At 40.8% G+C, this 144,179-nt stretch overlaps 1 protein-coding gene and 2 long non-coding RNA genes across 7 annotated transcripts in view; 1 reads left to right on the forward strand and 2 right to left on the reverse strand.

Moving 5' to 3' along the window:
• Window positions 1–7,162, reverse strand: part of LOC131498588 (uncharacterized) — a 17,227-nt gene extending 10,065 nt beyond the window's left edge. Inside the window, exon 1 of the long non-coding RNA XR_009255487.1 lies at window positions 6,237–7,162. This is a non-coding gene — a long non-coding RNA (uncharacterized LOC131498588). The remainder of the gene's footprint in view (window positions 1–6,236) is intronic.
• Window positions 7,163–12,339: 5,177 nt separating this feature from the next.
• Window positions 12,340–97,893, reverse strand: KCNJ16 (potassium inwardly rectifying channel subfamily J member 16). 5 transcript variants are annotated; one of them, XM_058702738.1, is made up of 3 exons: window positions 67,370–67,434; window positions 16,085–16,226; window positions 12,340–15,126 (listed from the first exon to the last, which is right to left on the reverse strand). In XM_058702738.1, exon 3 carries the CDS (start codon window positions 15,036–15,038, stop codon window positions 13,779–13,781), a length of 1,260 nt encoding a protein of 419 aa, XP_058558721.1. In that variant the 5' UTR covers window positions 15,039–15,126; window positions 16,085–16,226; window positions 67,370–67,434; the 3' UTR covers window positions 12,340–13,778. The 5 variants fall into 5 exon arrangements, with proteins under 5 accessions (XP_058558721.1, XP_058558719.1, XP_058558722.1 ...); XM_058702736.1 differs by lacking the exon at window positions 67,370–67,434 and adding an exon at window positions 36,705–37,211; XM_058702739.1 differs by lacking the exons at window positions 16,085–16,226; window positions 67,370–67,434 and adding an exon at window positions 97,753–97,893.
• Window positions 97,894–128,831: 30,938 nt separating this feature from the next.
• On the forward strand, window positions 128,832–131,418 carry LOC131497453 (uncharacterized). The gene is made up of 2 exons (XR_009254979.1): window positions 128,832–128,905; window positions 130,355–131,418. It is a non-coding gene; the product is annotated as an uncharacterized LOC131497453 (long non-coding RNA).
• The last annotated feature ends 12,761 nt before the right edge of the window (window positions 131,419–144,179 follow it).

Consider the following 144,179-nt stretch of genomic DNA (forward strand, 5'->3'; position numbering starts at 1 on the left):
TGGTTAATTCTTGGGAATTCCGTTTTATGACAAATGTGCTAGATGACAAAAAACACACCTGCTGGCCGTTGTGACTTTACACATGTAGTCACAGGACTCCAAGGGACTTTGGGAGCACCTGGCAACCCTGGTCCATCACATGCCCGGGCTCTCAGGGTAGGACTGGAGCCATTTTCAGCTCCACTCGAACCTCACATACATGCTTCACTGTCAGCTGATTCCCCTGCTTGTCATCACAGTGAAAGAAATGGAAGCAGAGAGAAGGGTATGTCTTCAGCCTTCAGGTCTCTGCCTGAAATGCGCGTCTCTATCTCCACCTGGGCGCGCAGGTTTCCCTCCTGTGAATGTAGCTAGGATGCCTCCCTCCCTCCATTTGTAGCCTGGGCGCCTTCCCTTCTCATCTATTCAAGGCCTCTTCTTCTTTATTTATCCCCTCTCTCCTACATTGTCTATTTTTTCCTCTCGATGGGATCGTCCCCATCTGCTCATAAACATGCTGAACTACCTCCCGCTAACAAAAGAAAGAAAACTACAAAGAAGAAAATTGGGGAGGAAAACAAAACAAAACAAAAAACAGAAAGCTTCCCTTGACCTTGTATATTTCTCCAGCCGTTACTTCATGTATCTCCTCCCCTTTTTATCAAAACTTGTCAAAGGTGTCCCTGTCTTCTCAGCCCCAAATTCTCTGTTGAATCTCCCTGAGTTGGGCACCGCCCCCGCCCCAGGCGTGCTTTCCCGGGTCAACTCTGTTTTCTCACACTTTCTCCAAGTAGTACTTGACAGGGCATCACTCGGTCACTTGTTCCACTTGGCTAAGTAACCACTCATCTCTGTCTTTTCTCCTACCTCACAGACAGCTCCTTCTGGTCTCCTTTTAATGCTTTTCTTGTTTGTTTCAATCTCCCGATGTTGCAGCCTCCCACCTGCCTCTTCACTCAATTCCTGGGGGACCTCGTGCAAGCCTGTACTTTACCTATCTCTGCAGAGGGCTTCCAAATTTCCTCCCTCAGGCCTTGACCTTCTCCCACAGCTCCAAACCCACATATACAGTTTCCTACTCTTTTCCCCACTTGGGTGTATCCAGTAAGGCATTTGAAACATATTGCGGTCAAAACTGAACTCTTAAGTTTTGTTTTTCCCCTGGACTCTCACACTTGTTTCTGCTTCAGGGCCTCTGACCTGGCTCTGTTTCCCCAAGCATCCATGTGCTTTACCTTCTAAACTCTTCTAGATTTCTGAGGAAACGTTACCTCCGCGGAGAGTCCTTCCCTGACTATCCTTGCTAAAATGGCACCTATCCCTGTCTGCACGGGTATATTCCTTTACTTTCTTTTCCCATCAACTTAACTGGGCCTGGCATTGAAATATGTTTGGTTTGTTTGTTTGTTCATGTGTTTGTTTTACCTTCTGTCTCTCTTCCTAGGTTGGAAGTTCCTAGAAAGATAATTTTTTTTCCTGTTTAGTTCATCATTACTTTTACAATGTCTAGGAAGGACCAGACATGAAGTAGATGTTCAATATGCGAATACATGAATTAATGAATGTTAGAAAAATGACGTATTGTAAATGAAATTTAAAAAAAATTTTTAATGTTTATTTATTATTGAGAGAGAGACAGAGCATGAACAGAGGAGGGGCAGAGAGAGAGGGAGACACAGAATCTGAAGCAGGCTCCAGGCTCCGAGCTGTCAGCACAGAGCCCAATGCAGGGCTCCAACCCACGAACCGTGAGATCATGACCTGAGCCAAAGTTGGATGCTCAACCAGCTGAGCCATCCAGGTGCCCCTGTAAATGAAAATTTTTATCTCACTAACTGCATTAATTCTAGTCCTAGTGAATAAATAGGTAGATGATAGGTATAGATAGATAGATACATGATAGATAGATAGATATCTATAGATATTTATAGATAGATAGATGATGATAGATAGATAATGATAGATGATAGGTGATACATAGTGAGATGAATAGATTAATAATGATAGATATTGATAGATAGATAGAGGAATGGAGAAAGGGAGGCAAGGAAAGAAGGGAAAAGTAAAACTAGTCAAAAAATGAGGCCATGGTTTAGAAAGAGAATTATTGTTCATTGCAAAGAACTCTGGGTAAGATGTACAAACAGAAGATAGGGATCATGTATGGGTTCTGCTACTTAGTAATCACATGATTGTAGGTAAGATATTTCATTTAGCATTTGAATGATAACGTTGTGAAAAGAGGTACACGGGAGATTTTTCCCTTTTAAAATTCTGTGTGCTACATCTGTAATTTACAGTGACATTATACCTCTAAGTGAGGCAGCATCACAATGTCTTAACAGTGATACAGATTTGACTATGAAGAATGGAGACTTTTTTTTTAGACAATAAAAATAGAGATGGGCACCATGTACTGGCCATTTGCTCTGGGCTAAGTATTGTCTTGGGTACTTTTGGATGCAATGACTCATTAATTGTCACAACAGTTGTAAGAAATGAGTACTTTTACCCCTATTTAATAGATAAGGAAACTGAGTTTGAGTACTCTGTGGGAAGGCACACTGCTAGAAATCCAGAGAGCGGGGACTAAAATCCAGACCAGTCAACCTGCCGGATTTCAGTCTAAGTTAAAGGAGAGAGTGTAATAGAGAGAGAGATGCAAAGAGACTACCTTATGGAGAATAGAGACAGACACAGAGACAGAGAAATTAATAGGTATAAAGAAGACCAAGAAACAGGTGAAGAAAAAAATCAATACTAGCACAGCAATACATCTGTGAGCATTTGTTAAACTCTCTTGTCTCTCTCTCTCTCTCTCATTCTACACACACACACACACACACACACACACTACTTATAATGAGAGATTTTTGGAACTTCATTTTTTTACCAATAGCTTCATCCTTGATAAAAGCTGTAGCCCCGATCAAACACTGATAATATAAATCAGTGGCCATAAAATTTCTGAATTTGTTACAAAATATATTATTTAATCCCAAGTAGATAGTACTCTGGGATGGTGGCCAGTCCTGTCTTTCTCTGTTCTTCACATCAGGATGGTGACATAGTAGAATTTAGAAATTAAAAAAAAAAAAATCATTTAAACAAATATCACAACTCTTTGAAAAGCATAAAGCTCATGAGATTATAACACATATTTTACAAAGCAAATCTTTACTTATTATAAAAATTGTGTTTATTAAGCTGTTTCTATATAGGCATGAATGTGATTATTCTAATATAGTATTGGTGATTGATGCCTAAATTCTGGTTGCTTTCTCTTACTTACTAAGGGATTCCTGAATTAATAATTAGATTATCAATGGACAGGATCCAGACTTCCATGTTTATATTTGTAGATCAAGAATGGCAACCTAAATGAGCTTTAATTCCATCTTCTAAATACGTAATTCACACTGAGGTAGCAAAGGGAAAATCCAGTATGGGATCCATACCTAGACCACTGTTGTTTTCCAGTGTATGTTAGTTTCTGATGTGAGTGGTGCCCATTACATTTTGTTTATAGCCCTTATTGGCAAGGTGCTTCCCAACTTAATTTTCCAAATATCCTTCCATAGTAATGGGGAGAAAATAAAAATTTAATAGATTTACTTCATGGAAAAAAAAAAAAAATGTGTTCTCTTGTGACCACAAGGTGGCACAATGGTGACCAAGAATATTCAACATCCTAATAGAATTGCAATTACCAGAGGCTTTTACATAATTGCTGTTATTAATACTGTGCCTCATTATCATTATGGTATTTCAGAAGACCAACGTGTCACGTTAGCGGTTGGTGAAAAGATAAAATGCTTTTATTTATTTTTTATCATCCTCCTTCTGCCTGCTAAATCATTAATATTTTGCTTTCTCCCAAACCCCAACCCCAGAAAGGACAAGTAGGTGTGTAGATCCTTCATTTAATAATTGTCCAAAGCTTTAAAACAAGGAATAATGACTTAGATAAGGTACATATCTGGAGAAGGATAAACAAAACTAGATATTTTTTTGATGTATGTGACGTTGTTTTTGAGCTTGTTTAAATCATTCTATGACCATTCTAATATCTATTTGTAATACAGGAATACAAAAGCCATTCGAGAAACTTCAGTTTACAGTGAAAGTTCAGATCTGTTATTTGCAAATGGGTTTTTCCCTGGTCTGACATCAGACATGATCTTGGGAAGAACACCCAGGATATTCCAATGTGCTGCCCACCTATTTTATGATTGTTTGGTATTGAGATTAGACCATCTCTCCTCATGCTCAGGGGACTCAGAGTCCACTGGTGCCTGGAAAGCGAGATGCTGCAATCATACAAATATATAATCAAACAATTATATTTATATAATTGTATATATACAATTATATACTATCATCAAACAATTATATTTATATAATTGTATGTATACAATTATTTATATAATTGTATGTATACAATTATATCCTATCATCAAACAATTATAGTTATCACGAGGGTATAGAAGAGCAGCCACTTTTTCCCAGCTGAAAACAACACAGGCTGGCCAGATACAGTTGTTCGACTGTTCACTGCATAAATCACCATCTGAAGAAGCACCTGAGTAGTGATACAAAGGGTTAGTAGCATCCTTCACTGAAAATTTTTTCCTCAACTTCCATAGATCAAGTGTCTTGGCATTTCACAACATTTAATAGCATATTTGATGTCCTTTATGAATTTGTCATAAATTTAGGTGGCCCTCATGAGAATTTTAGTGTTCTACTTTAGTTATCACATTTTTCATGCTGCTACTTGCTTCCTGCCATTGCAATTATGAAGCAATATTTTGCCTTTAAAAAAAAAGACTTGCATCATTTTTAAATGCTTTAAATTTTGCTGCTAAAACAAATCCAATTTCAGAAAAAGACAGTAATATCAGACCTGAAAACGAAGTTCGACAAATATTATTGTAGGTGAATTGTCAGTGTATTATCATGGGAAGTAAAAAGGCACATCCCAATTACACATTCAAGCAGGATTTTATAAGAAGTAGAAAATAACACGAAAACTAGAACTTGCCTATAAAATTCAGTTAGTAATCATGAGAATAGGAAAGTTTGCAGTAAATTACTTATGCTGTTGAAAGAAAGCATAAAAAGCCAACAAGAAATTTAAAAAGAATCAGGGTGATGGGGCACCTGGGTGGCCCAGTCGGTTAGGCATCTGACTTCGGCTCAGGTCATGATCTTGTAGTCCATGGGTTTGAGCCCTGTGTCGGGCTCTGTGCTGACAGCTCAGAGACTGGGGCCTGCTTCAGATTCTGTGTCTCCCTCTTTGCCGTCCACTGCTCTGTCTCCCACTCTCTCTCTCTCTCAAAAATAAACAAACAAAAAGAATCAGGGTGGGAAGTAGGAGGGAAAATCACATTTTGAGGCCACAAGGAACCGTGGGGTAACAAAAAGTAACATCCCTGCCATTAGTGTTGAGAAACAGTGGACCAGAGAGGGTGAGTAACACCCTCAAATCCCACAGCTAATTAGTGGCAATGCTGGGACGAAAATCAATTACTCCCGGAGGCAGGAAGAAAATACATCCAGAATGTTGTTTGGACATCAAAAAGAAAGCATGGCTGTTTCAAAAAAAAAAAAAAAAAAATGGGGGGATAATACAGCATAATTATCCTACAGCTACTAATGCTTTTGCTTTCAAATCCCTTTGAAAGATGCTATTATTACTGATTTATATGAAGGAAAACAGGGAATATTAGTTTATTGAGCAACTCCTATGTGCCAGGTAGTTTTGTCTATGCCTGTATATACATACATATTTATGTACATGCATGTATGTGTGTGTGAATATGCTGGTACACACTTCACAATTGGCCCACAAGATAAATATTATTATCTGCATTTACACTTCTAAAGAAATTGATGTTCAGTGACAACTGAGAAATTGCCCAAGTTCACATGACCGGCAAGGGTTTTTTTTGTTTGTTTTTCAGGGTTTATTTATTTTTGAGAGAGAGGGACAGTGTGAACAGGGGAGGGGAAGAGAGGGAGGTGGACAGAGAATCCGAAGCAGGCTCCAGGGTCTGAGCTGTCAGCACAGAGCCCAATGTGGGGCTCGAACTCCCAAACCTTGAGATCATGACCTGAGCTTAACCAAATGAGCCACCAACCAAGTCAGACGCTTAACCAACTGAGCCACCCAGGTGCCCCTGGACACACTTGTAATTTGAACCCACTTCTGTCTGACGTGAAGTCTATGGCCATCCTACTACCGTATGTCTTACCTTAAAGAAAAAGAATGGTTTTTCCTTCATCCCAGATGAGTTGCACACATGTCTTTTCTGGCACAGGAAGTGTGGTTCGCAGTCTTCTGGGTGCTTTGCAGACTCATGGGGCCCAGCACCTTGTAAGTCAGCAGTTTTTCCGGGTTCAGTTAGCTGCGGTTTGATTGGTCGTGATGGGTCGTTGCTGGATAATGATCCTGCTTCTCTTAGAACCCCTTTACTTTGCTGGAACATGTTGAGAAGTTTGAACACAATCATGATATTATGTTATAAAATGGTTAAACAGTGGTTGAAACTGCGTAAATGCAATGTCTCCTAGGTAGCTTATACCGCAGAGTATCCTGTATGATACAGCCTGATGTCTCCTTCATTTAGTACTGTCACTAAGCCTTCGGTGTATGTGAGTAGAGTGGCATTTTCATTCTCAGAGCACCATTGTACTGAATCCTGATGCTTCACACAACGGGGAGGAAGTGTGGTTTACTTAATCCGAAGTGGTTTTGGTAAGAGAGTACGCAAATAATTTATATTGGGATGAGAATAATTTATATTCCTTCTACCAAATTCCAAATGACACTTTTTAATTCTTTTTTCTTTTCTCTTGCTTTCCTTTTTTTTTTTTTTTTTATTGGCTTAAGTCAATGTCAAAGGTCAAGGAATGTAAATTAATTGACAGAACACTAAAGGAGATGAGTTTGCTGCTGGCCACAATAGTACGCACTTTACTAGCACTCACGACGTGCCAGACGTTGCCGTAAGAATTTTACAGATTTTAGTGCACTTAATCGTTGCAGCGACGGTGAGGTGGTTTCTATTCTGTTCCTCACTTTGCAGCTGAGAAAACTGGGGCACGGGGAGATTAAGTCAATTGCCCAAAGTCACCCAGCAGGAAAACAGTAGAAATGAGACCTAAACCTAGGCAGTCCGTTTCTTTTTTTTCAACGTTTTTTTTTTTTTTTTTTTTTATTTATTTTTGGGACAGAGAGAGACAGAGCATGAACGGGGGAGGGGCAGAGAGAGAGGGAGACACAGAATTGGAAACAGGCTCCAGGCTCCGAGCCATCAGCCCAGAGCCTGACGCGGGGCTCGAACCCACGGACCGCGAGATCGTGACCTGGCTGAAGTCGGACGCTTAACCGACTGCGCCACCCAGGCGCCCCGGCAGTCCGTTTCTGAAGGCTCCACTCTTCCTGACAGCTTAATATGGCAAGGAAAACTCTAGGTGGGGCAACGAAGAATCAGAAATGCTAAGTCGTTTGCTCTAAGTTGCACAATTTATAAGATGAGCAATTGAGCAATTGCCGTCAGCCCAGATCTGTGTCCCCCCCTCAGGTTGGCCTCCTTTCCTTGAAGGGCCTGCCTCAAAACTCCAGTGTCACTTGGATGGCTCAGTCCATTAAGCATCCAGCTCCTGACTTCAGAGTTCCTGGGATCCAGCCCCACTTCGGGCCCTGCGCTGACAGTGCAGAGTCTGTTTGGGATTTTCTCTCTCCCTCTCTCTGCCCCTCTCTCACTCTCTCTCTCTCAAAAATAAAGAAAAAAAAAAAAAAACCCACAGCAGTGTCCATTTAATGGGCGATAAATCCCATGCCACATTATGTTTGTTTATTCCCTAAGGGCAGCCCCGCCAGAGGACTAAATGTTCCTGCTTCCAAGGCAAAAGGACTGGTGACTGTGGATTAGTGCACGGGGATGTGCATTAACAGTGCCCTGGAAAGCGGTGAGCCCTTTTACTGCAATCATTTTTGTTTACATCTTGGAGAAGATCATCCTTACTCATCATGGCTCTTATCAGCTGTTTCCCACATAATTTTTTTCCTTGCTCACTCTCTTGTCTCTCTAAATAATCAATGACCAACTAACAGTTCATTTCAGAAGCCCTTCTAGAAAATAACGGGCTTCTTTTTTAACAAAGTGTGTTGAGACGATCGTTTTTCCCATTTAATGATTACATAATGAAAACAACTCAACCTCAGCGTCAGAACTGCTCATTGCCCATCCAGAAGAGCCTTGGGCATTGATGGTTGTGTCTTCTTCCTCTGTGGCCCCTCCATGGCCGTGTCTCTTTGGGCAGATAACCTCTCTAATGCTGGAGGTTATGCAAAATAGAATTTGATTAAATGAGTTGATATCTCTCTGATGCCCCAAAAGTTGCTGATCGTGGAACTGGCAACGGGCAGCTGTGTCCTTAACCTGTCCCCTATAGCTGGCCTCCCTTTCCCACACAAACTGGTATCAGATGAAACCAACAGGTAGCAGAATAAATAATTGATCGATAACATGTGTTTCTAATTCAAACAAAGAGCCTTTACCCACAGTACATAGTGCATGTGACTCAAGTATTTTATGTGGAATGTATAAGTTTCTGATCACTTTCTGTAAAGAAGTTTTCACAGGGTCAAACCTCTTGGGGCTCTGTCTGTCCCAAGTTCAAGTTACTTAGATAGTGATTAAGGATGTTTTATAGGCCCCTGTGGTAAATGATAGCATAGAGGAAAAGCATTCCTTGGCCATGTAATTTAGCAAGACTTAATCTGTTTGGATTTTCATCCACTGGGCTTGCTGAAAACTTTAAATGATTAACCTGTTTCTCTGCAGCCTACAGAGGCTCCAAAGTTAGCATCCAGGGCCTGAGTTCAGTGATTACCCAGCTCGGGTTGCCTTTTTTTTTTTTTTTTTGGAAGCTCCTTAGTCTCAGTCCAGCTCCTTTTTCTTAGGATGACAGATAGACTCTAGATGCAGCATTCTTTCACTGTGCAGTATTTATCAAATAGCATAAATCAATGAGACCAAACAACAAGAGGGCAATAGTTTATTTAGCTCAGTTTATTTAAAAATATCCACCAGGTACTCAGCAACTACGAGTCCGTTGAACATCAAAACGTGTAGCCTTGTCAACTTAAACCTTCGGTCCCTGCACAAAAGATCCCAAACCACAGGCATCGCCATTCCCGAGGAAAGGGGGCAGCACAGGGTGATATGATAGGATAGATACTGCTTGCCCTCTGCCAAATTCACAGCCCAAGTCCTAAAAGGATTGTGTTAAATTGCTTAAGAAAAGTAGGAGCCATGCAAGACGAACTTGGGAATCCTCTTGGTTCTAAGGGGTTTCTTACTGAAGAAATGCTCGAAAGCAATGCAGACCAATGATGGTTTCCTGGCACCCATGATTTTTGCCTCTTCGGGAAAATAGAGGCCCTCGCTTGCTCTCTGCCCACAGATTTATCTGAACTGAATCTCAGTTACCAGCTTTCATGTTCAAAGGCCTCGTGCCCAGGAGAATTTCTGCAGAGAATTTGCCAAACACCTCCCTGCGGTTTAATCTGTCCGTCTTGTCTGTGTCATTATCCTTCTTTGTATATTCTGTATGTGGCACCCCAAGTTCTTTTTTCTGGAATATAGGTCACGCTGCTGATTTCAAAATGAAAGTGAGAGAGGAAAGAAAGGCCACACCAAATTTAGAATTGAGGGAGGGCTTTGTGATTTATAGGGTACCAAGGGTGTGTAGGGTGGTTTCTGGGAACGCACAGGTGAAGCTTACCTTACATTAAAAAAAAAAAAAAAAGAAAGAAAGCAGAGGGGCTTATCCACATACCTTCCAGAACATTCAAGCAGAAGAATCAGAGCTTGTAATGAATGGAACCAATAGACTATTTTAAGCCAAAATAAAATTTGGTGCCTCATTATTTAGGCCCAGAGAGTGGCCCAAAGAATCTGCTTGACACATATCCTGGCCAACTCAGAAGTCATGAAATACAAAGATCCAAAGTAAGGGTCTAGATTCCTTGGTCTGTATTTAGAGTCCACTTGAATAAGTTGATGCAGTTTGGTCTCACTAGGAGCCTGAGAAGGGTTATTAGCAGAGTTTTGCTTTTTTTTTCCCAAGCTGTACTTGTGCTTGCTTGCCTGAGTCTCTGTGGATTTCGGTCACTTGCCCTAGTGAAAGTCTTACTGATATAAGTCCGGGGGGAGGGAAGGAAGAAGATAAAGGGCAGCCCCAGAGCGGTCCTAGTCAATCTTCTTATCAAGGTCACTCAGCCATCAGTGTCTCAGAGGGCTTTCCAGGCCCAAAGTAATTCTTTTGTGTTTGTTTTACAATATACTGGCATTTCCTCAAACGCCCAGAAAATATGTGCTTTCCACAGAGACTGACTCCATCGGATGGAGTACAAGTTGGGCCCAAGTGATTCCCTCTCACCGTTCAGTTAGAAACCATTTATTTCCACTCATGCAGAAGAAGTCCGGAGATCTGCAGTCTTGGGCTGCCTCTTTCCTACTTTCCTGACGTCCCTTTAAGGGGCGTCCGTGAGGTCTAGGGGAGAAGGATTGATGCAGGGCGTAAAAGGACGTGTGCCACCTCAGACCCAGCGAAAGAGCTTTCTTAAAGGTCACATCCAAGGAACTCTACTGACATCTCCTGGGCCAGATCCATGCCAAGTAAGTATTACTCCCCCCCACCCCCACACACCCCCCCCCCCCGCCTGCCACCCCTTAGCTGCAGGGGAGACTGGGAAGCATAGTTGCAATTTTTTTTTTTTTTTTTAGTCTGGCAAGTTGCTGTCCCATTTGGGAACTGGTTAGGAAGAAGCAGAGAATGCGATAGATATTTGATGCTATGGAAATTAAAAATATCCACCCCACTGTTTTGTTGTGGGGGCTAAGTGTACATGTGCAAAGCATAAGGTGCTTGCTAAGCCGGTGGTACGTGAAACAGCATTTCCTTCTCTCTCCCAGATCTTCTTCCCTCTTCAAGGGCCAAGTTCACAGGTGGGACACACAGCAGAGAATGCCTTGACGCCATAGTGTGTTTCCCGTCTAATTAAGTCCACTGAATACTTTCATCTTGAGGGACAAAATAGCTGCCATAAGAAAGAATATTTGACCTACTTCTCATCATGGACAGAGCTTTTGAAACTAGAATGCCATTTTGCATGGAGCCTTCTTGCAAAGCTTACGGAAACACAACTGCTAATTCGGATATAGCTGTTCTACAAGCTGTTAAAAACCCATAAAAATGTTTATAGATCTGCCTATGTTCTAATTCTGTAAGAGAGCATCTCCTTTTTTTTTTTTTTTTTTTTGGTGCTCTGCACCCAACGCTGACCACATCGGCAGAGTTTGTACTAACCTGAAATACAGGCATATGCACACAATTTTTGCATTACTTTGAGATCTTTATTATTAAGTAACTCGTTGGGGCATCAAAGTATGTTATAAATCTAAACAGAAAATTAGGGACAAATGTTACATGTGAATGCGTATTTTACATTTTATTCTGGGTAGGAGGTCTTAATGGTGGAGACAGAGCACAGCAGAATGTACTCATTGATACGTCTATTCTGATACTAACAAAACCAGAATCATGGCTATTCTGATACTAACCAAACCAGAATCATGGCTAGGCAGAGCCTAGGAAGCAAGGCAAAATGAAGTGAAACTAGATGTGTGTGAAACGAGCTTAAAAAGTCAGGGGAAGGGCATTTGGATTTGTCGTGGTGCTGGTTGTTTGCTACTTGGTAGACCGTAGTACTCTAATTTAGCTGAGTAATCGAGGCTACAAATCCAAATCTGCAATGCATGTGTCATTTTAAAAATGGGTTTTGCATTTCTGAAGCCAAATAGGAAAAAAATTGCATTCTTTAGATCTCTGATATTAAGCTTCAGGACAGTTTTACAACTTGGGACCTGAGCAAAACTCTTAATCCATAAAACAACAGGAATAAAAGATTTGCACATGTGCATTTAGAAAGTAACTTCATTGCTCATAGTCAAAAGAAAAAGAGGAAAAGAAAGGGAGGAAGGGAGGATGGAAAAAAGAAAAAAGAAGAAGAAAAAAAAGAAAAACACTTCACATACCTACCTATTTTACTTTTATTGGTAAGCACAGACTATATGATTCAGTTCAATTTACTTGTGTGCTTTAATTTAAATGGAGAGAGGGGGATAGGGAGCTTTTCCAGAGAAAGCAAAAACTGTGTGTGTACATATATTTAAATAAAATAAACAAAGAAACACTGGGGCATATACTTATTGTCAGCTCAGCAGCAATGTAAAAAAAAGAAAGAAAGAAAGAAAACAAACAGATAACTCTGGATGCAGCTAATAACTGTTTGATTTAAATTTTTTTTAATGTTTATTTATTTTTGAGAGAGACAGAGACAGAATGCGAGTGGGTTGGGGCAGAGAGAGAGGGAGGCACAGAATCTGAAGCAGGCTCCAGGCTCTGAGCTTTCAGCACAGAGCCTGATGCAGGGCTCGAGCTCGCGAGCTGTGAGATCATGACCTGAGCCGAAGTCGGACGCTCAACCGACTGAACCACCCAGGCACCCTTTAACTGTTCGATTCAGAAAGCTTAAAGTGTCTTTTTACTCATAAGGGATTGGGCTTAAAGTAACCATGATTAACATCTTTTAACACAGAAACAGAGCATACAAATTTATCTCATGTCCTAAAATTTAAGCAATTCCATAGCACTTAGCTTATCCATTTAATAATATGCATAAACATCACATTAATTCTATTTCACAAAATCTTCTATCTACATGATTGTTCCAAGTTCAAAGGAAGAGTTTCTTAAAATCTAGAATTCAAGTCATGTATGTCTTGTAAAGTGACCAAGACAGGAAGCATACCTAACTGCTTCTGGGCACACATAAGTATCTTTCCCCTGCCCTCCCTCCATTATGCTCCCCACCCCCCCATGCCACACACACACACACACACACACACACACAAAATGGCTCCATCTTCCAAGAGAAGACGAGAGGTGGACAAAGGAAGCCCCTTATCGTTCATTGCCTTACTTCTGCTCTTCTACATAAAGCCCTTTCTTTGTTGCAGTCAACCAAGGCATTTAAGAGAGAAATACTGCTCTGAATCATGTCCAGTCTTCTTCTGCTTTATCAGTGAGAAAAAAAGCAAAACAAAACAAACCAACTTCTAGCACTCAACGATCATCACCTGGGTAAGTGGCAGGTGTCTATTTCTCACCGCCACCGCGTCTTTCTCTGCTGATACCAAGACACTACGAGGGGCAAACATCAAACCTGCCAGGTGACTTCAGTTAAATATCTTAACGTTACAATCTACTGGATGCATTTCTCGCATACCTTGGTTGGATGACAAGATGCTTTTATGGGAAACTACTATCGATGTAAATTTGTTATTTATGCTGGCTGCCCATCTTCCTATTTTTATTTATTCCAGTACCCTACCTTTGTTCTCCATTACTGAATACCATACCTCCTATTGAAGATACAACTATATGGTGTAATAAAAGGAGATGAAATTTAAACTAATCAAGTAGGCTCTTAATAGCATCCCTAATACAAAATTTGCTAGCAAAAAAAAAGAGTTTAAGCAATTGGGTACTATGTCATGTTTAGATGATCTTTCACCAGATTTAACATGTTCTTCTTATCCCCTATCACCATGGCACATAGCTATAACATCCCTTAAAAGCCCTTGTATAACTACTCGCCTCGAGGTGACTGGCTACAGAGTAAAATGATTGGGTGGGAGCCCTTGTGATCACAATTTGAACTACATTTGGGATTCTACAGAGATTCTATTTAAAGTCAAGACAGCTTTCTGATAAGGTGCTTCCTTACACTCATCTGTGGCCGAGGTGGTGGTCTCCTCCGGGTTTTCACAACTGCTGACAATGGCAACGGCGCTAAATGACCTTCTTCTGACCTTGGTGTCTGACGTGCCGGGTCCTCGGACCGGAGGGGTTTTTTCCATGTTGTGGAGCTGCTGGTCTTTCCAGTCCAGTTGTTTGGCACTGCAGAAGGGGGCATAGACTTCCACGCTCCCCTCAAACTGTAAGCAGTTCACCTTGTAATACTTTCTCTTAACTTCCAGGACGTCATTGAACCTGTGGCCCCAGAGAATTTCTCGGGGAACGTAGGAACTTCTGGATTGGTGGGAAGTCCCCGTGGAATCACCAGTATAGATAAATGTCACCAAAATCTCAAAGTTATCTTTGGCCACTGCTTTTCGGTCAAGGGCATACAGAGGGCTCTCATGGTCAATTTCATGAACAATAGTTACTGGTGTGACAAGAATGATCTGATCATTAACCAACTTTAGGTCTTTAAAGGCCATCGTCATCCGCCCTTCGCTGTCTTCTGTGTAGCGGAGAAGTTGGGCTCTCACTGTGCCTTCTACCACGTGGTTTGGTCGGAAATCACCAATGCGCCACATGAGGCAAAGTTTCCCGTCTCTCATCCCTATGAGTGCAAAATAGCTAAACCGAATGGTTTGGGCTCTCTTTCGAGCGGTTGCCATTTTGGCTAAGGCGGCTCCAATGATGAAGGTATTTATGATGCAGCTCAAGATGGACTGAAGGATCACCATGAGCACGGCCACAGAGCATTCTTCAGTGACACAGCGGTAACCGTAACCTATGGTGGTCTGGGTTTCCAGGGAGAATAAAAACGCCGCGGTGAAGGAATGGACGTTGTCAACACAAGGTGTGATGTCTGGATCATTTAACAGATCACCGTGATGAAAGGCAATGAGCCAGAAGATAGAGCCAAATATCAACCAGGAGAGAATATAGGATAAAGAAAATATCACAAACATGTGGCGCCACTTGGTATCTACCAGGGTGGTGAAAATGTCAACCACGTAGCTCCCCCATTCTCCAAAAATGTGCTTGAAGTACACATTACAGCTGCCATCTTTGTGGAGCAGACGTCTTCTGGCTCTTCTCTTCTCAGCTACGATGTGCTCTGGGGGGTAGCCTGGGTATTTGGGGTCCACGTTTACAATCGGATAGCTGCTGCCGTAATAGCTCATCCTTCCCTATGTCCTTCAAGCATCCAGGTGGATTTCGTAATAGTAATAGTTCTATTCCTATCTGTTGATTTAAGTTTTCAGTTAAGATCTGCAAAAAAGAAAATTAAATACACTTCAGCTTTAGATTTTAATTTCCATCTTTGTAGCAATTTGCCAAATTTGAAGCAATTTCATGCCGTCTGAAATGGTGAAGGCTTCATTTGAACGGCAGAGACATTCAGTATTGATTACTCCTTTCAGTTTAGAATTCAGCTCAGTCATTATAGGAACAAAATATGTAATTAGAGAAAATAACATTTTTATATATGCACAAGGCTTGGGTAAACACTATGATTATCCCAAATGAAGACTCACTACCTTTTCTGACCTGATATAAACAAAAGTCTTGGGTTTTTTTTTTTTTTTTTTTCGCTCTTCTGACATGAGGGCACTTAGAAAACAAAGCCATCTATAATGTAAAAAGGCAAAACACAATTCACATATTTGAATAGCAGCCTTATCAGCCTTCTGTTTAAGTCAGATGGTTTTTCTTCTTCCTTTTTCTTAATGTTTTTATTTATTTTTATTTAAAAAAATTTTTTTTTCAACTTTTTTTTTTTTTTTTTGGGACAAAGAGACAGAGCTGAACGGGGGAGGGGCAGAGAGAGAGGGAGACACAGAATCGGAAACAGGCTCCAGGCTCCGAGCCATCAGCCCAGAGCCTGACGCGGGGCTCGAACTCACGGACCGCGAGATCGTGACCTGGCTGAAGTCGGACACTTAACCGACTGCGCCACCCAGGCGCCCCAGTTTTTATTTATTTTTAAAAGAGAAGGAGAGAGAGGGCATGCAAGGCAGGGGAGGGGCAGAGAAGGGAGACAGGATCTGAAGCAGGCTTTGCCCTGAGAGCAGAGAGCCCAGTGCAGGCTCCAGCTCAGAAACTGTGAGATCATGGCCTGAGCCTAAGTCAGACGCTTAATCGACTGAGCCACTCAGGCGCCCCCAGATGGGTTTTCTAAAAAGGACGCAATGAAGCATCACTACCTTCACGCTAACGTGTAACTTACATACTCGTTGCCGCAGACTTTCACCTCCAGCGCCTGCTGCCTCCCTTCTCTTCCACGGAGGCTTTGCTTCCTTGTATACTTCCCAGGACAGAACAGAACTGACAGGGATGCTATTTCAGATTCAAGCCCTTTCCCCTAGCCCCTTTAGTTTTAAGAGGAGGAAAAAAAAAAAATTCTTAACCCCAGAGGAGTTAAAACCACGCCCAGGTAAGCTTTCAATAAGGTATAAAATTGCTTCTGCTTTTGTCTCATGACATCCATCCTTTTTTTTTTTTTTTCGTCTTCTCTTTTTGGACACTGCAATCTCTTCTCTTTCCCTCTCAAAAGAAGCCAAAAATTTGCCAAAGTTCTAATCTTGTTTCCCTCTTAAAGGGAGCTTACTACAATTGGAGCCTTCTCTCCAGCTCTGACATGTACTTCTGATGCTTTCACAGCCATCTGTAAGCAAAATCATCTTTCCCCCCTCCCAATTCAATCTTTAAAAGATCAGGGTAGAACATACAGTTCTTATCGCTTTTAGCATCCGTGGAATAGGCCAGTGGTTTTCCCAGCTCAAGTCTGAAAGTAAGTTTTAAAACTTCAGTGTTAAATGGCCTTTAGCTACTTCTATGCCAGAAAAAAAAAAGTCACTGCAGCCCAATTTAATGGTGTATTAATTATTAGAATATGCTTTCCCCATAATCTGCCTGTGCCAGTTGGGGGCAGGGAGGATAAGGGGGAGAAAAGATTCCCACTAGAGAATCCAGCCACTGCTGTATAGAAAATGCAGTGAGAGTAAACACTATTGCGGACATCGAGACCCCTCCCCGTGAAACCAATGGAGGAAATTAATCACTAGGTACTTATCCAACACCTTCCCTGCAAAAGGGAGCAAAGAGTTAACTTCCTTCCAGTCAATAGGAATCATTTTTCTTCTTCTCCAGGGATCAGGCCCACTGGACAATAAACACTTTGTTTCGGGGACCACTGTGAGGATGAACTCTGTTTTCAGCCAAAACATCCGGTAAAGCATGTACACGTTTCTCTCCGTCCATCCCCATGCCCCCAGCCTGAGCCTTCTGCCCACTTGTCCTCCAGATATGTTTTGAGTCATAATATCCCCTCCTTTATCCCCAATCGGGTTTTTGGAGAGATGATTGCCTAATCTCAGGATGTGACCCAGGGCTGACAAAATGCTTACCGGAATGTTGAACATAAAATATTTCCACAAATTTTGTTCACAACACATACCTAGGTTCCTGTGTGATTTGTTAACTGAGTGACACTTTCCTAACAGAAGAAAGCTGCCGAAGGTTTCTCCGTCTCCATTCTGTCAGCTGATCACCGGAGGCATGAGAATGGGACCAATTCTAATCAAAGGCACGTATGATTGGAAATTAAAAAGTCGATTTGGAGATAGAATCGCTTCCTTGTTAAAGGCCCCCAACCCAGCTCCTTTGAAAGGGAACCGCACACCCTGTGGAAGTCTGAGAATAAGAAAACGCAGTTCATAAATCAAGAGCTACTGTGTGACTCTGCTCTTTTCTACTGCCAAGAGAAAAAAAAGAAAAGGTTTTTATTTGAAATGGCACGCAGTTTGAATTCCAGCAGTGCCAACGACTGTTACAAACAAGCTATTTTAAAAACACCTTCAACAGCATGCTAATTGGTGAATGAATTTTCAATTAATACAAGCTGTAAGGGAGCAAATTTGATGATGTGCAAAATTTATTTCTAAATAATGGAATCGTTTCAGGGAGACAAGTTACAGCTGTGAGAGTTCTGCCCTAAACCCACCGCGCCCTGTGCCCCTGCCGTGGCCCACCATGTTGAATTGATCATTTATTCCAACTTATCCAGAGAAAAGCCTTCAGATTCTGTTTAGATGCCTGCATTTGATTCGTTGACTGGCCAACCATGTGCATGATACATTTTCTAAAAGAGATGGTCTTTTTTTTGTTTTTTTTAATTTTTTTTTTCAACGTTTTTTATTTATTTTTGGGACAGAGAGAGACAGAGCATGAACGGGGGAGGGGCAGAGAGAGAGGGAGACACAGAATCGGAAACAGGCTCCAGGCTCCGAGCCATCAGCCCAGAGCCTGACGCGGGGCTCGAACTCACGGACCGCGAGATCGTGACCTGGCTGAAGTCGGACGCTTAACCGACTGCGCCACCCAGGCGCCCCGAGATGGTCTTTTACACTAAATGCCAGATTATAAACAAACTAGTTTAATGAGTCTGAACCATTTCTCAGGTTACCCAATGGGCAAAGAATTTTATGGATGACCTTTCGTCAAAATGACTTGACAAAAATGTTTATTAATCTCTTGTCTCATATGTTGTGTTAATTTGAGCACTTTCCCAATTTTTTACCATTAAATAATAGAGGCTAAGACTTGTGGGTTGGCTGGACATTCTATGTGTAACATGCACGTTTCTTAGGATGAAAACCCAGCTTTGAAAATGCCTCCCTGCATTCATAATCATCTCATCACCTTCCATTCCGTCACGAAAAATCATTTGCGATGTTCCTATTTTCTGTATGTCTTTTTGCATGTTCTTGCCCTCTAGCAACCAATGGTGACTGTATCACTGGATGTGAAATTCCATTTTTTATTAAAAATGGGAATTTGAGCACTGTAATGACAAAATTGTGGAATACAAAGTTCAGAAGGAAGTGCTGAATCTGGGGTCCCCCTTTGGTGCCAGTTTCAAATTATTTGCCAGGTGACTAATGACAAAGGCAGGAAAAAAAAAAAGACTGCAATTTCTTTGTCGTGCACGGAGTTCTCCTATAGGAGCAGCTAGAGTTAAGGGGCAAGGCAGGTCAGGATGCTGGGCTGTTTCCTGAGAATGCTGTCGAAGTCATTACAATTTTCTCCACACCACAGAGATGACCCAGAGAAAGTTCGAGGGGTCAGCAGACCCGATCCTGACAGCGACTGTTTTAGTGGACACATGAGAGCTGATGAGGCAGAGAGTAGAAAGGGTGGCCTAGATTCTGTGTGCAGGTCATTGTCTTTAGAGACTGGCTTGAGGGCAGCTCTGTGGCGTGTGAAGGGGGCCAGAGCAAGAACCTGTGGTCAGAAGGCACTTGTGGGTGGGCCCTGGCCGCTGAGGAGGAAAGAAGGAGGGAGTTCATGGGATAGGAAAGAAGCCAAACCAGTTAGGTTATTTTGCTCAAAACCTATTCCACAATGTATTGCCTTGGAATTATGCTAGAGCCTTGTCTTGCCTGGAATCCTCCAAAGACATTCAGACACAATTAGGTGGAGCTCTTCATTCAGCCATTGAACACCTGCTTCGCCCAGAACCCACTAGATACTGCCCAGACTTCTCCAAATATTCCCTGTCTCCCAATTTTCAAACAGTTTCTCCTTTGTTGACATTCCATGGCCTTCTCCTGTTTCTCCTCAGCTGCTATCATCCCCAGAGCAGGTCTCGGATTGAGCTCCAGCCTTTAACCTCTTTGTTCAAACTTCTGCCGTTTAACTTCTCAGTGATGAAAGACTTTACCTCTTTCCTGATAGAACTCTACAATCTCTCCTGAATCAATTTAAGAAAGTCTTGTGCCAGTTTAAGACAAGAAAGGGGGTTCTGCTATGCTACGAGCAAACAACCAGACTGAATCCTGGAGCTGGGAGGGAGAAACAGAAACCAGGTGTTACAACATTGCTGGTGACTTTATCTGGACGGCCTCTTTCTAGCCCATTTTTTTTTCTTATGTAATATCTACAACCTAATCATAAATCTGCCATATCCAAAAATGATGCTCTGTTTTGTAAAGAAGTAGAAAAGTCTGGAATTATGTTTCCCCATTTTCTGGATGTCAAGATCATACAAAAGCAGTAAGAATTATAACTGCAGGGCTGCCTTGGTAGCTCAGTTGGTTAGGCATCTGACTCTCGGTTTCGGCTCAGGTCATGATCTTGCCGTTTGTGAGTTTGAGCCCCATGTCAGGTTCCAAGTTGACAATGAGGAGCCTACTTGGGATTCTCTCTCTCTCTCTTTCCCTCTCTCTGTGTCCCTCCCCCGCACATGTTCTCTCCCTCTCTCAAAATAAATAAATAAATTTTAGGGGCTCCTGGATGGCTCAGTCAGTTGAGCGTCCGACTTCAGCTCAGGTCATGATCTCACGGTCTGTGAGTTCGAGCCCCGCGTCGGACTGTGTATTGACAGCTCAGAGCCTGGAGCCTGCTTCACATTCTGTGTCTCCCCCTCTCTTTGCCCCTCCCCCACTCACTCTCTGTCTCTATCAAAAAATGAATAAATGTTAAAAAAATTAAACAAAATAAACTTTAAAAAAAATTAAAAAGAAGAATTATAATTCCAAATTATTCTGTCTTAAAAATGAATGATCTTAATAAGCAATAGCCTGAAATACAATGTTTTTTGGTCTTGTAGAGAAATCCTGAATTGAGAGACAGACTTCCAATTCCAGGTCTGTCCCCAGTATCTGGAGTGGTTCATGAAAGTAACTTTTCTCAGAACCTCAGTGCCCTCGTGCATGATACGGGGATAAGAACACCTATGTGACTGAGTTATTGTGAGTTTGATCGAGATAGTGAATGGGAAGCCATATTTCACTGTGCCAACCTCATGGTAATTACTAAATAATTATTGTTTGAATGTGAATCTTGTGAAGACTCAGTTTCCCTCTCAGTAAAATATCAGAACATCTGCTTGAACCCTATCAAGGAGCTTTCCACTTGCCTGACCGAAGGGTTGACAATGTGGCTCCCAGCAGATACTTCTATTTTAAATTCAGGGGTGGCACCACTGTTTCCTACTACTGAGCTACAGGGGCCAATTCTCCCATCTTTCTAGCTGCCCAAAGCGCCAGCGACTGGATCGTATTCCTTTCCTTTTCACAACTGTCACCAAATGGGAAATCCCCTACTCCTTGTCCTCAACACAGGTGCACGCACACATACCCTTACCCCACAACACACATACACACTCCCATATACATGCATGCACATACTTTCAACTCAATGATAAAAATGCATTGCTTAAAAAAAAAAAAAATTGTGCTGCTATTCCCTCTGAGCAACCAAGCTAAAGGAAACAAGACTGACAAGCTTAGCAAAGTCAACAGATTAAAGAAATCCATTAGGTAGTTATCATGTGTATTTTTTGTCTTAAAAGGTATGGGCATGTTTTACTAAAATAGTTCTGAAGGTTTCTCTTGTTCTTATCGTGATAATCAGCCCATCCCTGTCTTGGTTGGACGCCAGCCTGGGTTGCTCAGAAGGGTGCTCCTTTGAGCTGCAGAAGCTGGATGTCATGAGATCTTAACGTCCCTTTAAGAGAATGCAGTCCAACCTTCATGTGTCAGGTTCCCCAGTGGCGTCTAAAGGTCTCCAATGGGAATTTGTTGCTGATTGTTTTCATTCTTGTCTTGTCTTTTATTCATTTTTTTTTTCAATTACACTCCTACTGTGTGCCAGACCCACCCACTTTTAGGAATTAGCGAGAGTCCCACTTACGCGGAAGGCTCATTTGAGGATTGGCAAAAGGAAGCACTAACTCAGAGAGAATGGCCCGCAGCAAGGAGAGAGGGCGCAGTTTAACCCGGGCGATCAGAGAGTGTTTGGTGCCCACTTGGCATCCAAGTGAGAATGTGCTCTTCACTTCTCCTGCCTGTGGCCTTCAGTAAGAAAGTTCTCGACTCAGGCCTCGTTCTCTGTTGTATTTTGTTTGTTTGAGACACAGTCACTATCTAGTCGTTAAGGCTTTCGCTATTTACAGGTGTAATCTGGCTGCTGCACCCTTTGCTCTAAGCTAATTTTAAGAACTGGTTCTCAGAAGAACCTATCATTACAGGAACGCATCTGCATTTTATCGCTAAAGTCAGGCTTTCCTGATCGGGTAAAAACCTGGTTTTACCAGGTCTACATAACAGCCTTCTAACTCATCTCTTGCCACCTTTATCCAGAGTGATAGTTCTCACCTAAAATGTAAATCAAATACTCCTTCTCCTGCTACCATGGATCCAGTCGAAGCTCCATATTATGGTCCTGCAGTAGCTCTGTTAAAGGACAAGAGCATGGGGATCAAAGACTTAGATTCTGATCATGGTTCCACATCTCAGCTGCATGATACCAGCATCTTACAGATATCTTTCAGCTTCCTTTTCTTTATTTGAAACATAGGGACAATCGGTGACTCTCAAAACGCTTTTCATAAGGAATAAATGGCGTAATGTAAAAGATCACAATGGTTAGCATCTTGGAAGCTGTCTTTATTTGTAGTCTCTGTTTACCCCTTAATTTGAATGCCTATTTCTCCTCTGTTTCTTATAATAGCTTACAATACTGGGTCTTTTTCTACTCTGGGATAGATGGATATCTGAACTACAATATGAAAAAATGAATACGACTAAATAAGAAGAAGGAGAAAAAGAGTTTTCCGGGCAGAGGAACAGCATTTGCAAAGACTCTGTGACTCAAGGACGCACAGGGCATGCTTTCCAAAGAACTGAAATCAAGGAGAGAGGGAGCTGAAGCTGGAAATGAAAGTGATTGAAGTATCTTAACTAACAGTACAGCATAATAAGGTTTCTATTTTTAAAAAGACCACTCTGGGGCGCCTGGGTGGCTCAGTCGGTTAAGCGCCTGACTTCAGCTCAGGTCACGATCTCGCGGTCCGTGCGTCCCGCGTCGGGCTCTGGGCTGATGGCTCAGAGCCTGGAGCCTGCTTCTGATTCTGTGTCTCCCTCTCTCTCTGCCCCTCCCCCGTTCATGCTCTGTCTCTCTCTGTCTCAAAAATAAATAAATGTTAAAAAAAAAAAAAAAAAAAAAAAGACCACTCTGGCTGTCCAATGGAAAATTGGCTGGAGAAATTTAAAAGCAGGCATGGGGAGTGAACCAGGAAAGTATTTCAATGATCAAGTAAGAGGTGACGGTGGTCAGGATTAGGACGCTGCCAGTGGAAGTGGCAGAAGCCACTTATCACCACAGTGTTTCTTTACCAGCACCTGGAGCAGAGTCACATGACCCTGGAGTGACCAATCAGAACTTCACAAACAAGTCTTTGACTCTTGAGGAAGTGATTGATACAAGGGTACTGGACCCTATCATTTGAGGCAACTTCAGGGAGTCAAGAAGCCAGCCGTGAGGTGGCGCGTCTAAGTTTCTCTACAGAAGGGTACAAGTCGCAACTCCTAGTGAGACGGTCCCTCAGGTAAGATGCCCATTTTGCCTTGCTTCTTGCTTTGGCTCATATCAGGTTTTCTCTTTTCATACAAAGAGGCAAGAGTATGGTCTAATCAGTCTCCCTTACTCCTATCACATAAACCAGCAGCAAGTCCTATGGGCTCGCCTCCAGAATAGATCTTGGGGTGCCTGTGTGGCTCAGTCAGTTAAGTGACTGACTCTTGATTTCGGCTCAGGTCATGATCTTAAGGTCATGGGGTTGAGTTCAGTGTCGGGCCCCATGCTGACAGTACAGGGCCTGCTTGAGATTCTCTCTCTCCGTGTCTCTCTTTGCACATGCTCTCCCACTCTCCCACTCTCTCTTTCTCTCTCTTACTTTCTTCAGTAAAGTTCTTCTTCCCCTCCCCCACTCTCTCTTGCACATGCTCCCTCTCTCTCTCTCAAAATAAATAAATAAACTTAAAGAAAGAACAAAGTAGATCTTAAACCTAATCAGATCTCCTGGTAGTCCAAACCACCATATCTTCAGTGGACCACTAAGAGGTCTTCTTTGCCTGCCTTTGCACTTTAATCTACTCTTTTTGAAAATAAAATCAAAACATGTCACTCCCCTGCTTAAAACCCTCCAGCACCTTTCCACCCTTCCCATTGCAATTAGAGTAGTTTGCACAATCTGTGTTATATACACAGCATATACCTCTGACTCTTCCCACCTCTTGAAATTACTTCCTACCATTCTCCTTCCCACTGTTCACTCCCTAACATCACCGTGTCTCCCTCTTTCACTGACACAAAGGTCCACAAGTTATAGTTTAAGGGCCAAATCGGGCTCACCTCTCGCTTTCATAACATTTTATTGGAACACATTGAGACCATTGTTTGTAAAATGGTCTACAGCTACTTAGTGTCATGCTACCACTGCCGACTTGAGTAGCTGCAACAGACACACATGATTCACGGAGCCAATATTTTTATTATCTGACTCGTTACAGAAAAAGTCTGCCAAGTTCCACTCTAACACCCAAGGATGCTCTGCCTCAGGGCCTTTGTACCTCCTTTTCTGCCTGTGTGACGTCTTATTTATCATCACTGAAGTCTCATCTTTAATGTCACCTTTTCAGAGGGGCCGTATCTGATGAGGATGTGAACTAAAATCCTCCCCCACATCATTCTTTTTTGTGTCGTTAGCATGATTTTCATGTCAAAACACTCGCCACCAGTGATGGATTACATGTTTGTTGGCTGGATTGCCCCATGGAATAGATTGTAAGCTCCATGAAAAAAAGATCCTCTTGTCTTCTTCGCCCCTGTATCCCCAGCAGCTAGAGTAACATGTGGCATGCAGGTATTCACCAATTATACATCGAAGGAATGAACTAATAACTAATTGAACAATATACTATCCTTAAGGAGATTTTAGTTCTAGTAAAAGAATCAGCATTCTTAGAAGTGTAGACCATCAGCGCTGGTAATTCTGCAAACATCAGCTCTCAGTTCCTTCCACTTACCTTGCCTCTCCCCTGTCCTAGCTGCCAGTTCACACATAGTTTTTTTAAAAAAATCACACTGTTTATTTAGGTTAGCAGCTTCCCTAGAACTGCGGATTTCAGTATGATAATGCCCGCAGCTATGCTGCAGAACTCTGGAACTCTGGAGCCGGGGGGAAAAAAAAAAAAAAGAAATCAAGCTTGGCACTAAAAAGTGTTTAATAAAATTTGTTAAAGCCATGATTGAATTATTAGAAATGTGGTTCCCCTAACACGGATGCCTGTTATTATACTGGCATTTTAAAGATATGCTCAAATATAATATATATTATATATTTAATTTGAACTATTTCTGGAGGTGAGTTGGCATGAGGTGACAACAGTCTACGAATTTCATGCAGCCACTGATCCAGCAACTCCATCTGTAGCAGTTTATCCTAAAGAAATGATCATGGGTGAGCACAGAGACATGGCTAATTTGTACAACTATTTGTAGTAGCAAATTTTGGCCAGGGTCTCACCATCTAATAAATGTGGGATTGTTTCATAGGTAATGGTACAAGCATAACATTACTCGTTACTTTTAATGTGCCCATTAAAAGCGATGGAAGAGAATGAGAGAAAAAAATGTGAAACATATTGTCTGGTAGAAAAAATAAAACAGGGCTTAAAAAAAAATCCAGGGCTGTAAAACAGCTTGTATGATAGTATTATATATATGTGTGTGTGTGTGTGTGTGTGTGTGTGTGTATGTGTGTGTATATACACACACACACACACACACACATATATATTTAAATATATTTAAAACAGAGAACAGACAGTATGATATGCAACAAAATGTTAATTGTGGCCCTCTCTGTTTGGTATGATTATTTTTTCTCCTCCTGTTTCTTCTATTTGCTTATTTACATTTTACAGGGAACACGCATTACTTTAACCAAAAAAAAAAAAAAGAAGAAAAGAAAAAGAAAAGAGAGATAGGTATTTTCAGTTGGTAGTTTGAAGTGTATCAATTCTGAGGCTTCACAAAGGGAAAGCAAACCAATAGCAATCTAAAAGCATTTATTAGGGCCTTTAAAAGGCAGCTATAAATAGCCCAGGGAGGCAGACAGTCCTACAGACGTTTAAAGTCAGACATTGATGCTGTAATTTTTGCTGGAACAATTCACAGAAACAAATATAGTGACATTTAATTCATCTAAGTAAAACCAGATCTCATTTAAAACAAGGAGGGGGGATGGAGGGGGAGTCGGGTCAGATTTGGCCACTGGAGACTGATTGCAGAAATCATGAAAGCAGTTGGTAACAAATCAGGGATACATAAAGCAGAGGTAAAATTAAACAGGCATCAAATACAATCCTCCCTCTCAGTGCCCCCTTTTCTCCCTTCTCCATTCCAAAACATATTAAACCGTTAATACCTTCATTTCTTGGCTTGGGATACCAAAGTCTGTTTTAGGCATCTCTCTTTTATCTTAATATTTTCAATAACTTTGGAAAGAAAATGTTAAAAGTTGTGCTATTTTGCAACTTTACTACTTTAAGGCCTATGTTGTTAGATTTTAAGACCCAAGGAAATGGTCCTTGGAAATGGATGAATTTGAGAAGGGCAGTTAGGTATTTATGATGTAGATTTGCCTAACTAGACAGCCCTGGCCGGTGCTTAAGAATTCATTTTCATGAACTCCAAAACCTCATTAAGACACGTCGGCCAGCAGTACAACACAGAGTCTTTCTGCAAGTGTAATCTACCACCACCCAGCTTGCACAGACCTGGGGGAGCACCTTACACCTTCAGAGCCTTGGGCTTCACCCCAATCATTTGGACTCCCTTCCCTCCCCCCTCCCCATCACCACTTGATCCTTCTACATCCTCAAGATAGAGATCTACCACCTTAATGTTTCAAGAATTGAGACACTGGGTTTTGACAGGCCTGAGACTGAGTTCAGATGTCTGCTTGATCATTAGTGACACTGTGCATTTGTGCATAAATGACTCGACCTCGTCAAGCCACGATATACCCATCTGAAAAATGCAAATCATAGGACTTCTATGAAGATTAAATGAAGCTGTGTTCCCAAATCTCCTTTCACGGGGCTGGTACTTAATAAATATTTAATTGCAATGCTTGTAGCTATGACTATAGTTCAATCAAGTATAGATCTAGAGGAGAGAGAGAGAGAGAGAGAGAGAGAGAGAGAGAGAGAGAGAGAGACTGCCATTTTTTGAATGATAAATTACTATTAGATTGGCAATTTCCTAGGCTTGTTTGAAAGTTGCCTTCTAGCACCTAATTGTCTCGACATCACCTTTAGGGAGACATGACAGAGCTGCCCAGAAAAACCACAAGTATCATTAAGAATAGGAGTCATTATGTACTACCCACTCACCTTGCTTTCTAAATGCCAGCACCTCTGACCGAACTTTCATAGCTCCCGCATAGTTTGATTCGGGAGCCACTTTGGTGGAACCTAACGGTGCATTCCAAAACAAATGTAATCTATGGAAAACATATGTGCCGTGACTTTTGACCTCCTTCGAGTTTGGTGTTTATGGTATTCCAACAGAATACCCGGTCCTATCACTCTGTTGGTATTTTCCAATTTTGTGAGAACTGCCTGCAAATTGCCCTCTTTGGAAATTTACAGAGAATCTATTTATTAACCTATTCAATCTGCTGGGGATCACTGAAGTCACACATGTGATTTTGCTAGTAGACCAGGAACTCCCTGGATAGTGTCTACAACTTTAACCTTTAAATGATTGAGTTTCCACTTTAAGCGGTCAAAATGAAAACTCAGGACATCTTCGTTGGGGAGAAACATAAGGCAACTGTTACCGGTTCGGATCTTAATTTCCATTGTCCCTTGTGGATGCCGATAAATTGGGAAGGTCTTTAAAATACAGGACAAAAGATCTCCCTGGGAAGATCCGGATAGATAGCCAATTGAGGTAATACCTTAAGCCGTGTGTCGCCTATCACACGAGATTAGCTTTATCAGCCTTTTCAAGGGCGCTTGGCAAAAAAGCATTGCCACTTACTACCGATAATAAACGACTTAAGTAGCTGATGGAAATCAGTGCCTTTGACAGACTCTCAAATTTTCACGCATTTCATCTTCTATACTTTCTCCATCGGTTATAGTCCTGTCTCCACGGCAGTGGTATAGAAGCAGAATGAAGCTGGAAGGTTTGATGCTGTTATCTATGAATGCCTATACAAACAGAGGTGACCCAAATTAGCAATACTTCTCTTAGAAAGGAAAAGTGATACTATTCTCAGTGTATTCATTGTGATGGACACTAGGGAGTTTAGTGTGGGCCAAACAGGGACGTTTTTCCCCTCAACCTCATGGCACACTATTTAAGCCTTCATTGTAAGAGACTGTTTCACTTAGCTAAATATATCAATGCCTACAGTGAGCTAGAAAAGATCGTGGACACAGCCTTTGTGTATTCTTCGATTCGATTAACATTTAACTAATCTGAGGCATTGTGCGAGCTATCACTGAGGATCATGAAGACTACTACTGCCCTGGAGGAGCTCCATCTTGCCAAGTATACCACAGACATTTTGTCAAGACAACCCGCCGGAGAGTGGAGGCATCTGTGGTAGATTAGTAACGACATGGCATGATGCTGTAGCTGCAAAAGAAAGGTGGTTGGGTTTGAGACCTTTCCTAGCATTTAAGGTGCAGAGGTGCTTCCCCAGCATTCTGCTTTGGTGGTCAGTTCTTGATTTTGTAGGCTAATGAAGGAAGATGGTACTATAGATAAGCCACAGAAGGAAAAAGCAATGAGAAATCGATTTGCATTTGGCTTGGAATAAATCATATGCTTTGGAAAGAATGCCCCATTTCGGTACTTTGCAGGCTATTAAAATGATTTTTCTGTTCCCTGGATTCAAGCTATCAGACAGGCAGGATGTAATCAAGGGGAACATTCTGGGCAGTTGAGCAAAAGGCAGTTTAGGAATTTTTATTTTTAATTTCTTGGGCTAATTCATCCAGCAGATAATCTGCCTATGGAAATTTAAGTGGTGCTTGGCTTGAACAAATAGATTTCCCACATCCAAATCAAAATTCATTCTGAGCCAAGAATGTACACAGCATAGCTATATGTGAAAAGGTTTCCAATATATTCTGAAAGTTCAACAATTTTTAGCTACTGATTTTATTAAAAATTATTCATACCATTGTAACGGTAGCCGACATGGCCTCCCTTTATTTGAGACTGATTGGAGGAGGGGATGGAAAAGAACGCTTTCTCTGGTAATGTGATTACCTTTTGCTTCAACTTTATAAAAATGCCACTTTGCACCCATGTCTGGTAGATAACATTTCTGAAAAACTCATTCAACAGATGAGCCTTGGCAATGCTGCAGAAGTTTAAAATCTTAATGGAAAGAATATGCTATGAACTAAAATAGCTTTTTCCATTCATAGAGTTTAGGAGCAGAGGAAGAAATATTGGCTTTTTAACCGAGAAATGTAAACATCGTTGGCATCTGAACTTCCAAATTTTATGTAACTTTCCAGTAGAAAGATAGATTGGATGCCCTCATTGAACAAAAAAAAAATGACAAACCCATCCTCAAAGACAGATTTTCAACAACTTAGGAAAATGTCCGTGCCAGCTTCCATATCCACAAGCATTTAAGAACGGAAACATAACAAGCTGAGGGAATATTTGTCCTGTTAATCATTCATATTTGACCAAATGGCACTGAAATGTTGTGAAAACCAAAGACTCCACCTCTTCCTCTCCAGCACCACCAACATAGAACTTGCACTTGTGTTCTTGGGTTCCTGGTACCAGGCTTGGCTTGGCAACACGCTATCTATGCATGTGCCGTTAAGCAAAACAGATCCCCACTTCCTCTCCCCAGCCGTGCTGTTCATGACCTCTATCCTGGTCATTTGAACCAAAGAACACTCCTTGCAGGGCAACAACACATTGGGATTTGTGACCTTGCCTGTCTGTGGGCATATTTCCCTAGTCCCTTTCCCCAAGGAGCTTTTACTGTCAGTTCAATAGAACAGTGCTAATAAAAATCTCCACAATCTAAAGCGCAATAGCCAGGAAGTCAAAGGAGTACCACCAAGGAGCTTAGTGTGGTGCAACCTTGAAGATCCCACCCACAGGCAATCTGTGATGGCAATCAAGGTCTCTCTATGTGCTCCCTGCTCCTACTTGTAGTCACATCTTCCTTCCACTCTTTTCAGCTCAATGCTGAATGAAGCCTCAATGCTGTGTCCCTCTCCCCTAATCCTAATAGCAATCCTGAAAAGCAAGTTTTACTATATCTTTTATGTTTTGCGAGTTAACAAACTAAGGCTTAGAGAAATGAAGTTGTCTGCTAAAGAAGCAGGCTTCAGCCCAAGTCTCCGTAACTGGATTATAAATGGTGCATAAAAGTTAATGTCATGCTCTTGGATATGCATATTTTTGTATCTAAGGCTCGAAACAGATCTTCTAGAGTTAAGGAAATTGTGTGCTATTCCTGTAGCTCCAAACACCAGGGTTATAGGGAAATAATTTCAGCATCAGTGGTTGTTTTCAAGCTTTCTTAAGATATATCTACCCACTCTACTGGTAAGAGCAGTCGTTGATGTGCACACCAGTATACACAAGCATAAGTGACTTTCAACCAGCAAAACCCCACCTAATTGAGCCATTAAGAAGTGTCAGCAAGGAAAGAGGCCAAAGGAAACTCAGAGCTGGGTTGGGGGTGTTGGGGAATGCTGTCAATGAGGGCTTATTGGGCGCTGCCTTTTCATGGAGAGGAATGTTTCCAATTGTGAGATTACACAGCCAATGGGTGGGCTTGAGGGAAGGCTTGTTGGCTTTGGACGCCCTTTGGAATGAAGCCAGTGTTTGAACACAAAGGGAAAAACAATCCAGTGTGGATGATGTCACCGAGCATCCTGAGGAAAGCAGCAAGGATAAAGCTTCCTACTGCTTGGATCCAAAGAACACAGACTTATTTTGGTATGAATTCCTTGTGCAGCCAGTAGCTTGACTCTTACAGAGGAATCGGTTCTAATCATAAAGACTCAGTGCTGGAGAGAGAGCGTGTGTGTGTCAGTCTGGTTCCTGATCTGTGAGCTAGAAAATCCACACCCCCACCCCTCCCCTCCACCCATGCTCTAGATTGTTCATGAATCCCTGTAAGTTGGGCAAAGGCCATTTTCCACAGGGGGAGACAGAACATGGGGCTGCTCTCCTCAAGGTCACTCTCAAACTGTGATCAGAAATCTACCTTGTCATATAGTAATGGTGATTATTAGATATGGGGAGGTGGGTGTAGGGAAGAGGGACCCAAAACACAAGGGGCTTTTTGTCAGTGGTAGCCCGGCAACAGTAAAACAAAGAGAAATTCATGCCATAACCAATGACTGAGGACAGCCTATTTGTCAGGTCACATCAGAGAGATGAGAGTATGTATTGTAAATATTTTTTAAATGGTCTGTGTATTTGATATCTGGACATCCTAAAAAGAAAAGAAACAAAAACAAAAACAAAAACACAACATTCCAGCTCGGGGAGAGACTGCCCCTCCCAGGGTTAGCCAATTCTTAGAGATAGCGAGGGACCCAGCCTGGAACATGCTTCTGATATAAAAACTAACTAATGCAGAGCCATATCTCCTCCATCTGTCCCGTAGACCCAAGGAGGCAATATTCTTCTGACTTAGCCATCCCAGGACCAGATATCGAGCAGCTAAGGACCGCTCCCATAGCCCAAAGCCCACCAAAATTATTTAAATTAGCCAATGCAAAACTCTTCGGCCTGTCCTGCCTTGCCTTTCCCACCCAAACCCCTATAAAGGTCATGGATCAGATCTTCCTATCACTCCTGTCTTCTGATCACCCTGGTGTCTTTCCCATGTGGCCCCGTGCAGTGTGTTGTGCCTCCTGTTTTGAGGGCCTGTGAGTATCACAAACTGTTTCCCTCAGCCTCAATGCCATCTGCTCTTGTGGCCACACCTGACTGACCATCTCATAAAAGAATGCAAAACCATCTAAAATTGGGATTGGGAAAAGACACGTTTCCATCGTCATTGCAAAAAATACTCCACAAGGGTAAGGAGTATCTTGCCATTACAGTCCAGAATGTTTTAGGTAGAAGTAGTTAGTGCCTTTCACTGTGGAGAAGTACCTGGTAACATTGCAAGTGAATGACAGCATGTTCCGCGTCTTCCAGTCTCGAGAGTGTCAGCCAAGGCTGAGCAAGCAGCGGATTGTGGAAAAGCGGTCATAGCTTCTTGCTCTCAGCACGTGGGCCCAGGAAGCTGAGAGGGTCGCCCCAAATGGCTGTGAAGATTTATGGAGGGAGAAGATGGCAATGTCTTTCTAAGTATCAAATCTGATATATGCAGATATACCCAGTATAATGTCCAGACTCCTAAGGTCAAAGCTAAGGAGTGGGAGGACATTGGGTGTGGTTGGAAGCAAGCCTAATGATGCAATTGCAGAAGAGGAGAAGTTCAGCTGAGCTGCTGGAAGACAGTAAAGAGAGAAAAGAGTTACAGTTAATCAGCTTAACAGACACCCAGTGAGAAGCCAAGGGACAATAAGGAAGGGAAAAAACAGAGGTAGTGAACTGAAGAGAAATGAGAACAGACATCATGTACATACTCAGACAGGTGAACACTCCACATGAAAGAGTAATTTGGCTCTAGGTGTGGAGCTAGGGTTCAGGATCTGGGCTCCAGATTGAGAACAGATAAGGGTCAGATACAATCCTGAGCCTGAAAGGAGACACATCTTAAGTGCCAGGCACTTTATGTCCATGAAGCTAATTTTCCCCCAAATTCTGACAACCAGTGATCAGCATCATTCCCATTTTCAGGATGCGGAACTGAAGCTTAACTTGGTGGGTAGATTTAGTCAGGGTCACACAGAGAGTAAATGCTGGGGGGAGGAAAAAAAATACAAGAAATTTTTGAGTTTTTAATTTAAAATTTTTAAGTTTTAAGCCTCAATGAGAGGAGGAACTGTTAGAAACAGAATCAGGATGAAGTAGGTCTTTGGACCTCATCTCAGGGGGAAAAAAGAGAAAATTCAGTCACAACGACTGGGCACAGGTTCAGAGCAGAGCCAATTGCAAGAGATACAGGCTAAGTCCCATTAGGTGTGTTTTAGAGCCACTTAGGTGCTCTACGGATTGACCCGTTTCAAGATGGGAAGCAGAGGGGCCCGCATGTAAGGTCAATGCCCTTAGCTCTAGGGATTGGAGTCATTGACAGCAGGGAAACTTAGGCAAATGATTTCCCTCAAAGCTGATCAATCTCAAGCCCAGAAGCCAGCAAAGATGAGCAGTAGGAAAGCATAAAGGAGCTTAAAAGTATATCTTTCCCAGAAAATCAAGGCAAAGATTCAACAAAAAAGTTTTTCATCTACACAGAATTCCCGGTGAAAATTGCAAACGTTTGTTCACTTGGAGATATTTCCCTTCTGCAGTGTCATGTTTGACTCGGGATATCTTACTTTTTAAGAGAAGTCACTATCATGCTGAAGAAGTGGAACACAGGAAGAAGTGAAGGAGAAGAAAATATCAGAGAAAATATACACTTGCATGTTCAGAACCTTTGCCGAGTACCAACTACACCCCCTGTACTGTGAAGCAGATGTGCTGAGACCATTTCAACATGTCCCTGCTCCATACTTGGAGCCTACTTCATAGGCTTGAATGCAGAGATGGGACATCTCTATCCATCAGGAAAGAAAGGAGCTGGCTGTGTGAAACCACAGGGGGTTGGAGGGGGATCTGGGTATGAGATTTATAGGGAAGCAGGTCTAATATTCACAACAAGAAAAATATTTTTAGTGTTTATTTATTTATTTTGAGAGAGAGAGAGAGAGAGAGAGCAGGGGAGGGAAGCAGAATGGGGTGGGGAGAGAGAGAGATAGAGGGAGAGAATCCCAAGCAGGCTCTGCCTGTCAGCACAGAGCACACTGGGGGACTTTGATCCCACCAATCATGAGATCATGACTTGAGTGTAAATTAAAAGTCAGATGCTTAACTGACTGAGCCACCCAGGCACCCCAAGAAGAATATTTTTGTTGTTAGTATCTCTAAAAATTGAGTGAAAATTAGGACTTGAATTTGGATGATGAGCTTGAAGAATATATAGACATTTCCTGAATTTGTTGAGAGGTTCAATTACATAACTCTGAGGGTTTCTTTTGTTCACGAAGATTTAAAGATTCGCTGTTAGGTTATCTTTCATTAGCTAGTTAATAACCTCTACTCCAATACTATGAGATGAATGGTGGTAAAAGACTTCCCAAGAAGATGAAAAAATAAAGTGTCAGAAAGACCTCATCATCCCATTAAAGACACTTGAGTCCTCTAATTTTTTTTAGTTATTATAAGCCATATTGTCATGACAATAGGAAAGATCATACCCATGTTTTTTGTTCATGCACTGACTTTCTTATTTTAGCTGTTTTTATTTTCATTGTGTTTTCTAATAAATGTTTATTTATTTACTTTGAGAGAGTGTGAGAGAAAGGGAGAGAGAGTGTGTGCCTGTGTGCATGTGCAGGGGAGGGGCAGAGACAGAGAGAATCCCAAGTAGGCTCTGTGCAGTCAGCACAGAGCCTGATGAGGGGCTCAGTCCCACAAACCATGAGATCATGATCTGAGCCAAAATCAAGAGTTGGAGGCTTAACCAACTGAGCCACCCGGGCGTCCCTAGTTTCATTTTGTATTTCTCTGTATGCCCTAAACTTAAAAACAAACAAACAAACAAACAAACAAACAAACAAACAGAAACTCAAACTCAGGCTGGATCATGGATTTTTCTTAGCAAAAATTTAGAAAAAAACCCAGGTTAACAGCTGACAGGGAAGTTTCCAAGGGCCAGAGTTGCTCCTGGATCAATTTACTCTTGTGTTCCAGGGTGCCCCTTAGTCCCACTGTGAGGTTGGGCAGACCATCTCTTTTAGATGAATCAAATTCAGGTTTTGATGGTCTGGTCTCAGAAGGACCTTATCAGGTTCTGATCATAACCTATCATTCTAGATATATTACTCATGTAATGCAAACAAAATAGTGTCTTTGCCTTAATCATTTAGATTTGAGTTATGGAGTCAGACTGATTTCTCTTTGAATCTCATCTCATGTACCTAGCTAAATTAAGAGCAGTGATTTTACCTCTGATCCCCGTTGCTTTCAAAAGGGTGATTAAGAGAATTAAATCAGATAGCATTGGAAAATAGTAGGCGTCCCATAAATGCCAGCAGTTTTCACCTGAAGCTTATCACTTGGACAGACTAGGAGCTTTGCCTCGGCTGATTCGAAGCAGCCACTGTGACGTTGAGAGAGGCAGATGTTTTGATTTTAAGAGATCAAAGTGTGAAATATTGATTCACCTTTATTAAACTATGTATACACAAAAGAATGTCCTGGCCCCATCTCTCTGTTGTTGACCCTCATTGCCCCCCCCATGCCAGCCCCACATATCTTCCTTGACCTCCCCTGCCTAGGTGCCCTGCAGAGATTGGGCTCATCAGAGAGGTGAGGCCCGGGGATGGAATGCAGATGTCTGAGAGCCAAAAGGTTCCATATTGCTGGTCAGAAAACCATGTCAGAAGCAGGTCGAGGCTGGTGAAGATTGCCCGGACTACCTCCAAAATTGCAACAGTAGTCTGCCTTCCTCATTACAAAACTGCAATTGGCTGGGGTTTTCTCAAGGCTGAGAACAAGAACTATGTTCGTTGGAGTGGAGCCATTTGAGATGCTATGCTGAGCTTAGCTATTAACCCAGTATCACATTTGCATCAGTTTCCCTCCTCTCCAACACGGAGCTAGAAACCATGGTCTCCACACAGTATGCGCTCCCTATGTGCCAGATGGCATATCAAATGAGATTCAGTGATATCTGACAGACACACATTATTAAAGGCTTCTGAAAAGGAGGCAGAGAGAAGCTAAGTAAATTGGGAGGGTCACACTTCTGCTAAGCAGCCAGTTTGGGCTCTACCTTCAGGATTATGGGCTTTCAGAACCTCCGGGGATATCGTCCCCAGCTCCCTCGGAATGCTCAGAATTATGTCAAGCCTCAGAAAAACAAATCAAAGAAGGAGCAGAGGAAAAGGCTTTTAAAAGAAAAGCTTAAGGAGTTTCATCAATAAGATATATTTATGTTTAAACCCATGGCCCTGCATCTCTGCAGGCTTAGAATTTCCAGGTAGACAAACCGCATTATCTCAGCCTCTGTTCCTTCCACCAGTGACACGGAAAGCCGAAGGCATGGAATGTAACAGATGTTATTTACTCCATAGCAACGGTCCAGATTGCAAATCGTAAGACAACAATGAGTAGTAGAAAAACAGTAAAAGTTAGAAAACCCAGGCCTTTTATACCTCATCAGACTTCACTGTTTGAGAAGCTTATTCTTTATCAGAGTTAACTTGTTTGCAGCTTTTTTTTTTTTTTCTAATGAGTCTTTCCAGCATTTCCATCTATATATTTTTAGGTGTAAGGACACAATGAATTACAAATCAAAGACAGCGTATTTTAACACACAGTTTCAAATTCTCCAGGCCACTTCGTTGTCACTTTGGAACAGCGGTAGAGTGACAAAGACATACAGAAGAGATGGTTTTATGAATGACTGTTTCCACAGGAAATTAAAGACTCATCGTTTTCCACTTTGTCCCACATCAATAAGTAATGTTCAGCTGGCTAAGTCATCACGCTTTTAGTCTCTCTCTCTCTGAATGTTACTTCCCTTAACTGATCTATAAATGGCCCTCACATTCTTAATCTGTTTGGTGCAGCACTCCCCAGAGATTATACGGGAGAAAAAAGAAAAGAAAAAAGACGATTCCCAGTCATGGAACATACAGCAAAAAAAGAGTGAAAAGAAACCTCCTAAAGGCACCTATTAGCAGACACACACGCAAAAAAGAAGCAACTCAAGATCAGGCAAGCAGTCAGTTGAGGCTTAGGTCAGTCTGCCACCCACACGATGGTCTTACCTCAGTTACAGATAATGAAGGTCAGACCCAAACCTGGTGTCCTTTTCATCTCCTGAGAACAGTGCAGCTACCCATCTCAGGCTCGCTTCTCTTTGCTCTTTCCTGCTCTCTCTGGAGCCGTCAGCACCTACCGCCATGGAGATGAGAAACCCCACAGGAGAATCTCGCTCTTTTTTGCCTTTCCGGACACATTCACCACACACAAAGGCCAGCGAGTTCTCAGCTCACTCTAGTGAATCGACACTTTCTTTAACCGGTTCCCATGCCTACACGTAGTAGACAGTCTTGCCAATGGTGGCTTACAGAAAACAAGGATCAAGAAGAAATACCCTTCCTCTGCTGCCCATCTACATCTTTGTCTTTTGATCAGACCTTTGTGAGCTGGTTCAACAGCAAGGATCTCCCCCAAATCGCAAAATGGCCCGAGATTGCCCCTAAACCGAAGGCTGGATTTTCTCTATCACCTCCAGGACTCTTACAGCTTCTTCCAAGGGTGTTCTTTGTGGGTGTAGGTGTTCTCTCGTCGCGGTAAAGATTTTTCTGTGCAAACACACGCCCTGTCTATGTAATCCTACACCTAAAGCAAACAGCCTCTTGCCCAACATCATTTCATTTGGGTTCCAAGGAAGTGTGTGCCCCTAGAAGACCACTGACATCCTCAGTAGTGGTTCCAAGGACAAAGTGTAAATCCTTTTCTGAGCAACCTGTTTTGTTTTCTGGCGTGTTGGTTTGCTTCTTGTACGTCTAGGATAAGGGAGGGAATACGCTTCTTACTCAATGTCCACTTTTGCCTATAGAGAAGACTTATAATGGGAACGAGCTAGTCATGAAAATGCGGACATTTACAAGAAATCGAGTGAATACTGGTGCTGTTTCCAGAGACGATGGAACTGAGAGAGAAGGAATTTTGAAGTTGAGGTTTTCTTGTGGTAATTGGAGATGCTCTCTGGCAACCAAATGAAAATGGCGGGTAGACAATACATGACTCTGGAGTTGAGGGGAGACATCCAGAATGGAGATCTAAGATTGGAAGTTATCAGTATGTATATAGCCGTGAACATGGGTGAGACCAGACAAGAGGCGAGAATAGTTAGAAAAGAAAGGGGTTCCAGTGATTAAGCTCTGGGGCAGCCTCTCTGAATTGAAGTTGGGAAGATTAAGAAGATCATACAAAGGAGACTGAGAAGGTGAACTGTTTGAAGTAAAAGGAAACCTTGAGATGTGGTCTGAGGTGAAGACAATGTAATAAGAACAAGGGAATCAATTATCTGGGTCAGAGATTAATGATGGTGAGAATGAGAACTAAGAGGTGACCCTTAGTGGGCTGCCTGAGTGGCTTAGCCAATTGAGCGTCTGACTCTTGATTTCAGCTCAGGTCATGATCCCAGGGTTGTGTGATAGAGCCCTACATTGGGCTCTGTGCTGAGCATATATCCTGCTTAAGATTTTTCCTCTCTCTACCTCTTTCCTTCTCCCCTACTCACTCTTTCTCAAAAAAAAAAAAAAAAAAGAGTTGACCATTGGATGTAGCAATGTGATGTCACTGGTGACTCTGATGAAAGACATCTCACTAGCATTCTGGAGCCAAATGCTTGATTAGACGAGGAACAAGTGGAAACAGGATGGGAGGCAGTGGAGACTTGTATGTATCCCATCTGGAGCAGAAAAATGCTGTGATGGATAGGAAGGAGGGTAGGGGGGATTTATTTTTCAGGAGGAGTTTCTATTTTCTCTTGGAATATGGGAGATGTTAGTTATAATAAGATGTTGCCAACTTATTGGCTTTTTAATAAAGTAAATGTCCTACCATTAGTCCTGTGTGTCATTTCCATTATAAGTTAAGTATTTTGAGGAGACTTGAAGAAGGTGTCCAACCTGTTTGATCTCAGAGTTTCATTACAAAACCATAGGGAGAGAAGAGAATACTATTATTAGATCAGTAACTGGGTCTGCTTTGTGCATGATATAATACTAACCACCAATTCCACCTAACTGGATGAAAAGCAAATAATTTAATCAGGTGTTTTCTTTCAATATTTTCTTTCTTATTTTTTCCTACATTCTGTAAAATACTTTGCTTAATTTCATCTTAAATAAAAACTGTTTTTATAATGGTGTAAAATGATATAAATAAGCCGCAGGAAATATAAGCCCCACATTAATAACTATTCAGTAAACATTGACCAAAATAATCCTAACATTGATCTACAGCTTATCGTAGTTTAATCCTACTTGTTCGCCTAGAACATCGCTTGGTATACAGTTTATGCTTCATACTTTATTCTTTAAAAAATGCATTCTTCTAAGATGATGTGGTACACAATGGAATATTACTCAGCCATAAAAAAGGATGAAATCTTGCCATGTGCAATGACATGGACAGAGCTAGAGAGTAGAATGCTAAGCTAAATAAACCAGTCAGAGAAAGAGAAATACCATATGATTTCAGTCATATGTGGAATTTAAGGAACAATGAGGATAGGGTGAAAAAAGAGAGAGAAGGGCCAACCAAGAAACAGACTAGAACAAACTAATGGTTACCCGAGGGGAGGTGGGTGGGGAGTGGGTTAAATAAGTGATGGGGATGAAGGGGGGGCTCTTGTCCTGATGAGTACAGGGTGATGTATGGAAGCGCTGAATCACTATATTGTCCATCTGAAACTAATATTACACTGTATGTTAACTAACTGGAATTTAAATAAAAACTTTAAAAAAATTAATGGATGAGTAACAAGAAATCTGCTATTAGAACAATTTTCCGTAAGAGTCACATTTGTTTTAAGGCTACATTATGAAACTGTGTCCTTTATAAACTATTCAAACTTCTGAGAAGAGAAGAGAAAATATAAGACATATAAATTGAGTCTACTTAAACTGACAGACTAATAGGTTAATAATAGATTTAATTTTATATGCGTATAGTTTTTATATAGCTTTATATAATACTGTTGAAGAGGGTCATAGACTGTCCTCAACAGAATTATTTTAAATGTGTAGAATACCCTGGAACTGGGTTTCTCAGCCTTGACATTTGAGCCAGGTAATTCTTTGTTGTGGGAGGATGTTCCGCGCTTACAGTGTGTTTAGCAACATTCCTAAACTGTGTCCACTAGATGCCAATATGGCTCCAACGCCCAGTGTGACAGTTAATAACGTGTCTAGACATCGTCAGATGTCCCCCGGGGGGGCGGGGGGCGGGGAACCAACTCTGGGTTGAGTGAGAATCACTGTCTTAGACTCAAAGAACCGGGTAGATGAATTTTACTCTTAGTTAATGGAATCTCTAAGAGAATATGCACTCAAAAAAACATGTGATTGTCATTTCTTTCACAAAATGTAACACATGTGAATGCTTTAAGGAGAAGGTCCATATATAAAATGTGTATGAAAGGATGCAGTGTCTTTTAACATCGACTTTAATAAGGGTCTGACGTAACACTTGTGAAAATACATGTTCACAAGAAAAAAGGCGGACTTCAGGAAAATGGGTAGGAATAAAACACATTTTCACAGAAGAATGAGTGCTAACATTGGCGTACAGAAAATCGTACTAAGATTGGTTCAATTTGTTATCTTTAAAGTAAGAGGCAACATACTGATTAGAGCTGAGATTTGGAACACTCTGTTGATTAGAAACTGTCTCTAGCTACTTTGTTAGGCACTCTGTGCCTGAGTACCCTCATCTGTAAATGAAACATAACAAACATATCTATTTCGTGTAGCTCTCAGGAGATGTAAATAAGTTAATATTTGTAAAGCACTTTCAAAGTATCAGACAATAATATCTGTCATCGCTATGTTGTTACCTAACAGCCCGATTGGGGTCGTATGAAGAGAGAGGCATGTGGGTTGGTGGATGAGTGCAGGTTTCCGGCTGATGACAACTCAAGTAAAATATGGAAAGCTTAGAAGGAAGCTGCATGGCTGAAGGAATGGGCAGAGAAGTTATAGGGAAGCTTAAAGACGTGCAAATGAGAGGCTTTGGTCTTGGAGGAAACCATGCTGGAGCAGCAAACTAATGATAATCGTGATAATCCATATGATGATCTGACTAATTCAGTAAGGACATCTGAAACAGGGAAGAAAAAGTCTGACTTTTATGTGATCCGTTATAGACCGTAGGTAAAGGACACAATGGTTTGTTTTAAATGGGCTTTCCATACTCAGTGGGCAACTGTAGGCTGTTTCCTACAGCCTCAGCCCCTGCTGCAACCATGCCTTCAGATAGACCCAAACACTTTTCACAGGTGCCATTTTTGCTCGCCTGAGGGCTTCCTGTTATTCTAACTCTCGCTACCGTAGGATACAAAGTGCTTGAAGTCCTTGATGCTAAATAGTGTGTTCCTCTCCCACTACTTATGATCCTAAAATTACATGAAACCCATTGACTTACTTTCTTCTCTTTGGCCAAACTGTGCTAAAGTAAAGCATCCCAACAGTCTTGGAATCAGAAATAAATCGGTGTAAGCTGGTTAGCATGTACTTCCTCGCAAATTAGCGATAATAATTTATTTTTTTAAAAAACCGAACATGAGGTTTAATAAGGTTTATGTTTGGGTCATTTTTTTTTCCTGAATTTGAAGGAATTATTTTTCCAGCTGGTTGTTGTATCAGCTACAAAACACACATGTTAGCCAGCAAAGACCCCCTGAGAATTGCCAAAATGCCTGCATCAAATACTGTCAGGAGGATTCAACTCAAAATATGAATCTTCGAGAAGGCATTGACGCAACAAGAAATCATTGCTTGAGTCCTTCCAAATCCCCTCAAGTTGGCCTTCAGTCTCAGGGCATTTTCATTGACAGGGACCTCACTGAGCCCACACATTTTCTGTTCCTGTTTTATGATGATTCATTGCTGCCAATGAGGAAGTCCTTCCTTAAGCTCAGATAAAAATGTGTCTCCCTGTAGCTTTCCCAAGACTTTCCGGTCCTCATGCTGTGCCTCAGAAAAACAAGTCTTGTACCACTTCCAAGGGCAAGTTCTTCAGACAATATAAGATACGAATCTTATAGTTGCTTCTTTCTAATTCAGTCTTCACCTCTTGGAGTGAAAAATCTCCAAAGCCTCCAATTATTGCTGATCTGCATAGTGATGATTTAATTTGTCACCTTTGAAAGTGTAAAAGGTAGGGACAAATGCTAAAACGATGAGTCACTAGGCCTGTCAACCAGGACTGCTGAGACATTTAGTCAACTTACTTATGAGCGGTGATGTGCTGGTAAATTTTAATAGGCTCTCTGAGGGGGGGAAAAAAAAAAGTACAGACTGGTAGAGTTTGCCAATTTCTGTAGTATATATACTCCAACCATGTGATGTCGTAGAATGTGTAGTTGGTAAGAGGTGGGCACCATTGGCTCTCCTGAGTCGGTATGAGCTGCTCCCACAGAGCACTGTGTGATGACCCAGGTTTTAGTACCTGCTCTGCATCCTGGTTCCTCTCCTCTGAAGGTCTCTTTTACTATGTGGCATATTTTAATTCATAATTACTGAAGTGTGTTGTTCTGACCAGCCCAGAATCAGTCCAGATTCGGCCCAGGATCACTCCAGACTCCACCCGAAATTCTACTTCAAAGCTCTGATTCCATCAGAATGCAACATCAAAGTGTCTATGAATGGGGGGAATATACCATGTCACAGAGCAACCCTCTGGCTTCTAATATTTGGGTCAGAACAGACAAATTGGCGTTTGCCCTGGAAATGAAGCAAAGTACTGGAAATGAAGCTGAAAATAAAATCAACTGCAAAGTTGATATATTAGGGCACATTCTCATTCAATTATATATACACCATTAAGCAATTATTATATACCACTAAGCCTAATTATATACACCACTAAATTGTTTTGTTAATGCAATGGAAAAAAAAAACTGGATTAAAAACTGCCGGCTTGTTAAGAGGGATACTGCAAAACATGATTTAAAGTTTTAAATGTTTCCCTATAATTCAGCAAGCATGTATTAAGTCCTTAGCATGCATTAAGGAAACTCTATAAATATTCAACTTAAAACTCTACAGTGAATAAACTTGTTTTCATGTTTAGCCTTTTTTTCACTCTTGGATAGGCTCCTACTTTCTTAAAAGCCATGGGTATGTTTGTTTTTGTTCTTCAGTGAATCCACTCTGCAGTAGTTACTTGTGAGTCACATTTCCCCAAGGGTGTAATTTACACCCTTACTCTATTCATCCTGCATGCAACTGGTTGGGACAAATGGTGTTAGCACTGAATAAGCATTAGCAGGAAAAATAAAACTGCTTATTTGGCTCCATCATGGGATCTGCAAGAGTCAGAAATCCATCGGGAAGGAGGGGAAGGGAAAGGAACAGTTTTGTACTGGAGGGATGGGAAGCAGTCCAGGATGATTCCAAGGAAAGAATGAAGCTGCGATTGAGCCTATAGGTGGGTCACAAGAAGCTTGGGACTGGGTTCGCTGGTTGAGCGAAGGGTAGTGGGGAGAGGAGATGGAATTAGAGATTTAAAGAGAATGGAAAAACATTTGAAATAGGTACAGTAGGGAAGTTGAAACATAAGTTATGTGGGGTTGTATTGAGGGTCCCCGTTCTCGTTGACATTTGTCAAGAATGTAATATCAGGGGTGCCTGGGTGGCTGGGTCAGTGAAGCATCCAACTCTTGATTTCGACTCAGGTCATGACCTCGCAGTTTGTGAGTTTGAGCCCCGCATCGGGCTCTGCCCTGACTGTGTATTCTCATTTTCCCTCTCTCTCTCTCTCTCTCTCTCTCTCTCTCTCTCTCTCTCTCTCTCTCTCCCTCCCTCCCTCCCTCAAAAATATATAAATGAACTTTAAAAAAAAGAATCTAATATCAAATGTGTATTCACAATACACAAAAGGTGTTTTGGATCCTCCCAATAGATTATCCTACTTCCCTGTAATGACCTGCTTCTCTAATTTCTAATGAAACCCACCAAACACAACAAACGCTTTTTGACTGAAGAATTTTAACAAGGTTAACTCATTCCCTTCTTTGTTTCCCGATTGGCCACTGAATGGCGTTTGTGACAAAAACAGTGAAATTTCCACAGATATTTGCCCTGAAAACAATGGTGGGAGACGCCACCTCTGCCTCAAATAAATCCTAGATGTCAGTGAGGGGACAGGAGCGCAGAGGCAATGCGATCCACACTGTCCTTGTGAGGAATTCCAAAAGTTAGTCAAGGAACCAACCCCACTGAGGTCATGTCTCATTTGGGATTAAGTGGCTAACCCTGATTCTGTGATCATATTAAGAAAAATGCACAGCGGCGCCTGGGTGGCTCAGTGGGTAGAGCGTCCAACTGCGGCTCAGGTCATGATCTCACAGTTTGTGAGTTCAAGCCCCATGTCGGGCTCTGTGCTGACAGCTCAGAGCCTGGAGCCTGCTTCCGATTCTGTGTCTTCCTCTCTCTCTGCTCCTCCCCCACTCATGCTATCTCTCTCTCTCTCTCAAAAATAAATAAACATTAAATTTTTTTTAATTAAAAAAAAGAAAAAAAAAGAAAAATGCACATAAAATGCCCGGGAATTATTCCTTTGTTTGATTCAGAAATGAAATGTGCACACATCATGTCTGCAAAATGAATATTTCACCGTGGCAGGTGCCTTCCTTTGATGGTGATGGGATGTAAGAGAGAACAGGCAATGTGCTACCTTCTTCGGCTGGCTGTGCCGTGGGCCTTCCTGTACCTCTGGGGTTACGTATATACATATAGTTTTGTCTACAGTCTAAAAAGCAACATTTATATCCAAAAATCTTAACCGAGTTACTAGCTATAACCTGCCCAACCAGTGGAGGCCGTTGAGAATGCAAAGGTCAAAACCATCCCTGATTGTCTCATGCCAAGTCATCTCAGCTCTGAGGGACTTGGGTTTTAATACAGCAGAAGGTGTACATCACTTGAGTTATGAAAACAACTGCCTTCATTCCCCACATGACGTAACGCACCTACTGTCTTGTAACCGGGCTGATCTGCTATCTAGTACCATCTGAAGACTTAACAACTTGCCAGCAATTTCCAAGTATTTGCTTGAAATGTTCCGTGTCCTCACGTAAGGTATAAAAAAGACTGTTCACTGGAAATACGAACATCTATTTTGATATAATAATATCAAATACATTAATATGTATTTATTTTATTGTTACAAGATATAATAATAGGGTAACCATTTTACAGGAACGATGTTTTAATTCTGAAGCAGCCCATATAGTGGGTGCTAATGTTGCTAGCAATTTTTAAATAAGCAAACTTAAACTTAAGTATGTTAAAAGACTCTCCTCAGAGTCCCATGAGGAGTAAAACTTATTGGCAGGATTAGAATCGAAATCTTGTAATATCAAAGACTACACACTTTGCAGTTAATAAAGGCAAAATTGACCTTCTCCAGGATAGAGAGCCAGTTTGAACCAACCACAGGAAATGTCCATTACACGTGAGTAGTTCCCCAGAGAAAACGACCACCCAAACCAGACTGTATGCAAGAGACTCCCAAGCAGTAGGACATTTGCTGTAATGACTTAGAAGTAAGATTGAGTAATACAAATGCCAAATCATCACAGATCTGAGCTAGGTCAAAGGGATCTTGACCCGTGCTTGAACCAACTGTAACAATTTTTCTGGCTTTCAGAATTATTGCCACTACACTTAGTACCCAGTGGCCCTAAATGATTTTCTAAATGTGGGCAAAGCTCATCTTGCCATTTAAAGGTTTCTGTATAGAAATTATAATAGAGATTGTGGAAATAAACAAAGACTACCCAAAAGGGAACAAGCAAGGGAGTCAGCCATCATCACTTGGGTTTGGCAGAGACCCAAAGAGAAGCAAGAAAGCAGGGATGCTTTATAGTGAAAAAAGGGAAAGCTTCAGGTATGATCAGAAGCTATTGACCTGGGAGGGGCGCCTGGGTGGCGCAGTCGGTTAAGCGTCCGACTTCAGCCAGGTCACGATCTCACGGTCTGTGAGTTCGAGCCCAGCGTCAGGCTCTGGGCTGATGGCTCAGAGCCTGGAGCCTGTTTCCGATTCTGTGTCTCCCTCTCTCTCTGTCCCTCCCCCGTTCATGCTCTGTCTCTCTCTGTCCCAAAAAATAAAATAAACGTTGAAAAAAATTTTTTTTTTAAAAAAGAAGCTATTGACCTGGGAAGCTGGAATAAAGTTAACTAGAAATGGGAATTCTCTGTGATTGTTTGGGTTCTCACTTAGAAGCAGGGAGAAGAATTGGGGATTTGGAAGTCAATGACCAAGTCTTGACCATTTGGGGCTCACTGTTCCAGACTGGGGTTTGTCACCTATTTGCTATAAAAGTATGGGTCAGAGTTGTATTGTCCTAATGGTCTTGGCCACTGTCCATTTGTATATCCAGCCTCCCAAAACAAACACCACAATATGGTGGTAAATAAAATGTGGGACACTACTTGAATAAATATGCTTCTTGAGACTATTGCCTCCTCACCAGTACTTATAAATTGGATCATCTATGAATTAAACTCCCCAAATAAAGTATTCAGACTCCTCCATTAGAGGACTCAAAAGAGAAACATGCATTTAATCACTCATTTTTTTTAGGGTAGCTTGGCTTTCTTAGAAATCTAATTATCTATTAGCTAATATATTAAAACCGGATTGATTTAATTATAACTGAATCACTCTGATCTTAATGAAAGCTATTTTAACAAATACTCAATGATAATGATTTTTTCTGTGGAGAAATTACATGACCTTGCAGTATAGGATCTTGAGATCCAACACCTCCTCCCACCTCTCAGGACTGGTAACTCTAGCCTGATGGATGCATCATGTTCTTGGACACATGACAGTTTACCCACTTTTTTTTGTTTTTAGCTTTTATTTATTTTTGAGAGAGAGACAGAGACAAAGACAAGAGAGGGAGATACAGAATCTGAAGCAGGCCCCAGGCTCTGAGCTGTCAGCACAGAGTCGGGTGCGGGGCTTGAACTCACAAACTGCAAGATCATGACCTGAGCCGAAGGGGGGACATTTAACCAACTGAGCCACCCAGGCGTTCCTACATTTTACCCACTTTGTATTTACTTTCAAGTGTGACTCTATTTTAATAGTCCAAATTTATTTTAAACCTTGGGGGTGGGGGGCACAGTGTATAATATATTTCAGCCTTGTTATATCGACTAAGTCAAATTTGTTTTAGCCACAAAAAGTAAGGTAGATGTATTTTACCATTTTCCCCACCTTTTCTGTTGGCTCTATTTCTCTGGTCTTACATCAGTGGCTAAGAAAGGGCCATGGATGGGTGTGGTAATTTGAATATTTTGCCAGCCCATTCTTTCGGTCTAGATGGCGTCTGTGTATACAATGCACACTTTTGCTAAATGTGAACAATGCAAGTTCTTTTGATTTCTGCCACGTTTTCAAAATCACAAATGCCAACACTCACTAATCAATTGTCTTTTCAGCTTGTGGATGTCTCCTTTCACAGAAAGATTCATTTGACAGTCTCACCATTCCGCCCTTCCCTGTTTGAAAATATTGCAATCGCTGCCCTGAAAATAAGGACCAAAAAAAGACAAGCCTGGCCAAAATAGCTGAGTCAGTTATTCCATGCAGATGCTCCTTGAAGGTTACTTTTATTTTCACTTTGATTTTTTCCAAAGCCTTAAGTAAATGCAAATGTTACTATTGTTCTTTCTCTTTAGGCTAGGAAATCTGGAAAATATAGAGGAAGCTTCAGAACACACGGCTGTCTGGGGCGCAAGAGAAATTATGGAAGAAAATCTGAGTCATGAGGCTGTGGCGTCAATACCCAAGTACCCAAACTTTCTCCATGTTTGTAGGATAGCTATTTCTCAGAATACTTCATGTCTTTCACCTTTCTTCAACCCACAGCTACTTGTTCCTTTCATTTTGCCCTTTTTCTTTGTCCTTTCCTTTCCTCTTGGTGAAATATGGTCTTCCACTTTGTTTATTTATTTTTTTTTTAATTTTTTTTCAACGTTTTTTATTTATTTTTGGGACAGAGAGAGACAGAGCATGAACGGGGGAGGGGCAGAGAGAGAGGGAGACACAGAATCGGAAACAGGCTCCAGGCTCCGAGCCATCAGCCCAGAGCCTGACGCGGGGCTCGAACTCACGGACCGCGAGATCGTGACCTGGCTGAAGTCGGACACTTAACCGACTGCGCCACCCAGGTGCCCCATTCCACTTTGTTTATTATCAGCAGTAAGGTTGCCTGCTTACTGACAAATCATCAAATTCCGATAGTTGCAACAAATTACAAAAGAAAGGTGGGGCTGTGCCTCTTCGAAGGGGTGAAAGATTCAAGGCAAGAAGTAGAAAAAAGAAGTGCTTCCTTCTAGTATTATCTAACCATTTTATAATGGCCAACATAAACTAAAAGCACAGTAATAGAAAGAATTATCATACATTTTTTTTTTTTTTAATATAAAAGGAGACTCCTGGTTGACTCAGTCGATTAAGTGTCAAACTTCAGCTCAGGTCATTCATGATCTCGCAGTTCGTAGATTCAAGCCCCGTGTCGGGCTCTGTGCTGACAGCTCAGAGCCTGGAGCCTGCTTTGGATTCCGTGTCTCCCTCTCTCTCTCTGCCCCTCTCCCACTTACGCTCTCTCTCTCTCTCTCTCTCTCAAAAATAAATAAACAGTAAAAAAAAATGGTAAGTAAAAGAATTGTAAGAAAAAGAAAGGAAGGTCATCCTTCATTTCATCGTATTTCTCTCCTCTTTTCTGAGGCAAGTGTGGAGTGTCTCATTTTTCTGCCATCATTGTCTGTTATGGGTTGAATTGTCTCCTCCCAAAAAGGTATTTTGAAGTCCTAACCTCTGGCACCTGTGATTGTGATCTTACTTGAAATAGGGACTTTGCAGATGTGGTCAAGTTAAAATGAGGTCATTAGCGTGGGCCCTAGTCCAATATAACTGGTGTCCTTCTGAGAAGAAGGACCATACAAACAGAGAGAAGAGTGCCATGTGAAGACAGAGGTAGACGTTGGGGTAGCATTGCCATAAGAAAGGAGCCTCGGGCTACCACAAGATGAGGAAGCAAAGAAGGTTCCTCCCCTAGAGGCTGTGGCAGGAGGGTAACCTTGATTTTAAGACGTCCAGCTTCCCAAACTGTGAGAGAATAAATTTTTGTTCTATTTTTTTTATGTTTATTTATTTTTGAGACAGAGAGAGACAGAGCGTGAGCATGGGAGGGGCAGAAAGAGGGGGAGACACAGAATCCAAAGTAGGCTCCAGGCTCTGAACTGTCAGCACAGAGCCCAATGCGGGGCTCGAACCCATGGATGCCAGATTATGACCCGAACCAAAGTTGGACGCTTAACCAACTGAGCCACCCAGGTGCCCCATATGTTTTTGTTTTAAACCACCCTGTTACAGCAGCCTGAAAAAACTCATGCAATTTCCATACTTGCATTTGAAAGGTTATTTTACACCTTTTAGGATTTTCCTCCATCTGTTCCTTTGTCTCTGAGCGACCTTCTACCACCTTCCAACCTTTGCATTGATGGACTAGTAAGTCACTCAATTCTTTCTGACCATAAAACCAGCCGCCCGACATAACTCAGGTTCTGAGTTTGTTTTCCAGCAATGTCATTGTCGATATGAAGCTTACTCTCTGGTTGAGAGGTGATGGAAGTCTTAAAAAGTTGCTCTTCAACTTGACGTGACACCTACAGATCACTAGCCATCTATTTCCTGGGGGGGATGAGTCTGCTTATGCAGTTTCTTCCATCATGGTGAATACACAGGCTAAAGGGAACAAGTGCATTTTTGAAAGATATCGTTTAAGTCATTTTGATTCTATATGAAAACTGAGACTTATAAAACAATCAAAACGAAGTCCCAAACATTAGCAACCTGCTATGCTTCACTTAAATGTGTTTTTAGAAAGACATTTTAGGATTCTTTTATTTATGGCATAGACCAAATTTTAGACTTTTTGGTATTGTAGAAAACCTGTTTTCCTGGCCCTAGGAATGAGGCTTTGCTTAAACAGTACAAGTGGCCAGCCCTCCTACCTGCCTCAAATTACCCTCTCACCCTGGCCATTGTAGTACTTGACATATTAATGTTATTCACTCTGCAAGCCTAGCACCCAAAAGTCTCAAATTAAACGTAAATATTACATGAGAGGGTAAAATAAGGGAGAAGTCTCTCTTCACCGAGTATGATTTAAGAGTATAGGCTAAAATCAAGCAAAGAGGGGCACTTGGGTGGCTCGGTTGGTTAAGGATCTGACTTCGGTTCAGGTCATGATCTCATGGTCTGTGAGTTCGAGCCCCACGTCAGGCTCTGTGCTGACAGCTCAGAGGCCTGGAGCCTGCTTCGGATACTGTGTCTCCTTCTCTCTCTGCCCCTCCCCCTGCCCCATGCTCTGTCTCTCTCTCTGTCTCTGTCTCTGTCTCTCTCTCCCTCCCTCAAAAAAATAAATAAACATTTAAAAAAAATTTTTAAAAGAAATAAAATCAAGCAAAGAAGTCCCTATGTGTCTCATAAAGCCCTACATAGGTAATAACAGAAAACTAAAAACCTACCAGGAATAATAACAAAGAACTAGGCCAGTAACCAATAGCACAGATAAAATTAAAGCATCAGAAGGAGGAAGTATGTGTGCACGCACATGCACGTGTGTGTGTGTGTGTGTGTGCGCGCGTGCGTTGGGGGATAGGACAGGGTACTGCTGGGAAAGAGGGCTCCAAATAAAATAATGCATATTTATAATTTGTTTACAGTGTGTCCTATCAAGGAACGAATTCTATTCTGTATCATTTCTAAGCCTAATATTTTATTCTTTGCCTCAAAGAAATACATGCTCTTTGTTAGGCCTTCCTCTGCTTCCTATATTAAAGGCAGGTAACAGGTTGTTTGCAAATTTACGATTTCTAAGGCATGATGCCAATCCACAAGAAGTTAGTAAGGTATTTAGATGACAAGATAGAACAAACAGAAAATTACCGCTTAAAGTGTATTCGTATTCCAGTTTTACTTTGGTTAACAGTCAGATGAGTGGGAAAGGATCATGGATAAAGGTCAAGTAAGTAGATGAGGAAACAGGGACTCCTGGGTGGTTTAGTCAGTTAAGCGTCCAACTCTTGATTTTGGCTCAGGTCATGATCTCATGGTGTGTGGGTTCGAGCCCCATTGTCAGCTCAGAGCCTGCTTGGGATTCTCTCTCTCTCTCTCTCTCTCCCCCATCTCTCAGCCCCTCCCCCGCTCATGCTAGCTCTCTCTCTCTCTCAAAATAAATAAATCAGCTTAAAAAAAAAAGAAGAGAAAACAGAAACTACCAAGGTATAAAAGGGGGCAGGCTTCTTGTTGGTTTAATTCAAATTCATCTGGTAAGGTGCCATGCAAAAAGTAGATTTGGCTAGCGCTTTGAGAGAAATGCCTGGGTAAATGAGAGTCAAAGGGAAAAGATTTATGTTCTCCAGATGGAAGCAAAGAACCCAGCATTTTTGTAAAGCAAGAAAGCTGGATTCATAAAAGGGAAGTGGTGGCCGAGAACGCCAAAACATTATGTTGGGACCCAAATGGCAAAGCTTTTACCTGCCTAGCTAAGGACTCTGAATCCTGTCATTTGTTCATTTTCTTTTTTTAGTAGCCATATATCTCCTAAAGAATATTTCCAAACAAGGTTATGGTTACATTTCTGGCAATCGAGGCAAATAGCAATAGGTGACACTGCCATTTTTCAGGTGTTCTGCTTGAGAAATTTAGCAAAATTATGCAATACTTTGCACATTCCTGATCACCTAAGTGGATGAATCACAGTTTATTGAAGAGAGATTCTAGAATTTGACAATTCAAAATGACTGCCACAGACTCGTAGGTATCTTTAGCATATTAATATGCTAAAAGCTCCCAGTGAGTTCAGCTCAATCTGTAAGTAGGGTTATGTACCTAAATTAGGTCCATAATTCAGCTCAGAAAGAAAAAAGACCTAGGAAAATAACCTTCAAGTGTTTTCATTAACCTCAATTACCCATATAATGTGTGCATTTTTATCCAGCCAAAGTGTAACAAAGATGATCTGTTTTCTACCAGCCAAAAGTTGGGGAGAAGGCACACAGTGTTTTTAGGTAGACTTTCCCCCTTATCTTAGAGCTTTCAAGCCTAGAATTTTCTTTCAAGGGAAAAAAAAAAGAACAATTACCCCATTCAACTATAAAATCACTGTGATCAGCCTTTCCACCTTTCCACCGCTGACCCTTCTGACAGAAGCAGAAACAGCAGGTTCTGCCTGGCTTGAGTTGCCCTGTTTTACCAGCACAAATACTTTGGCAGGAAGATAAGTACGTGATTAAATGCAAGGTGGAGCCTAAAAATATAAATGCCGAGCAAATGATTGAACAGCTTTTTTTTTGCGGTGCAATGAGACAGCTGAGGCTGAACCGAAGCGGCCACCACCGGTTCCCCTCAAGATGTCCTGGCCATAAACATCAGTGCATCAGGGCTAGACCCAGCTATGGGAGCAGTTATTGCGAAGGTCATGATGTGTTAGCGTATCATCTTTCGCCTTTGTCTCAAGAGTGTTGTAACTAGAGATTCTGAACAGAGTTAGTCAGAGCCCTGTGTTCTCTGTAAATACTGGAGTAACTAGCTTTTAATCTTTTTATCGACATGCAGAGTTGGTAAACAGAGATATGGAAACCGTCCGAAATAATGTTACATGCACTTATAAGTCTAGTTTATAGCTAAATATTTCCCCTTCTTCCCGGCAAGTTAAGCTGATTTATTAGTGTGCCCTCTGGTTATAGACTACCCCAATTATGGAAACCCTGTGGTTTTTACACCTTAGTAACATAAGGGCTTTTTAAGTTTTTGGTTTTTGTTTTTCTCACTGTCTCCCTCAAGTTAGGAATCCCACCTTTGGGAACTAATGAGAAAATAAGCAAAAAAAAAAAAAATTTATATATATATATATATATATATATATATATATATATATATATGTATGGCTTTGAGTGATTGTTTCTCTTCAAATTTCAGGAACCTGGGGCACACAGAGAATTAAACTGAAGGCAGGCAGCCACTGCCCCCTTCCTGGTAGTTAAAACTCATGTACAAATTATGGAAGACTCTTAATTCCATCTAAAACCAAAAACTCAGGTGGCCAGTTGATGTGGCTTAAAGACCCCAATTTTTGTTGCAGAACACCTCCTATCTAACCCTTTCTCCCATAAACAAAGTCAAATAAATGAGACAGGGATGACCCTTCGCGTACAACATAGCACCTGGCACGTGGGAGATAGTGAACAAGTATTCTCTACTTTTGTAGGTCCAAGAAGAGGAAAAACAGGGGAATCAAGGAGAAATTGACTTAACTTGCCTGTTCATACCTGTACACTCCATATGGCGACCTAAGACCAACTTTCATATATTTTGGTGAACACAGGCTGAAAAACGTTTTTCTTGAGTTTCAAAATTGAATTTATAGATTTTTTTGTTTTTAAACTGAGGGCTTTTAAATTACTGAGCCATATTTAGATATGTAAATTTTATGTAATTCCAGCCATGGGACTAAATTTGGCCATTGGACAAAGCTATCGTGACACCATTGCCACAATCACATAAACAGACAACAAATAAAATGGTAGTGACAAAGTCCATGCCTCTCTGTTTTAACTGAAATTGCTAGGTAGAAAAAAAATCACTTGGCTTCATTTGGTTTCTTTTCAATGGCAGCTACTAACTAATTCGGACACAGCCAAGGTATACCATCCAGTTGACCCACAAGTTAGAAATCGTCGTCTCATCCAGGTTTAGAAAAAATGCTGCATTCAAGAAACGTGATCGCTTCCTTTCTGTTTTCAAATAGAGGGCCAAATTTATTGAATGAGGGGGATTAGCTCTTGCAATACAATTCAATTCCCTGGGAATGTCAACATTTCTAAAGTGCCCGTCTACTATGCGCTGGTTGACTTTCACAAGAGCCCGACATCATAGCTACCATTGACCCAAATGGAAAAAAAAAAAACAGAACTTCTATAGTGGTGATGTGTGTTGGCCTAGACCACTGGTTTTCAAACCTTCATATCTATCAGAATCACCTGGAGGGTGTGTGAGGAAGAGGTATGTTGGACTCCATCCCCAGAGTTGCTTATTCAGTGGGTTTGAGGTGGAGCCTGAGCATTTGCATTTTGCACAAATTCCCAGGTGATTCTGATGCTGCTGGTCTCGGACCACACTTTGAGAGCCACTACAAGTCACACACGGCAGCTTAGATTAAAACCCAGGTCTGTCTGACATTGAAATGCAAACCGATGCCACACTGAGGAGATACCTGTTATCCTATTAGGATTTCTCCAGTGCAGAGATAGAAAAGGGAAGAAGGCACTCGTACAGGAAAGAGAAATGGATCTGGAGTCAAACTCCACAGTCTGAGTTCCCGTGCCGGCCGCCCACCAGCACACCACTTAATTCACCTGATCCTTGCTATTTCCATCGCTATAAGCAAAATTCTGGGGGCGCCTGGGTGGCTCAGTCGGTTAAGCGTCCGACTTCGGCTCAGGTCACGATCTCGCGGTCCGTGAGTTCGAGCCCCGCGTCGGGCTCTGGGCTGATGGCTCGGAGCCTGGAGCCTGCTTCCGATTCTGTGTCTCCCTCTCTCTCTGCCCCTCTCCCGTTCATGCTGTGTCTCTGTCTCAAAAATAAATAAATGTTAAAAAAAAAATTAAAAAAAAATTAAAAAAAAATTCTGTATTATTCCCACTGCTCTTGCAGAGGTGTTTTGAAGACACAATATGATCATTGCTGTGTAAGTGTTTTCTAAGCCTTGCATTCTACCGCAGTGTTTTGTTATGTTCACTAGGAATAAAATAAAATTAAAAAAAGAATAAAGATGAACGAAACAAGAAAGACAAAAACATGCCAGTGAATGATCTGGTCTCCGGTTTAAAAGCTGAGACTACGTAAAAGGAAGTGCCAAACACAACAAAGAAGTTTATTAGAACCTTCAGGAGTTCAGTGATCTTTGAGATGAAGGCACGAACAGTTTTAAGGGTAGGGCAGCTATTAAATTTTCTCTAATAGTCTTTTTTTCAACTTAAAAAGTAAACATCCTATTTCTTCATGTGACAGTCTTAAGATGAATACTAAAAATAATTAATAAGTAATGTAATTATTAATCATTTTCTTGTTTTATCAGTATACTATGTTATTTGATTCTTAATAGTTGGTGCAATTATTTTTGACTAGTACAAGCTTATGTTAACAGCTTTCTTAGGATGTGTGGTTTTCTTCCTTTCATAGAATACTGAAAATATTTTATTTTTAAAAATACAATTTGATTATGTTGATGGTTGGCTTCTGATGCTCTTTCTGAAAATACACATTTGATTTCATTTGTAATACATAGCCGAACCAATTGAAATACAGGATTTACTATTCAGTAAATGATAAACACAGATGGCTTCATCACTGTTAATCTTTACTGAGGAATTTTAATACAAGAGTAATAACTAAGACTGTTTCTTCCTTCTCCATGAAAACTCTCATTGTAAATATTTGCATATCAAGAGCAGTAATTTCTAACAAAGTTAATATTTACAAGCACAAAGAAAAAGGGGCCATTTTCTCTTGGATTAATTAAGGAGAAACTTTTTACTCTAAACTGATAAATCTCTCAAGACCCACCAGGCTCTACTTTTATCTATATCTTTACCCTCAAGCAAATGGCTTATTTGATCTTAGCTCAATATTCGTTATTAAAGCCAACAGACTTTCATATGTCATTAGGGCCATTAAGAATGGCTGCATTTTTCTCCCATCAATGAAATACTGTTTTCCTTAGATTGTATATTATCCTTGCTCAATGAAATGAAATCCTTATTGATTTATGGTGCTAAAGTTCTGTTTGTGTTTATTAGCTTTTGATGAAAATGACAAATCCCTCTATTGGTGTGCGTAGGGTTTTGCCCGTTAAATAGAGTGCAGATATCTTCTGTTCTGTTTCTGATTTGCTTCTTTTTATTCTTTAAATGCCTTGACAGAGAAAGAAGAGTTTAATGCCTAGCATGCAAAATAGAATACTTCAATCAATAATTAGAGAGTAGAGAGTGGGGTCTCATTGGTAGGGTTTGATTTTATTTTGCCATCTCAAGGTCTGAGCATTTCCCAGGCTTTCCCTCTGTGTTGTGTACAGAGGTTTCTTGAATGTTGGGGGTATCCTCCAAAGTATGTATTAATATAATTTAGCATTCCTAATAATCACACAGCTATGAATTTATGGAAAATTGAGGTTCTTTAAAGGGCACAGATTAGTAGTAAAAACACATACCAGGGAGAAAGACTGCCTGTTCCAAAATCAGCTTTGCCATTTACTAGTTATGAGATCTTGGAAACACTACATGGCCTCTCGGTGACCCTGTTTTCTTATATGTAAAAATGAAGTTTATCATGGGGATGGAAGATTAGTATCTGTGAAGCACTTACTATGGTGCATAGCATATCATCTTTCAATAAAAATCAACCAGTATATTGAAAATATTATTTCTGCAGTAAAGTAACACATGTTCCTGTTATCGGCAGGGGAAACATCGCATACATTTCCCCATGTGGTCTCCTATCATTTGTAAAAGATTCAGCAAAAATGCCTTCTACTCCTAACTCTGGTAACAGAACGTTTGGGTTGTGGAAACAATGAGGCCACCTCATCATTGTGACACAATCTTTGAGATACAGAGAAAATGTGAAGTCCCTGAAATATACAAAATCTGCCTATCTAGACAGCATCAAAGAAAGAGAAAATGAGGCAAAAGACAAAGTTGAGAGGGTGAGTCAACCATACTCTAGTAAAGAGAGAGCAGGGACAATCTTCACACGATGGTGCTGATTAAAAAGCAGTTTTCATGGGCACCTGGTTAAGTGTCTGTGTGACTCTTGGCTTTGGCTCAAATCACGATCTCACAGTTGGAGAGTTAGAGCCCTGTGTCCAGCTCGGACAGTTCCACCGACAGCACAGAGAATCCTGCTTGGGATTCTCTGTCTCCCTCTCTCTCTCTGCCCTGCTTCAGCTCGTGTGTGGGTGCGCTAACCCCACCCCTCAGAAAGAAATAAACTTTAAAAAAATAAATAAGTAAATAAATGAATAAAAAGTAGTTTTCATAGTACAGTTTTGGCATAACATTTTGAGGCTATTTCCAAACTTCAATGCTTGTTTAAAAATTAATAGTCGATGAATTTTGCTACGGGTTTTTCATGTGTCCCATTTTCTCAGCTTAAAAGGAGGATTAGTTATGCTGAATCAGGACACACATTGTCTCTGTGGGGAAATGGTTGGTGACTTAAATGAACAGGTATCATCTCATGAATGAAAGGGTTTAGGTTAGTGTAGAGATTTGGTTGCTATCCATTCAGCACCACTACACCTACTTGAGTGAAATAAGGCAAAGACCAGGGGATCTAAATTTACTAAGATATCTAGAATGAACTTATTCCCAGTGTTTACTTTTAAAAGTAGAGGTAACTAACATCACACAGCCCAAGCGAGACTCGGAAAGCCACTAAACGGTTAGCACTTCCAAAGCTTGTTCATGTGCATTAATCTCACTTTTTGCTTGTAAAAGAGGCAAATCAGTTCTGTTATAACACCCACCAGCATTAATTAAGAGTCTCTTCCATCACACAGTTAGCTATTTGGAGGCCGGAACTACATCTCAATCATTTAATTTATATTCTGAATGGCAGGTGTCAGAGGCGGTAGGTTTGGATTGTATTAGTTTAGTGAAACTGGGACTACATGTTCCAGAATTCCATTTCCTTTATACTTCCGGATTAGCCTGGAGCCTGGAAGATATTTTGCATGAGATCTGTAAGGTGGAAGGAAACCAAGAGCCATGTTCTTTTTCCATCAGAAGGTTGGCATAGGGCATGAGGTACTGTGGGTGCTCACACAGGTTGTCACTGATCTGCCAGCTCATGTTATTGGCAGGGGACAGCAGATCATCCCCAAATTTCTGGAACTCTCTTCCTTCAGTTTCTATAGCTTCATGTTACATGAGAGAGGGTACCAGCTTCTCTTGCTGGCCACCCTCATTTTCTCATCGGAGGCTCACGTGCTGGGAGATGGATGTGAGCTCCATTTCATCCTGGTGGCTCCCAGCTAATTTTCACTGCTTCTCATTTGTCTTCCTTTACTTCATAATGCATCTGTCTTTCTAACTGCCTGCCTCATGGCTTCAGGCTCCAGCATCAGATAAATACACACACACACACACACACACACACACACACACACACACTTAATAGGCTCAATTATCAGGGTTTGATTACAGAAGCAGAACCACTAGGAAAATTTGTATTTATTTTATAGATGAGGAAGCTGATGATACAGAATTAATTACTGGCAAGTAATTATGGGGAGACTGAAGACTTCTGGTGTTGAGCCCAATGTACCACTGCACCATAATGTCTCTTTAGTCTATCCACTCAACCCCTGGTATGTAGGGTGAATTCCCAATACCATCTTAAGCTTGTCATTAAGATGTGAAAAGAAATTCTGACCACCTACTCCATAAACAGAGTGGCACTGAGTTAACATCCATGCAATTTAGAACAATAAAGCACAGGAAATGGACAACTTCGGAAGACAGTAGAACCCTGTTAAGCAGTTACCAAGTTCTATGGGTTAGAGACCGTTCCCTTTATCGAAAAAACCTACCTTGCATCCAAACCAAAGACTTCTTTCTCTATAAGGGAGAAAAACATCACTAATTAGTTTGTCCGCCCTCCTCTCTGTTCTCCACATTCCCTATTAAATCCTGCCCCTTTCCTAGAATCAGTCCCAGGTAATAGGGAGCTAGTTCAGTCTTAGGACTATAGTCCTGAGTGATTTGGGGGAGAAGGGTGGACCCTATAATCCTTCACATGCAAGCTACTACCTAGGTCATACATACCCACTTTTTACTCCATTTATTTCCGCTCTGCCTTCACCCTCACCTGAAAACTCTATGTGCCAACCACAGAACGTCTCACATTCTTTCAAACATGTCAGGTTCTTTATAAATCAAGCGGACATTTCTTCTTTCAGCTGAAACACATACATTACATGCACCATAAAGCTTCTCTCAATTCCCCAGGCACAGTTGACGTTTCTGCCTGTGTCTTTTTTGCTAGGTTTTGACTTTACCATTGGCAACCAACTGATAGGTCTATCTTTATATACCCAGTGCCCAGTGGAATGAGCACTGCACGCTAACTTAGAAGAATGGAGGTGCCATTTGTTCAGTTCAAGATACCAAAGTGTAACCGATGACAACATTCTGCCCATTGAATGGCAACGGGGTTACCAAACGCTATTATTTTGATGCCTAAAATAACCATCCACAATACGGTACTAATGATATGGCGATTACCATGGTATTCATTTGTGTATAATTAAGAGAGTCTCTTACTTTTCTCACGCACACAAAAAGAAGCACGGTGACTCTGACCAAGCTAATGTCTACAGGACAGAACCTGGACTTCCACTCGACTCCTCGGTCTGCTCAGGCTGTACTCCTGTGCCTCCACTGCACAAGGTCCTCCAACAGATCATAACCAAATTTCACGCACAAATGGAGAAATGATGCCCACTGTCTACACCAGCAAAGAACAGGAATGATTTGAGGCAGTTGTGCAGGAGACGCACACACAAAACAATCTTTCTATAGCAATATAATGCATGGAGACCTTGTCCGGATTTCCATCGTACTTAACTCCTGTGAATGTAAAACACAGTGCATTCCGCCTCTGTTTGGTTTTGTTCAGGTCTGCTGGTTTGTGATTTTGCTTTGCTTAGTTTTAGTTCTCTGAAAGTTCTTTTTTAGCTTTTCAACTCCTAATGCAAATGGTGTGATCTTATCATCAGCTCAATATTGTTATCGAATACAGCCAAATAAAACGTTAGTCATAAGGAAATAAAACCACCTTCTATTCCGACAAAGCCTAAATTTAAATATGTGTAACGTTTCTCCAATTAGTCACACCACTTTCTCCTTGAGTGTTCTCTAACCACCCACAAGTTGGCTCAATTCTGACCTAAACAAAAGCCAAGTTAAGCATACGAAAGGAACATGTTTCTTGCTGCGACAATCCTGCTGTATGGCTCATAGTCTTTAATATTCTGGCACCTTCTCAATGGTAGTTGCCAGACCAGGGAAGGATTTTACTGAGCCATCTATAAATAGAACTCAGTAGTACATTACCAGAGCACTAGAAGGTCAGTTAATAACCTAATATCTCATCAATGATGTTTGAGTGTGTCATTCGGATAAGTGCTAGTCGGCACGAGCTATTCAGCTCTTGTACAGCAGAATCGATATGCCAGCTTCTCTCTAGGAGAGCCCTGGATCAGAGATCTACTGAAAAATTTTTGTGGCCCAGCCACTATGCTAGGTGCCTTGTTTTGTGAGGTTATTTTGGATTATTTTCCCAAAGTAGAGACAGAATGTCCTGAATTACCCATTGTTTGGAAAAGTCTCACATGAGATGTGAAGAGCACATAGTTGTGAAAAGACTGGCCAAGTTTGTGGGTGAGTAGATATTTTTCTGGGGCAGAGCCAACTAACTAATCAAGTAGTAACCTAACCCAAGAATTTGGTCTCACAAAAATCATCCTTTAAGAGTACTTCTCAAAAATTTTCCATTAAAAGAAAAACCTGAAGAAAAAAAAACATAAGAGAAATGAGTATGTTCCCCTTATCCCTACCCCAAATCCTAGGGGATCTGAGAATATAATACAAAAGATTCAGCTCAAGCTCACAATGTTCTAGTCTTATTATTTTTCTTCAAAATCTATGCTAGTTTTCAATACTGATATAAATCTCAGAATAACCTGAATTACAAAAATAATTATTTAAACTGCTTACCAGTTAAATTATTTAATTCCTCTTGTTCTCCTTTGAAATTCTTGAGTTAAACTAATGCTTCTAAAAAGTACGTCACGTTTACCTTGTGGCTTCTCCATAGTTCCTGGCACATCATTACTACCATGAACATAGTCATTTGGAAATAGGACTCAGACACATGAAAAATAAACTGCATGAAAATATAGGAGAGAATATATAATAGTTGGAAAATATGGTGTAGACTGTGAAGTCAATTGAAGAAGAGACAATGCCATTGGAAGGACAGACAATGGATATCTTTTAAAGCAACTTATTCTTTGCCTCCATTGAGAGAAATTACTTTGTCTTTGACTAAACTGCGTGTTAAAAAGCTGCAGCACTGAAAATACTGCATGAAATTAATGGGTACTTCTATAACCAATTGATGGCGTTTTTAGGCATATCTATTCTGTGAAATTTAAAATGGAGTAACTAACAAAGTCTGGTTGTTAATCTTTTTACAGAAACTGAAGCTTCAAACTCTCATAATGCCTGTATGACAAAATACAATCCAGGTGAAAATGCTCTATGTCACTTTGAAGGTTAATTTTCTACATCAGCATGGCTAAGCTATGCTGTCAAGTTGTTTGGCCAATCATCACTCCGGATGTTTTTGTGAAGATATTTGTCAGATGTGATTAGCACTTACAATAAGTAGACTTTCAGCAAAGCACACGACCCTCCAAAATACGTGTGGCCCACATCCAAGCAGTGGAAAGGATTAAGAGTCAAATTTGAGGCTTCCCAGAGGAGAAGCAATTCTACCTCAAGACTGCAATATAAGAAACTCTGTCTAAATTGCCTGCCCACTGGTTTAACCTGCACATTTTGGACTCAAGACTACAATATCAACTCTTGCCTTCATTTCCAACCTGCCCCCTAACCTGCAGATTTCAGACTTGCCAGCCCTCCCGGTCACACGACTCACTCTTTACAGTAAGTCTCTTTTTCTCTCTCGCCTGCTTTGTATACCCTATTGGTTCTGTTTTTCTGGAGAACCCTGACTAATACAGTTACCAAACTTAGGGAAAGGAAGATGACAAATGTAAGGCGATGAAAAAGTTTGTAAAACAGCTCATAGTAAAAACAACACCCATGTCTAACATTCTGCATTCTAGAAGCACACCCTGAACAACACCCACAGGCCCCAAACGAGGCTTAAGTAGCCCTACTGCTTTCCTGAGAAAAAGTTCAATGGGTTGATGTGCTAATCCTATCTTATTTTATCATGGTACTAGGCCATTGAATTGCCCTTAATTATGTACAGACCTGCCTTTTTCTGCCAGGCTGAGGGCAGAGACCAAGGTTTTGTTATTTTTGTATCCAGACTGAATGAAAGATTATTGATTGCATGTGAACATGGTTCTAATTTAAAACGGAATATAGTGAAAACTTAAAAGTCACCATAATAAAATACGCTTTGGGTCCCAGGTAACTAGAAAAAGTTGCATTTCAAAGGGAAAAGCCTCTTTAAAATGCTATGCACATTTTGTGTCCGAATCCTTGATTTCAGAGTAGAAAACCCTGGAGGAAAACAGTTGATCCCATCTTTTTTTGTGCAAGAGCAGCTATAAGAAAAATTAAGTCATCCGCTCCTTACATTTAATAACCACAAAGTCCAGGGTACATGCGGCCTACAGAATAAAGGTGAGAATTCTCCTCCAAGTCTGCTGAGGCTAGCCAGCTAAGATAGCAGGATGCAACTGCCTCTACATAGGAATGTTTCAGTGTGATGCCTTTCAGAGAGTAGACAAGCCTGAGTTCTTGGGCCTAGAAACCATGAACAAAAATAACTTATCTGAGTTTATTTCAATGCTAATAGATGCTGTGGATGAAATGTGTGTGTCCTATCAAAACCCATACATCAAATCTGAATCCCTAATGTGATAGTATTAGGAGGTAGAGCTTTGGGGGAGGTGATTAGGTCATAAGAGTGAAGCTCTCATGAATGGGATCAGTGCCCTTACAAAAGAGACCCCAGAAAGCTCTCTTGCCTCCTCTGCCATGTGAGGATCCAGTGAGAAGATGGCCCTCCATGAACCAGAAAATGGGTCTCACCGGACACTGAATATGCTGGCACCTTGATACTAAACTTCCAGCCTCCAGGGCTGTGAGAAATAAATGTTTGTTGCTTAAGCTGCCAAATCTGTAGTATTTTTTTTTTTTGGTAGTATTTTTGATACAGCAGCCAGATTCGATTAAGACAAAATGCATCTCAGAAGTACCATCTGTTTAGAGCCCTTATTCCCATGGTTCCAACAAAGGAACCATTTGAAGATGCTAAGACTGATGGATGGCCTATGGTCATTATTTGCTAAAATCTAAGAGAAGAGCACATCTTAAACAGGGGAGAGGCATTTGGAGAAAGCCTTCAATACTGTTTTCTGCCCAAGAAAAGTCCTTTTGCTTTGGAGCCCGCTGTCTATTGGCAACAGCTGGGATGGGCCAACGAAGGCGTGGTTTCCGTCGTGATGAGATCGAACGTTTCTTACAAGTCTCATTTGGTGAGCAGGTCTTTGGCCTCAGCACAGTCTTCATGTGAAGATACCTTTTCAGGGGCGCCTGGATGGCTCAGTTGGCTGCGCATCTGACTTTGGCCCAGGTCATAATCTCATGGGTTGTGAGTTCGAGCCCCACATCAGATTCTGTGCTGACAGTTCTGTGCTTCTGATTCTGTGTCCCTCTCTCGCTCTGCTCCTCCCTTGCTCTCTCTCTTTCTCTCTCAAGAATAAATAAACATTCAAAAAAATTTTAAAAAAAAGATACCTTTTCATTATTCCATTGGTCAAACTAGAGGGGCCATGTCTTCATTTACCCTCATCCCCACTTGTGTATTTTCTTCATCCACATCACCTGCCTACCATCTACAATACTCTTCCTCACTGTCTTTATAGCTATTAAAATTTACACCTCCCCCTGCTCTTTTATAACATCTCAAAACACCATCTCTTGACACACTTAGCTTGCAGAATCCTCTCCATTTTGGAAAAAAATTCTGGCACATCTCCATGACCTCATCTACTACTACCCTTCCCCTTGCAACTTTGCTTCAGCCATGCTGGTCTCCTTGCCATCTTTCAGACGTGCCAGGCACACTCGGAGTCTTGCACTGGCTCTTCCATTTACCTGAATTGCTCTTCTCCAAGGTATCCATATTGCTCACTTTCTCACCACCTCCAGGTCTTTGATCAAATATCACCTACTTGGTGAAGTTCTCCTTGACACTTGTATTTAAAAATGCAAACCTGTGATAGGCAGGTTTGAAGATGGCTCCCTATGATCCCTGCCTCCTGGAGTTCATGTTCTTGTGAAATCCCCTCCCCCTGAGTGTTGGCTGGAATAAGTGACTCACTTCTAATAAATAGAATTTGGCCAAACCGAAGGGATGTCACTTTCAAGATTAGGTTTGAAAAAGACTCTGTCTCTGTCTTGTTTACTTGCTGCTTGCTCTAATGGAAACCAGCTGCCATGTTTTGGATATTTTATGGAGAGGCCCACATGGCAAGGAACTCAGGAAGGACTCTCGCCAACAACTGGTGGAGAACGGAGGCCCCCCCCCTCCAACTCCCCCAAAAGAACCAATCCTGCCAAGTACCATGTGATTGAGCTTGGAAGAGAATCTTCCCCCATGCAAGGCTTGAGATGGTTAGTCCCAATAGACACTTTGACTGCAGCATGTGTTCCAGAGGACCCAGATCAACCTGGATTCCTGACCTAGAAAGTTGGGAGATGACAAATGATTGTTGCTCTGAGACACAGTTGTGGGGGAAATTTGTTACACGGCAATAGATAACAAATACAATATTCTCACTCCTCCACCATCGTTCCCCAGTAATTCCTTCATCCATCATGTTTTCCTCTGTACTGCTTATCGTCACTAACATGATTTTAATTTTACTTATCAATAGTCTCCCCCAACATCTACTAAAATGTGAGACTCATAAAGGTAGGAATTTTTGTGTTTTTCTTTTCATCGGAATGTCCTTTTCATCAGTATATGTCTAATCAATGCGCCTGGCACAGAGTAGTCAGTCAATACATTTTTGTTGACTGCATGACCTATTATGCATCGACAAATCATCTGTTTTTCCTCCTTCACTTGTCTTAAATTCCCAAAGAAAGTGGTTTCACTGCAATAAACAATCTCCCACGCAACGCTTAGGCTTTAGGACTGTTTTGTCACTTACTAAATATTTGCTGAGAGAATCAATCAATGAATAAATCAGAGAAAAACACCTCTTACTAAGTGCAGCACTAAGCAAATCAGGGAAATGACAGGATGACCCATCATCTCGATGTCAGTGTCTCACAGGGGCTAAGGGGTTCAGACTATGATGGTAGAAAAAAGAGAAGAAAAGAAAAAGAGAGAGGGAGAATTCTGGAATTTCCTTTTCCACAAACAAAACGTAGGTCATTCCCCTCCAAAGAAAATTAACTTATTTCTTTCCCATTATCCCCCCAAAAAGAAAAACAATTTACTCGTGGAAAAAGCAGATAAAATTTCCTCCATTCTGGAAGAACTGTTTTTACCAATGTGACGTTATTTTGTGTGCCTAGAAAAGAAGAGCAGTGCCAGGCGCCACTTTATAAAAAGAATCAGGGTAGATTCTTAAGGGCTAAGCCTTCAGTCACATAGAGTAATGGAGCTATGATGATAGGCTCCCACTTGGTTTGTTAAAACCAATATCCACGGACAAAACATCACTCACGGGTTCATAGGAAGAGGCTATTGGCAACCTGTGTGTCCTCAGATACATCCACACCAATGAACACATATGAGAGATCTTTTGGGGGCATTTCCTCTTTGTCCTTTGTATCAAGCCTATTGGCTCTCAATATCATTGGGATTAGAAAAGGTAGGGTACTGTGTGGTAATGTGAAGTAGACACATTATGCCTAAAGTTAGGTTCGAGGGCCAGCATTCCTAGAACAGGAAAGTAGCGTAGGATATTTGATGATACATTCATAAGGGACAAAAGCTGCACAGTTTGTTCAGATGATGAGTTTTACAGATTCAAAAGAGGTTCACCTACATATATGGGTTGTTTTGATACCAAATATTTACTCTACATACCGTTTATGTCTATCGTTTTCCCCAAAATTACGCTTTTGGTCGATTTCTAATTCTCAACTAGTTGATATCCAAGCCTTCACTTGGACTCACCACTATGTATAATGGATAGTATATGTATGTATACTATGTATACATATGCATGGGAGTATACATCTATACATACATATGTAGAATGTGTGTATATGTATAATGGAAGACACATCGTTTTCAATGTCCTTGAAGATTCTTGTTCTCTTGCAAGTCGAAATATGCTTACTTAGGAAAGTGCGTTAAAATAGTATACTGAGTACCCCTCCCACTGGGGTCTTTTCTTCCGGTTTCAAATGTGGTCCTGGTCTTGTTTTGTGTGAGACTAATGCCTTGGATTTACCACACTTCTCATGTTCTAAAAATAATCACAAGCAGGAGTTACATCTACCAGTTACTTTCATTCCCTCACTGTATCTTCCTCCTTCTCTTTCACTATCTCTGTATCTGTCTGTCTCCCTTCCTCCCTCTTTCTCTCCTTCTGCTGATTTGAATGCACTTGAACTCTGGACCCTGTTCACTTTTAAATGATCTGGCTTCATTTCAAGAACTTCTTAAATGGCATTCTGCAAACCAGCTGTGCTTTAGGTTCTTCATACGACTCTACTGGTTAAAATCTGACACAGGGAGTGGTTGGCCTGCAACTTCCAAAGTAAAGTGGCAAAAACACATTATTCTGACTCTTTACCAGCTGTAACAGTATTCAGCAGAAATACTCCAGTTCTATTTCCCCAAGGACCTTTCAGTTCCCATGACCATCTAAGAGTTTGATGCACCGGATCAAAATCCACCTGTTTGGTAGAAAAGTTCTTGCCGACCACCCGTATCCACCACCAACAGAAACAGTTCGCTTATATGCGATAGAGAATTCGTAGTATCCAGAGGACAAAGATCAATGTCCACACGTCTCTAAATAAATGCTCAGCGACACAACTGTCTAAGATTTTAATGCACAAGGAGAGGGGCGGGAAGCTTTAGAGAGACGACAGTAAACACGACAACAGAAAATTCTCTATTTCTAATTTATGTTGAAAGGAACCTAAAAATGGTCGCCTAGCCTTTCAGTGTGTAAAACTTGCTACCCTTGATCTCAGGGTCATGAATTCAAGCCCCACACTGGGCACAGAGCTTACTTCAAAAAAATTGGCTTCACACAAGCAATTGGCAAAAAGGAGGATTTTAAAATAAGTCTCAGCATGCATGTTTTTGTTTCCTCTCATATCATTATTTACAGTTCTCAGAAAAAATTAACCTATTTTTCTTTAAGCTTTTTGAGGGGGTGTGTAAAAGCACATTTCAATGTTGGAAGCTATCTCTCCATAAATGTATATACTTTTGCACAGGATGCAATCATTTGCTTTTGAAAGAAATTATAGAATTCTCCATCTGGTATTGAATATGGAATATGATAAAGTCCCTTTTAGATATATACATGTATAGTGTCACGTAAAAGCTGTTTAATAAACCCTGTAAAGACCAGTTTGAGAGTATTTTTGACCAAAGCCTCAAAAGAACTCAAAGAATATGACACAATGACTCCTACTTATTAAAGCACTTGCATAGGAAAACAAATTATCTTAATTGCATTTAACTCAACATTGACATTGACATTGCTGGGCATGGAGCATTGCTTGCCCCATACAGAAGCCAGCATGAGCAAAGCATAGGCTGAATGACTTTGTATAATAACAAAAACTGAGCAAATGCTTACCTTTATTCACTGTCCCCACAGAGGATCTACGAGCTGGGTGCTCCCAGCTGAGCAACGGTAAAAATGTCCTTTAGTTAATAATAAAGGAAAGAAAAACTCCAGACACCAAGAACCTGAGTTAACCATTGACACAGGTTTGTTCCTACAATTCCACCTGAGAATCGACATAGGTAGCCCTTGGCATCTTATAAAGCAGGTGATAGCCAGTCAGCTGAGACAGAGGTTAGTTACCTCACCACCCCTGTCCCTCTGGGGGAGGTACAGCGTGAAGGGCATTCAAGCATACCCTGACTAAGTTTTCATGAGGTCAGGGATATAAAGGAGGAAGAATTTCCTGGGCCAGAAATACGTTCGACAAATATTTACAAACAGGGTTGTTGAGACCTAACCTATGGAAACGCTCCTGCCCGGAGGGGGAGAAGAACAAAGAAAGTTGTTACCAGAACTCTTTGTCTACCTCTTAGTAGGTGAGGGTTGAGATCAAATGCCAATGAAAACTGAGACAGGACAGTTAAAAATAGCTAAGCATCCATTCATTCCTTTAATGATTAGTTACCACGTGCAGCACGATTCCAAAGAACCAGCATGAGCATGTGCAGCATGGTTCCAAAGAACCAGTTGAATGAGCCCTGATAAATGGAAGACAGAGATTGAAGCCAGAGGGTGTTCCCTCCCCCAAAACCAAGGATCAGAGCTTAGGACAGAAACGATTAATAAAAAACACAAGCTGTGGGTCAATGCACAAGGTTCAGTCTGATAGTTACTCTGTCCCAGCAACAGATCCTAAGACATTAAATGAAATGGCGAGTGGTCATGTGGTCAGGTTGGCTGACCATAAGTCAGAAAATCGAATAAGTGAAGAGGTGGCTTTAAAAGGGTAGAGTCAGGAGAAAGGTCAAGAAAAATGTGAAAGGAAGCCACAAGAAACTAAAGAAATAACATCTTAAGCTCTTGCAAACCTGAGAGAGTTATGCCGACGAGAGCTCAAAAGGAAGATTGTGTAGACGAGGAATTAATATATTTCTTTGCTCTGAAGAGCATCAGTAGCTAGGGGATCTAGGAGGCCCCATCCAGTTTGGTTAGCCCTCCAAATTTAAGGGGCCATTTCTGGGGTCTGACCACAGTTGCCACTTTGAGCTTGTTTGGTTTTTGTTTCCATATTTATTTATTAATTTATTTAACGTTTATTTATTCTTTGAGAGAGAGCGAGAGCTGGGGAGGGGCAGACAGAGAGAGAGAGAGAGGAGAAGAGAGAGACAAAAAGAGACAGAGAGAGAGAGAGAGAGAGAGAGAGAGAATCCTGACCAGCCTCCACACTGCCAGCCTAGAGCCAATGCAAGGCTCGAACTCACAAACTGTGAGATCAGGACCTGAGCCAAAATCCAGAGTCAGATGCTTAACCGACTGAGCCACCCAGGTGCCCCTGTTTCCATTTCTAAAAGCGGAAACACTTGAGGGACATAAGATATGGATTTTAATGTTATTGCTGTCAGTTACTAGCTTTGTGATCTTGGGAACTACTTTCCCTCTCTGTATCCCACTTGTCTCATCTGTAAGATGAAGATAATAAAAATAAATAGAAGACCTACCTTAGATCTTGACCTGAGGATCCTGATAGGAGCACTTAATTTGCAATCTGCTGCACAGAACCAGGCAGAAGAGTGAATCCTCTAAGGGACCTATCTTTTCAATTACCAGTGAATATTAGAGAGGCATTGGACACCAAGTTGCCTCTTTTGCAAAGCAATTTGAATGCTAGGGGAAATAGGACATTTCCATACTAATCGAGGCCACTTCCATTGTGGTTTAGCCATAGTAAGTCTGACTTGGTCATTCGGTGAGTATTTTATCACTTACTCTGCTTACCTCCTTCCTTGTTTGAAAGCTGAGCTCCCTTTGTTAGCATTCCATCTGAAAGGACTTTTACAAGAACAGCATGATACACATAACACCCTCTGCTCTGCAATGACCATTTCAGGAAAGGTGGCTTTGTTTGGGTGAATGTTTGGATTGATCTAAGAAGATGAGACATCTAAACACAGCCTAAAAAAGACTGCAGAGAAGAGCAGGACAGAAGGCAAGATAGAGAAATTGGATGGTTTCCCAACTCCAACTGAGTCAGAAAATCACAGCGTGGCTTCATTCCTTTGTTTGAAGTAAATTCCCAGAACATCAGACACACCCATACTCACATGTAACTAGAAAAACACTTTCTAAAGCCAGATGAAAATGATATCTGGGTTGGCTTTTTGGTTGCATGTCTATGCCTCCTACATCCACCTTAACTGAAAATGAACTTCACTGAAGGTCAGCTTTGGTGAACTGTAATCCTCCCTGAAACAGAGAGAGACACTGAGGCAAATCGAAGGGGCTGGTTGTTGTAAGATTTGTCAAGTAATAACATGATGAAAGAATTCATTAATAAAGTATAAAAACTTTAAGTGATGCATAATTCTCTTTGTCAATACCATGTACTTGAATGTTGTTCAACAATTTTAGTAATGGTCTAAAGAGAAGTTAGAGGGGCACCTGGGTGGCTCAGTCAGTGAAGCATCCAACTTCAGCTCAGGTCATGATCTCATGGTTCCTGAGTTCAAGCCCCATGTTGGGTTCCACATTGACAGTGCGGAGCCTGCTTGGGACTCTTTCTTTCTCTCTCTCTCTGCCTCTCCCCTACTCTCTCTCTTTGTCTCTCTGACAAAATAAATAAATAAACCTTAAAAAAAAGAAGTTAGATTATACGAAGAGGCTGTTTACTATGTAGAATTGAGGTATTACTAATCTAGCTCTCTCATTGGCAAATTGTTTTTGTTTGGTCAGCCTGATGCCTGTTTTTGTAAGGCCTGCAAGCTAAGAATAATTTTTACATGTTTAAATGGTGAGGGGGAAATTAAAAGAAGAAGAATATTTTGTGATGTTTGAAAATTATATGAAATTCAAATTTCAGTATCCGTAAATAGTCATTGGAATACAGCCACATATTCATTTACGTATTGTCTAGGCTTCTTTTACTCTCCAATAGTAGAGTCCAGTCCCTCAGAGCCTCAACAGAGCCCATGCAGCCCTCAAAAACTAAAATACAGTTTCTGGCCCTTTACAGAAAAATGTTTGCCAATCTCTGAGCTAGCTAAACTGTACAATTCCCTAGTCTCCAATGACAATGTTCCTCTTTTCTGATTAATGATTAATACATGGTTAACTCCAAATCAACTCTATAAGTTAAAATCTTATCTGTCTTTTGTACAATCCAGCAATTATGTCCCTGGATCTTTACTCAAAAGAGCTAAAAACTTACACTTCCACAAAAACCTACACATTGGCATTTAGAGCAGCTTTATTCATAGTTGTCAAAACTTGGAAGCAACCACAATGTTCTTTAGTTGGTGAATGGATAAGTAAACTGTGGTTAAAGAATGGAAGAACTGGGGCATCTGGGGGGCTCTGTCAGTTAAGCCTGCGAATCTTGATATCGGCTCAGGTCATGATCTCACAGTTCATGAGAGTTCAACGCGAAGTCAGCTTGGGATTCTCTGTCTCCCTCTCCCTCTCTGCCCCTCCCCTGTTTGTGCATGCATTCTCTCTCTCTCTCTCTCTCTCTCTCTCTCTCTCTCTCTCTCAAAACAAATAAGTAAACTTAAAAAAATTAAAATAAAAAAATAAAGCATGAAGAAAATTTAAATGCATATTACTAAGTGAAAGAAGCCAGTCTGAAAAGGCTCCACACTGTATGATTCCAACTATGTGACATTCTGGAAAAGGCAAAACTATGGAGATAGCAGCAAGATTTAGGGGACAGTAGCATGGACACACGAATAGGCAGACCACAGAGAACTTTTAAAGCAGTGAAAACACTCTATATGGTTTCATAATGAAGAATACATGTCATTATGCATTTGTCCAAACTCATAGAATAAACAACACCAAGAATGAACCCTAAGTTAAACTATGGATGTTGGGTGACTATGATGTGTCAGTGTAGGTTCCTTCTTGATTAAAAAATAAATGAACTATTCTGGTGAGTGATCTGGTGATGGAGGAAGTTATGTATGTGTGGGGGCAGGGACTAGATGAGAAATCTGTACCTTCTCTCAATTTTACTATAAACCTACAACTGCTGTAAAGGGATAAAAATCTTTTTAAAAAATCCTATCTTTCCTTCAAGTTTCCTTTTACCAACTCTTCCTCTGCTTACTGTAAACATCAACTTATAATTTATTTTAAAAATAATTTTAAGAAAGAACAAACTTTGTTCAACGTTTATTCATTTTTGAAAGAGAGAGACAGAGAGACAGAGAGAGACAGAGCATGAGCAGGGGAGGGGCAGAGAGAGAGGGAGGCACAGAAACTGAAGCAGACTCCAGGCTCTGAGCTGTCAGCACAGAACCCCATGTGGGGCTCGAACCCACAGACTGTGAGATCACGCCCTGAGCTAAAGTCGGCCATTTAACCGACTGAGCCACCCAGGCGCAAACTTTTAAAGAAAGAACAAACTTTTTAAAGGCACTGTCCCCTTCAATTTATATATTACAGTCCTTTGCTGCACCCCTCATTTCATTTACTGAATTTTAAATACTTGTGGGTAAGGACTGACTGAGTCTTATCCATCTTTGTTTTATTATTTTTTAATTATTTTTATTTTAGAAAAAGAGAGCCTGAGTGAGAGAGACAAGCAGAGGAGGCAGAGGGAGAGAGAGAGAATCCCAAGCAGGCTGCAGACTATCAGTACAGAGCCCAAAGTGGGGCTCAAATTCACAAACCTTGAGAACATGACCTAAGAGTTGGGAGGTTTAACCGACTGAGCCACCCAGGCGACTCAAGAGAGAAAATCTTAAGCAGACTCCACACTCAGCATGGAGCCCAACGCAGGGCTCAATCTCGTGACTCTGGGATCATGACTTGAGCTGAAATCAAGGGTCTGACGCTCAGCCGATGAAGCCACCCAGGCACCTTATCCACCTTTCAATCCAACAAAATATCTAGCAGAAAGCCGTGACACAGTACATGGTGAACAATGAATGCTTTTCTTAAACAAGTATGCCTTATCTGTTTGTTGACACTTACCAGGTCTTACGAGCTTCCCAGTCATTCCTTGTCCATTTCCCACCTGTTCAGAAGCCCAAGGCCACATGCTGTCCAGAGACTCTACCTACCATCATCATTCCTAGAAAAGTGCGTCGTCCCAACTCTCAAATTTTTATTCCATGTGTCTCATATGTCACTTGCAGGAGTCTGACGTACTGTGTTCCAAGCCCTCCAGAATAAACATGCTAAGAGGCAGAGGACAAGGGGGGAAAAAAGAGTTAACCTGAATTTGCTCTTAAGGAGCAATCCAGTTCAGCATTTTTAGAAGATGATGGACCCTATTTCCACAAATGATTTAAATAAAACTGATGACGTTAACTGCATCAAAAGGGCTTGATACACTGAATCATGCAAACAGGTTAAAAGCTGCATTATCCTGGGGCGCCCGGGTGCCTCAGTCGGTAAAGTATCCGACTTCAGCTCAGGTCATGATGTCACAGTTGGTGGGTTCAAGCCCCGCTTGGGGCTATGTGCTGACCACTCGGAACCTGGAGCCTGCTTCAGATTCTGTGTCTCCTTCTCTCTCTCTGCCCCTCCCCTGCTTGCTCTCTCTCTCTCTCAAAAATAAATAAACGTTAAAAAAAAAGCTGCATTATCCTTCTGAGGGGCGGGAACAGGGAGAAATGGGACAAATGCCTTTAAAAAATCTCTCCTGGCTGTTTAAGTTACATATGTTTATCGGAGATAATATGAGTAAAAGTGCAAAGAAAGCAATCAAAATCACTCAGGAGCCTCAGTGTCCTTTGGTGAAATGATTTGCCTTCTTCTCCCGTATTGTTTTAAGATAAAATTGAGATTCAAATTGTATTAGCAATTTTGAACCATGTTTTTTAACCTTGGTCAAGGAGCTCTTGTCTTAATGGAAAAGAATGCATTCCTAACCTTGGAATTCCCAACATCCAAGGATATGCAAGTGAACCAGGCCTTCGGGAGCGTGGGTGTCAGCCCCCCAGTACTCCCCAGTCACACCCACATTTACGGGTATGGTTTATACCACGCTGTGGGCATTAGCTGAAACCACGCCCGGAGAGAGCTTTATAAACTGTCAAGCAAGCGCAGATGTGATGCCACATTTGAAGGTGTGCCCAAACATTAGGTAGATCCTAATCCCGTGCAAGAATCCTGTGGGCTTGTGCGTTGAGAGGCTGTGGCTGTCCTCACGGAAGCATGCCTTCCGAGGGAATGAGAGCTGCATCAGAGGAGGCTGAACGGATTTCAGAAGGCGCCTTCATTTCAGAGGCAATTTTGCTCTTACTAATTTTGTCTTGGTCTATCCAAGGAGAGATTTGAGATAATTACCTGAATGCTTCAAGCTCCAAATCCCCTAACTTCCTTACCGCACCGATCACTTCATTAGGAAATATTTGAGGGAGTCTCCTTTACCTGCAGAATGACTTCACATCTTCGCTTTTCCTACTGGAGGCGAACTCCAATCCCGCTCTCCCTGTGCCCTTTTGTCCTCTGTCAAACTTCAGGAATGAATTATAAGGAGGAAGGTTCTTGTTGTCTCATTCCCTTCCAAGACATTTTTTTTCCCCTAATGCTTTCCTTCCCCCCAAAATAAGAATTACAAGTGATATTTCCTTTGACAGCTGGTAACTAATCCCACCTTAGCAGGAAGGAGAACAGGAAGCCAGCAAAGAAATTTTCCATTCCGATGTCCCTTTTAATTTTTTTTTCCACATCAGGTACTTTTCAAAATCTAGACGTTTCCAGTGAGTCTGTATATCTTCTTGTTTTGTCTACCAGCCTCGCGTGTCTTTTAACTTCTTCTGCGCCGATGAAAAGCCTGACTGCGGTGATGTTTGTAATTGGAGGAGGGAGAATTAGAGAGCTCTTGAAACTCCAAGGGGAATAGAACTGAAATGGGATTCCTTTGCTTATGCAAAAGGGGTTCTTCCTTTTGTAGAGATAAAGTTCCCACAAACCACAAATCAAAATGCCTCATAGTGTAAAGAGAGCTACAACTTTGACTTCTGAAATAAGTCTCTGCTCAACTATCTCGCCTGCCAGACTGCCTTCCTCCCTCCCTTCCTGCCCTTCCATTTTTCCTTCCTTCTTCCCTCTTCCTTCTTCCTCTCTCCATGCCTTCTTCCCTCCTGCCCTCGCCCCTTCATTTCTTCCTTTCTTTTCTGTTTAAAGCGCTCTGTGCATTTTACCATGCTCCACGCCTTCCAGAATGTATATAACATGAAGCAGAAGAAAAAGGAGAGACAACTTGAACTTGTTTTTTCAAGTAACAATCCAGTTCAGCATTTTCTTTAAAAAATTTTTTTTAATGTTTATTTATTTATTTATTATTTTTTTTTTTTTAATTTTTTTTTTTCAACGTTTTTTATTTATTTTTGGGACAGAGAGAGACAGAGCATGAACGGGGGAGGGGCAGAGAGAGAGGGAGACACAGAATCGGAAGCAGGCTCCAGGCTCCGAGCCATCAGCCCAGAGCCTGACGCGGGGCTCGAACTCACAGACCACGAGATCGTGACCTGGCTGAAGTCGGACGCTTAACCGACTGCGCCACCCAGGCGCCCCATGTTTATTTATTTTTGAGACAGAGAGAGACAGAGCATGAACGGGGCGGGGGGGGGGGGGCGGTTCAGAGAGAGAGGGAGACACAGAATCTGAAGCAGGCTCCAGGCTCTGAGCTGTCAGCACAGAGCCCGACGCGGGGCTCGAACTCACGGACAGTGAGATCATGACCTGAGACGAAGTCGGACGCTTAACCGACTGAGCCACCCAGGTGCCCCCAGTTCAGCATTTTCATAAGACAAGGCATAATAGTCCAATGAGTGCTTTTTTTTAAATGAGGAAATTATAGTTTCTTAAGGGTGATTTGTACAAAATGTGAAATAAATATATTCACGTAACTTGGTATCATTTCAAAGGACACGATTTGATTAAGGTGATGTCCACAGCAACATGGTAAAGTCTGTAAAAGTAACACAGCTCTGTGTTCTGAAATTATTTTTTTCTGAAATTTTAAAAAAATTTCCACAAGCCTGTTTTTACTGAAGCGATAATAATTAGAATCTAAATAAAAGCAACAACGGGCCCCTGGGTGGCTCTGTCAGTTAAGCGTCGGACTCTTGATATCATCTTGGGTCAAGATCTCACGGTTGGTCAGTTCAAGCCCCAATCAGGCTCCAGGCTCTCAGGAGGAAAGCTTCTTGGGATTCTCTCTCTCCCTCTCTCCCTGCCCATTTCTTTTTCTCACTTACCCAGTGGGTGAACTGAGGAAGGCACAAGCCTCTTATATTAACTGCTCAAAGCCCCACATCTAGTCAATAATGGCCCCAAGATATGAACCCACACAGTCTGGCTATGGAACCAGAGCTTTTAACCACTTGTTTTTGCCTAGGTATCAGCCGAGCCAATCTTTCCTTGGTTTAACAAATATATTGTCTTGTGTAGACATCAACAAGGAGCCCTGGACTGAATTGCAGCAGCCCCAGATGAAAGCAAAGTCATTTCAAATTACAGCAGCTAGAGATCAGTATTTGCATCTCTAGTTCTAAATAAAGTCAGCTGGGACACCTGGGTGGCTCAGTCGGTTAAGTGTCCAGTTTCGGCTCAGGTCATGATCTCACGATTCATGGGTTCAAACCTCGCACCGGGCTCTGTGCTGACGGCTCCAAACCTGGAGCCTGCTTCGGATTCTCTCTCTCTCTCTCTCTCTCTCTCTCTCTCTCTCTCTCTCTCTCTCTCAAGAATGGATAAAAGTTAAAATAAATAAATAGAAAAAGAAAGAAAGAAAGTTAATACAATAAGCAAATACAACTGAATTATAATGAAAATCTCAAAATCTGAGGTTTAGATTCTCTTTTTGACAAATTTAAAGGCCAATGTAAGGCAAATAGATCAGGCAAATTTATATCTTAGCATAAGATTTTGTAGGATTATTTAGTGTGTGCTTAGTGTTTTCACCCAGCTCAGAATGATTCCTGTGTGTAAGGAACCTCCCACCCCGCCTCAAGTAGTCAGCTGCAGATTGCCCCTGCCTGAGCTCTAGACTCCCCAAGAACTCTGATGTGAAGTTCACTGCCATCTCCTTCCAGGTCCTTTCAAACCCTGACCACCTTTCCTTTGAGTTTCATACTACACCTTGTATTCCTATGATAAAGTCCACTCTCAGCCTATTTTACCTATTTCCTTAAGTAAGCCCAAATTCCTAGGACCTTTGGATTGCTCACATAGTAAAAAATAAAGACCACTACGTTACAACTCCTTGAGGGGCGCCTGTGTGGCTCAGGTGGTTAAACGTCTGACTTCGGCTCAGGTCATGATCTCACAGTTCGTAAGTTGGAGCCCTGTGTCGGGCTCTGTGCTGACAGCTTGGAGCCTCGAGCCTGCTTCCAGTTCTGTGTCTCCCTCTCTCTGCCCCTCCCCTGCTCACGTTCTCTCTCTCTCAAAAATAAATAAACGATAAAAAAATTTTTTTAATTACAACTCCTTGAATTTTTTCACTGAGTCTTACACCTGTTATATAATCAAAGAGATACAGAATTAGAATTTCTGCATTTTTCTAGAAGAGATAAAAAGACAGGGAAGGAGGGCAGAAGGGAAGGAGAAGATAGGAAAGCATCCTCGTCTTCTAGAATAGGATTTAGGTCTAGATATTTATATCTATCTATATTTATATATAGATAAAAACGTATCTATATATTTTTATTTCTATATCTTTATATATTTATATATAATATATTATATATTTTAAAATTTGACTTAAATCTACCTGTATTTATATACAGATATATAAATATAAAATATTATATATTTTTAAAATTTGATTTAACACACATTTGCTGAGTCCCAAAGAATGGGCGTGTAGTGTTCATAACACTACAGTTATGAACTCAAATGAGCAGGAGTTATTAGTCTAGCAGGAAAATAGAACACATATGGAAACGTCAAGAGCAAAACTGCTGGATTTTAAGCAATGTGGATGCTTAAAAGCACAAACCCGGGACCCTGGGAGGCTCAGTGGGCCGAGCTTCGGACATCAGCTAAGGCACGATCTCACAGTTAGGTGAGTTCGAGCCCCGCAGCAGGCTCTATGCTGACAGCTCGGAGCCTGGAGCCCGCTTGGGATTCTGTGTCTCCCTCTCTCTCTGCCCCTCCCCCCCCCAAATATAAATAAACTTCAAAAAAAAAAAAAAGCACAAACCAGTTGGTATGGGATCAAAGTAAGGACAATCCAATGCACTGGCAGAGCTCAGCAAAAGCTGCACGCGAGTGGTAATTTCATGAGGAGCCAGTGGGCTTTCAAGAGGTCAGAAAGGGTATGCGTGGATTCTGAGCCTAAAGGGAAACACGAGCAAAGACAGAACAGAGAAACTATTGGCGAAACAACAGCGTTGCAGGTTGATGTGGTTTGGGGCACCTCTACAGAAGCAAAGTCTGAAAGAAGCCGTGCCAGATCCTGGAGGAACTTCCTCATCCACTGAGGACGCTGTGTTTGGTGGGGATGCACTGCAGAACCACTAGAAGCCAGAGTCAGAACGGGAATCTGCCCACGAGTGTGATGGAAAAGGACAGTTGGGCTGGGCGGTGGCGTAAGAAAAGGGGGAGGAGCAAGACAGGGGTCACTTATCAACGAGAGACGAAGTCAGTGAGTAGAGAGAGAGTTGGGCAAACGTAAATGGAAGAAAAATGCCTTTGTGTTATTTAGCAGCTGATAAAATGAAGCAATATGGGAAAAAAGAGCCAAAGATAATTCTTTTTTTAAAAAAAATTTTAATGGTTTTTTTTAATTTTTGAGAGAGAGAGAAAGAGCGTGAGTGGGGGCAGGGCAGAGAGAGAGGAGACACAGAATCTGAAGCAGGCTCCAGGCTCTGAGCTGTCAGCACAGAGTCGGACGTGGGGCTAGAACCCAACAACTGTGCAATCATGACCTGAGCTGAAGTCAGACGCTTTACCAACTGAGGCACCCGGGTGCCCCAAGAGTCAAAGATAATTCTGAGTTTTCATTATGTGAGTACATGGGAGGAATTTTTCTGAAGATTCCTTACTTCTTAATGAGAAGAGTATTTTTCAGTGGTATCAACTCAGTACAAGCAGCCAATGTGGGGGCAACATAACTAGAGAAAAAGTCAGGAAATTGGGACCTGCCTCTGCATTGACAACTAACCACAGGTGTGATTTTCTAGTAAGCAAGGAAGAGCTGGACCATCACTAGGATTTCTTCTAGGTATACAATTGTATTATTCCCTGGGTCCACATTAAAATGAAGCTTCATAAATAAGAACAGGGATTATGCTTTTTTTTTCATTGTTCTATACTACAAAGTCAATGTCTAACAGCGGTATTTAAACTGTAATATGCCCTCAATAAATACATGCTGAATAAATGAGTGAGTCAACAAAAGATTGTTTATAACAAAGTGAAAGGACTGATTGATTCATATCTTCTGTTTTTGTTTTTTAAACTCAAAGTAGCCATTTGGAGGGTTTTTTTTTTTAAGTTACTTATTTAGAGAGACAGAGAGACAGAGAGACAGAGAGAGAGCATGAGCAGGAAGGGGAGAGAGAGAGGGAGAGGAAGGATCCCAAGCAGGCTCCGAGCTATCAGCACAGAGCCCAATGTGGGGGGCTTGAACCCGTGAACCGTGAGATCATGGCCTGAGCAGAAATCAAGAGTCAGATGCTCAGCCAACTGAGCCACCCAGGTGCCCCTAAAGTTTTAGCCTAAGTAGTGGAGCTGGATTTGACATCAAAAGATTATATTCACACTTCTATAATCTTCCAAGTTATTTGCTATTGCTCACATGTAAATGTTCCCAGCAATGCCTACTCTTCAAAACGGAAAATCTCTGTACCTTTCTGTATATCTCTTATTCCCATTGCCATCTCCACAGGTTGCTAATACTATATAAAATAGAGATCTACCTAGTGAAGGCTGAAATGGAAGGAGTTACTTTCAAATTTCACCGGTTTGGAAATCTTGCATTTGGTTGTGGATTTCTATTGTGCAGTTTGAAGATAAAATAGATCTTGAATTTTTTTTTTCTACAATAAATTGGCTGACTGTATTTACAATGCCCAGTTATTTCAGTCCCTTGTAAATCACAATCCAGCTTAGAAAGCAACATATTTCACATCTCAGCTATTGCTTTGACTCACAAGGACAAAGAATGAAGGAACCAAAACTTAGCAGAAGTGGGTAGACAAACCTTTGCTCACAATTATTCTAGAAAGTGTATTCACAATTTCTCCTTTCCTGATCTACAGCTTCAAAAGCAGTTTGCTAATTCTCTCCCTCACCCCAAAACCGCACATTACCAAATACCTATTTAACACTATGTACACAAAATACCTTAGATGGTAGATTGTTTATTTCTTTTTTAAAAATTTTTTAATGTTTATTTTTGAGAAAGAGAGAGAGAGAGAGAGTGAGAGAGAGAGATGGAGACAGAGCATGAACAGTGGAGGGGCAGAGAGAGGGAAATACAGAATCTGAAGCAAGCTTCAGGCCCTGAGCTGTCCAGCACAGAGCCTGATGTGGGGCTGGAATCCATGAACCATGAGATCATGACCTGAGCCAAAGTCAAATGCTAAACTGACTAAGCCACCCAGTCCCCCCATAGATTGCTTATTTCTAATAAGGATGTTTGAACGTTGTATCTAATAACCTATATACTATCTCATCCCCATCTGAACCCACTACTATTTTTCCTGATCTAAAATTTAATAATATAATGAACTGGATATGCAACAGTTCAGTCTATGTTATAGACTTAAACTATAGTAAGATAAAATAGAACCTTCATAAGATAAAAGAATACCTTCTAAGGTTATATTTAATATTATCCCAAAAAAAGTACATGCCAAGTATTCATTTGAATAATTTGTAAATTACAGAAGGTGTTTCACAGTGAATTTCACTAAAGTTAAACAAAGATGTAATTACATGGTTTAGCCACAGCGTATTTTATTAAGTTCAGTGTTAGAGAGCGCTATATTCCTAATAGTGAATTCAGGATGGGGTTTAAATAAATCTGTTCTCTTCTCTTATGCAAACTGATATCTCTACGAAGTGGGGTTTGGTAGAAGGAACAAATGTCACTGTGTGTGCACGTGTGTGTGCGTGTCTGTCTGCTTTAATGGAAAAGCTAAGAAACTAATGAAGTAACATTCCTATTGGTTACGGGAATAGAATGTTCTCAAGTGGGTGAGATGGCTAGGCTCTCTTAAAAATGGGAAATAAGAATGTTAGCACTACATTTCCGATTACCGAACCCATCTATTTTATTTCTACTGCCCACAGAGCAGAAAGGCATACATTGTTCCAGCATGGGAGAATATGCAACATTGACCTTCTCCTTCCCCTTGAACCAATTTTCACAAAATAGAACCCAGTGAAAGAAAACACAGGGATCCCCAAATGCATATTGAAAAGTAATCCATTTTTCACTCATCAGATAACAACACTTAATGACTTGGGTAACCCAACTTCACTCTCCAATGGCCTTAATGAAAAGGCCAGTTCATTCCATTAGGAAATCAGTGAGATGAATCGTAATGAAAAACTGTGACTCTTTGCCAGGATTTAGCAAAGGCCATGAATAGCCCAGCTTAAAAGTTGAATTTCTTGTTTTCCTTCCTGTGTGGCTCTCTTTGAAAGGACAAGAAAATGGTCCATTTGGTCTTTGGAAAACCCATCTCAGGGCGTGAGATACTGCCAACTGGTTAGGTTATCTTAGGTAAATGAAGTCACGGGAGCATTAGGAATAAAATGACCAGAGGGCAAATTTGCAAGTGAAAACAAAGTGACATGTTTAGGTTTTCTGACTAATGTAGTGAGGGTAGCGAGCAGATCGTATTCCATAGAAAATAGCACCTTTGGGACACAGAGTCCTGGCACATTGAAGTGTTTTCTGCCTCACCCCCATTTCCATCACCCATGAGTTCTCTTCGACATAATAGTTCTGCTATTATTTCTTAAAAATCACCATGCTATGCATGATCTAGGAAAAAAAGAAAAAGAAAAGGACTTACAGGGAAAGTGGCAGGGGGGTGCATAATACTCCAAGGTTTTGTCAACAATACATTCAAAAAAGAAATTTAAAAAGAAAATAGGACCCTAACACAAGGGGTGGAACAGTTTTGCACTTGGTCAGTAGTAAGGAATGCATAAATACTACAGGAAATATGGCACTTTGTCTTGAGAAAGGCCTGAGGTTGACTGGTGGATGTGGGCATCAGAAGAAGTGTTTACAGCTTGTGAGTTACTGCAAAGTGGTAGAAGGAAGATTATCTGAAATCTGATGGGAAGTTATAATATCAGGGGTGGGTGGATGAGCTCCTAACACATGTGGTACATGGAGGTGACTGCAGGTGTCCAAGGACTGTGCAGATGGATTTTGTGTCTTCCTGTGTGGCTCAGGTAAGGTGCAGGTATAGCAGTTTTCATTCACCTAGAGTTTCTTAAGGACAAAATCACGTATGGGCAAACACAAAGCTTGCTCAAATGATGCGTTATGCTCAAGCCACCCCATGTTACATTCAAATTGTCCCCTTGTATATCAAGTGCACTGGAACTGACTTACATTTGCCAAACAGGTGTTAGAGCAGAACTGACTGTATATTCTCAGGTTATACTCATTTAATACTGAAACAGTCAAATGAAGAGTTAAATTTTTTCTTAATCTTCTGGAGATTTCTAGACAGGTGTCCAGTGTTGGGTTGACATATTATATCATTCTACCTCTATATTCATTACCTAGCCCCAATAATACCATTTACCTGCTCATATTAGAGGACCATAATTATGGTAGAATTCCAGGAATTGATCAGGGGCTTCCTTTCTTCTTGCATGATGGAATGCCTTATTGATTGGATTATGTTACCTCGTAGCTCATCTTCCACCTTCTATCCTAATTGTATTTTTTTTTTTATGCTTCTATTTGTTCCGGATCTTAATCACAGTATTCCATAGCATACCAACTTATTATTGCTACATTCCGAAAATTTATCTAGCAACGTCTTATCCTCGAAATGTTCTTTTCTTGTTTCATTTAAAGTTGGATTTTGTTGTTACTGTTTGGTTTTTCTGTTGTTGTTGTCGGTCCAATTCTGTGACACTAATCCACTTACATGAAATAGCCAAAGCAAAGGCTTTTCAATATATCTCATCTGGTTTTTCAATAACGTGCAGAGTTCAGGAGCTTCTCCGTCTAGGAATCTTACTCACGCTTTGGAAACGATTTTACAAGGATCCAATGTAAATATGAAATAACAGGAACACCCACACCATGCTTGGCCCCTTTTTCATCATGTTTTTAATGCTAATCCAAGAAAACAGCCTATAAAATATGCACACACGTATGTACATTGCAGACCTTCTTGTAAACATCCCTTCTGTGATTAAATTGATTCCTGAGGAATTGGTTAAGACAAGCAGTACCAAAGGTCACTTTCAAAACTTCCTGTGCCTCTGAGAATGTTTTGTGTTAATAATATGCATTAGTTTTACAGCCACTTAAGAAGACCTTGTTTATGTCAAACCAGAAACAGAGGGCCAAGATTAAAACTAGGGGTAAATCCTATCACTCCAATACCATCACATGAATGCAGACTTCTGGAAACAAAAGAAAGCTGAGTTTTAAAAGATTCACTCAAAGTCTCAATTTCTTGACAATTTATCCCAAAGCCTCCGTACAAACAGAAAGTAACAGAAAACTGTGCCATCCAGGGACAGAGGCCATCTATTGATCTGGACAGGATGATAGATGAGAAACACAGGAAAGAGCCAGACTTGGGATCACAATTAAAAAAAAAAAGCAAAGCCAAACAGAGGAGTTGGATTCTCAACACTAATAAACTTGCTAAATAGGATTATTTTGCCATTGTAAAAATAGAAAGTAGGAATCTTAGAGAACTTTTTAAACTTCTTCACATTTAGGGAAATATGTTTCTTAATTTTCTCAAATACAAATAAGCAAATAAATATCTATCAATCAACCACAGGCCCTTTTTGGGCAACCTTGTTTGAATCACCAAATGGGGAGACCATGTGAGAACATTATTTGCTTTCTAGAGTTAAAAGAAAATGAGCAGGTGTTTCATACAGGGAACATGATTTCATTGATGGTGTTAAACCCTCTTACCTAAATTTCTTTGACGACAAACGTTTCCATTTCCCTTTTAGAGCCAATATGTTTTGCTTTCTCAGAGTAGCACAACACAATTCCATAAACCATAGATGGCTGGTGAGTCACTTTTTTTTTTTCCCTAGAGATCAGAGATTATCAGAGCTTGAAATTTGAATGCTGTGTAACTGCCCCAACTCTCCGACACTGCTCACGAAGTTTCTGAAGTTTTAAGCAAACAAGGAAAACATATTTAAAAAAAAAAAATTGGCTTCTTTTGAAAGTGGGAACTCAAGTTACCAACGTCCTGCCCTTATTGGGTTACTGTTGTCATAGTCTACATGGGAGACTCTTCTCATATGATTGTAATTACCAACATAACCAAGCTATTAGAGTATGGCATCAGGGCCTGCCTGTCACAGTGCCTAAGGTGATTTATCTTGAAAAGGAGACAGAGGGCTGCAGATGAATGAACCATAGGAAACTGATTTGTGCAACGTATTCAGCATGGCAACATGGTCTCAAATCCGCTCATTTGGCCCAGCTCAGGTATCAGTAACTGGAGAAGAGCAGAGAACGGCAATCAGTTGAAATTACTCCTGTCTGATCAGTTCTAAGCTTGTGACAGGTGACGTGCTGCACAGTTAGTTCCTAGGGGAGAGGAGACAAGAAATAGAAGTGTGGCGGTGGGAAGAGCCAACTGAAACTCCCAAATGTAAGTCGAAATTATTTGAGTATAAAGGAAAAGCATAAGGAAACAGCATATGGGGTGCCTGGGTGGCTTAGTCTGTTAAGCTTCCAACTCTGGCCCAGGTCGTGATCTCATGGTTTGTGAGTTTGAGTCCCATGTCGGGCTCTGTGCTGACAGCTCAAGACCCTGGAGCCTGCTTCGGATTCTGTGTCTCCTTCTCTCTCTGCCCCTCTCCCGCTCATGCTCTGTCTCTCAAAAATAAATAAACATTATAAAAAAGAAAAGAAATAGCATATAACTGTTGCAGAAAATATATCCAGGACTTCTCATCGTTTCTACTCCAGCAAGTTTTTATTATTTTTTATTTGTTTAACTAGACATAGATGCTGTTGTTAATTGCTACTTTCCTTACTCACACTCAGCTTCAGGTGGATACTGCTAACACACAAGCTCTTCTGAGCTCTGTTTTGGATACTGTGATTATCTTGAATGACTTGCTTGAATAAACTACCTGAAATCTGGTGATGATCCACCTACTGGCTGGTCTCCTGGCACTTTGCCACTTGTCCAGATAGAGTGTGGATTTTCTATTCTTTTTCCGTTACTATATTTGAGGTGCTTGCCTCTCTTTCAACTAGGTTCATCCCATAGCCAAGCTAACTCCTCAGTGCAAGTCCATTATTGGTTTTCTGTACTTCCATTTGGACCCATGAAAGGGAAATCCCAGCATGACTGGGGAACACAGTGTGGGTGCCTGAAGCATAGCCAGTGCTCTGCATATATCAGGAAGACAATGTGTTAATGAATTGACTTGGCAAAGTCAAATCACTGAGTCATCTGAACACACAGACCAGGTAGTGCTAGGAGAGCACCAAACTCCATGCATCACGCTATAATGGAAAGCAGATTGCTACCAATTCCCTCAAATTAGTCAGGGATGGACAAAATAATACTACGAATTGCAAAATGATTCTACTAATAACCATTTCCCAGCATGCCTCTGTGAAGAAAAAAGTATATAGAGGAAACCAGGTATTTGACGTCTGGGGTATGTGATTATGTTAGGCGGTTCTGACTCATTCTGCTTGATATGTTGACTGAACTTTCCCATCATTCAATTGGTTATCCTAGAAAAACATTTTAAATAGATATGTGTGTGTGTGTATGTGTGTGTGTGTATATATATATATATACACACACATATATATATACACATATATACACATATATACACACATACACACACATATATATGTATATATATGTATATATATGTATGTACATAGAATATAAATATAAGATATAAATATATCTTATATATACGTATATATGTACATACATATATATGTAAGATATAAAAATAAAACTCTTGGGGGGATGATTTCTGAAATAAAATAAATGGCAATTTCTGGGTCATTTCATTGCATCTCATCAACGAGTTGACACTTGTTTCAGAGGTTATCATTATGAGATGGTAGGAACTAACAAGGTATGGGAAATACTAAATGATTATTAAATCACATTAAATTTGATTGTACATTGTTGAAGAGAAGACACAACTTGGTTCTATAGTCTGAAAAACACTGGTCTTAAAATTGAGAGATCTAACTTGTGGTCTCAACTTTGCCACTTACTAATCTGTGACCTTGAGATGTCACTTAACTTCCCTTAGGCTCAGTTTTTTCTTCTACAAAATTAAGATGACTAAAAGTCAAACCTAAGGTTCTTTCCAGCTTAGAAATTCCATGATTCTTGGATAATTTTTGTCATATTCGTGTATCTATCTATCTATCTATACATACATATATACTTTAAAGGTGTATTTATGTTTGAAAGAGAGAGGGAGCACAAGCAGGGGACGGACAGAGAGAGAGGGAAACAGAGAATCCAAAGCAGGCTCTGTGCTGCCAGTGGAGAGCCCGATGTGGGGCTCAAACTCATGAAACTTGAGATCATGACCTGAGCCAAATCAGATGCTTAACCAACTGAGCCACCGAGGCACCCCATCACATGCCTATATTTTAACTGCAATTTTCTGTTCTATGAGAATAAGCTAGAACTTTAGATACATCCTCCTTTGCTCTTTCTAACATACAACCCAACTATCATATGGTTTTTAATTTACTGATTTGAATGAAATAAGCCGAAGTATTTCACCTTAAAGGTGACTGTATAATACGTAATTCTGGTATATTCAGTAATGGTGCTGGCTTATGACATGCTAATCAGTCCTATCTCTAAAAATGGAGCTACAAATACATACACTGTAATTCAGGCATAGAATTTTCCTCTACAACAAATAGTGTGGTTTCTTGATGAAGTGAATTAGAAATGTCTTGTGTTTGTGTACAAATGGTTTCGAGCAGAGTACACAATCTATACGTGGAGGTTGTGCCCTTCATTTGTCCCGTGGGATGCTGATTAGTGGTATTATTAGGAGCTATGGAAAAAATGTGGGCTCTTCTTAAATATGAAGCAGGATCCTGTCATAGAAACACATCCATTCTGGCACCTGGCTCCTAGTAATTTTTGTTCCTGATCCTTTAGTATTTGTTGGTTTGGTCAGGGGACAAAGGAAAGTTGTTCCATAACAACCAGATGGAAAACCATAAGCTCAGTGAAACCCAAGAATTGTTTGAACTCATGCCACAGGCAGCAGCAAGGTAACCGTGCCAAAATGGGTCAAAATTCCCCAAACCACAGAAGGGTCAACCGTGTGCTGTAGGAGGGTCAAAATATACATCATATTGTCACCCATCCAACTTTGAAAAGGCAGCACCTGTCATGTATGGGGAAGGAATCGGTCACTAGACTATAGAGTCACAGGAAGTGACTATTCTTCTCTCTTATTGGTCAAACAGGGAGCCCTTCTTTAGGGAGCAGAATTCTCCTCTTCAGAGCTAATTCTCACAATTACACTAATTCCATGCTAATGGCACTAATTCTAATAATGAGAACTCGCCCGTTAAGCCTAGCTAACCAAGGAAAACAATAACGTATCCCGCCACGGTTCTTCTAGTCTTCACCTCAGTTAGAGAACCATTGATGAATCATGAATCCTTCCTTATACATTTGAATTGCACTTGCTCTAGGAATTTTCTGAGGAAGAGCTTATATCGTGACAAAGGAATAGAAAAAGAGGTTTGTTCTGCATGTCCTGATTTTTCCCCAGAATAGATACAAATCCATGACTGCCATCTAGTTAAAAGAGAATCAATGCAGGGAGAAAAAAAAAAAAAAACTCACCAGGAAACAACCATTTTGATCTATTTCTAGCAGCTTTCTCCTATGTAGCATTTACTAAAGGTCAGGCACTATGTTAGGCACTTCAAGTATGTTATCTCATTTAATCCTTACAACCTCATGAGTCAACACGAAATTATCGCTCCTATTTTACAAATAAAAATTTGAGCCTGGAAAAAGTTGACTTCCAAGTCACATGGCTGGTGAGGGTCCCGGGTTCTCTTCATCACTGGCCTTTTTCCTGACATGTGCTTTTGCACATGGTCCTTGGGGCAGAGGCAAACCTGTCCGTCTCCTTCATCTAAAGGAGAAATTTCCCCTTGAATTACAACAGGTTTCTTCTGGGTATTCTACAAAAAGGAAAATGCACGTGGGGAGAGCCCAGCCATAATAGGATGTTGCAATCCCCTTGAAAGTAAGTAGGAAGTAGCATATGCCAAACCTTTTCAGCACACATCTTCACCAAGAGTGGGCTAATATGTTGTCAGTCGCTTTTCTTCCTTGAACTCTTGCTACTTCATTAAAAAATATCTGTCTTCCTCTGACTGTGAGAATAGGGCTTACATTGTCACAGAAGCGATTTTCAAGGTCGTCATGAGAAAACACCACGCTCCCTCAAACCAGGCACACTACTGGAGGTCAGATGGGGCACTTCATTCATTTCCTGAAATTCCTTAAGCCCTTGAAACTGATACTGATCTGTAAGTTCTTGGATGTTCTAAACATCCAAACCACAATGGATTATGGAAAGAGAAGGTCTCAAACTGGTTCTATGGCATTACCCTAGTAGGATTTTCATTTCCTATTATAAATTTTTTTAATGCTTATTTATTTTTGAGAGATACAAAGACAGAGTATGAACGGGGGTGGGGCAGAGAGAGAGGGAGACGCAGAATCCGAAGCAGGCTCCAGGCTCTAAGCTGTCGGCACAGAGCTGTACACGGGGCTTGAACCCATCCACCGTGAGCTCGTGACCTGAGATGAAGTCGGACGCCCACCCGACTGAGCCACCCAGGCGCCCCATTCATCTATTATAATGAGCAAGTTGAAATTCAAGAATTTGACAAAATCTCGGTGAAGACAAAGAATTGTAAAGCTGAACAGGATATGATGATCCTCGCTTTAAAATCTACAGGAGATACCCAGCTTCATTCATTCCTTAACTATACGTTAATGTTCAACAATCCTTTTTAGTGACTTCCCCTAGAGGTTCACTTCCATTCAAAGGATATCTGCTCCACATTTTAAATCTCACTAAAATGTTTCCTTTAACTTTCTTTTTTCCAAGCTATGCCTTTTCATGTTATTATAATCATGGGTAAAATGATGACATTTTGTGGAAAAAATCAGGGTATATGGTCCAGTGGAATATGTTTCTGATTTACGAGTTTATTTACAAATAAACACAATTTGATTATCCTTTTAATGAATTGCTTTTATTGAAAAGCATATAAAGGCACCCAAGCAGACTGCCATAGAAAACCTGATTTGCGTGGTCCGGGGTCACTTTTCCTAATCATTAAACAAAAATAACAGCCACCACCATGAAAACCCTTAAAGACTTAGCAACGTGAATATTGCAACAGTAAAAAATAAATCAACAGACATTTTTAAATAAATAAGTAAACAAATAAAGTAACTTATTATCATCCTGAAAGTAAGGCACACATTTGGCATTTACATTACAAGTCAAAGTAATTATTTAAGTTAAATAAGCACTGATTTTTATCATTACCCATTAGTTATAATACTTTGAAACCCACACATCAAGGTTGTTTTAAAAATACAAAGGACTCTCCTATACGAACCCATTAAAACACACAAGAGCCACTTGGAAATTATTGATGAAAGAGCAGACCTAGGCTGGCTGACTAGTGACTATGTCCCCAACGTGGCCGCAGAAAGAAGTTCCTGCTCAAACCTCAGAACACGCCTCTTCCCCTTAAGTAACTTACCGATTGATGCATTCTTCGGAAGTCTGACGTGGGAGGAAGGGGAGTGTGAGAGGCGTGGAAAGTGTGAGTAGAAGACGGAGGGCATCTCTCAGGTAGGGGCCAGAGGCAGGAGCCCTCAACCCTGTCCAGGCTTAGAATGACCTGGGAGCATTTTACCCCTCCCCAAACCAATTAATCAGAGTCTCTGGGGACGGTGTTTGATGCTAGGTATTTATATAGCACAGCAAGGCTGACAGCCAATGGTTCATAGGTGACCAGTGAGAAACGTTCTGTATACACTGAGGCCAAACATGTTCGAGATCCTCAGACACAGTGGTTCTTAAACTCAGGTGCATCAGAATATCTTGGAAGACTTGTTCAAACACAGATTGCTGAGCCCCACCCCCAGAGTTTCTGATTCAGTAGGTCTGTGACCACCAGGCCCAACATTTGAATTTTTAACAAGTTCCAGGTGACACTGATAATTGCTGATCTGGGACCACACTTTGGCAGCCAATCGGCTGAGTCCACCACCCTTCCCCAGCCAATCGGCTAAGGCCATGATCCCTATAAAACCTTTGTGCTTTTGAATCTCTCTCCCTCTCTCCCTCTCTCCCTCTCTCTCCCTCTCTCCCTCTCTCCCTCTCCCTCTCCCTCTCTCTCCCTCTCTCTCCCTCTCTCTCCCTCTCTCTCCCTCTCTCTCTCTCTCTCCCTCCCTCCCCCTCTCTCCCCCTCCCTCCCCTTCCCTCCCCCTCCCTCTCTCTCTCCCTCTCTCCCTCTCTCTCTCTCTCTCTCTCTCCCTCTCTCCCTCCCTCTCTCTCTCTCTCTCTCCCTCTCTCCCTCCCTCTCCCCTCCTCTCTCTCTCTCTCTCTCTCTCCCTCACCCCCTCACCGGAGGCAGGAACATCCACACCTTAAACTAGACAAGCATAATAAGAAGAGGAAATGATGGAGGCACATGGCAGTGTATGAAACCGTGCCCATTTCCAGAGGGCAAGGTTTTGGTGCTTCTTACCCCCACTTATACCACCATATTAACTTAGACTGCCAGAGACCAAAACTCATGGGACCCTTGAACATCAAAGGCCATTAGCGCCACACCACCTACTGGTTCCTGGTTTTGCATTTCACGTCTCAGCTGCTCAGTCTGACTCATGCCTTGCTTGCAGGGCCATCCACATCCATAGTATGAAAATGGATTTGTTCATTTGTCTAACTGAGAAAGTTTAAAGTCTAGAACAGCTAGATATACTTTACTGGTGAGGTACTAAAGGCCCGTGCATCTTTAATAAATCCCTCCCTTCCCAGAAAATGTGTCCTTCCATAGCACATTGTCCAAGGCACTATGATCAGACTCGTAACTACAAATTATGATTATTTATATGCACAGCCCCCTTCCCCGCCATACTGTGAACTTCTCAATGTCTCCTCATTTCGGCAGCCACCACCCACACTCCTCTGTCCCTCTAACTCTTCATGGTGACTTCCTGGCATTTCCTATCGACTTTTTAAATAAATGTAAAAGTGAATGAATAAATGACCTTTGATTGTCCTTCATGTGAATGAATGCCTTGCCCCTCAAGAAAAATATGGCACATGTTATTTTGCAACTAGTCTGTACCGCAAAGTAGGTAGGCATCCCGAGATACGAATTACTTCCTCAGTCTGACCTTATTGACTCTTTCTACTGTACAGTGAAGGAAAGGCAGCAGGCTTCCTGTTTGCTCACAGCAAACCTTCCTGCCTTTTACTGCATTTTGGAGCTGGCTCTCAATTTCTCGATGATTCTCTTCACACAGAAATGCAGCTTCGTACGTTGGCAAGGCTGCACTGCCACGGGAGAATCCGCATTTTCTAGCCTGTTCGAAATGGCCTTTGTTCTTTGTCAACCCTGTCCAAAATTAAGGTGTTCTGGAGAAATCTGCAGTTGATCTTGGGACTCAGGCAGAAACCAGAATGGCATCAAAATCACTGGTTGTTCACAGTGATTGGATACCTTTGAAGAATATATTTTATAAATAAATGACCACATTTTCTTTAGAATAGAGGCTCGTATATCTTAAATAACATTTCCCACTGTAGCCATGATTTGTGGTAGGATTGAAATGATTGAATTGGGTAGTCTAGATTTTCAAAGTCAGACATTCCCACCTTCACAGGAATTTCTGGGGAAGAAAAATGCGTCACAGGTCAGAGGGGCTTGGGGTAAGAAGCGGCAGCCCACAGATCCAGTTTCCGAGTTCCCACTACGGATATGATATCCAGCAACAAGAGCCTTGCCTCTGGAGAAGAAAGAGGCCTTCCAGAGAGTCAGCTGGAAAAGAGAAACAAAACCGCCAGCCGAAACGGGCTTCACCCCCTTGAAGCTTACATAACCATTGTTTTTAAGTCTTTTGACATCAGTGGGTAGAGGGGCACTTTGAAGCTACATTTAATATTTTCTCCAAGTACAAAAGAAAATTTAATCGCCAAATTATAAATCAAGGCTAAGGTATTGCCAAATGGCTGTGAGAATAATATAAAAAGGGTTTCGTTTGTCTGTTTGCTTTTTGTTTTTGTTGTGTTGTGTTTTGTTTTGTTTTAGCTTCTGCACACGCTTGGTCTGGCAAGTCCAGCAGTGAAAATTTAAAGAACACATCTCATATCTGAAGAAGTCTGCCCTTGGCAAGGTAAAGGCAACACCTGACTGATATATTGGCTTCCCACTGAGGTGTTGCATTTAAGCAAAAAAGTTTCACGCATTTGCCTCAGGTAAGTGAGTCTCACTGACTGAGAGGGAGCCATGAATCCCGGGGCTTACAACTCCAGAAATCTTCTGCAAAGAAACACATTTAGAAGTTTAAGAGAGGTAGACTACCCGAGCTGTTTCTTACCAGCACATTACCAGGTCTTTTGCAGTATTTGTATGCAAATACATCCAGACAAAAGATGTTATTGTCTGGGAGACTTTGGAGGAATCAGGTTCCATCACCTGGAGGCTAGTGGTGGTCAACCTACAGAAAGCAAACAATAGTTCCCAGACCTCGCTCACTTGGGTTGGTGTATTATGCTTGATTCCTTCAATGCTATTCTACTCATGTCCTTTTAATTCCTTTTGCAAAGCTCATTTGCCATAGACTGGATTGAAATGTCGCACCGTGGGCATTCCCCAAGCATAGTAAACGCTGTGGGTTGATATATAAATGGAAATTTACCAACTCATATGAAGGGTCTCTTGGGGAGACAGAATTTGAATGTAAATTCAGATAAATTTAGGTTTATAATTAGGAATGGTCTGGATTCGGTTTGGAGTTTTGAGATAGAATATGTAGGCTCTGCTTCTGTTGACTTAAATTATCCAGAAACCTTTATTTTCCAAATACATTTTTCCTCCTTTATTCATTGTCCTTAGGAATTAGCTATTTAAAATTATCTACTTTGCTCAGATGTATATAGGAACCTACTTCTAATAACCTGATTAATAAGCTCCTTTATTAGATAATAACTTTGAAAATCATTACAACAAAGAATGAGCTCCCAAGTCCAGTAATTTGAAAATACTGTTAGACATATACTCAATATAATAGTTCTGTATTTCTAGAAGGATGCAGCTCTCATTTTAAAACATAATACAATTTTTAGCTTAAAATAAAATGATGGGTCTGGTCTGGCACGTAAGAAGGCTGGAAATTGTCACACCATCCTAACAACAAATACAAAACTGATCAAAGATCAACAACTCTTCTTAGCTCTGCCAAGGAAAATTGCTACCACCGAAACTGGAGACACAAACCAGGAAACACAGAGAGTCACGAGTTATCAGAGCAGAAACCTCCATGAAAACCAGAGCCAGGGTAGAAAAATCTATACTGTCACTGACAATTGCTGGACACTTATGTGGACAAGTCCGAGAGATAAAAACAAAACAAAACGAAAAACAAAACAAAAACTCCAGGGGACTGCATGTTATCTCTTTAAGATTCTGATTTCAATTCCTTTAGACATATACCCAGAAGTGGGATTTCTGGATCATATGATAGTTCTATTTTTAATTTTTTGAGACACTGCCATACTGCTTTTTCATATTGCATGTACCAATTTACATTCCCATTAACAGTAAACAAGACTCTTCCACATCATCACCACATCCTTGCCAACACTTGTTATCTTTTGTGTTTTGGGTAATCGACATCCTAACAGGTATGAAGTAATATGTCGCTGTACTGGTCTCAAAGGTGTATCTTATTCTCTTACTGATCACGACGTTCAGTACTCTTTGACTGATGATCCGAAACCATGGGAAGAGGCATCAGTAAGGTTTTGAAAAGCAATTACCTATGCTGGCTTCTTTGCCAGTCAAGAGACCAGGGAACATGAATGTTTACTTTACGTCAAAACCATCAAGTCAGAAATTCAGCCGAAATTCACTTAGAGAGCTCTCATTTATGGTTGCAGAATCCAAAATGCAGTTTCACAATACCAGACTACTCCTTCAGAGTAAAACCCAACCTGTGATTTGAGCTAACATTGACTCGCTGCCTAGACTGAGAAAGGCCCTGGGCTAGAAACCTTACAAATATGATTTCTTTTATCTCCCTAGCTTCTAACCCCCATTCCACGGATGGGAAAACTGAGGCTCAGAATTTAAAGCAATCTATGTAAATTCACATGGATAAGGAGTAGTACTGGACTTAGAATTCAAACTGACATGCATATGATTTGAAATCTATGTCCTCCCCCCCAGAACAGATCAAAACATGAACCCGATTCATAGATATTCTAGCAAGGAAACTGAATTAGACATCAGGACACTTGTGGAGCACCTGGGTGGCTCGGTCAGTTGAGCAGCCAACTTCGGCTCAGGTCACGATCTCATGGTTCATGAGTTTGAATCCTGCATTGGGCTCACTGCTGTCAGCACAGAGCCTGCTTTGGATCCTCTGTCCCCATCTCTCTGCCCCTACCCCACTCATACTCTCTCTCTCTCTCTCTCTCAAAAATAAATAAATCATTTTTTTTTAATTAGAAAAAATAAAAGAGGTCAGGACACTTGTTCCCAGCACACAGCTTGACCAATTATGTTACCTGGATAAGCCATCTCCTCTCTCTGAGCCTCAGTTTTCTCACATGTGAAATGAAAAGCTCTAAAGTGATCTTTAATGACAGTATAGCTCAACATGAAATAAGTGATTATAAAAAAATAAATTAGCATTAAATAATCCCTGTTAACATTCATTTTGGAGACAATATGAAAGGCAAATACTTAATGACAGAAGCATCTAGACCAAAGCTGACAGCATTAACAATAGAAAAAAAAAATCCTTTACTATTGTTACAAATCATTTAAGCTTAAAATTTTGACTTACCTTTTCACAGGCTCACAATGTCTTGAGTTAGCTGCCTCTTAAGCTTCTCTTGCTACCTCTGATTCAGCCTAAGCAAAACACCTTTCCTGCTTTGGCCAGTTTCTATTATCTCCTTTTATCAGGATCTTGGTTTGATATCCAGCCCAGTCAGTCCATGAGGACACAGATATCAATGAAATTCTGACGCCAATATTATGTTGTGTTCGTAAACTTTCTTCCCTTCAGCCAAACCACATGGTCACCAAATATTTGAGGAGAAACTCATGTTGGACAGAAGCATTTGAGAAAAACCTGAGAGCAGTGTATGCTTCATCACTGGCTCTCTCTGGAGATTCACACCCTTTTCACCAACACAGGCTGGGGACAGTTGTGTAACTCATAGAGAGCCTATGGTTCACTTCGAGCCTCAGTTCACTTACAAGTTGAAGTGTGTGGATAATCCAGAATCCCAGATTCACTGGAGACTAACAGACTATGTTTTTTCACACCCTCATGCCTCTGACAAATCTCATAATGTCCTCTACCATTTCACAATCCTAGAAAACTTTGATCCATATTTTTGTCCTTGGTTTAATCATCCACCTTCTCTGGAAGGATTGTCCCTATATCATGGCTGCTAGTTATGGGCCGACTATTTGTTCCTAAGGTATTTTTATTTTAACACCTGCTGTATTAGAATGTAATCATATCTTTACAGATTTGTCTTTGCTCATAGAGCAGAACTTCAGTGATAAGACCCATGGCTAATCTTTCTCTAAGTCTTTCAGAGAACCTATCAAAGTACCTAGTATAGAAGAGACCCAAATAAAGCATGCTTGGAGTTAATTAATGCATCAAAATACTAATTAAGCATAGATCCCTCTACTTAGTAAAACCTTGAAAGACAAAGAGGTAATTTGCTCTTAATCTCTAAGCAATGTTGTATGATCCATCCAATGTATATTTATGGAGCACCTACTATATGTCCCATGCTCTTTTAGGGTCTGTGAATATAACCAAAAAAAAATGGATGCAACTCCTGCTGTGTGAAGTATTCCATTAGAACAGAATAGAGACAAGTGGCACAAGAAAAGTCGGGTGTAGTAGATGAGGAATCCTGTGAAAAAAGCAGGAAGAAAATTCTGGATGTGTAAGGGAAGGTAGCTACTTTATATAGGGCAAAATAAGAATGCAGGAGAAGGAAAAAAAGGAGGAGGAGGAGGAGGAGAGCAGCCGAAGTAGCCTCAACAAATAGCAAGTACCATTTGATTTGGCTGATGGATTTATAATTAATGAAGCAATCACACATACATTTTCTGGAATTCAGGGAAGGCGATTTATTAGATTTGCTGATAACGTGTCTTTCTCCTTGTAGCTCCTGGATATAACATAATTCACTTCACTCTTAACCTATAAGGGTAGCCAACTAGGACCAGAGAGAGAGAGAGAGAGAGAGAGAGAGATCTTTCCCCATTAGAGACTGACAGGCCAGCGGATCCCTTTGCATTTCAGAAAACCACATGTTCTTACAGTTTCATTGGTTCTGTGTAGGGATCTTTATCCTGCGAAGCTCTGATCTCAAAGCAGAACTCATGTCCCTTCCCCGATAGTGACACCATGTAGCAGGAGCAAACTGTCAGGCAATTTTCTGGCCAGAAAATTTGGTTGATGTTTTAATTGTTCTGAATAGCCTATTATTTGATCGGCAACAGTTGGTTATACTGCCTCACACCTGTGCAGCTGCACATGTATAGGGTGAGGGGCGGGGGTAGGGGCGCAGGGGCGGGGGTAGGGGTGGAGGGTGGGGAAACAGCTGCATAATTGGTCTGTAAAGTGGTGCAGACAGATATTGTAACATTCATCAAGGACAACAAGGTATTGAGAGAATGGAAAACTCTAGTAGATGCAGTTAAATACTTAAAAGCCGGTAGCATATTATTAATGTCTTCTGAGGGAGAACGGAGTTGAAAACCTCAAGGAAGCTACCGAAGAGAATGCTAACGTGCAGGAAAACTCCGATTTCTTCTCTTGGGTGTCCATGGAGCCTTCCGTGACATAGAGAATGATCACTGGTCATGTTTCTCAAACTCTGTTCTGAAGACAGAGTTTTTCTTCCTCAGGCTAACCAAGGCACTCTGGCACAACACTCGAATTGTTCTTTTCCCAGTTTGCAAGATGAACGCCTACAACAAAACTCAGTTTGTTCATGGAAACACCTCAATTTTAGCTTGCTTGCTTGCTTGCTTGCTTGCTTTCTCCCCTTGAAATATAATCTGCATCCAATTTTCTGTGTTCTTTTAAAAATCTCTGAACGTAGATTTTTGCTTACAAATTATAAAGGTTTATCAGTAAGAGACAATTATTTTTCCTATGTTAGAAGTAACCAATTAAAAGGAATATTTGGCGGGGGAAACAACCTCATTCATACAGCCACAGTAAAATATCTAAGAATTTTCTTAACATCTACTGTATGTGATGAGTATGTCACTGAATCTAAGAAAGTGGGCTTCTGGAGACGGACTTTGGTTCTGACTCTGGACCTACGGTGAACAGCGACAAATGTATAAGGGAAGGTATAAGGGAAATGTGTAATAGATGTATAAGGGAAGGTAGCTACTTTATATAGAGAAAGATGAGAATGAAGAAGGAAAGAGGAAGAAAAGTAGAAGGAGGAGGAGGAGAGCAGCCGAAGTAGCAGCAACAAATAGCAAGTACCATTTGATTTGGCTGATGGATTTATAATTAGCCAAGCAATCACACATACATTTTCTGGAATCCAGGGAAAGCGATTTATTCACCTACGGTAAACAGGGACAAATTACCCTCCTTGTTCCTCAGTGTCACCCCTGTTAAATGGGGACGACGACAAACCTCTCTCTTTTAATCTTAGAAGTTAAAAGTCCTTAGAGCAATGCCTTGCACACAATTAATTTTCACTAAACATTGTCTATTTTTACATGATACGAGGAGTGGCAAAATTCCACTGAGAAATATCAAAGAAGAATTAAATAAATGAGGATGTACCTTATGCTCCAGGCTGGGAAGGATGCTTCTTATGACAATGTATTCTCAGGTTATTCCATCAGTAGTACATCCTTCTGTTCTGAATTCACGTTAACAGCAATTCTTGCTGGAAATCGACCACATGGCCCTATAATGCAACCAAGAGCATAAACTTATGAGAATGTCTAAGGAAAATAAAACGGGAGATGAGAGTAATGCAAATAAGTCGCATTACCGGGTGTTACAATGTTACAGTCAGAGTAATGAAGTCACCAGTGAAGAAGCCAGAATAAGCCAAATTTAAGACATTAGGTTTGCCAGAGGAAGATGCTAAAGTGGGAAAAAGCAAAATATTGGATGAAGGTCACAGCACAAACAAATGAGGAAAGAATGTACTATTCAATAAAAATAAATAAATAGATAAATAAATAAATAAATAAATAAATAAAAATGGAAAGGCGCCTGGGTGGCTCACTCAGTCCGTTAAACCTCTGACTTCAGCTCAGGTCATGATGTCACGGTCCGTGAGTTCGAGCCCCATGTCAGGCTCTGTGCTGACAGCTCAGAGCCTGGAGCCTGCTTGGGATTCTGTCTCCCTCTCTTCTCTGTGCCTTCCCCACTTGCACTCTGTGTGTGTCTGTCTCTCTCAAAAAATAAACATTAAAAAAAATGTTTTTAATGGAATAATTGGCCAGCTATTTGGAAAACCAATCAATTTTACAGCCTATCTTCATACCTTACAGCCAAATAACACCAAGGGAAATTTTTAAAAATTAAACCATAAGGAAGTCAAAAGAAAATGTATTTATTTGGTCACCAGATACAGAAAGAATATTTAACTAATGAGGGAACTGTGTCTTCATTATCACTGTCATAGGTAGTACTTATTAAACATTTACTAGGTGTTCAGCAATGCATAAAGTGCTTTATGTTCTTTTCTCTTTATTCTTTACTCTTATTGACTCTGGTTTAGAAATATGGAAGATGAGGCATAGGAAAGTTAAGTAAGGTTGCACAGCCCGGAAGTGGCAGTGAATGAATTGGGGCGGTCTGATTCTAGAACCCTGTGCTCTCAGATTTTTACCATCTAAAATAGATCTAACGGAATAAAATTGGAGAGGAAAAGACAAAATGGAGAGAAACAGAGAGGCAGGGAGAGAGAGAGAGAGAGAGAGAGAGAGAGAGCAAGCGAGCAAATGGGCCAAGATATAAATGAAACCTTTGTCATAAAGTAAAAGCAAAGGGACAGTAAACTTGTAAAGAAGTTGAACTTCCCTCATCAGTCACACCCACAGAACCAAGACACCGAATTACCTCTTTTTCTTTTAAACAGAAAATCCGCACTGCTTTCTTTCTTTGTCTATCCAAAGGATCATATTTAGAACTAGTAAGATCTCGGGGAGGCATCAATTAGGCATTGCCAAACTGTGTTCCAGAGATGGAACACCAATTCCCCCTTGCCACAAGTGGCAAAAGAATAGGAAGCCTTCAAAGTATTTGTAGCCTTTGACCTAGAAATTCCACTTCCAGGAACCTACTCTAAGGGCAATTGTGGAAAGGCAAGAGAGAGTTTTCATCATAGAGATGTTTGTTGAAAAAATTTTTCTTAGAGTAGGGAAATGTGGGGAATGATCTAAATGCCCCGCAATAAGAAAATGGTTGGGTAAATGAAGGTATATCTAGGAGATATACTATATTATATTACTGTATTATATACTATAGCAGAGGGGTCAGCAAATTCCTGCTGTGAGCTGAGCCCAGCCCACTGCCTGTTTTTTTTCCTGCCTCTGTCAATAAAGTTTTATTGGAACATAGCCATGTTTCCATTTACATGAAATGGCTTTCGTGATGCAAGGACAGAGGTGAACAACTGCTATAGAGACTCTATGGCCTGTGGTGCCTAAAATATTTATTATGTGGCCCTTCACAGGCAAAGTCTGCTGATGCCTGTTGTACCCAGCCAGCGAGGTTACGTTTACACAGAGTTTGTAACGATGAGGTTAAATATGAAACTAGCACTCTTAAATGAAAAAGAAATTTTATTCATTCCAATCTATTCACACAATATTTAATTACCAGTGGTGATGCTAATAATAATAACGTTCTGATCCAAAACACCATGCATTGCTATGTCACAACAGTCCATCTGAAAATTGAGTGGATCTGTACCATGATTTTCGACTCATGTGAACTGAAATAGCTTTTTTTGTGTGTGGCAAATTCTTTCCTAGTACTAGTAATTCCTGCAAAGTGCATCGTATCTCTTTGCCTCTATACAACTCGTGCTGCACAAACATTAATCTGTGATAATTTATGAAAGTTTAGTCCCCGAAGGCAAGCGAGGCCGCTGCCAATGATGATGTCATCTGCTATCTGTCTTCCCCTTAAAGGCCAACTCCCCTCCTCCCCCCAGCTGACTTCTTGATCCAATGACCATACTTTTTCACAGTACATCAAAACGTGGAATTAGCTGACTGACCTATTGGGTAACCCTCGCCTGGAAAATTAGGTCAGTATACTATTATATCTGTTTTTAGGATCTTAGGATTTTGCAGAGATGAGGGTAGGCCTTGCCTAACTCCTCCGCCTTTGAAAACAAGCAGTGCCTTCCAGTTAATAAATCACCAGGAAGGGGATGACAGCACAGAAATCTGTGTTCACGTCTCTCAGTTGTTTTTGTCTGGTTCAGAAATCATTAGCACCTGATAGTGGTTTCAATGCTCTCCCCAGTGGTAAGGGCAATTCCCAGGCCAGGTTTCTGTCAGACAAGAGACAATCTATGGAGACCATACCTCGGAAGCACAGAGGCTTGCAAACACTCAGGGAGCATACCTCAGGACCTTAGAGACAGAGTCACTCATGTGAGTTTCATAGTTTGAAGTCATACGAGAGCAGAACTTCCAACAAGGGTAAGGAATTACTGTTGTTGTTTTTTTTTTTTTTTTAATTTAGAGAAGATAGGATCATGCCAAAGAGTAAATTGATCAAGTTCTAGAGCTTCTATTGAAGAATTGCTGATTTCAAGGGGTATACATAGTGTTTACAATTATTTCCATTCGCTGAACTAGGGAATGGAAAATCAAACTTGGCTGTAAATTCAAATACAACTTCTGATACAAAATGCACCCATCATCTTTGGAAAAGATGTGATATTATATTTACCCAGGCAATCGGTATGTCTCAGACATTGTTCTTTTTTCCAAATACAAGGGGGAAATACACAAATGGACAATACTGAATGTTTAGCCGTTTTTATGGCTTGCCTGCTCATTTTTCTAAAAATAAGCCCCCAATCTATCCTTCCTTTGTTTAAATATTTTGGTGACTTAGTATGCTACAAATGTTCCGACACATATGGCGAATCCAGTTAATAAATTGCAATCCCGGTTCTTAAGAAACCCAAAGTCCAAAAAGAGTAATAAGTAACTGACACAGAGAAAGAGAGGGCTTCACAAACAAAATGTAAAAGAAGAGGTGGGGAAGACTTTACACAGGTAACAAGACGGTTCTTGAGGATAAAGAGGAATTCCTTGGGTAGACAGTGTGAGAAACCTGCTTTCAGGTAGGAGGAAACTATTTACGAAAGCATGGAAGCATGAATAGCTTTGAGCAGTGGGATTCCATGAGGAGGTGAGAAAGGGTCCAAGGAAAGTCTAGAGGTAGAAACTACGCTCCCCAGGCCTTACCTACAGGTTGTGGAAAAAGTTTTCTAACATTCTAGAAGTATCAACCAGGCAACAGTGTAGAGGGTGGCTCTGAAAGTTCAGAGGGAGAAGAAACATAGAGGCCAGTAGGATACGACTGCAGTAACAGAGAAGAGAAATGATATTGTCCGTGGATGTGTGGAGCAGAGGAACCGTGCTGAGAGATGTTGAGAACACTGTACGAGAGGAATATAGTGATAGGTACATATGTGAGTTTACAGTTTTTAGTACCCACACTTAACAAGACAAACACATGAATTTTAATAATATTTAACCCTATAGTCAAAAATATTATCATTTTGACATAAAATCAATATAACACTTTTCCTGACACAATCTACATTCTTTTTTCTTTTTTTTTTTTTTTTTTGGTACTCTTTTGAAACCCAGTATGTATTTTAAATTTATGGCACATCTCAATTTTGGTAAACTGTATTCCAAGCGCTTAACTGCCATATGGGTTTGTGGCTGCCATTTTGAAGAGTGCAGGTAAATAATAATAATAATAAAAGAACAAGAGCTACCATTTATCTTATATAGAGGTAAGGATCATAATTATCTATTATTTCACACACACTTAAACAATCCTGTGGAGTAAGATTTTTTTTAATTTTAAAAAAATCTTAGAGAGGTTAAATAACTTGACCAAAGCCACTGGCAAGTGACAAAATTTGAACCAAGGTCTATAGGGTGGTATAGCCCAGACTCTTAACCACAAGCTATCCTGCCTTCAAAGCAAAGTGCAAGAGGAATTGAGGTTGATTCTAACATGAAAAACCCAATGGGTAATCAGACCACTCATGGCTATGTTGTTGGAGGAGTCATAGGTATGGACAGTAAGATAGTGAGCCCGATTTCAGAATTGTTGACTGAAAAAAATGCAGTTTTCTCCTGTTATAGATTTGCTCTCCGTTACACCAAACTAACGTGAAAAGTTTCAGAGTACAGATATAGTTGCTTTGTCCTAGACTAGTATCTGGCAGGCATTTGGTTGTACTCGATAAATATTAAATGGATAAATGAATGAATGGTTGGATGGATGGATGGATGGATGGATGGATAGATGGATAGTTGAGTGGATGGTGGATGGATGAACATCCTTAAGAAGATATTAATAAAGCAATATAGTGACAATTTCAGATATGAGATAAAGATTCAGGAGTGACCATATTTAGGAGAGAGTCAAACATGAGACATTGACTAAAAACCCACATGAATAAAATGGAAAATAAGAAGGAAACAAAGAGGAGAATAACCTGAAAAATATCAACGTTTAAATGAGTTTTGGAGGAAGAGGAGACAGAGAAGTAAACTAAGAAAGAAAAGCCAGAGAAGTAGAGGAAATCAAATAAAAAATATTATTTTGCAAAATTCAAGAGAGGTAAGAGTTTCAGAAGAAGGGACTATAAATCAGCATCAAATAGGGAGTTGATGCCAAATATGGAGCAGTTAAGGTGAGTTCACCTTGTTTAACAAGGTGGAATTCATTGATTGCCTTCATAACAGTAGTTCTGTTAGAATAGAGAGAACAAAAAACAGGTTACATCAAGTTGAACAATGAAGGATGGCCCCCCGTGGAGAGAAGGAATGAAGATGCCTGGCTATGCATTGCTTATAATAATGACTTTCTGGGAGGAAAAACAAAACAAAACAAAACAAAACTTCCAAGACAAGTTAAATAAATGATGGCAGACCCTTGTCAGTGAGTAGGTACCATTGCAAGCCACCACTTGGGGTCAGGAAATTTCTAAGCTGCAGAGTACATCAGTAAAATGGGCTGAGAGAGCCACGAAAAGCTGAGGGAGAGGCAGCTTGGCACTTGTGCTACAATTCCCACATGTATCTGTCAGCCTGTCTTGGGCTTGTGAGTCCTCCCCTCCCCCACCCCGTACCTCCTGAGATACCCACAGGCCTGCTGGTCTGGATGCTGACCCCCATGCAGACTCCCCATGTTGGGGTGCCTTTGGCTCAAGACTCTTTCAGTTCTCCAGAACTTTCCTGATGACCTAATACCAGTATCGTTTATAAAAGCACAGGTAAATCTTTCTCTCCTCCCAAACCAGTTTGGGGCCATAGAATGTTTACCAGGTCCTTTCTACCTCACTCCCATTTCTGCTCTGCCCTCCATGGTGGCGTTGGGACTTTGGGGACACACATCCCAGTTCCCCTCTATTCTCAGATCATAGAATTTAGAGTCTCTCCTCTTTTATCACTGTTTTTTTAAATTTTTTTTTGTTTATTTATTTTTGAGAGAGAGAGAGAGACAGAGTGTGAACATGCGAGGGGCAGAGAGAGAGGGAGATACAGAATAGAAGCAGCCTCCAGGCTCTGAGCTGTCAGCACAGAGCCTGACGTGGGGCTCGAACCCACGAACTGTGAGATCATGACTTGAGCTGAAGTCGGACACTTACCCGACTGAGCCACCCAGGTGCCCTTTGTCACTGGGTTTAACTCAAAAGGTACCGAACACAAGCCTGATCATTTCCAACTCTGCTTTTAACCCACCCCTGTGAATCCTAGTCATGGTGACCTTGGACACTGCCCACAGTTGTGGCATAACTCTTTCCAGACCCCTGAAACACCCATGAGCTCAATACTTTTCTTTCTAATATTTCTAGTGCCTCTACCATGAGTCATGAAAGCCTGTTTTATTTATTTAAAAAAAAAAATTTTTAACTTTTACTTATATTTGTGTGTGTGTGTGTGTGTGTGTGAGGGAGAGAGACAGAGCACAAGCAAGGGAGGAGCAGAAAGAGAGGGAGACCCAGAATCCGAAGCAGGCTCCAGGCTCTGAGCTGTCGGCACAGGACTTGAACTCACAAACTGCAAGATCATGACCTGAGCTGAAGTCAGGTGCTTAACTGCCTGAGCCACCCAGGCGCCCATGACGGTCTGTTTTAAAATTCTGTCTTCATTTCTGCAGCATAAAACCGAGGTGAAGACTACTAATCCTGGTATGTGTCGTATCCTTTGGTGGTGGTGGGGAGCGGGGGCACTGGGAGAAGGCACTGTAATAAGCAGGAGCCAGAGGGTGTCGAGGGTGTGCACGGGGAGAAACACATGTGTTATACGTTCAAGATAATATCCAGCTGCACCACTGAATACCATACGGCCACTAAGGATAACCCTGAAAATTAAAATGCAGTGTCACTGAATGATCTTCAAGGCAGACCATGTTAAAAATGTAACATTCACCTTGTGAAACAGTGTGAACACTAAAGGTACATTTTATGCTTTTAGAGTACTTTTTTAGGGGTTCCTGGGTGGCTAGTCAGTTAAGCATCTGACTCTTGGTTTCGGCTCAGGTCATGATCTCACTCAAGGTTTGTGAGTTCGAGCCTGTGTCGAGGCTGCCAGGGCGGAGCCTGCTTGGGATTTTCTCTCTCCCTCACTCTGCCCCTCTCCCTCCCCCTCTCATGCTCTCTCTGTCTCTCTCTCTCTCTCTGTGTCAATAAATAAAGAAACTTAAAAAGTATTAAAGTACTTTTTAAAAAAGAATATTCTTTTAAGTAATCTCTACACCCAATGTGGGGCTCAAATCTACAACCCCGAGATCAAGAGTCCCACACTTCACCGTCTGAGCCAGCCAGGTGCCCCTTAAAGTACTTTTATGAACAGAAACATGTTAGAAATATACACAAGTTGATTATTATCATCTTTAGCTATTGATATTATGGTTCTGCCTTCTCTTTTCTTCCCTACTGTATTTTCTAATTTTATATAAGGAGGATGTATCTCTTTTGGAAACAAACAAACAAAAAACCTTAGTTCTCATTTTCTCAAAGCTGTGGAGGGTAGGAGAGTGATAGGCAGTACCTGGATGGACATGTGAGGTCAAAGGTGGCTTTTGTTTGGAATGGCAGAAATTTGCTCATGTTTATAACCGAAGGGAAGGAGCCCATAGAGAAGGAAAGGCTGAAGACATGGAAAGGAGGAGGTCATTGTTGGGGCAAGGTCTTAGAGGGAAACAGAGGGAACTGAATCCAGCAACAAAAGAAGGATTACCACAATTCTGAACAGGAACACTTCTTCCGTTATGAAAAAAAGACGCACGTGTGTATCTAAACATTTATAGGAAAGCAGAAACGGGCTCCGAGAGGATGGGGAGACCACATAAGAGTTCACTTTCCAGGGAACAATCAGTACTGCTTTCACACGTTCGCTTATGCGGAACTCTCTTCATGCTCCCCTCCGCCCACTACCCTCCAGACCCATCTCCAACCCACCTATGTACGGAGCCCCTGCAATGTCTCCAGGGAGCTCTGCCTGCCCCTGGATGATTACATCCCAGAATCTTCTGGGAGCCTGTCAAAAATACATGCTCCCAGGATCCCATGCCTGGAGTGTCTAATTCTATAGTTCAGACTAGCTCTTCCTCAACTTTGACACGCACACAGAGGGCCCTGGGAGCTTACTGAAAATGCAGATTCTGATTCAGTGGGTCTAGGATGGGGCTGGAAGCCGTACATTTCCAACAAGTTTCCAGCCAACGCCAAGGCTGAGACCACGCTAAGAAGCAAGGGGCTAGAGTAGGGCTAGGAAAGCTGTATTTTATTTTTCAAACAATTTCAATGCAACCAGTCCAGGAACGCTTCACTGATAGACATTTAGGAACTACCACTCACCACTCTCCTGGCTGTTAGCATCTGCTCTCCTGTTTGCTTGTTTTTTATAATGTTCATTCATTTATTTATTTTGCAAGGGAGAGAGAGTGTGCAAGCGAGGGAGGGGCAGAGAGAGAGGGACAGAGAGAATCCCAAGCAGACTCCATACTCAGCGCAGAGCCTGACGTGGGGCTCGATCCCACGAACTGTGAGATCATGACTGAGTTGAAATGAAGAGTCAGATGCTTAACCGACTGAGCCACCCAGGCGCCCCTGCTGTCCTATTTTATCGCAGTTATTTATTTTTGTGTATGCTTGGCTTGTATCTTAGATTTCACTAAACTGCACTTAGATCACTAAACCGCAAAATCAGTAGAAGGAACAGTGACATTTAATTCCCCTTTGCACCCCTCCATTTAGTAGAGTGTCCTGCAGAATGGACACCCAGTAATGTGTATTAAAGAAAGAGAACGAATGGTGTCGCAGCTTTAATCCTGACATATCATAAAAAAGTGATTCCTAAGTTGCTGCTGTAATAAATGCACAGTGAGAAGGAAGAACGATCTCCATTTTTGAGATTTCGTCTGAATGTTAACATATACAGTTTCCATGAAGTATGACGGGATACACACTGAAATCCACTGCTGGTCGTCACTGGTGATGCCTCCCCGTTTCTCTGCTATATTTATTATTCATCTGGCCTTGGGTTTGCTTTAATTACCAGGTGTCTTGTTTCCTTTCTGCTCACACCTGATTTCAGGATGTGGCGGTCAAATGCCCTCCTTTCAAGTTCCCTACATCACACCGTACCCTGTTTTGAACACCTGAAGTATATAAAATCTAAGGTTAACATGGATTTTATGTTGTCCTTTGGGGCAGGAAAATATAAAACCCGAGCTCCAGGAACGGCTTACTTCCTGTTTTTATTGGTCATAAAGGTTTCATAGTGGGAGCAGGTGGCAGAGGCACACAGAATGGACTAACTCTTGGCAAGCCTCTTGCCTAGATGGGAGGGCAACTGCCCTTTCCATACCAAAACCCTATTAGAACACCTGCACAGAAGATCCACTCTGGTCCCCAGCCCCATTTGAAGTGTGCAACTCAATGATCTTTAGTAAATGTACCCAACTGAAGATCAGTCGCTATCATCCTAATTTAGAACATTTCTATCACCCCAGTGAGATCCCCCTGCCCCTTTACAGTTAATCCTTGTTTCTGCCCCAGCCCCAAGTAACCACTTGTTTTCATGTCTCTGTATATTTGCATTTTCTGGATATTTCACATACGTGGAGTTATACCACGTGTGGTCTTTCATGTCTGGCTTATTTCACTTAGCATGATGCTTTCAAGGTTCATCCACGTTGTGGCCTGTATTTTATCTTATTATTGCCAAACTGTATTCCACGATATGGGAACATCATATTCTATTTATTCTTTCACCGGTTAATGAACATTTGAATGGTTTCCAGTTTTTCCCTGTCGTGAATAATGTTGCTGTGAACATACATGCACATGCTTTTTGTGTGGCTGTAAGTTCTCATTTCTATTGGGTCGAAACCTAGGAGTGGAAATTCTAGCTTCTATGAGAAATTTATGTTGAACTTCTTAAGAAACTGTCAAACTCTTTTCCAAAGGGCTGAACCATTTTACATTTCCAGCAGTGACGTGTGAGATTTCCTGATTCTCTATATTTACTCTTGTCTGGTTTTTTTTTTAATTTTAATTTTAATTTTTATTATCACCATCTTATAGGTGTGAAAGAGTATCTCACTATGGCTTAAACTTGCATTTCCCCACTGACTAATTATATCGAGAATCTTTTCACGCGCTTAGTACCCCTTCCTATATTTTCTTGGTGCACCGTTTCAGTTGATTTGGTGTCTTATTAAGGTAAACATGGGCTTAAGGCTTCTTTCTCCACACTGGCCTCACTTATGCAAGTCATGACCATGGAAAACTCTCAAAGACCAAGCACCCTGCAAACAGACAAGGACTTAATAATAGTAGATAAAGCAATAGATACATTTTTAGGAAATTCAAGCTTCATTTTACAGTGTATAATAAAAATGCTTCACTGCCCTGAAAGTTTTCCATTAATTAAGTTGCAACTAACACAGTTCATTTTTCTTTTTTTTTTTTTTTTTACTTTCTTTGCCCCCCGCCCCCCCCCCAACCCCCCTCAAATAAGTCAGTATTGCTGTAAACCTAAACCTCACGGAAGGCTATTATAGCATCGGGAACAGATGGTGAAGATTTCCATAAAACAGAAAGGGAAACAGACTTGTCTGAAGTGAGGTAAGTAAACACAGAGCACATGAATGGTGAGAACTGAAATCGAGTGTTAAGTACAAATTAAAAATAGAAAGCATCACTGCGAAACTTGTTTGGGGGAAAAAAAACATGATCTTTTTAGAATACGGCTATTAAAAAGCATGCATGAGCCCCGCGTTATTTCTATTTATCTTTGGAACACAGCCATAGCAATTACTGGGGACATTAAGGAAAACATTTGCCAGCAGCAAAACAGAATAGAAGAGATCATCTAGATAATTTAGTAACAATTTCAAATTTTATGGGGGAATGCCTTTTGTTTTGTCAATATGAAAATTAGGAAAAAAACATGTTTACATGAATCAACTAAGGAGATAATTATTCTCTTCTCCAATTCCCTTTCAATGTGTGTTCACAATTGCTAAAAGGAAGCCAGACAATGGCCACTTCTCTGTGTTTCTTCTATTAATAGAAAGGATGGATGGAAAAATCAGCATCGTTGCCTCTCCTGTAGGTTACCATCGTTGGGTTGAGCCAGAAGACTCCGGCTTTGTTTGTTGCTATTGTTGTGGCTTTTGTCCTGTATTTGTTTTTCTCACTTAATATCCATATTTTGAAGGAAATAAAAAAAAGACTTAAGATTTATTCAAACTCCCATTTCCTCTTCACAAAATAGAATAGGGGGGAGAACTTGAACTCTTTTCTGGAAGATGGAAGGAAACTGTTTTGTGTGTTGTTTTTTTTTTTTTATCTTTGGGGTCACGCGTTGTTTTCGCCACAGAACTTCAAAGTGTCGCCCCCTGTGTGGATGTTCTTAATCGCTCACAATGAATATGACGTAGAAGAAAAGGCAGGAGGAAGCATGCATGTTGAATTTACTCACAATTGTGTCTGCAAAGTAGAACAGGGTCTCATATACTGTCTATACAGTAGGCAATGCATAAAGATTTGTCGGCTGATTATATGACTAAATGAGAGACAGTTGAAGATAAATTATTCTTAAAAAACTTGAATAAGTTAGCTCTTTGACCAGATGGACAGTGTTTAATATTTAAAAATAAATCATTGGGAGAGAAAAAGAGAACAGTACATCCCAAATTCTGAACATTTAACTAGAAGACATACAAAATCCCTTCAATGTAACCGATCTCTGTGCTATGATTTAAGGCCTTTCATGTTCCCAGACAACTGTCAATTAGACAGCAGTTTTATGGGGCATCTGGGTGGCTCAGTCGGTTAAGTGTCTGACCTCGGCTTAGGTCACAATCTCGGGGTTCGTGGGTTTGAGCCCCACCTCGGGCTCTGTGCTGACAGCTCAGAGCCTGGAGCCTGCTTTGGATTCTGTGTCTCCCTCTCTCTCTTTCCCTCCCCCACTTGCCCTCTATCTCCTTCTCACAAATAAATAAACAGCAAAAAATAAATTTTAGACAGAAGTTTTGTACACATCTTGCACATCTCGCCTCCAATCCCCAGCCTTATCTCTACACACACTGGAGAAAATATGGTGCTTTATAGCAGCCGACGTACAATAAGGAGGAGACAACATGCAGAGGAAAAGCAACGGACAACTTGCAATTGTGTCTGCGTCTTCCAAGAATCATATCCCCTTTCCCCAAATCCATCCCTGTCTGCAAAGCAATTATTGGTATACACAGTACGTTACATTAGATACAATTATAAGTTATATGCATATAATTATATACATATAAATATAATTATAAAAGTTTATAGATTATTTTGGCCCACTGTCAAATAATAGCTAACAAGGATACAAATGAATCTTTAAGTGATTCAGAGCTAACAACATGCCCAGTATTCTGTGAAATTAGATTTCCTAAAGCTCTGATCATCTAGTCAGCTACTAATATTCATGTGATAGCCATTCGTAGATGACCAATATTTAATTGTATTAAGAGTGAGAAGAAGTAGTGATTCATTCTAATTCCAGGAGCAAACAATTTTTCTACATATCAGTTTGACCTTGAATTCATATCAAGACTTTTCTGTAGTACCTGGCAAGACTTTTCTGTAATTATTTAATTAGGTCAGTGTTAAGGACAAGCACATACTTGATGTCAGAAATGAAAATATATATATTTTTAAATATAATAAGGGGCACCTGGGTGGCTCAGTGGTTAAGTGCCCGACTTGGGCTCAGGTCATGATCTCGTGGTCCCTGAGTTCAAGCCCCGCATCGGGCTCTGTGCTGACAGCTCAGAGCCTACAGCCTGCTTCAGATTCTGGGTCTCCCTCTTTCTCAGTCCCTCCCCCACTCATGCTGTCTCTCTCTGTCTCTCAAAAATAAATAAATATTTACAAATGTTTAAATAAAAATAAAAATACAATAAAGGGGTAATAGCAACAATTTTAGAGTTTCTTTTTTAATCACCAAGTGATTATCCCTTGGACAATCACAGGTTTTACAGAATAGCGATACATGTCACATGTGGACAGCATTACAGTGTTGTCTACTATTATTATTTGTGGGCTTTCCAATGCAAAAGGTACTTTCATATATATCATCTCACAGAATAATATATACCTCCCTGTATAATTATGAGAATTATTACACTCATACTCTCATATTTATATGAGAGTACAATATATTTATATCTATACTTACAACTTTTTAATGACTTATATGAGAGTATAATATATTTATATATTATACAATACAAATACAATATATTTATATCTCTAAACTCTCATAATTATACATCATATAATTATTATTAGTTGTGAGGTCTCCAATGTACTCCAACTACTTTAGTATACATGATCTCACAGAATAACATATACCTCGCTGTGTCATGATGAGACCGATTGTACCCACTTACAGATTATAGAACTTAGACTTGGCTCAATCAGGCAAGAAAATACTGCTAGTAAGTCAGGGAGCAAAGGTTTAAACCTTGCTTGACTGGATTCTGGACGCCACACACTTTTGAGATATATCTTTTAGTTTCACAGGTAGGAGGGTCCTTAAGAAGACACTTTAGATGAACAATTCAATACTAATCAGTCATGTTGTGGGAAACGTTTACATAAAACAAATTACATCTCTAAGGGGTGCAGTTGAAGAAACATTTCTTGCAGATGTGCCTTTTCGTGAAAACCCCTTAGCTGTTAACAGAAGGTTTTGAGACCAAAAACCAAGAGAGAAAGACAGTGAGACTTTAATATTTTCATGTCCCAGACCAAACGTGCCAATTCCTTTGTTTATATCAGCATATTGTTCTCCTCTCATAATATGTAAATAAAAAGGGGACTGGCAGGCATATAGGAAATAGGGATGACTCATTTAGTCTTGAACCTCAGACATGCTATAAAGACCTTGAAATTCCAAATAGTTCAGTTCATTTATTTTTGCCTTATTGGAGGCCACATTCTTGGCCACACCACTCTCACCTGTGAGTGAGAATTATGTGAGCTGTGAGACCAAAGTCACTTTCTCGGACAGATGTTATCGTCACCATAACCTGGAAGGTTCAATTCCAGACATTTATTTTAGATATCCGCGCCCCCCCCCCACCCCCGGGTCAACAAAGAAAGTGAGGACAGCACAGCAAGGGCTGGGAACAGCTTGAAGAGTGAGACGTTGGCTTTAAGACATGAGTCTCTGCTATAGCTTGGAATATAAGGTAAAGTCCATCCAAGAATTTTCAGGTAAAAGAATCCACTTCATCCTTGAGCCAAGGAACACACAGTTGGCAGTGGGGCAGAGTAGGATGGGGCAGAGACTTTTTGGCCAAACAGCCCTAACCTGGGATCCCAGTTCTCCTACCTTGTGACTAGTTAATTAATCTGAGCAAGATCCCAGAAAGTAACTGTAAATATCACATGGAAATATTCTTGGTGCAGTAGCTGTCATATTATCCACAAACGTATTTTCAACAGGAAAGGGGTCCTTTTCCTTTCTATGTAAAAACCAGATATAAAATAAAACTTCAAGTGTGATACATTTGAAAAGGAAAGGGAAAGGAGACAAGGAAAGAAGAATAGAAGAGACAGTTGCTATAGCATGGAAGTTGGTGTCTCAGGGATCTCATGCTTATCTACATACTGTAAACATTTGGACTGAAATCCAGGGGTCTTATCAAAGCCAACAGAGCCACATGGTCTGGTCTCTGCTTCTACCTTACTTCATTTTCTACCACTCATCCTCACTGTCGGAGCCCCTTGCCTTCTCTGGGGAGAGGATATCCCTTCGGACAGCAAGTTCAAGGACTCCTCTATCCAGAAAACTCTGCTTTCACTTATCCACATGGCCTCTCTCTGACTAAATCTACATCGGCCCTCTGGTCGCAGAATATCTCTTGAGGACAACTTTCCTGATCACCCATTTATTTATTTTTTTAATATGAAATTTATTGTCAAATTGGTTTCCATACAACGCCCAGTGCTCATCCCAACAGGTGCCCTCCTCAATGCCCATCACCCAAAAGTCAAAATCTCTGACCTCACTGGCGGTGCTTATCTCTCTTCTTGTCGCAGGTTTTCGTTTGTTTTTTTGTTTTTAAAAATTTTTTTTTAACGTTTATTTATTTTTGAGATAGAGAGAGACAGAGCATGAACGGGGGAGGGTCAGAGAGAGAGGAAGACACAGAATCTGAAACAGGCTCCAGGCTCTGAGCTGTCAGCACAGAGCCCGACGTGGGGCTCGAACTCACGGACCATGAGATCATGACCTGAGCTGAAGTCGGACGCTTAACCGACTGAGCCACTCAGGCACCTCCTTTTTCTTTTTTTTTAATTTTTTTTTCTTTTTTTTTTTGCAGGTTTTCAAAAGCATTTATAGTGGCCTGGTGTTATATTTTTATATCATATATTTATTTGTTCGCTTGTTTATTATCTGTTTCCACCCCAGCCCCTCCACGTTACCCTAATAGGCAAACACTGAGCAAGAGCACTGTTTTGTTCGATCTGCATCTCTAGACCTGAGCACAAAGCCTTGCACATAGTAGACACTCGATATATATTTGTTCAGTGAATGAACAAATACCCACCTCTTCACTTCAGACTCAAAGCTAGCAAGAGTGTGCATTTCATCAAGACTACACAATACACGATAATGACATAAAAGTGAATTCCACACATGTAATCCATATTGAAACACTACCTTGAAAGTGACTTCATGTAAACATAAAGGAATACAGTGACTTTTACTTGGCCATGGGATCCTGTCACAAAACTGACATTGTGTTTCCATGTTGAAGGCCTTCCTGTGTGGTCACCAGCTTCTATGTTATCAGCCCACAGGAGTCTACACCTTTTTCCTTTGAGTCACTTCCTATAAGCTGCCTACTTGATTACGGTAATTAAAGAAAATGTCTTCCTATGTGAACTAAGGTGAGAAAGAACAATCAAAAGCAGTAAAATGGTGAGAACATTTCTTTGAGCAAAAGCAATTTCCCCTTTGAAAGAGCTCACCTATTATGATCTTTGCGGAGGCATCTATTTTCAGTCTATTACTTCTCCATGATGATGAAGAAATTCATCTCAGGGAACTACAACACCAGGATAAGTCATAATGACCGTGATTTGTGGTCTTTGACAATCAAAATGCATAAGATATAATGTCATCAGGATAAACTCAGAATAGTAACTTCCAAGGAACTAGTAAGTTTCTTTAGGAGGAAGATGGTTCTCCTCCCCATTTATTGCATTATATTAGCAGCACAAGCTATGAATAGATTTCCCAAGGTTCCTAAATCTATTTCTTGGTGGGACTTAGCTTATCATCTCCTGAGGACCCTACATCCAGAAATGTATACAATTTCCAAACGGTTCTATTTTCTCAGAATTATGTTCAGTCATTCCACACACATTTTGAGCCTTTTTTATGTGTATGCCACTGCATGTTGTGAAGTTGTAATTCTAGTGGAATAAGCGATTTTTTAAATTTCTCTCATGTTTATTTATTTTTTTGAGACAGAGAGAGACACACACACACACAAGCCCGAGCAGAGGAGAGGCAGAGACAGAGGGAGACACAGAATCCAAAGGAGGCTCCAGGCTCTGAGCTATCAGCACAGAGCCCGATGTGGGGCTCAAACCCAGAAGCCGTGAGATCAGGACCTGAGCTGAAGTTGGACACTCAACCAACTGAGCCACCCAAGTGCCCCATTTTTAAAAAAAAATATTTTCATGTTTATTTACGACTTTTGAGAGCCTATGACAAGCAAAGCACCATGTCAAGTGCAACTGGAGAAACAAATATGATTGAGGCATGGTCTGCCACTGCAAAAAGTACGCAACATAAGTTGCCTGGACTGTCAGGGAATTTGTCCTCTAGAGAGGGAGGACAAGCAGGTGATAAAAGTCAGTGAATGTCCCAGAGAAAAGGGCTAGAAAACTAGGGAAAGGGGCAGGAGATGGCACTTAAATATGTGTTGGTAAGTGGTTTATTTTGGTCATCATCCCAATTATCGATTGGAAGGAAAGAAATTCCTTTTATCCTTTGATCCTACTAAGCTCACATCAGTATAAACCATAAATCACTCTAACTACTATTTCTAGCTAGATAAAAATGTAGTCAGCCATGAAAAACTTGCCTTGTGCACACAAATCAATGAGGCTACTTAACAGTAGACACATGTGTGATACATTCATTATGTAAGGGTTTGTATGGGAGGCTAGTGGTCCATATGTTCTCTACTTTTGTGGCCCATCAGTAACAAAAGTGCCTATAAATGAGGTGCACTACTGGACTGTGAAGAGAGACAATTTTTCCACTTAGTCAAATTGATGTTTTGCTCTTCTCAGAGGGATTAAACTTGAAAGTACCTTGAAAGATAGTCATACCGAAAAATATGTCTCCATCCCCATTTCTTTGTGACAAAAAGGGGAGAGGCACCTTGGTTGCACTCCTTATCTCAGTGAGTCACAAGGAGTATAAAATCTGATTTCCTAGTATCTAATCGCCCCTTAACAGGGGGGGGAATCCTAGAATAAGTAGAGCAAGCATGCTGTTTTTCATCTGACTTGGTCCATTTGGGATGTTATCCCCAACATACCATAGACTGGGTGGCTTAAACAACAAATGTTCGTTTCTCACAGTTCTGGAGGCTGGGAAGTCCAAGATCAAGGCTCTGGCATATTCAGTGTCTAGTAAGAATCCATGTCCTGGTTCATAAAGGGCTATCTTCTCACATAGATGTAATCATTACATCTGAAAGACAGGCTTAAATCACGGCTATTCCAGCAACCAGGATGATGGTCACCCAAATGACGGGTGAGAGAGGGAATTCTACTTTTGACAATCAAACAAAAGGAGCATCAAATCTAACCTGTCTTTGTCTCTTGGAAGCTAAGCTCTGGAAATATTACCTAGCTCAGCCAATCAGAGTCTGTGACCTGCACTTGAACCTTAAGTGGAAAACAGAAGGAAGTGCAGGTAGGAAGTCAGAAAATTTTCAGTGTAGTATGGGGATTCCAACGGCAGAGCAGTGAATGTCCAGATACAGTGCAGTTCAGCAAAGCACTAGCCAATGTCCAGGGGTTAAGCACCAATGGCAGCAATAACAAAGGTCAGTTGGTGAACAGTGATATCCTGAAGTCCAGGGAGGACATCTTGGAGGGACCTTTCCTTCCTTGACTTGTGCTTCAGCCTGGTTCTCCAGCTTGAACCTGAGAGAGATTACAGATCCACCGAACTATAATTTTCTCCTTAAATTAGCCAGAATTGGTTTGTTCACTTCTGTTTTAACTAAGAACTCTGACTAGAACTAGTAAATATTATTTTCCTTAGACAACAACAATGACGATGACAATGATTTTACTTGGATGATGATCACCACTTTAACATGAACACTTTAGTTACTAACTAGGGATCACATTCACAACATCATAGCATTCTCTTAAAAAAAAATCTCTCAGTACATCTTTTGATTGTTAAATGTTTTCTAAAAATAGCCAAGAATTTTGTAATCCAAATCTTTTCCCTTTCCAGTCTCATGAAAAAATCAATAGGGGCATTCATATAAGTTCTATGAAAAAAGAGCCTGAGATATTTTAAGAAGTCACATACTTCCCAGTTGAAAGAAAATAATCCAGGCTTTTGAGGTCCCTGTCAAATTATTTACCTCATTTTTAGATGTTGCAGCTGAAGTATTGAAATAAATATTCATTTGAGCGATTACAGATTGTGAATATTAACTGCTCTATACATCAAGTTATAATGGAGATTTATAATTATGGTTAATGGAGTTCAGAATTGCTAGAGGCCTAGAGAAGGGGATAAATGTAAAGAATGCTAGAAATCCAAGGAATATTTGTTGGGATGGAGGTGTATAAAGCATTCACTAAATTTTTCTAATTTAGGAGAACATGAAATGAGAGCACATGGTCCCTTTCTATGAACTGCAGGTACCTCAATAACAAAGCAAAAGTCACAATCTTATACCCAGAAGCAATTGCCAGAATGCTTCGGTTGGACTAGGAAGAATCAGAACTTATTTCTATGAATTCGATCTATGGGCAAATCCATCACCTAATATTGCTGCAGCAAACATGAAGGGAGCTGGAAGAGTATATGAGCAGGCTCTGTTTTTGAGGAGAGTAACACTAAAAAGCCCTGGACTTCATTTTGGACACCTTCAGATGCATCATGATGATTCAGATGACGATTTAGGACCCACGTCAACCTTTTGGCTTCTGCCTTGGGAATAGCTACTGAAGATGTGGGATTAAGAGCTGCCAAGCCACAATCCTGGATACATTGCTTACACTGCTGCCATCACATATCATATCCAGCTCAAGGGAGAAAGCCTGGACTCTAAGATGAGATTGCTCTGAGATCAGGGGTGGAAGACAAGGATGTAAAGAGCATTTGGAGCCACTTGTTCCTTCCCAACCCATCGCAGCTACATAAATGACATTTGTTCAAGAGCCTGGTGTTGAGTGCTGAGTTTTGGGGCGCCTGGATGGCTCAGTCGGTCGAGGGTCCGACTCTTGATTTTGGCTCAGGTCACGATCCCAGGGTCGTCGGATGGAGCCCCACATCAGGCTCTGCATTGACTCTCTCTCTCTCTCTCTCTCCCTCTGCCCATCCCCCCCAACTTGTGCTCGCTCTCTCTCTCAAAAATAAATGAATGAATGAATAAATAAATAAATAAATAAATAAATAAGTAAAATAACGAATGAATAAATAAATAAATAAATAAATAAATAAATAAATAAAACCTTTTCAGAGTGCTGAGTTTGGCCCATGAGGGGAGTTAAAGAAAAAGTGGAAGAAATCATTTTCTAACCTATTTGTTCCTCCGGCTAACTTAAACTCCATTTGAAACAGCTAGTTGGTGGTTACCACGTGGTCACATACCTTTCTGGACATAACTGATAGTCACAAAATTTAAGTAGTTTAACCCTTTCCTGTCATTTCAATGAGCAAGAGACAAAGGGGTATGGTAGGAAGAATATTGGATTAGAATACAGAGACCTGCACCACTGTCCTTGCTCTGCCTGATCCTGGCCAGGTGGGTTGGGTCACCTTTTCTCTTCTCTTTGCATTAGTGTCCACACTGATAAAACAAAGTGTTTATTTTTCTCAAAATGAGTCCTACTGCTATGTTTTCCTGAATATCCTCTATATGTGTTCTCAAAGATTCTTCCTATATGTTTATTTTTATTGACTTATTTCCACTAGACTATGGCCCCTTGAAATCAGAAATTATGTCTATTTTCTTCCTCCCAGATATTCAGGAACTCTCACCAAGTATGCAAACGGTACTCAAATTTTATGAAATAAATGAACAGATCAAAGAATGAAAACTATATTCTAAATAGAAACATATATATTTTTTCTTTACCTTTAAAAGATACTTTATTGATCATTTCCTCTTATTTAGGTTCTTCCAGAAGCTGACTCTGAGACATGGGTTAGACTTCAAGTAGTTTATTTGGAATGTGATCCCAGGAAAAACAAAGTGCCAAAGTGAAATGCAAAGGCAAGGGGCCACTAACAGAGTGTTATCAAGACAGTTATCACTGTGGGTTATGGAGCTTGATCCAACTGGGAAAGTATAGAAAGCAGTAGGAAGCATGTACCTAGAATTACCCATCTGAAGAGCAAAGGACCTGGGATATTTGCATACTAATGCTTACCAGTCATTGGTCAAGGGATGAATAGCCTGAGTGACCAAAGACAGCCTCCTTAAACAGACGAAAGTGCTGGCAGGTGGAAGACAGACCGGCAGGCACTGATATAGGAATGGCCAAGTGGTGTACCTCAACAGGGTCTCTACCACAGTCTCAAAACATTCTCTCTCTTATGCCTTCCCATACAGTCCTATGCTAGCAGTTATTTCCCTATGTACCATTACCCATTTAATTATCTTTATCCTTCACTGGCCTATCATCTCCGTTAAGGCAAAGAACATGGCTTCTTTAAAACTGTATCCTCAATACCTAGCATAGCATAACTCAATTCTACTTGGAGAATCCATAAGAAGGGCATAATACCACCAAATGCAGAAGGTTGTCCAAGAAGCAACTTAGATAATGTACACAAAGGCATGGTGAGAAGTGTCGAGTGCTATCCATATCTGATAAGTGTTATATGGGGAACAGTGAATACCATCCCCAAATTAACGATGCAAGCTAAGAGACTTTTATCCTTCCACATCTGTACATCTTATTTATCTGGGAGTAGGTCAAGATTTCACCAAGATGTCAGCATGCTGGAGAAAAAAAAAATGGAGTACAGCAGTGAAGAATTAAGGGACAGCCTCTGCCTGGTGGGGTCCTCCTGGTTGATAAAAATATGAAAATCTGGAACTTGCGTAACTATGTCTCCTGGATAACACAAGAGAGTGAACTGGGCCAGAGGTGAACTCGGAGAGAGAGAAAAGAACACTTTATCTATGGATACTTCCTTCAAACACCAACTCCTTTCATTTGAAAATAGTGAGAATAAAGTAAAATAGGAGGCCAAGGGAATTGAGGCTCTGATGTTGTTTGGATCCTTAACAAGCTTCTTTATGAAACCAAAGGCCAAAGAACAGGCCAGTGTTTTTCTCAGTGATATGAAAAGAATCATTCCCCAGTTTTTTTGTTTTTTTTGGGTTTTTGTTTTTGTTTTTGTTTTTTTTTTTTGACCACCAAGAGTTGAATTCTTTCCATTTCCCACACCAGAATTAAGAAACCTCTCAAATTCTCATCCCACTCCAAATGAGCTAGAAGCTGATTGCAAATGGTCAGGAGCTGAGAACGCTCTGACAGACAGTAAGATTTATAAGTAATAGTCTCCTTTACTAAGACAGAATGGTTTTTTTTTTAACATAGAAATGGAATTTTACACAGTTTTTGGAGAATCCATAAAGACCAGCTCTATTAGACCATGAACCAGGATCAGCTGGTACTCAGTTCACTGGGGGCAACGCTCAGTCATAGACACCTTTCTCATGAAACTGCCTGAGTTGTACGTGGCACAAATTCAGAGCCACTTCAGCCTTCCTTGACATGAAGCATTAATCAAGGCCATCCATCTTGGGCCAACCTAGCTACTTTTACCTTATGGGAATTTCAGAGAGAAGCTAAATCCTCAATCCTTCCTTTTGCTTCCAAGGCAATGTTTTGTTTTTCTCACACACATTTCCACATAGCTCTACCCAGCCCTCAGGATTTCATTACACCTATGGTTATGAAAAGGTCAAGTCCCCAGAGAGCTCAGACCCCAGTTTAATGAAAATGCAATTGCTTTCCTCATGAAGAACAGTAGAAGGATACCTGGGTGAATCTTAGGCACCTCTCTAGGGAATCTCTCAGATCAACAGGTACCATCCCTAACTAAAGGCAGAAATCTGAATAAATTCCAAACACGATGGTTACCTGAGATAAAAATTCCAGTCTGAGTACGTCACCATACAAATATATGCCATGGATAAAAATTCACTGGGCACATCACCATACAAACGTATGTCATAATTATTGCCAACTTCAATTAATGAGGAATTCTGGAGCGAGAGTATTGGGACAGATATTTAAACTTTACAAAGCTATATAATTGTCCACGTTGGTACAGCCTACCAGTGGACAACCTAGAATTCAAAGATAGGTATTATGTAAGGTCACAGTCTTTCTCCTAGAACAGAGCACTCAATGGTTTTTCTTCACAGAATCTTTAATATAAAGAAGGTTTTAATCGCTCCAAAAGAGTCTGGACCACAAAACCCTTAGCCATTCTCTTCCTACCACGATTTCATTACTCAGCTGGGCAGTCATCTGCCGGTTAAAAAATGGGAAGTTCTATAACCTTGTGTCCTGGGTGTCTGCAAGGAAGCCATTTTGCTACATTGCAAACAAGCAATTGTTTTCCTATGGAAAATGCCGCACAATGAGACCCTGAGCTGATAAAGGGGAACCCACTGAAAGCAAGAACCATTTCAAGTGTTGTGACACGAACAGAGTTAGAAACAGACCTACTTGTATCAAAACTTTATTTTAAAGAACAACAGGATATAAAGGAAGCACATTCTATTTTCATAGCAATGGTGACACACAAGGTAAGAACAATTCCTATTCTGCTTCCGATCACGTGTGTCTGCCCTGCAAAGGGAGAGGTGGTTGGGTTTGACTTGTTTAGTTTCAAAATTCGCAGAGCTTTTGCTTCGTCTTTTGAGACCAGGAACCATACCCCTAGTTCTCCTTTCTATGCCATTGTTCTTAGTTTCTCCAACTCCAGGTAGACAACGCCTATGTTACAGGAAAGACAACTGGAACCAAACAACACGCCCTAGGTAAATAATGATAAAAACTCCTCTAGATCAGGGCAACCTCACAAGACTAAAAGTTGGAATTAGCTAGCCCATTAGGCAAAACCAACCTCAAGTTAGTGTTTCTCTTATTCCACAAGTCTTATGTGAGGTTCATTTCTGTAGTGAGCAGAAATCAAAAAGGGCTATGTCGAACACGTAGCTTCACCCTGACAGATTTCTCATCTCAGCAGGTAAAGGTGTCATGAGAGAGAAGTCACGTGGTGAGAAATCAGCATGACTGTCCATTGATGTTTAGCAGCCTAGGAAAGAATAAAATACTTAGCTCTGAAAAGAAAGTTGCTTGGGCTGTACTGAGACCTGGCAGCCCTCTTCGGTCATACAGTGACCGTGACAGGGAGCAGGATCTCTGGGCTGCCTCACCGGAGAGTACAGCTGCTTTGCAATTCTATGTAGAATATCTGGGGGTCTCTCGCCCCTTTCCCTAACATTCTAAGATCCTATACTCTGAGCTACATTATGAAATCAGATCTGCTGCCGATGAGGACATACCAACCTGAGGTACAAGTGAGGCTGCACATAACTCAGGAGATTGCCAGTTTTAAATTGCTGTCTTATGTGGAGTCTCAAAGTTCCTTTCTTTTTTAATTTTTTTTTTTAACGTTTATTCATTATTGAGAGACAGAGAGAGACAGAGCATGAGGATGGGTGGGGCAGAGAGAGGAGGAGACAGAATCCGAAGCGGGCTCCAGGCTCCGAGCTGTCAGCACAGAGCAGGGCTCGAACTCACAAACCGCAAGATCATGACCCGAGCTGAAGTTGGATGCTTAACCGACTGAGCCACCCAGGAGCCCCTCGAAGTTTCTTCATAAATGTGTAAGATATACTTTATTAGATGTAAAGTAAAAAGAAAAAAAAAGGATACTTTCTCTCACATAATAGAATATCATTAAACAAGAAAGAGGGGGTGCCTGGGTGGCTCATTGATTAAGCATCTGATTCGATCTCAGTTCAGGTCTTGCTCTCAGGACCGTGAGTTCAAGCTCCGTGTTGGGGTCCACACTGGCTGTGAAACTTACTTAAAAACAACAACAACAACAACAACAACAACAAACAAAAAAACCTGAAAAGCAAAACAGAACAACAAAACAATAACAGCAACGACAACAAACAAGAAAAAGTGCCTCAGTCATTTTCTGTAGCTGTATCTCTATCTGCTTACACATTGAAAATATGATTGAAAGACACAACTCTAAAAGGCCGTGCTGAGGGCTAAGTATCGGCTAAAGGCAATGAAACAACAGACAGAGCTGGAAATCCCTGGGTATTTTTAAATCTGTTCAATTTGGGGTCAAGTGGATATTGAGGACCCGGCTTTCAGAAAAGTGGTTATTTCTGCCAAAAATTACACTTCTTGTCTGGCTTGCTACTATCCTTCTCAGGAGCATTTACGGCAGACTGATCATATTCTGAGTGATTCCCAAATGTTTAGGCTTTTAGTGTGGCATGTAAATTTCTACGACTACCTCTAGTGATGAAAGTATGGCGCCATTTCTATCAGATAAATTCACCACCCTGGTGGCCACATCTTTTATACAGTGACAGTGTTACCCTGACAGGATACACCAAAGACTTATCCTTCAAAATTACGGCAAAACAAAACACACTTCAAAATGACCCGTAATTATCCATTGTTTTAGATATGAACCAGCTTGGGCAGTGATAAAATGGATTGATCCAGACTGTTCCCTGGATCTTTTCATTGCGCAGTTTTTTTAAAAACCTCAGAAGTCAGCCAGTCCAAATACTTTATTCTACATGTGAGGGAATCAATACCACATAGGTTACCTCCTTGCTCAAGGTCAAAGAGGAATCTAACCCATGGGTGAGCTACCTTTTATCCACATGGGTCCCATCAAAAGTCAAATATGACATAAGACCCAACTGGAAGAGTGACTACACATGCATTTATATTGCACAGACCTACCATTTTTCTCCTTTGGTCCTTCAGTAGAATTTGTCAACATAATATCAGCTACTGTGAGCTTCGTACTAATCCCTCAATTCCCTAATTCAGGGGGAAGAGACTGAAACAATGGTTTCTCAACTCCAAGTTGGAAGTGGATGTGTAGTAAATAAAAACAGAATCTGCAAAATATTAAAGATCAAGAGGATACCAAGCCCTCTGGCATGAATACCTACAAGTAGCTTCCTAAACTCCATTTTAAGAATCCTAGAGTGGAATTTGAGACTCGAGAGACGTGTCTTATGAGGAAATATTGTTCTGGAAGGTGTTAGGAAGAAGCCAAGTTATCAGAAAGCGGTGCCAGAAAGAATCATCGAAGAAATGGAGGGCTGAATACATTTGCACAAGAGGGAATTTTGTTATCTACAGTAACTACAAGGATCAGCACCCAGCTATTTCAAACCAGCCTATGGCTAATTTTTCTAGGCCAATCATAATTAAATTGTAAAGCACTTAATATTAAAACTTGACAGACAAAACTGATGTGAGGAAATTAATCCGAAGCTTTATGAAAGTCAAAAAAGATCACATTCATCTTAACATCCTTCGGCAACTGGGTCTGTCAGTCAGTCACATGTGATTAGCATCATGCCGTTACAGGAACTTAGAACTGGCAGAAACTCAGAGATTAGTCTGGAGGCTTTGAACTTATTCAGTGCAAAGTGATGAGGAAAATGCCATATCTGTCAATGGAGCTGCTGTTGAACAGGGCTTGGGAATTACCGCACTAAGTTAGGGAACAAGGCAACTTTATAAAAGAGAATTAATTATGCCGTGATTCATAGTCACTGGCGGTGCTATAAATACTTTTATGGAAGTGTTTTTCTTTTCCTTTTTCCTTCCCCCTTTTCCAAAAAGGCTGCGTGGATGAACACTGCTTCCAGGACTCACATAATTGCACCTAAAGTCATAGAAAGTTACAGCTGGAGGAACGCTGAGAGTTTGCCCAAGATCCTTCACCAGCATTTTACAGGTGAGGCGTTTGGAGCTCCAGAGAGATTAAGATTTCTGGAGGTCACCGAGTTAGTGTCTGGCAGGATCTGCGCTGGACCCTCGGTCTCCCGAATCCCAGACCAGAAGGCATTCCACCACACCTTGACGTTTTCCAGCACGGGCAAGGGCAGCGCCCTGGACAGGGCACTGTTTCCTACAATTAGACCTCAGCCCTGGGCTGTATATAGCCAGAGGACCTGAAGAAATGTCTCTTCCCAGACCTCACTGGTATTTCTGAGCATTACTTTAATGAGAAGGTATTTTTAGCTCTTATTCTGCCAGAAGCATTCTTCTTGCTCATTTTCAGAGCTGCTGGGTTCAAGCTTGGAGGCCAGAATAACTTAGGTTATTTTTTTTTAATTAAAAAATTCAATTCGATAATCCTTTAGCAAATGCTTTTAAATGCATAAGGCATCGAACTGAGTGCTTTGTGGATAGAGACATGAATAAAAAGGATCTCTGTTTCCAAGTAGCTTACAAGCTATGGCGGAATGGAGAGCCACAGGCTTCATCAAGGAAGGTGATGGTAGGGACATGTTACAAATGACAAGAAGTGGGACACCTGGGTTGGCTCAGCCGATTAAGTATCCGACTTCGGCTCGGGTCATGATCTCACAGTTTGTGGATTCGAGCCCCATGTTTGGCTCTGTGCTGACAGCTTGGAGTCTGCAGCCTGCTTTGGATTCTGTCTGTCTGTCTGTCTGTCTCTCTCTCTCTCTCTGCCCCTTCCCCACTCATACTGTTTCTCTTTTTCTCAAAAATAAATAAACACAGAAAGAAAGAAAGAAAGAAAGAAAGAAAGAAAGAAAGAAAGAAAGAGAAACAAATGACAAGACGAAAAAAAACCCACTAGCATCAGACCTCACTAAGAGACTTAGTTTCCAGGGGTTGCTTACTAGTAAGTCCCACTTACTGGTTACGGGACAATGAAAACGTTACTTCTGTGCGTTGTGTCCCAATGTATTCTTCTGTAAAATGGGGTAACCAGTCCCTACTCTCTAGGGTTCTCAAGAAGGTTCAATGAATTAATGCATGAAAAGCACTTGCCGGGATGCGTGGTAAAAAATGCAATGATTGGTTATTATTGCTATTATTATTTGCCTACAACTAGAACGAAACATTTCTCACCCACAGCCACCTTAATGCTCTGCCCTGAAGGGTCACCCCATGCTCCTTGATTTAGAAGGCCTGGATTAGAAAGAAGGTTACCAACCAGCCCTGTCAAGAGTTGCCTGAGGAGACATGACTAAATGTAATAGGGTGTCCTGATGGGATCCTGGAACAGTAAAGGACATTAGGAGAAAGGGAAAAAAAAAACATCTAAATGAAGTATAAACTTTAGTTAATAAAAAAGTGTCGTTTTGTTTCATTAATTGTGACAAATGTAATAACTGTGACCAATATTAATAATAGGGATGACTGGGCGTGTGGTATCCAAGAAGCATCCATACTGTAGTCATAATTTTTCTGTAAATCTAAGATTATTCTAAAAATAAAAGTTAATTAAAAAAAAAGATGTAAGTTTTGACAGAGAAAGAATTGTTCCTGGACAGACTTATATTATCTTCACTAATTTGTTGGTGTGGCGTATGCTTACCAAAGGAAACATTCTGGAGTACTCTTTAAACCGTTCTTTATTAAATCAGGGGCATTTTAACATGGAGAAAAACACATAAAAAATATTTTTAACCATATCTCATTGCAGCAAACTATTTGAGTACTCCCTTTATACTTTTTTTCAGAAGATTCTTTTATTTCACTGCTCTTAATTACATCCAGTTGCATTGGCCCTATCGAGTTGCTTTTAATAGCAACTTCTAGTAAACAGAGCTGCAGAGAAAAATCTTGGTCGGTACAGGTCACTAGGATAGGGGTGGAAGTCATAGGTATGGGATGCTTGTGTGCCCGGGTCGTAGAAACTCATGGGGGCCAGTGACTGGGGGGTGTGGGGGTAGAGAGAAAGGGGGAGCAGAAAATACATCTCAACTCTGTTAGATCAGTGGTTCTCAACTGGGGGCAACTGCCTATCCCCTGGAGGTTTCTGGAAATGTCTGAAGACATTTCCTATTGTCTCAACTTGGGGATGACCAGGGGATGGGGTGCTACTGGAATCCAGTGGATAGAGGCTAGAGATACTGCTAAACATCCTTCAGTGCACAGAGCAGCCCTTCCTCCAACAAAGAACTCACATCTCACCCCAAATGGGAGGAGGGCCAAGCTTTAAAAAGTCTGCATTAGATAGAAGAGGGAAAAGAATTTTTCCTTCCATTTCTTATTCCCCAAGATGACTAACAATGATCTGAATTTATAACATTCTTATATTGTTTTGAATTCTACTAAAGGAGAGCTACTAACCCACCGCTCTCACTAACCCATCACGAGGGATCATGCACGTAGACGTGCTTGTGAGGTCCCCTTGGGCTGGACCTCACATCCTCCTGGCCCATCTTTTGCTAAGATTGTGCCACAGCAACAGCTGCTAGCTGCCAACCGTGTGATCTGACAGCCTCTTGCTGCAGCTCCAATGAGCGTCTCTCCCTTTCTGCCCCGGGGCCTCTCTGACACCCACACGGTGGGATGATTACAAGAACCTTCCGGGTGCTCCTCTGTGTGCATCCTGGTGGCTCTGAGGAATTACTGTCCCGTGGGTCAACGCTTGAATTCAGGAGGATGGAAACGAGTCAATAAAAGTCTTCATCTTCCTTCTTTCTGATGGATAATTCGAAATCCCATTAAACCCAGTTCTTCAGAGGAGCCCCACAGGGACAGGCAATCAAACTATCAGCTCAGTGGAGACCAGCGTGATAGCTCCCATTAACTGTCTCCCCTGCCATCCTTGAGGTACTTCCTCCAGTCCTCCAACCCTCCTGCTTGAGATTTCTTCTCAAAATAATCGACCCACACACAGCCCTGGCCTCGGGCTTTTCTTTCTGAGGAACCTATATTAACAACATGCTCTTAAAGATCTTTGTCAAAGATTTGCCTCTTGAGTAGTATATATGCATTAGCCTGGGCTTCCCAGAGTCTCTCAGCCCTAATTTCACGTAATTATGATAATCATAAATATGAACAGACACCAAAGCAGTGATTGATGGTAGCCTTCCTCGCAGAAAAGGAATCTGATGTTCGGAGAGATTGAAACCTGGAGAAACTCCTTCTGGAAAGCAAGGATGTGACCCCAGTCAACCTGAGCTCAAAGTGCCCACCACACGCCATGGCTCTAAGTTTGCCTAGAGGCAGTGCAACGTCCAGGTACAATGTTTGAGAACAAAACATGTTATTCTGAAAACCACCTTATTATGGTTTCCTAGCCCACTGAACTTGTCATGAATGGCACACGATGTTTCATAGGGCAAGATACTGAAGCCTGTGTCGAAATTGCGAGTCTGACTCACGCACAGGTAGTTAACTAGTGATAATGACTACACTGTCTGCAGTAGTTGTAGGGCACCGAAGTGGGTCTAAGCGAGAAGAAGACAATATAGAGAAAACCGTGTATGCGTGTCTAATGTGCGTGTGTCTCGGGGAGAGACAGACAGAGACAGAGACAGTGAGAGAAAAAAGAGACAAGGAGAGCAGTTGAGAGAGACAGAAACAGGGAGAGACTTTGACCCTCCACCCCTAAAGCCAAAAGCCAAAAACCGAATTATGATCAGTTTTTGTAGCTCATTGTTTCATATTTTCAAAACTGTCTCACTCCGTTCGTGTGAACATTCGAGAGCTCCCTGCAGCTGCGGATTCCAAGCCAGCTTCACAGTGAGCGTGACTGTATGCAAAGGAAATAGCTTCGACTTTACAAAATTATGACATGTCAATGCCCTCACTTTACCTCCTTTCGTATTATGAAGGCGGATGAGGGAGGTTGTCTACAAATAATGATGCTGTTGAAGTTCTGTTTGCCTTTCTTTAAATATTTTATTTTTGAGAGAGAGAGAGAGAGAGAAAGAGAGAGAGAGAGAGAGAGAGTGCGAGCGAGTGGGGGAGGGGCAGAGAGAGAAGGAGACACAGAATCCGAAGCGGGCTCCAGGCTGTCAGCTCTCAACACAGAGTCCCACGCGGGGCTCAAACCCGTGAACTGCGAGATCATGACCTGAGCCGAAGTCGGATGCTCAACTGCCTGAGCCACCCAGGTGCCCCTTATTTGCCTCTTTTTTTTTTTTTTTTCCTGAAATGACCATAGTCTTTAAATCAGAAAAGCCAAATTTTAAGTTCTCTCAATTGCTTATACTGTAGGCCTAAGTAATAGTAACAGTGGACATAGTTGTTGTTTTTTTTTTTTTTTAATTTTTAACGTTTATTTATTTTTGAGACAGAGAGAGAGACAGAGCATGAGCAGGGGAGGGGCAGAGAGAGAGGGAGACACAGAATCTAAAACAGGCTCCAGGCTCCGAGCCGTCAGCCCAGAGCTCGACGCGGGGCTCGAACTCACGGACCGCGAGATCGTGACCTGAGCCGAAGTTGGATGCCCAACCGACTGAGCCACCCAAGCGCCCCTGTTGTTGTTCTTATACTTGTAGTAGCCGTACTAATTACAACAAACATTTATTGACCATATATTATGTGTTGGGCATTCTGTTAAGTGTATTAAATGTTATATGGGTGACCTCATTTAAATTCCTGCAATAATACTATGTGGTAAATACTATTATTATCACTATTTATTAAGTGATTTATTAGATGAAACCAAAGGTAGAGAGGTTAACTCATCCAAAATCACACGGCCAACATTTGGAAGATGCAGGAGCCTAATCAATCTCCTTGCCCCTAATTGTCTCGTATTCTCCCTCCTACAGAAAAGTGAGCTCCAGTTTTCCTTCCCATGAAATGGAACTGGTTTTACTTTCTCTGTGTAGGCGGTGTTTGGTAGGAGTATTTTGATTTTGATTTTTATCATTATTATTTTTATGGAGTGGGGAGAGGGGAGGAATACTACCAGATACCTGACAGGAAGCTGTTCCTTGAAATCCATAAGCTACACGGGTAGTTTTGGAACATGTTTTGTAGCAGATAAAAATGCCCGTGTAAGATATAGGTGAAGCATAGAAGATTATGGTCAAATTAACAACTTTCTACTACGTTGGGGAAAAATTAACTACCCAGCATGGCCGAAAGTCCCCTGGCTCCTGTGTTTCTACTTCATCTACTATGAATGGCCTTTTGCTTATTACTCCATTCTAGGTTTACTGGCCTTTTTGACGTTTTGGAAATATTTCAATCTTAGCCACAGCTTGAGAGCCTCACATTCGGGATTATTGGACTCTTTCCCAACAAAGGGTTGGAAAAGTTTTAGTAAAGTCAGATTGGTTGAAAATACTGATGTGCACTCTCTAGGCCCTAGAGGGTGCCAAGGGGTAGCCTGGGCAGAGCTTGGATGTGGGGACTGGGGTCCATATCGGGGGAGGCCACCAGGGGTGTGAAGACAAGGGGAGTTGGGCCCATGGATGAGCTCATGCAGTGGAGGGCCCAGGAAGTGGCCCCATGTGGCCCACATGCCAGTGAAGAACGCCAAGGCGGCCAGGAATTCTAAATTCAAAGCAGGGCCCTCCAGGTTGTTGGGCAAGTTTATTGGTCAAGGTAGAAGGATAGAAAATATTAGATTGCCAGTTTGTTAGCTCAATTTATGACTTGCAAGTATCTAGGTAGAGGGCATATGGAATGCCACCTGTACTGTCATCCTGGAGCCCAAACCATGTTAGAGGAGGGCCTACTTGCTATCAGTGCTTCTTCTCAATCTTCGCCAAGTAGGTTCCTCTTTTATCCTTCACCTATCTGATGACTGTTGTCTTCAGAAAGGCCATCTCTGGCTCCCTTGCCCTACATAGCTTTTCCAGCACAAGCCAGCCCCTCTATTTCTCTCCTCCATTTTATCCATGGCACTTACATATTTGCTTTCTTCTTTATGAGACCTCCCTGCCGGAATGTATGCTCCCTGGAAGGGTATTGCTTTCACTTCTTCACTGTTGCATTCTTAGTGCCTCGAAACACAAAATAACTATGCCCTAAATACCTGCTGGATGAGAGAATAATGGAATATAGAATATAATGGATAAATGGACCAAGAAAAGGTCTTGATTTCTATGCACTTTTATCTTAATAATAATAAACACAGCTGTATTGTGTCTGGTGCTTTCGTAACGTCCATGCACAATCCTCTCCCATTTCCTTTGGAGCCAGCTAATGGTAAAGCGAACACCACCGAGCAGTTACTGTGAGAAAGGAACAGGAGAGAGAGGTCGCAGATATAGGAAAAATTAGTGTGTTTCACATTAAACAAAATTGCAACCCTAACTATTTTATCCCCCCTTCTTCTAGCCCCTTGTGGATCCAAGGCAAAGAAGCCGTGGCAAAGAAGTCAAACCTAATTTCCTCTTGGCCCCACTAGATGATATTACGGTCAAGGTGCAGAATTTCTTACGTTAATAATCTGAAGTTCCTTTTCTAAGAAAATATACACATTGTCTGAGGTCTTAAAATAGTTTAGGTATTGTAATCACTCCATAATTATTGGATGTTATTTTAAATGCCTAAAATTATACTTGTAAGATTTAATATTGATATTCCTACGAATTACATTTTGGTAAATACATATCTTTTGAAGGGAGAGAGATTTGGGATTTGGGATAAGTCTGATCACCTGTTTTTGTCTTCGTTGATATAAAAATCTTCCATTTCAAATCTCTGTAAAAGCATACACATGGAGCAAATGACTCATTAATTTATCCTACAGTCAAAATTAAAGCAGTACATAATTGCCAAATCTTCAATTCTTATAAAACAGACCTCTGAATATATATTAATTATCTTCTGTGGAAAGGAAATTCATTGAGATTCAGTTAAGACTGCTTCACACTCAGTAAGTGAAGTCTATTGTGTTACAGACACCAGCTTACGCATGCTCCCTCCTTCCCTCCAACCCACTCAGCTCCCCTTTCTTCTCCTTTTCAACTGCTGACCTGAGTTAGTAGCCAAACATAATAATACAGTGTTTGATCCTCTGTAAACCCATAAAATTATAAACCAGCAACCACCGGGATGTTGGCAGAATTTCTGTGGACAGCAACCAGCATGGTGCTTTTTTCTTTCTGAAATCAAGCAGTACATTATACTTGTTGATACAACAGTGAGGAAGGTAATGCCTTCCATCATCTCCTGGCCCCTACCTAACTCCTCTAGCCACTTGGGATGGGGTGAGACAATTCATCTATTTAAAAGATTAAAGTCTCCAGGTGCCTGGGGGGCTCAGTCGGTTAAGCATCCGACTCTTGATCTCAGCTTAGATCTTCATCTTGGGGTCATGAGTTCAAGTCCCACATTGGGCTGTGTGCTGGGTGTGGAGCCTACTTACTAAATAAACAAATAAATAAATGAAGTATTAAGGCCTTCTCTCTTTTGACTTTTATTATTTAAAGTCGCTTCCTTTCATTCATTTTTAAATTCATTCTGTCTACTCCTATTAAGCACTGATGGAGTTGTATAGCACTATGCTAAGTACTACAGAGGATTAACATACAAATAAAACACATGCCTTCAAGAATAAAAAAAAAATCTAATAGAAACTTTAAACTGCAATGGGGATTAGGAACTCTCTTTTCACTACAACAGAAATATTTGAGTCATCCTATAGGTGAACCCTAAGGAAAGAAAGGAAAATCCCCAGGTTCCAGAAATAAAGAAACAACTCAAGCTAGAGAGATAAGCGTATGAATGAATGACCCACGAACCTCAGGAACTGTCAGAACAGAGCTAGACCGTAGAGACTAGGGACTGATATTTTCATTCACATACAGGAACAGAAGGGGCTGCATTGAGCTTGAGTTGGATTGAGATTTAGAACTGAAGTCCTTACATTAGGTGGAGACTGGTCTAGCTTTGACCCTTCTTCAAAGGGTGAGCTAGGGTAAGTCCATTCACCGGCCTGTCTATGTGGCAATGAGAATGTTCATCTTTGCCCGTGGAAGGAGACGATAAAGTCTTCCGTTGGAAATCAAACATCTCAGGCTAACACCACATACTGACACGGAGCAAAATGTATGTTACCTACATGGTGCTTATATCCCCAAGATGAGAAATCAGTGTGAAAGCAGATCACTTGGCCCTTGAAACCCTGGGAACAAAGTGGAGAGCAAACTCAAAGCACACAGTTTCACTGAGAAAAAAGACATCCACCTCTGTCAAAGACGCCCTCACAATCACAATGGTACACTGCACAGTTTTTCAGGTAGGATAAGGAAACAGAAGGGTTGGTATTGAAGACTTGAAATGACAGGATAATGTAAAAATAACATAAGTATGTGTCAAATAATTAAGGATATAAAATGACAATATGAGTAAAAATAGGCAGAATTAGGGAGGAGGGGAAGATCACAATTAAAATATGCAATCAAAGAAGGAACAAGTATCATTGGACAAAATGAAGCTGTTGTTGAAATGAGAACCAGTACTCTGGAAAGTAAATGAGGAAATTATACAGAATGTAGCACAAAGAGACAGGGAAATTAGAATACAAGACATCAAGAGAGAAAATAGGGTAGAATAAGAAAGGATAAAAACGTCTAATAAGAATTACAAAAGGAGACACTAGAGATAATAGAAAATAAAAGACATGTAAAAGGAGTAGTTTGAAAATTTTCCAGAATTGCTGAGAATCGCTGATTGAATCCTTACATTTTAAAAGCAGACTCTGACCTATGGTTCTCAAAAGAGATTCAGAGAGTTCTGAGTCCAGTAGTGGAATGGACTAATATTCCTGCAGATAACAATTACAAATTGAACAAAATATAAAAAGAACTTTGAAGGCATTGCAGATGGATGGAAAAGAGTACAGAGAGCCATCGGATCTTTGAAAGAAGGAAATCACATGGGGTAAGACCCCCCCATTGACAAAGCACCGGACATTCCCCATTGTAGGAGTCCAAAAAAGCTAGGACTCATCACACTGTATGCAAGAATTAATTCAAGGTAAAGTATGGACATGAATGTAAAAAGTAAATCCCAAACAGCTCTAGAAGGAGGCATAAGAAATTATCTTCTCTACCTTGGAGTAGACGACCCAGGATGCAAAAAAACATTTACTGTGAAAAGAAAAATAATAATTGACCAATTGGACTTCACCAAAAGAAAAACATGTTCTCTTCAGACAGCACCAGGAAAAAAAAAATGAAAAGGCAAGCCACAGCTCAGGAGAAAACACTTATAATTCATTTATATGACAGAAAGCACTAAGGAACTGTTTACATCTCTACAGATTTTTTTCTATTCTGTCTTATGTTAGTATTGGTGGTCTGTGTCTTCCAAGGAATTTTTCCCTTTCATTTAAGTTGTCAGATTTATTGCCATCAAGGTGTCCATGATTTTCCTTTGCTTTCAACAACTGTACAACAGAATTTTCTAGAGCACATAAGGATACTCTATGCTGGACCCACCCAAACTGAATATTATGTGTGGTGTCATAAAGTTAGTTTTAATAACGTTCAAAGGTGTGAAACCACACATTATATGTTCTGTGGCCACAATTAAACCAAATGAAAGCAATAATAAAATATGTAGAGATTCAGAATAATCAAAATATTTGGTAATTAATTAATCAACGGTCTTCTAAGTAGCCCATGAATCCAATTAAAAAACAAAAAAAGACAAAGGACATTAGAAAATATCTTGAACTGATTGTCAAGAAAACATAACAAAAATCGACAGGTGTAGCTAAAGAAGTTCTTGGAGAGGAATGAATACCTTGAAATACTTAAAATCAATGTATAAACATTAAAATGTTTAAAATCAATCATCTGGCTTCGAGCCTAAGAATCTAGAAAATCAAGGGGCACCTGGCTGGCTCAGTCAGTAGAGCATGCAACTCTTGATCTTGGGATTGTGAGTTCGAGCCCCACATTGGCAGTAAAGATTACTTAAAAATACAGTCTTCAAAAAAAAAGAATCTAAAAAAACAAGGACAAATACAACACCAGGTAAGTGGAATAAAGGAAATAACTAATATAAGGATAAAGATCAATGAAATAGAAAAAGAGAGAAAATACACAAATCCAAAAGTTGGCTCTTTGAAAAATGTAATAAAATCAATAAACCTCTACTAACCATGTATCTATTAAAAAACTGATGTCTTAATAAAAAATATTGCCATAAAGAAATCTCCAGGCTTAAGTCATTTTACTTATCAATTCTGAATAGAGAATTATTCTATGTTCATCCATGGGAAGACTCAAGATTGTTAAAATGTCAATTTTCCACTGACTTGATTCATAGATTTCAATGCTATCCCAACATACATCCCAGTAGATTTTTCTGAGAAACTGATTCTAAAATTTATATGGGCATGAAAAGAACCTAGAATAATAAACAAAAAAAGGGGGGTGGTGAGGAAAAAAGAGAAAAAAATAAGTCCAAATATTTAAATAACCTCATTTTACATTATTCTTTAAAGCTACAATGATTCAATGTGTTATTGGCACGAGGACAAATCAATTAACAGAACAGAAAGTCCAAACAGATCCATATACACAGTTGACTGATTTTTCTACAAAAAAGCCCAGGTAATTCATTGGAGGAAAAATGCTCCTTCCCATGAATTATGCTGAAACAATCAACTATCTATGTAAAAGGAGAGAGAGAGAGAGAGGCCTAAGCCTTCCTTCACATCAGATACAAAAATAACTCAAAATTGATCACATATGGTCTTATGGTTACATCCTCCACAGATACTATCTTTTGTCACCTTCTAATGCTGACCTACCATTCATCTCTATCTAATGACATTTCATGCCTTATAAAAACTATTCCAGCACCCACTAGATACACTATGCATTTCTTGCCCTGCTCTGTTTAAAAACCTTTCCTTCCCTTCACTATCTTCCAAATTCCTTGGGCAGACCAAGCAACCTTGTCTATTCCCATTGTATTTTTGTGAATATTTTAAACTGTAGTACTCATCACACTCTATCTTAATCACTGCTTCTCTGCTTCTCTTTTCTGATAGAATTTCTGATAGCTTACCATAAGCAAAATCTAAATCTTACTTACAATGACAATCCTGAGTATAGTGCAGGGGGCATAATCAGTACCCAAAACGTGCCACACAAGTTAATTACAGAAGAATGAATTAGGAAACAGAAATCCTTTTATTGTCCTTCTGGAGGCATCTCATCCTCAGAGTCAAAAATGTCTCTTTGCCATTAACTTTGAAGATCAGAATCACTGAGATGTTTTCATGGATGAAGGTCTTTAGAAGTTTACTTTTATCATGGAGAGGAGAAGGCAATTAACATCTATTTTACCTTCTGTAGGCAAGTCATTGTGCTAGATGACTGACACACATTAATCTCATTTAATCCTTAACCACCGGTTCAGATATTAGTAGTTTCAAAATTGTTGAGTGAATTAGATTAGGTTTGGCCTTAAGTAACAGAAGGTGAAATAGTGGCTTGAATAATGTTCAGCTCAAGATCCATCAGTCTTGCTACAATACAGTTCTCTACACCTTTGTCCAAGATAATTGGTCCAGTCCAGAAGGAAGGAAAAGGGAAGAGAAAAAGAATAGGGCCCTTCCTTAGGAATGCAAACTGGTGCAGCCACTCTGGAAAACAGTATGGAGGTCCCTCAGAAAATTAAAAATAGAACTACCCTACGACCCAGCAATTGCACTACTAGGTATTTATCCAAAGGATATAGGAGTGCTGATTCGAAGGGGAACATGCACCCCAATGTTTATAGCAGCACTATCAACAATAGCAAAAGTATGGAAAGAGCCCAAGCGCCCATCGATAGATCAGTGGATAAAGAAGATGTGGTATATATATACAATGGAGTATTACTCGGCAATCAAAAAGAATGAAATCTTGCCATTTGCAACAGTGTGGATGGAACTAGACTGTATTATGTTAAGCAAAATAAGCCAGTCAGAGAAAGACAAATATCATATCATTTCACTCATATGCGGACTTTAAGATGAAAACAGATGAACATAAGGGAAGGGAAGCAAAAATAATATAAAAATAGGGAAGTAGACAAACCATGAGTCTCTTAAATACAGAGAATAAACGGAGGGTTGCTGGTGAGGTGTTGGGTTGGGGGTTAGGCTAAATGGGCAAGGCACATTAAGGAGGGCACTTGTTGAGATGAGCACCGGGTGTAACATGTAAGTGATAAGTCACTAAATTCTATACCTGAAATCATTATTATACCATATGTTAACTAACCTGGATTTAAAAATAAATAAATAAATAAATAAATAAATAAATAAATAAATACTGAGAGAGCAAGTGACTTCAAAAGTAAAAAAAAAAAAAAAAAAAAGATTCCCTCCTTCTGGAGGCCACATTAATTGTGCTCACTGGGACACGTTAACTGCAAGGAAATCTTGGAAAAGTAGTGTTTTCTAGATGTGCGTGAGCCTAGAAAAAACAATCAGCATATGCATGGACATTTTATTTATTTCTATAGAAGAAGGAAAAAAACCCCACTATATTTTGAGTGGTTAAATTATAGTATTTGCCCTGATAAAGCCAGGATTCAAATACTTATCTGTCAGACCTGAGGACACACGCTTCAAAGGTAGTTGCCCTCCGTGGTCTTCACGAGTCTCATCTGCTCAAAGTCATCTCATTTTGCCAAGACCTTTCCTTTTTTGTTGAATAGTGAATATTTATTTTAATCTGTATGTTTCATATCCGTGGACACTTAGCACATGAGAATATTCATGAGGTCACAGATGCAGAAAGCCCAAAGTGTTTGATGTCTGAAAAACCTTGAGTTAATTTTACAAACATTTTTCCTCTTTAAAGCATGAGATCTCTCATTGCTAAATTTTTGAAAGTCACAAAATTAAAGAATCCGACAGTTTAAAGGCCCGTACCACAAGTGGTCTCCCTGAGGATGAGAGAAACTGGTAATTGGCTAAGAAATCCACATGAAACTTAAGTAATTCAGATTTTATTGTGAAACTTTCATCTTTTTGTGAATTCCTCACTGCAAATTAAAATAGTGAGATGCTCATCGTTCTCATCTGTGCTGCTCTAAATCACTAGTTAGAAAAATTAACATCAAAAAAGCAAAATCTGGTCAAAATTCCCCCACACCAGGAATTCCATTTGTGGGTGAAACACATACATCCTGCAAAACTATCTTGTTTCTTAGATTTAGAGGTCCTTGAAATTCTTGCAGGAAAGGTGTTAGACCAGTTTATCAGTGTCGACACAAAGAAATAGTGGTTCCATGTGCGAACAGACCCACTGACACGGCTTAGATTGCAAACAAAATGGAGCTTGTGGCCAAGGATCTTGTTCTGGTAGTCATGTTACTTAAAACAAGCTGTCTGGGAAGGATGATAGAATAGATAACCAGCTTTTGCCTGTCTGTATCCCTCTGTCCGTTGGCTTGTTTATTTCTTTGAGGGGTGACCCACATGAGAAGTATCTTAATATCTCATACAGCGTAGAAGAAAACAAAAGGAGCTCAAGAAGCCAGTCAACATGCAAATACTACTTTTAACTTTACCTGTGGTTAAGATTAGGATTTTGACCAATTCTACAGGCTATCACAGGGACGTGCGATTTTTAATTGTTTACCCCTGTTGTCATCAGAATAATGTACTTCCAATATGACTATGTCCTAACTCCCAGAACTGCTAAGTATGTTAAATTAATGGCAAAGGAAAATTAAGATAGCAAATAGAATTAAAGTTGTGCATCAGTTCATTACCCCAGGTTATCCAAATGTGCTTACTATGATCCAAATGTCCTGAAATATGGAAGTGGAAGGCAGAAGAGTCAGCATCAGAGTGATATGATGTGAAAGAGACTTGACCCGCCATTGCTGGCTTTGAAAAATGGAAGGAAGCCATGAATCTAGAGACGTAGGTAGCCTCTAGAAGCTAAAAAGGCAAGAAGTCAGATGATCCCCCATAGTCGCCAGAAAAGAACTCAGCCCTGCCAACAACTTGATTTTAGCCCAGTGGAATCCATTTCAGACTTGCGACCTCCAGAATTGTAAGATAATAAATTTGTGTTGTTTTAAGCCACTGAGTTTATGGTAATTTGTTACAGCAGCATTAGGAAATTAATAAATCCCCTTAGTGTATTTATCAATCCTTGGACATACTTTCATCTAGGATGGAAAGATTCCTTCTTGTGACTGCAAATCCTTTCAAAGTTTTAGAAGACTCGGGGCGCATGGGTGGCTCAGTTGGTTAAGCGTCCCACTCTTGATTTTAGCTCAGGTCATGATTTCACAGTTTGTGAGTTCAAGCCTTGCATCAGGCTCTGTGCTGACAGCATGGAGCCTGCTTGGGATTTTCTTTCTACCTCTCCCCTACTTGTGCTCACTTGTGTGTGCTCCCTCCCCCTCTCTCTCTCTCTCTTAAAATAAATAAATAAACTTATTAAAAAAAAGTTCTAGAAAACTCCTCATTCCAGTGCACTTCTTATCTGTCACATATGTGTAGCCCATTCCTGAAAGATAGGATGTTCTTAACCAAGAGTCACTTCTCATTTCTCTGTGTTACTTCAAATGAACAAATTATTGCTTGTTAATATTTTACAGCTAAGTGAAAATACCAATTTGTTTCCAGAATCTCAACGTGCAGAGGGTACAGTTCTTTTGAATTATGAATCAGAAAACAAAACTGGAAAAGACTGAGGCCACCGACTTGACATTGTTTTGATACTCTCTTTTTATGCTTTCAATATCAACTTTAATTACTAGCTGAAACTCAGCTGGATTTGAAAGTTTATAGTAGCTGGTAAATAAGTCGAAGGTGAATATTTCTGACTATTGACACCAAATTGAAATTGCCGAGTGGAAGATAGATTTTATACAGTTAAGCTGACGAATCCCCAGTGCCTCCAAGAGTGTTCGGGATATGGTAGACACTGAATAAATGTTTGCTGAGCTAAATAAATGAAAGATGACCCTTTGTCTCTGGAGATCTGGTGATTCATTGATCATCACTGAGTTGAAGAGATAAAACAGTTGGAGGTACTTAAGACAGAAGCCACAGAAAATAGGTACAAGAACCAGAGTCCAATACAAGCACACAGAAGAAGAACCCCCCCTCCAAAGGGCACTTTATCTAAGACTGATATATTTAATGAAGAAGCAAGCATGGTACTCTCCTGCCCTTCCTAGTATTAACGTCTCTTTGGGGGAACATGTCAGCAGACCCTATTTGACTGGACTTCCAAAACTTTCCAGTTTGGAAAAGAGATACTGTGGAGTAAGTCTGTAGTGCGATTTCCGTACAGTAAAATTCGCTCTCTGTGACACACAGTTCTATGGGATTCGATGCACAGCAATGTCGGTCCCCCTCCACTTCCCTCACATTGCCCCTTTATAGTTACTTCCTTGCCACTTGCAACCCCAGGCAACCACTGACCTGTTCTTCTTATAATTTTGCCTTTTCCCTAGACTGTCGTATCAATCGCATCACACAGCGCATAAGAAGGCTTTTGGGTCTCGCGCCTTTCACCTTGGAAACTGGATTTGAGTTGCATCCCTGTTACTTAGCAAGTCAACTTAATGGCACGAATGCACCAGTTTGCTTACCCAGTCACTAAATCAGAAACCTCTGGATTCCATCCAGGTTTTGGCAATTGTGAAGAAAGCTGCTATCATCATTCATGTATAGGTTTTTATGGAAACCTAAATTTTCATTTTTCTTGAGAAAATAGGGAGCAAAATGGCTGGGTCATACAGGGAGTGGATGCGTCACTTTCTAAGCAACTGTCACACTTTTTCCCAAAGCGACGGTATCATTTTGCATTCCTACTGGCACTGGAGGTTTGCTGCTATAGTTCAACAGCCTCACCGTGCCTTGATAATATCCATTTTTGTGCGTCTCTTTCTTTGTTGTTTTCACCATTCTAATAGGCAAAGTGGTGAGGTTACTTCTTTCGGGGATTCCAAATAAAAAATAATGTCGACGATTCTGACATACGTTTGCAAGATCATCCAGGCGTGGATTCTGAAAGCATAGCTCAAAGACATGCCTCAAATGACTAGTTCCAACTCCCTGAATATGGTTGCAGTTTTATCCTAAACTGTATCCCAGGACACAGACTTTTAGAAGTACTTGCTCGTTTTAGTGACAAGTTCAAATAGCACTCAACTGATGATCAAAATCAAGGATTTGATTCTTGAATGGTCAAGGACCATCTGTCTGCCCTGCCCTTTGGCATAGCCCTGAGCCCAGCCTTCTCGGCATCCTTTTGTTATCAGGGGTATTAGGAAGGCCTGTCAGCTCTCCTTGGGAAAACGAATCCATTATTTGGAAAAATGAGCTCAAAGTTACCTTTCCATTCATTATGGCATTTTTTTAATATATAAAGAACAGCAATGTTCAAAATGAGAATGGTTGAAGGTTTTAAGAAAATGGAACATTTTTAAGCGCCAAGCCTGATCACTAGGCATTTAGGGCATTTAAATTTCCATCCAACACAATTCACGTAATACTACACAGTCAATGCTACATGAATTACCCTTCAGTTCTTTTTCTCTTCTAAGGCCTATCTCAATTAAGTCGTTTTCCCCCAGCTTTGAACTTTTAAGGCAAAAGAGGAAGATAAAAATCTGTGGGTTGCTTTTGTAACAAGTTATGTTCTTTCTCAATGAATTTTCCATGACATCTGTTTAGGAAAATCTCAGAATATACCAAAATGAGATAATGATGGGGTTTTATATTTATCAAAGGCTGCTTTACCCCCACGCACAAGTAAGCTAAGTGTCCACTGCACGGAAGGACACTTTGGCATGCCCAGAGGCACAGTCAGCGAAAGGGGGGAAACCAAGAAAGGGAAGCTGGTTCTGGTGAAAAAGACCTCCCTGCATCCTCCCCCAAAAACTGGATCCATCTGAACTTGGCATGTGCGACATTGCTATCAATGTGGACAGACACCGCTCTCCTGTGGACAGGCAATGGGGGTAGACAAGCTCCCTCATGCTCTTGATATTTACTTGCCTTACTTGTTCTGCTTCCAGGTTGGACTTGCAAACAAATGTTAGGAAAGTTCTTGAAGATGAGGTAGTTTTGGAGGGGGGCTCATGATGCAGAAGGAGGAGACTTTCCTTTTGACTCTTTCATGGTTGGCCCCAACCTTTTGAGTCAAGGGTGCACCCTGGGAAAAAATAAGAGCTGTGATCAGATGTGTGATTTGCGCCCTAGATGTTTTCAATTGCCACGTGATTTATGATTGTGATTATTAAGAGGGATAACGTCCATTTCCACCTTCACGGTCACCACAGCAGGAAATTGTTTGATCGTAACTGTCAGTTCTCCGGAAATGCAGGTTATAATAGTGGCCACCAGTCGTATGTTGAGATATTCACCTCTGCTTAGGAAGAGATTATCTCTAAGATTAACTTCAGGCTATATTTTTGTCCAATGCCTCTTGAGAATAAAGTTCATTTTTTTTCCCCCTCAACCTCTTCTTCACAGTATTAGTGAAGGGATTCCCTGGGTGCTGACCTGTGCTTAATTCTGTAATCCTCTAAATGTTCTCATATACTCCCTCACCCTTATGGTTCTCCTTCTAGTAATGCCCAACATTTATTTAGGTCTATGCCTCAAGCTTGGCATATTACCTTTAACTCCATCTTGAATTTCTATCTGCCTATTAGACCATAGATCTGTGTCTTGCTAGCACCACACATATGTGCAAAACTGGACTCTCCATCCTCTGCCATTAAACCATTGCTTCCTTCTGATTCACCTCTTCCTGTTCAGGATGCTCCATCTTTCTAGATACTCAGAGACCCAGGCAACATCCTATCTTTTGAACCTCTCTTACCTTCTACCTCAAGAAATGTCTTTATGCTATGTAGCTTCACACGCAATTTATTTTCCTCTACTCGTTTCCTTTCTGAGCACTCAACATCCTCAAGTGATATTTCACACATTGGGGCATCAAGAGCCTCCCTTAAGTAAGCTCTTGCCTCTCCCCATCCCAGCCAAACTAATGGTTACCAGACTAACTGACATAAAATTCTACTTTAACAGGCTATTTTCCCATCCAATAAACCAAATGTCTCCATGTGAATGTCCAGTAAAGTCCAATGTCCTAAGATGTTTTCCTCAAGGCTCAGTGAAGGCTGACCTGTATTTCTTTTTTTTAATTGGGGTATAGTTGAAACACAATATTACAACTTTTTTTGGGTGTACAGCCTAGTGACTCAACAACTCTATATGTTATGCTATGATCATCATGCATGTGGCTACTATCTGTCACCATACAACACTATTACAGTACCATTGACTATATTCCCTAAGCTGTACCTTTGACCCCCTAACTTGTATTTATCAAGACCTGTACTTGTATCTGGCCATTTCCTTATACACACCCTACATGCTACTAAATGTTTTCTCTCAAATCCCCGGAATGGCTTATCTTTGGATACCACACCTTTGTCCATATTCTCTCCATTTCCAATTATTGTTCAATATATTCACCTATTGAAATCTAATCTTTCTTGTTTGAATTTGTTCTCAACTTCAGTGTACAGGAGGATAAACCCAAATGATGATCACAAAAATTATATTTCCTTGGCCAATCTCAGAATTTTGACTGAATAGATCTATGACAGAACTTAGGAATCTATATTTCTAACAAGTTCACCCAAATTAATTCTCATACAGATAATCCTGGGACCAAAAACTGTGAGAAGTACTATAAGGCCCTGTGGGGGAAAAAACAAAACAAAACCCAGAATATATAAAGACCTCTCTGATGGCTCTTGCTGAAAATATTTTACTTTCATTGGAATACATCAAGCATCTTGACTTATCTGTAGAAGAGTGGGTCTTTTGTCATAAGGCAGCCTCTATTAGCACACTTATTCCATTACTAGTTCTGGCTTTGGGCAAATCACTTAATATCTCAGACCCCTTTCTCACATGCAGAATGAGTCAAACGATAGCATCCACCTAAGAGCATTGCTTTGACTTATGAGAAGCAGTGGGCCAGGTTCTGGCATAGAGTATATAATTATATATCAGCTAGCATCATATTTCTGCCATGGTTCCTAGATCACAATGACTTCTTGTGGCTTTAGATTCTGGTCCCAGCCTCCATTTTTACCCACTGCCAGCCATTAGGTTTATATGAACTGGGCCTTTCTCTTTAATAGATCAGAAGTCCCTTAAAAACAGTGATTACAGGAGCACCTGGGTGGCTCAGTCGGTTAAGTGTCCAACTCTGGATTTTGGCTCAGGTCATGATCTCGTGGTTTGTGACACTGAGCCCTGTGTCAGGCTCCATGGTGACAGCTTAGGATTCTCTCTCCCTCCCCCTCTCTCTCTGCCTTTCCTCTGCTCATGCCTCTCTCTCTCAAAATAAAGAAATAAACTTTAAAAAAAAACAGTGATTATATTTATAGGGTGAACATGGCGGGGGGGGGGGACTGCTCAATAATGATGTTACTTTATTCTGCTTATATCACACACTTATTAAGTCTCTGAGTAGAGCAAATGCTCAGTAAATGTTCTGTATGGGTAATTCAGAAGTTCTGTGAAAATTAGCTACCTAAGCATATTTTGAGCAAGTTAAAAGACAAGTGCATGTTAGAGACTCTTAAAACTGTACGTATCACAGTTACTGTGATAGTAACAGTTTTCCTCTGGTCAGTTGGTGGCAGAGCTGGGACTAAAACACAAGTCTCTAGACTCTGGTCCCAGTATCTCTGCCCCCCCCCCCCCTTTAGAGGTGCTATCTGGCCGAGACCAAAAGTCAATTTGAAAAATTTGTAAAAAGTCCTGTAAAGATGTTCCTACACAGAACAGAATGTGCACATTTACTATTCTGGGTAATGAATTGAGTTCTGGTAGAGGTGAGTAGACAGACGGGTTCCCTGTAAACTGCCTTTATGGAAAGTTACACAAAGCCAAGCATCCAGATTACAGCTTAAAACGAAGGATGTTTTAAGGACTATTAGAGTCAGGTCTTTACTCCTTTAAAATTCAGACTGCTTAGTCAATAGAGTAGCAGACTTTTAGCCTTGACATGCTGTGTCCTACTTTTCTAGTAGTACAGGAAGTGGAATCAGAAAAAGAAACTCTACAGGGCCCATGAGCTGGCAAACAAACAAAATGACTCTATGTCTAGAAATGGGTTTCAAACTCTAAAGTCCTTGGTCCATCCAG

Source organism: Neofelis nebulosa, chromosome 16 (genome assembly GCF_028018385.1).
Source record: "Neofelis nebulosa isolate mNeoNeb1 chromosome 16, mNeoNeb1.pri, whole genome shotgun sequence".
Taxonomy (NCBI): Eukaryota; Metazoa; Chordata; class Mammalia; order Carnivora; family Felidae; genus Neofelis; species Neofelis nebulosa.

Coding starts and splice junctions, on each gene's coding strand:
- KCNJ16 (XM_058702739.1), bottom strand. CDS start 15,038: ATGAGCTATTACGGCAGCAGCTATCCGATTGTAAACGTGGACCCCAAA.